The sequence below is a fragment of the Orbicella faveolata genome, unplaced genomic scaffold, assembly GCF_042242905.1.
Source record: "Orbicella faveolata isolate gen_17 unplaced genomic scaffold, um_ofav_v1 contig_24, whole genome shotgun sequence".
In the NCBI taxonomy this organism is placed as follows: Eukaryota; Metazoa; Cnidaria; class Anthozoa; order Scleractinia; family Merulinidae; genus Orbicella; species Orbicella faveolata.
This window is the reverse complement of record NW_028301552.1, coordinates 26,476,221-26,585,000: the sequence shown is the minus strand read 5'-3', so window position 1 is coordinate 26,585,000 and position 108,780 is coordinate 26,476,221. Positions and strand designations below refer to the sequence as shown.

General features: G+C 38.4%; 7 protein-coding genes, 1 long non-coding RNA gene and 6 pseudogenes across 10 annotated transcripts; 9 read left to right on the top strand and 5 right to left on the bottom strand.

Annotated features, from left to right (window-relative positions):
* Positions 1–3,378, top strand: part of LOC149111103 (uncharacterized) — a 5,267-nt pseudogene extending 1,889 nt beyond the window's left edge.
* A 3,122-nt stretch (positions 3,379–6,500) lies between these two features.
* Positions 6,501–8,984, top strand: LOC149111102 (uncharacterized). Its single transcript, XM_089292375.1, has 4 exons — positions 6,501–6,572; positions 7,477–7,648; positions 8,214–8,417; positions 8,695–8,984. Exons 1-4 carry the CDS (start codon positions 6,501–6,503, stop codon positions 8,769–8,771), a joined length of 525 nt encoding a protein of 174 aa, XP_089148501.1. The 3' UTR covers positions 8,772–8,984.
* A 9,803-nt stretch (positions 8,985–18,787) lies between these two features.
* LOC149111101 (uncharacterized) lies at positions 18,788–19,971 on the top strand (annotated as a pseudogene).
* A 417-nt stretch (positions 19,972–20,388) lies between these two features.
* LOC149111100 (uncharacterized) lies at positions 20,389–21,315 on the top strand. The gene has a single exon (XM_089292374.1). The coding sequence runs from the start codon at positions 20,389–20,391 to the stop codon at positions 21,313–21,315; it is 927 nt and encodes a 308-aa protein (XP_089148500.1).
* Positions 21,316–32,865: 11,550 nt separating this feature from the next.
* LOC149111098 (uncharacterized) lies at positions 32,866–52,558 on the top strand. 2 transcript variants are annotated; one of them, XM_089291591.1, is made up of 11 exons: positions 32,866–34,213; positions 47,121–47,156; positions 47,393–47,447; positions 47,594–47,656; positions 47,746–47,808; positions 47,898–47,960; positions 48,050–48,112; positions 48,512–48,550; positions 48,665–48,709; positions 49,018–49,048; positions 49,168–52,558. In XM_089291591.1, the coding sequence occupies exons 3-11, from the start codon at positions 47,393–47,395 to the stop codon at positions 49,412–49,414; spliced, it is 669 nt and encodes a 222-aa protein (XP_089147717.1). In that variant the 5' UTR covers positions 32,866–34,213; positions 47,121–47,156; the 3' UTR covers positions 49,415–52,558. The 2 variants fall into 2 exon arrangements, with proteins under 2 accessions (XP_089147717.1, XP_089147718.1); XM_089291592.1 differs by lacking the exon at positions 47,746–47,808.
* LOC149111099 (uncharacterized) lies at positions 36,604–38,948 on the top strand (annotated as a pseudogene).
* A 5,471-nt stretch (positions 52,559–58,029) lies between the features above and the next one.
* On the bottom strand, positions 58,030–66,732 carry LOC149111097 (uncharacterized). Its single transcript, XM_089291495.1, has one exon. It carries the CDS (start codon positions 65,706–65,708, stop codon positions 65,046–65,048), a length of 663 nt encoding a protein of 220 aa, XP_089147621.1. The 5' UTR covers positions 65,709–66,732; the 3' UTR covers positions 58,030–65,045.
* A 2,685-nt stretch (positions 66,733–69,417) lies between these two features.
* Positions 69,418–72,971, bottom strand: LOC149111096 (uncharacterized; annotated as a pseudogene).
* A 2,924-nt stretch (positions 72,972–75,895) lies between these two features.
* Positions 75,896–82,312, top strand: LOC149111095 (uncharacterized). Its single transcript, XM_089291491.1, has 2 exons — positions 75,896–80,636; positions 81,503–82,312. The coding sequence occupies exons 1-2, from the start codon at positions 80,317–80,319 to the stop codon at positions 82,023–82,025; spliced, it is 843 nt and encodes a 280-aa protein (XP_089147617.1). The 5' UTR covers positions 75,896–80,316; the 3' UTR covers positions 82,026–82,312.
* Positions 82,313–82,315: 3 nt separating this feature from the next.
* Positions 82,316–83,345, top strand: LOC149111094 (uncharacterized). Its single transcript, XR_016207833.1, has 3 exons — positions 82,316–82,438; positions 82,650–82,693; positions 83,106–83,345. It is a non-coding gene; the product is annotated as an uncharacterized LOC149111094 (long non-coding RNA).
* A 643-nt stretch (positions 83,346–83,988) lies between these two features.
* LOC149111093 (G2/M phase-specific E3 ubiquitin-protein ligase-like) lies at positions 83,989–87,776 on the top strand. The gene is made up of 5 exons (XM_089291490.1): positions 83,989–84,068; positions 84,599–85,206; positions 85,934–86,117; positions 86,527–86,730; positions 87,088–87,776. The coding sequence occupies exons 1-5, from the start codon at positions 84,059–84,061 to the stop codon at positions 87,318–87,320; spliced, it is 1,239 nt and encodes a 412-aa protein (XP_089147616.1). The 5' UTR covers positions 83,989–84,058; the 3' UTR covers positions 87,321–87,776.
* On the bottom strand, positions 87,210–94,193 carry LOC149111092 (uncharacterized). Of its 2 annotated transcripts, none has more exons than XM_089291492.1 (3): positions 90,257–94,193; positions 89,077–89,614; positions 87,210–88,204 (listed from the first exon to the last, which is right to left on the bottom strand). In XM_089291492.1, exons 1-3 carry the CDS (start codon positions 90,280–90,282, stop codon positions 88,052–88,054), a joined length of 717 nt encoding a protein of 238 aa, XP_089147618.1. In that variant the 5' UTR covers positions 90,283–94,193; the 3' UTR covers positions 87,210–88,051. The 2 variants fall into 2 exon arrangements, with proteins under 2 accessions (XP_089147618.1, XP_089147619.1); XM_089291493.1 differs by having other exon boundaries at positions 87,210–88,201.
* A 130-nt stretch (positions 94,194–94,323) lies between these two features.
* Positions 94,324–98,623, bottom strand: LOC110040097 (uncharacterized; annotated as a pseudogene).
* A 214-nt stretch (positions 98,624–98,837) lies between these two features.
* Positions 98,838–105,315, bottom strand: LOC110040098 (uncharacterized; annotated as a pseudogene).
* Positions 105,316–108,780: the final 3,465 nt, after the last annotated feature.

The window sequence follows — 108,780 nt, the reverse complement described above, 5'->3', positions numbered from 1 at the left end:
CTATGCCTGTGCTGTTTATATACTCTCTTACATAACGAAGGGTCAAAGAGGAATGAGCAAACTTCTAGAGACAGCATCACAGGAAGCAAAGTCTGACAATAAAGATATTGTTAACAAAGTCAGACATATTGGTAATAAATTTCTTAATGCAGTTGAAATAAGTGCTCAGGAAGCAGTTTACTTAGTATTACAGATGCCTATGAGGAGAGCATCAAGAGAATTTCAATTTATCAACACATCTAATCCAGAGGAAAGGACATTTTTGTTGAAAACACTTGAAAAAATCAAAGAATTACCAGACAAGTCAACCGATATAGAGTCAGATAATGTACTTAAAAGATATCAAAGAAGACCCCGTAAATTAGAACTGCTGTGTCTAGCTCATTTTGTTGCCTGGTTCAACTATGTAAATGACAATACTGAATCGAATGTACAAGAAAAGTCTGATAGTAACTTTTTGCCAGAAACTGATTTTTGCGATAATGTTGATGATGACCCATCTGATGAAACTGATGAAACTGATGAAACTGATAATACTACAGAATACCAATTAAAAGGAGGAATGAAGCTTGTCAAGAGAAAAAAAGCAAAGATAATAAGATCTGTAAGGTTTAACAAAGAAAATGATCCTGAGAATTACTGTAGAGAACAACTTATGCTTTATATCCCATGGAGAAATGAGCAAAAAGATCTCATAAAAGACTGTGAGACATACCAAGAAAGATACCAACAGGTAGAAGAAATCATCAAAAGCAACAGACAGCAGTATGAATACCACTCTGATATTCTTGACAAGGCCATCAAAGACCTAAATGACAACGATAACTATTCTGCACCAGTGGCTCCCAATACACAACACATGAATGAACAAGATATTGCAGCTAAATCAAAACCTACTGAGTTATTTGAATGTTTTGATCCAGGTACCAACAAACAACACAGTCAGTATGATCTATTTCAGGATATGAATATTTTACCAAGGAATAATGATGATGAAGAACTTATACAAAATCGCCTACATGATAGTGATTATCGACAGCTTGTTCGCTCACTAAACAAAAGACAGAAAGAATTCTTTTACCATGTTTTACACTCTATTAAAACTAATGATGACCCACTCAGATTATTCTTAAGTGGAGGTGCTGGAGTTGGTAAAAGTACTGTCACTAGTGCTCTCTATGAAGCACTCACAAGATATTTAAATAGTGTCCCAGGTGAAAATCCAGATGAAGCAAAAGTACTGAAAGTTACTCCCACGGGCAAAGCAGCATTTAACATCAAGGGAAACACACTTCACTCTGCTTTTAAAATACCTGCCAACAGGGGATTTCAATACTGCACACTTGATACAGATAGACTTAATACAATACGAGCACAGTTAAGAAAACTGAAAGTTATATTTATTGATGAGATTTCAATGGTAGGCAATGGAATGTTCAACTTTCTTAACTTACGACTGCAGCAAATAATGGGAAACAAGTCACCATTTGGAAATCTGAGCTTGATAACAGTTGGAGACTTATTCCAATTAAAACCAGTATTTGATAAATGGATCTTTGAAAATACCAATGATTCTTACAGTGCTTTAGCAACCAACATTTAGAAGGAGTATTTTACCTTGTTTGAACTCAGGGAAATCATGAGGCAAAAAGATGACAAGGACTTTGCAGAACTATTAAACAGACTTAGAGAAGGAAACATAACCAAAATGATATTAAGGTCCTTAAAGAAAGAATTGTAAAAATTAAACCTGGTGAGAAAAATTATCCCATCAATAAAACACATCTATACTCAACAAATGCACAAGTAAATGATCACAACAATGCAATGTATCAAACTGCACATACTCAAAAAGCTCAAATTAAATGTATTGACATAGTTGTTGGAGATATGTCTGATGACCTAAAAAACAAAGTCAAAGAAAAAATTCCAGATGATCACACTAAAACTATGGGCTTATTTAATGTTGTTTCAGTTGCTGTGGGAGCAAAATATGACTTGACAACAAATGTCAATGTAACTGATGGTATGACAAATGGTGCCGAGTGTGTCATAGAGAAGATAGACTACAGAGTTAAAGACTCCACTAGGCCAAGTATCATCTGGGTATCTTTCCCAGAAGCTAGCATAGGTCAAGACCATCGCAATGAATTTGCACATTTATTTAACAAAAATGTGGATAGAACCTGGACACCAATTTTAGAGATAACTAGACAATTCAAGATTTCAAAGCGACATCAATGCCAGATACTTCGTAGACAATATCCTTTACGGCCAGCAGCAGCTAAGACTATCCATCGTTGCCAAGGTGACACACTTAATGAAGCAGTACTTGATTTACCATCATCAACCAGAGAGCACATGCATTATGTTGCTTTAAGTAGAGTAAAAAATTGTTCAACACTACATATAACCAACCTAAATGAAAAAAAAATCTGTGGTAGTCAAAAAGTTCAAGAAGAAATGTCCAGACTTAGACAGCAATGTTTACTCCCTTCTATACCACTTTTATACAACCAGTCTTCTAGAATGAAACTACTGTTTCATAATGTTCGATCTCTTCATCTTCATTTTGATGATGTTGCATGTGACTACAATGTTCAAGCAGCTGAGGTTAATATCTTTGTTGAAACACGTTTATGCCCTTCTGATTGCAATACAACCTATGAAATGGCTAATTTCAAACTTTTTAGAAATGACTTTAACCCAGATAGTAATGTCAGAAGTAGTTATGGAATGGCTATGTATATTAAATCCAATATAGATTGTGTAACTACACCATTCAGATCTAACTTTAACAATATAGAACTAACTGTATGTGTACTTAATGATCCAGTTCCAAACTTACATATAGTAGGCATCTATAGGTCAAAAAGCAAAGCTAACCAACAAAAATTAATTGAAACTATAAATCATCTCCTTGATACAATAATTCCTGATGCAGATACACCTACTGTGATGCTAGGTGACTTCAATGTTAATTTGTTGGAAGTTTCATCAGAACAAAGGGCATTAACAAAATGCTTATTACAACAAAGAACCTACAAACAACTGATAAGTCAGTTTACTACAGATTATCATACACAAATTGACCATATCTATACCAATATACCAAATCATGTGCTAACTGCCGGTGTTCTCGAGTCCTATTATAGTGATCACAAGCCAATATTTGTTTGCTTAGTATAAAATCAGTATTTGTTACACTATGAAGATGAAAGTATCCATATTTAAAAATATGTAAAACCAACATCACATATTATTTGCATCTCATTTACCATTATTGTATTGCTTACTCCAGGATTGCCACCCACCAAGACAACAAAAATCCGACTTTTCACCGGTTGTAAAGCAATTTTCAGTGACCCTGCAGGATGACTATTCTGGCCATCAATCAACAAAAATAAGGATAGCTCAGATAATTTTTAAAAGAAAATTGCCTTTACTACACAAAAAAATCTAAAAATAATTTGCAGCAACCTTAAGATAAAATTCCCTGACTTTTAACTGATTTTGAACATGGATTTAGAAACTTCCTGACTTCTCCCTGACCTTGAATAAGATATAATTTTCCCTGACTTTTTGCTGACCATGCCAACCCTGTTACTCAGTCAGTGGTGAACTAGTTTACAAAAAATTTTCCTTCTGGACCACTGGTGTGGTACCAGTCCCTTACAGGTACCCATCATCTGCGTTCAGGTAAGACTCGGAAAGGACTTTTACATTTTAACTGTTATTATTCATTTCATTCATTCATATCAATAAATCAACACCCCTATCTTTACAGGTGCACCAGTGTACACCATTTGAAATCAATACTGCCCCAGTCATAACCATCACATTGCAGCAAAGGATGACAATAAGATCAATGAGGAACAAACAAAAGAACTTGCCAAACTAAGATATCACATCCCATCGAAGCAATCAACTATGAACTCATGTGATGTCAGTTTTAGTGGACCAACAATGAAAAGACCACGTTGTACAAACTATGTGCTTCATGCTGTCAACGACACATCTATTCCATTTGGCAAATGAACATTTCCACTCAACAACAACTTCTTTAGGGAAGACATCACCACAAAATGGTGCTACTGATATCTCCACCAGAAAACAAACTCAAAGTCTGCAGACCGATTATTTAAAAGCAACAACCATAGCCACTAAAATAGAAAAATAGGGCTGAGTATTGACATTATTTATAACAAGTGGACTTGTGTTTTTCAAACCGAACTGGACAAAATTAACCACAGAAGTCAATTTGTCTGGAGGAATTTACCATAAAGTACACAATCATGTGTACATGTAGTTGTTAATAAGCAGTTGTGAAGGTGACAAACTTAATGAAGTTGGTATTAAATAACAATGAAAGATCAAATATAATATTTATTTCAAAATATAACAAATCAAACTTAACATGAACATTATCAATATATGTTCACTGAAACCGCGAGAAAATAACCTATTTCAATATGTGGAACAACACAACTTATCATGAACATTACTTAACGTATCCAGTAGCTAACTTATTTAAAATGTGAGAAAACAACTTATAACATCAAACTTAACATGAACGTTGTCGAGTAAACCAATTAGTTCAATGGTTCAGTGTAAATAAAACACATGCAGTTCTACTTGCCAACTAGTTTATTAGTTGATTGTATTAAGTTCAGACACAGTTCCACTTGAAGAATCGTACGTAACACGAACATTGTCAAACAGAAGTAGTTTCGTTGCCACTTCACTCTCATTTAATTGACAAAGATCATCTCCAATGACTTTCTGTAACACATCTTCAAACAATTTCAACGTTATACGCCTTCCCTCATCAGTATCGATGAGGACTCTTGCACAAAACCCGTTGAACACCTCAATGATTTCATTGTATGTCCACATCTATCACAATGCACTACTGAGCTGGAACTTACTTGAATAATTTTCTTCTTACAATTTAAACACTTAAGAAATCTCTCTACTTTCTCGATAGAAAAAATTTCGACATCGCTAGTAACTGACTCAACCACAATACTTTGCTGCTCACCTCCAGCTAAATCAGGACTGATGTTGACAGTCGCCGTTTCATCTGTGATCGAGGAAACAGTGGTGCGAAATGAAGTAGATAGCTTCTTTTTCCCTGACCATATACGTACTAGCACATTGCTTAGACAATAACAGTTTCCCTCTTTTATTGTGTCTATCATCGCTTCCCAAATATCCAAGACAATACTACCACTTGCATCTGCAAAGACAGCCTCCGCTAGTTTCAGTTTCCTTTCTCCCACGATAACTGGGTCTTTAACGGTCATAACTTTGCCTTTCACGGTAACCAAGTTCCACTCATCACTTTCGTTTAAAACTTGTAAAATCGTCATCGGATCTGGAGTAGCCAATCGCACATCTTCAAATTGGAAGGAATACTCCGTACTATCTGGAAAGGAAACCTTTGTCATATCGTTTATGATTAACTTCTTCCTGTCGGGAGTACAAGTCAAGCATGACACTTTGATCGGTCTTCGACTCTTCTCGCTCTCCAAGAGGAGTGACCTTTTAGGTGGAGAGTACAATAACACCTCACGATTGCCACTTGCTGTTTGCAAAGTCATAGAAGCGTAATCTAAAGTATTCTTACGATTACGCTTCAACGGCGAAAGATTTTGTACGTAGCCAATTAGACTTTCCTGTTCAGTAGAGCGAGGCTCAATCTTCGACTGGGGAGGTTCAGCACACGCGGCAGTGCACTGTTCAACATCGTTCTTGGAAGGCCCAGTGCTAGGAACAGACATTTGAACATCTATATTTGTAACCTCTGCATCCTTCTTACCATGCTGAGCACCCTTCTTCGAGGACTGAGTATTCTTCCCCTCCATATTCTTCCTTCTCGACGAAGAAACTCTCGAAGCCATATTTGCGAAATTTGAAAACGACAACACGCTCCTTTGCTAAACTGTCCTGATTGGTTAACAAAAATAATACAAACCACGCCCCCCTTACCCCTCCCCATTCTCCTCCCCAAGATCTCGTATGAAAATAATTTAGTGTGGTCCACTGCGCAAAAAAAAACAGTTCTTCTTCACGTAGCCTGCCTACCTGACGCTTTTTAAGCAATTTGAGCGCTCTGAGAGCAGCAAAGCCGCGATAAACAGCGCCAAAGCCGCTAATTGCTTTAAAATATTGCTTATTAAAGCCAATAAACTGCATAGCCTGTTGTTGACAGAAGGAACCTAATCTGATCTAATTCATGATCAATAACAGGACAGACGCACGACAAACTGACTTCAAAAGAAATTTAATTATTTTCAAAACCCATTCAAATGTAATCTATCCACGACTTATTCATCGTCTCCTTTGATTAATTCAAGATAGTAAGTGGAAAACCTGACACAAGTTGATGGCATTTCTCTGCAAAAATTTCCAGGGGCATATGGGTAAGGCAAAGACTGATGATTATAAATTGGAGACATTTAAAGTCATCGATTTTTCAGTGTTACTTAGTAATAGAAATGTCTTTTTGTTTTACTGAACAGGAAAATTATAATGACATTGAAGGCAGTGATTCAGATAGTGGGACCACCGTTTGTGTAGACAGAGGGTTGGTTGCAGCCACGAAGAGACAGTCTGATAAACAAACTTCATTTTGTGAGAGATTTTAGTGGCAAATTAAAGGTTAGTTACAATAGGGGACCTTATATTAAAAAAAGGCACAGGCAAGTGGGACAAATGTGTTTTAATTTCTCAATCATTATGAGTAAGGAATGTTTGTTAACTTTACCATTTCCGAATGAAAATGTCGCACATCAAAAACTGGAGAATTTCCCAAACAGAATAACTGTTGTTAACTCTCAGATATACTTAACAATATGGTATTTCATGAGCCTGTGTTGGATATGAGATGGTTATAGATAGCCAAATAAGGGCGTGTAGTGCCGAGTTCGCTAAAACTATTTCATATCCAACAAACACAAGTAGTTTAATTGTTTTATTAAAAACATCCAAAGAATTGCAATATTTGAGCTCCCTGGCTGTTCTCATTGACATGTACACAGTCTACCATACTAATGTAGGCCAGGGTGTATTAGTTCATATACCATTGCTTGTTAACCAATCAAAATTCAGGAACTGGAATATACCATTGCTAATAAGTTTTCAATAAAGCTGTAAATACACTATACCATTCTTAAGATATGATAGCATTTTAAAAAGTGTGGTATCAATCGAAATTATTGTCATTTTTAGGAAATGTTTGCAACATCAGTTAAAGGCATCTATGATCGATTTGATGCCTTAGACAATGCAATCTTAGCCTTATCTGAAAAATGCAAATGAGAAAAAGTTGGAGGAGATAGCAAGTTAAGTTTCTGGAAAAAGGTAATTAGGTTTGATCAATTCTTTTAAAATGCCACCCCATTAGGATATAAATAAAATCATTTTCCTTTACTGCAATAATGATGCAGAAATTTTTCTTTCTATTTTTTTAAGGTTTCCAGGCCTCTCAACTTAGTGGTGAGCCATTCACCCATAAGTACTGCAACACCCATCACTGTACAGGAAACCCCCAAGAAGGAGCAGGAGCAGGAGAAGGAAGAAAGTTCTGCAAAGCCAAACACTGATCCACAATCACAGGCTGCATCTGGATCAAAAGAAAGCTCTGGTTTGTGTTCCCCTAACCTTGAATTGGAGTGTTTTTCTGACCATTTAAAACTAACAAGTCATTTTATAAATTTTTTTTGTGGGAGAGCGAATGGAACTTAATGACAGTATTTTGCTTTTTTGAAAATCTCTTCAAAAATTGACTGGAAAATTCTGTAGCATCATTGACCATTTCTCCTGCTTTCAAGTCTCCTACATGTATATAGAGAAAAGAATCTCCATCTACATTTAGGCCAGTTTTATTCTGTTGATTTGACTGATATGGGGAAATACTTAAATTTCCTTTATATTTTTCCAATGGATATCCAACCAGTCTATTCCTGCAATTGTATGCTAAACACCCATGTAAACTTATTATTTAAAGAATTAATAATGATTTTTATAGTTATGAATATCTCACATTTATTACTGGGGTGATGACAGATTTAACATAAATATGATAAGATAAAATGACTATAATAAATATCCTGCAAGAAAAATTCATTGTGTACTTTTATGAGATCCTGTTACATGTAATTGTGACTAATTAGCTCTAACTGGCCGATTGTTTTACTTTGTACATTTAGGGTATATTGGGCACAGGAAGTTTGGAGTGCTGGCCTCTCCAGAGGTCATTAGGAGGGCAGAGGAGCAGGCTAGGGGTGTCCCAAAATCCCTAGCCTTTAATCTTCTTAACATCCTTGTTGACCTTAAGACACAGGCATCATCCAATATCTCTGGCCAAAATGGAAAAAAGGCCCTTGACAAAAATATCCTTGGTGCCATTCAGTGTAAGTTCTCAAAGCATATGTACCTTAATTTGTTACCTACCGGTATTCTAAAAAACAATTTGGACCATCACATTCAAAACCTAATTTAAGGTTATTGCATGCATGTTCTTCATTGAGCTTCATATGAAATGTTTGTAATTACGAGGGAGAAATTGTATAGAATTGTACTTTATTGATTAATTATCAGAAAGACAGTTGATTTAAACAAGTCTCATGCAGTCAGATTTTTGATTGCTTTCTCTCTTATAATTCGCTATTAATGTGTTTGTTCCAACAGCCCATCCTGCTCACTGTTTCCAGTGGACTGAGGAGGAGGCACTAAACAACTTCAAAAAAGAGCCTATGAACATTTAGCAAAAAAATCGCTGACAAATGCCGTAATTTAAACAAAAGAAAATAATTTTTTTATTACAAGTATACTTTTTATCATCTTTTTGTTAATATTTTGAAATCTTTTAATTGTAATATCCCAAACATTTTGCATTTCTCATTGTAAATTGATTTAATAATTTGTTATATGTAGATCTGATAATATAATAAAACTAACTTTTCCCTTTTGGCACAAGATCAATGTTTGGTGTGGTAAATTTCAATTGATGCTTTATTCTTTAGTTAATTTACACTTATTATAAGTGTTGTATGACATTCTTGTACTGATATTTCACCCAACTAGAATTTATATCCAGAGAATTTTTCAATCCTGCCCAGAATCCCACCTATAAGGTCGTACCTAAGAATCCTTCTGAAATCCCACTCGGGATCAGGGATCCCAGGTGGAATCCCGCTTGGGATCCCACCTTTGAACATGTGACTGATATCACTGGTCTCACCCAGGATCAAACCCGGGATCCCGCCTGGGAACCCACCTGGGATCCCGTTCCAAAATCCCACCGGGGATCCCACCTGGGATCTTGACTATTTTTTACATGGGTGTAACGGAGTAGATGAGATGGACAGAGTACAGAGTATTCATTCAAGCTTCGATGACTGCGCAGTCTCTGCTGAACTACTTCGAGCTAGCACTTCCAAGAAGAAGTGAAAGAGGCAATCCAGCAGTCAACGAGCAGTCAAAAAATAGGTCTGCAAAGCGTACTTGTGTGGACTTAGATTTACTTTTATTTCATTCAGTTGGAGTGTTAGTTTTAAATGTTAGTATTTGGGAGTTAAAGTACTACAAGTGAATAGACCATCACTAGAAAGATAAGGTTATAAATTGAAATAAAGAAAGTAATATTGATTATTAGGTATCAACATAGATGAGTTGTTATTACTTTCATCGAAGACTGTTTACAGATATCAAATTAACTTGCAGATGTACTGTCAAGAGGGTTTGCAGCAAAATCTAAGCCAGTTACATAATAAAGTCAGCAACTGAGAATTCAACAGTTGGTCCCAAATAGACACCTTGCCAATGGTGTGGATTCCACTGAAGTTCTGAATATGTTTTGTCATGACTGGAAAGAAATGTTGTCACGTGGAATAAGAATAATCAATTTGCTTACAGGAAGTAGGTTCCTTTGTCGATTGCCAACTTTAAGATGATGCAAAATGTGGTAAAATTTTACTGTAAATGCAGTAAAAGCAATATAAAAAAAACATATTATTCATATAGTGTGCATGCTTCTTTTGATACATGAAGATCCTTGTGATGTTACAAGTATATGTTGATGACTGACTAGTAGTTTGCATAATAATTTCTGGATAGAGGAGTGCATCCATGTTTGTTTCTGGATTCAATATTAATCTTCAAGTGGCTGTTAGCTTACAGTTGTATGAATAGTTGTGTAATAGAGCTTCCAGCAACTCACATGAAAAGTATACAGTACAGGTTTATCAGCTGAAACTTGATAAAAAGTCAAATGCTACATAACAAACAAAAATGCAAAAACATTTTTTTTTTTTTGCAGTGACTGAGACATGGCTGCGCAATAATGAAAACTATAATTTTTCAATTGCTGAAGTTTGTCCAACCGGATACCGCTTCTACCATGTTCCACGGAAAAACTCACGAGGGGGAGGAGTTGGTCTCCTAATAAAGAAACAAATGAAAGTCACGAAACAAACCCAGACAAATTTCAGCTCCTTCGAATACCTGGACATTGTGACGACATGCTCCACTGGTTCTATAAGAATTGTAACTATCTACAGACCGCCTCCATCCAAGGGAAATCAATTAAATTGTTCTCTATTCTTTGAAGAATTTTGCACCCTCGCAGAACAGTTCGTTGTTTCCCCTGGCAACCTTCTAATAGTGGGTGACTTCAATTATCACATGGATAAAATCAGCAATTTGGAGACTGTAAAATTTAACAAGATCTTAGAATCGCTCAGTCTAGTCCAGCATGTAAATGGACCCACCCATAAGAAAGGCCACACCTTAGACCTGATCATAACTAGGGCCGAGGACGAGCTAGTCACTAGCGTTGAAATACGCGATCCAATGCTGTCCGATCACTCTGCTGTACACTGCAAGCTACGCCTAAAGAAACCACCTCTGGAACGAATGGAAATTAGTTATCGTAAACTGCGCTCGGTAAATATGGTCAGTTTTAATGACGACCTAAAGCAATCTGACCTTCTGACAACCAACGCCTTTGATCTTATGGATCTCACTGAAAAATACGAAAATACTCTGATGGAAATACTTCAAAGGCATGCACCTTTAAAACGACGCATGATAACGCTCCGTCCATCAGCACCATGGTACCATGAGGGTATTAGTAACGCCAAGAGAAAACGTCGAAGGCTGGAGCGCCGCTGGCGATCGTCGAGACTGTGCGTCAACAGACAGATGTTTGTCGACCAGTGCCAGGTAGTGAACAAAATGCTAAGGGACGCAAAGGCTTCATACTATTCATCTATTATTTCAGAGAATGCATCAGATCCAAAAATACTTTTCAACGCAGTCGACAAGCTATTACACTGCAGAGTAGATAGACGCTATCCGACCGCACCCTCAACGTTTGTGCTTACGAACAATTTTGCCGACTTTTTTGACAAGAAGATAGCATCCATAAGAACGGAGCTATCCAAAGAAGTGACTTCTGGTACCCAGTCCTGCGAAGCATACAAACAGCCATGTCAAGCCGAATTCACAGAGTTCAGGGTGATGTCAGAAAGAGAGATTGAAAGTTTTGTGGACAAAATCGGTAAAAAATCCTGTGATCTTGACCCTATACCGGCTTCTATTCTTAAGGAATGTAAATCAACTATTCTACCCGTGTTAACTAACATCGTTAACATGTCTCTCCAATCAGCATCTATGCCCGCTGCACTGAAAGAAGCAATGATCAAACCGAAGCTGAAGAAGGACAACCTGGACTCTGAGGATTATTCACACTTTAGACCTATCTCAAATCTGAAGGTTGTATCTAAGATAATTGAAAAGGCAGTATCTTGTCAATTGAGCGACTATCTACGTGATAATGACCTAGAGGAATCTTTTCAGTCAGCATATAAACGCTTTCACAGCACGGAGACTGCTCTCCTGAGGGTGCAAAATGACATTCTCTGTGAGATAGATAATCAGAAATGCGTTATCCTGCTACTGTTGGACATGTCTGCGGCGTTTGATACCGTCGACCATAAACTGCTACTAGAAAGAATGGAAAAAAAATGGTTTCGATCCTATCTTCAAGACCGAAAGCAGTTTGTGATGATTGACGGAACCAAGTCAGAGATGAAAGAACTTCGCTACGGTGTTCCCCAGGGATCCGTTTTAGGGCCAATCCTGTATTTGTTATACACATCGCCCATCGGGGACATCATCAAATGGCACGGACTTAACTACCATCTATATGCTGATGACACCCAGCTCTACCTCTCATTTAAGCCCAACTACGCCAAACAACCTGGTTCTATAGCTAAAATAGAAGCATGTGTTTCTGAGATCGACTCGTGGATGGTGTGCAATAAGCTGAAACTAAACAGAGGAAAGACGGAGCTTTTGATCTTGAGCGCACGACATCGTCCACCCCCATTAATAGATCACGTTGATGTGTCTGGTGAACAGATCGAGCCATCTACTTCTGCAAAGAACATTGGAGTCATCTTTAATGAGTACATGTCACTGGAAAAGCATGTTACCAGTACCTGCAAGGCCTGTTTCTTCCATCTTAGAAACATTAGCAGGATAAGAGTCTGTCTATCTCTAGCAGACACTGAAAAGTTAGTACATGCATTCATCACTTCCAAACTAGATAACGCCAACTCGCTTCTATATGGACTACCAAAATTTTTGATAGATCGTCTACAAAATGTCCAGAATGCTGTGGCTCGCGTTGTTACCAGAACAAGGAAATACGATCATATCAAGCCGGTTTTAAAGCAGCTACACTGGCTTCCAATAAGCCAGCGTATCAATTATAAGATTTTACTTTTAACCTATAAAGCGCTCAACGGCCAGGCCCCTAATTACATTACTGAACTGCTAGAGCCTTATGTACCAAGCAGAAATCTTCGATCCTCCTCCAAAAACCTCTTGAAAGTACCACCTGTCAAGTTAATAGGCTATGGTCATAGGTGTTTCTCTTTTGTAGCACCTAGCCTATGGAACTCTCTTCCGAACAATATAAGAGGGAGCGGCTCGCTATCAGATTTTAAGACTTGTATAAAGACATATCTTTTTAACAAATTTTATAACTAGACTTTTGGTTAGTTAGTTAATTAGTAGATTAGATAGTTTAGCTAGTTAGTTAGTCAGTCACTTAGTTAAGTTAGTCAGTTTCTATTTAAAGGTTTTAATGATTCCTAGTTTTACTTTCATTTTTACAGCTTAGCTATTTTATTTGTTAGTAATTTTTTATCACTGATGTAAATTTTTAATGTAAATTTTATTTTTAATAACATTTTTTACTGTAAAGCGCCATGAGCCCTGGATATGGCGCTGTACAAATCTATTATTATTATTATATAAATTATGTCTAAAGGAGTGTTCCGCATTGCTCAGTGTGCTTCACTCTGGTTTACTAGGTTCTTATGCTCACATGACTTGGTACAAATGTCTCTGGCATTGTAGGTGTTATAATTGTTTTGTCGAACCCAATACTACTTTGATTGATTGGATCTGTTTTAAAATACAATAAGATAATAGCATATTTTTTATCATGCTATTCACAGTGGGGAGTTAATTACATGTTATTTGAAGAACACAATGCAACTGTTATCAGCTTTTTAAAGAGAATTTCCTGTACACACGTTCATTCACTGTAATCACATTCCTGGTAGTATTGAACTTGTTGCATATCAGCTTGACAACCACAAATCAAGACATGTGCAGTACACCTTTTATTCTGAAAGGACTAGTCCATGTCTGTGAGCAAGACAATTGCAAATATAATAGGTTTTTAAGCTCTTCAATGCTGACCAAAGTGTATCTCCTAAATGAAAGGGGTATCCCATGCAAATCCTTAAAGTTAAATTTAAAATATGTCAAAGCTGTGCTCTGATGTCTTTAAAACTGTAACAAACAACAATTGTAGTAACGATGATGTAATACGTCAAGCATGAAAGACTGTGTTTAACCATACTTCCAAATATGGAGAAGAGTCTAAGATATAACACAGCTGAGAATTTTTGACAAAATTTGAGGTGTTGGAAATGTGATGGAATGTGGTCTTCGGTGTTTGACACACTATATACACAAGTACACCTATCTTCTCAATTGAAACTAGGACTAAGGAGAAAACGGCAATTTAAAATTACAACATCTATGTCAAGTAAGATCAGATATCCAAACACTGTCACAGTTATGATTTACATTGTTTAAACTTGATCAGTTATTGATGAATTTGAGAAAATTATTTGAAAATGCTTCTGCAAGTGAATTTTCAAGAGAATATATTGGGCATTGTTTGATGTCAAGAGTAAAAATAATAAACAGTGTATTAAATTGCATTACATTGCATTGAATGCACATTCTCACAAAAACCGAAACTTTTCCTGGATATTAGTTAACCTCATTGTAACAGTTAATGGCAAATACACATTTTTTGTACAGAATGTAACCGCTTCAATAAAAGTTGAGAAATATTTTCCCATTTGATTGACGTTACCGTGATTGATGCATTAAATGTTTAACGAACATAGCCCACATTCAGCTCAAGCTAAGACCCCTTCTGTTTAAGATCGTAAGACAAGAGAGCGAAATTCTCATAGGAAAATCAAGACCCACAAACATTGGTAAGGTACAATCTACTGATGTTGATATTTACATTGTTATGTAAATTTGTGATTCTAGTGAGAACTATACTTAGATTTCAACTGCTCTCGAAGCTCTCTATTAGCATGAGCACATGGGATAATCATTGTGATTACTTTCTAAGTTAGAAACGCAATGATATTTAGTGATTTCGTGATGTAATTACTTCAGTTGACTGCTTTGCTTCGATTCGTATGAAAACACTCTGAGGCCACAAGATTAGGATTAAAGACAATAAAGGAAAGATTGTTTTGCTATACTGGCTTGGTGTCCTAAGGAGTTTTGACTGCGAGTGCAAACAACCTGAGAGAATGAGATTTCATTTCTGACTCAAGAAACTGTTACACAGAATTTATAATTTGCAGAACTGTATAGGCTCAATCCAATAAGCATATTCTGGGTACAGTGTCTTCTATTTGATTGTAAATTTTAATCATAATCAAGTGAACATAATTTGCAACACACTGCTTGCCAACATTTTCACCAAATTGTGCCTCTGTCAGTTCCTTGACTTGTGGCCAGCACACACAGTGATTGTTGGATTAGTGTTATTAAATACTGCAGGACCTGGATTGTTCTCATCATCCACTTCCCCTTACAAGCAATGGGATGTAGACCAAATGTAGCCAATAATTTCTGTTCATGTCTAGAATTTGTTTCAATGTTGTCAAGTGAAACACATTTAGCTAAGACATGGTAAGAATCCATCCCCATTGAACATGTAATAAGGCATCCTTCACTTCCTTGACCGTTATTGTTCAATTGATGTCCTCGTACTCGCAGTTAATATTGTCATGTAGTTAACAAACAGCTCCAGTACATGTACGTTCAGCAGTTTGACTGCATTCACAGCTGCTGAAAATGACTGCACAGTGCAAATACATGTACATGATTTATGTGAGAACAGTAGAGTCCAGTAACTGACACTCATTTGGGTAAAGGTGAGTGCTTGCGAAAGCAAATACTTCTCCCATGCAATCCACGCTGAACACAAGCTGAGCCTGGATAAGTTAATGGCTTGCATGCGCAAAACAAATCTTGTATTGCTGAAGAAATTTTCTCAGGAAGATCTAAGTGAAATAACAAAGAGTACCCTTTTCTTGAGGGCAGTGCGGGAAGAAAGATAATGTATAACAAAAACGAGGCAAAGCAATTTAGAAGTGGAAAAAAACTTACCTTGAAAACTGCAACCAACTTGCGACGGTAAGGTGTACAAAAATATTACATGTACTCAAAACAGCAATGGCCGCTGTATCGAATGCTCACGTCATATAAGCCTACTCAATTCCTCCTAGAAGACCTCATGATATGTAGACAAATAAATTCTGCCGACGATACCATAGTGGAGGCTGAAGCCCCCCAAAAACAGTCCAGTCATTCTGGATTGGATAAATAATCCGTGATGACATACTCCTTTAAATCAGCTCGATGTTACATATGATTGAAACTACCTTTTGAGTTTATTGCTTACTTAAACTGACTTGTCAAGCAATATTGTCTGCTTTTACTTGATGTCTGAATACTTACCACAACACTACTAATTTCCCTGGAAACGTAGTTGCACAAATTTTACAGGAATGTGTCCAATGACTTCATTTCAAGCGCTTCACATGGCAATCGCTTTCGCATTGTTCAAATTATTCTTTTCTGGAAGGCACTCGTAAGTATCTCCCACGTTCACGGCATGTTCGTAGACATGTTGCCCTTTCATGACACAGTTGTTTATCACAACTTTGCTCATCTTATTCCTTTATTAGAAACTCCACTAGATCGCTTTGGAAAAATAATATTGCATGACTAGACAAACAAAAACAGAGGCAAAGGCCAGACAGCTTTGACAGCTGTCAACAAGTCTAATTTTATTTCCTGCCTTTATCGCGTATCTAAAATACCGTATGTTGGACACAAGGGAATTTGGCTTATTGATTTGTGTGTTTGTGTGAGATTTTGGTTATGTCATCCTGTATCCTTTGTCTTTTTTGTTTTTCTATTCTAACATAGTTTCGGTTTCACGCTTCTTTGTTTAATATTTATGTAAATTTAGGTTAATTACGTTCAGGTATAAAAAGATTTTTGCTCTCTCTCTCTATTCGGTTTTCGGTCAATAAAATGTTTCTTGTGAACATTTTTTAGGAGCAGAACGAGGTTCCAAATCATGTTAGTGAACAGTGAGCATAGCGAAGCATTGAACGAAGGAGAGGAGCGAATTGAGAACTTAAAGCAGGAAAAAGCGAAGGACAAATTGGCATTTACCAGAGTAAAGAACAAGTTGTTGTACCTTCTAGATGAAGAAGATAGTCCCAGCCGGCAGGAAGTCAAACAAGTTTGTCAAAAACTTTGCGAAGTACAAGAACGCACCATGGAAACAATGGAGAAATTATCGCAAGAGTATTTATGTATCAAAGAAAAAGAGAAACGCAAAAAGCTGGGAGACGAAATGGACAAACAAGAAGTAGAATTTTCTGAGGCTCATGACAAGGCACAAGAATATTTGGACAATCGGATGGACGAGTTATCGAGTTTGGCAACTGATGCATCGGAAAATACTCACCGATGCCAAATCGAAGAAAGCGTACAACGCAAAAGTGTGGAAAAGCAAATTCAAGAGGATCAATTCAAGCTGGAACAAGATATTGCTTGTTCTAAAAAAGATTTAGAAGAATTTAATCGTCAATATCGTAGTCGCTTATTAGAAGAAGAACAGCTTCGAGATTTGAAAGAATCGCCGGAAAAGTTTAAATTTGGAGGGCTGAAAACAACAGCGTTTTACGAGGAGAAATCGACAGAGAATCGTTCAAGTACGCTGTCGCTTGGCCAGGATATGTGGAAACAACTCAAGCGTGTTTCAATTCCCGTATTCAATGGAGATAAAAAATTGTATGAAGGATGGAAAACAGCGTTCATGGCATGTGTTAACAAAGCGCCCGCTACACCTGAGTACAAGTTGCTTCAGTTGCGTCAATATTTATCAGGCAAGGCACTACAGGTCGTGGAGCCTTTAGGACATTCTGCGGCGCCTTATGAGGCGGCCAAGGAAAGATTGGAACGAAAGTTTGGTGGTAAAAGACGTCAGATCGCCCTACATTTAGAAGAGTTAGGGAACTTTAGACCACTTCGTCCTGGATTGGCAAAGGACCTCGAGAGATTTACAGATTTACTTGACGTAACTGTGGTCAATGTAAAAGAGGCCGGTCGACATGATGAGTTAGGAAACGGATCGCTTTACCTCAGTTTATGTAAAAAATTGACGGAAGGAATGTTAACGCAGTATCATTGGTGGATTTACGAAAATGGCCGTTGGCAGTCAGAAACACTGAGAGAGTTCATTATCCAAGAGTTGGAATTCCAGACTGTGGCATCTGAAACCATTCCAGGTTTGAGCAAACGTGGGAACAAGAAAGATAATGGACTGACTTTCTTTGGCAATACGAAGCAATCGTCAGGAAACCAGAGAAAAGTTGGATTTCTGCCATGCAAAGTCTGCAGTGGTCATCATGGAGTTTGGCACTGCGAGAAATTCAAAGCTATGAGTCTTCCAGAGAGATGGGCAGCCGCTAAGAGCCTAAAACTATGCTACCGTTGCCTAGGAGGAGATCACAGTGGAGAGGCATGTGTCAGATCGAGGATCTGTGGGATAAACAGTTGTAAGAAAACTCACAAGCGACTGTTGCATCGAAACCCTGTGCCGTCAGAGCGAAGTGATCAGGTGAACTCTCGTGATCAGCGGGAAACAGTTCAGGGGCCATCAGATGACACCCAACCTGATGCAGGCAGTGAAACAAATAATGGCATGGAGTGAAATTCAGTGGTCTTTTCTCCTCCCCAGGAGCCAGTCGAGCAGCTTACAGAGAGATCACACACCACAGTGACTACACGTGGCGTTCAACCAAGATTTGTGGCACTTCAGACCGTACCGGAGTTTCTAAAGAACGGCCATCGTAGAATTAAAGTGAACGCGTTACTGGATGAAGCATCCACTAAAACATATTTAAATGCTGACGTAGCTGCTGAATTGGAACTTCAGGGAGAACCCCAAAAAGTGACAGTTAATGTTTTAAATGGCCAGACTGAAACCTTCGAGACTACGCCAGTTGACTTCGAGCTGGAGAGTATGAATGGTAATGTGGCGACCAAGATGAGTGCATTCACAGCAGAATGAGTCACTGGAAGTATGAGAGTTATTGACTGGGAAAAGCATGTTGGCAAATGGTCCCATCTGAAAGGAATACAGTTTCCAGATCCTGGCAAACGCCCAATTGTGGACTTGTTAATCGGAGTCGATTACGCGGAGTTACACTACTCATTCAAGGATGTTTGAGGCCAGCCTGGAGAACCAGTTGCCAGGCTTACACCATTAGGATGGACTTGTACTGGAACTGTTAGTGGCCTCACAGGGGGTGACCGACAATCAAACTTCGTGCAAACATATTTTGTACGAGAACAGTCAGACACAGATGAGATTAGCACCCTTCTTCGAAAATTCTGGGAAATCGAGAATTCTATTTCGTCACATGAATGTCATGTTGTGAATCCTGACGAACAGTGTGCGTTAAAGAGAGTTGAAAAATCCCTTAAGTACGTTGATGGACAATATCAAGTGGCAATTCCATGGAAGGAGGAAGATCCCAAACTACCAGAGAACTATGGCATGGCGCTGCGCAGATTGTGCAACACGGAAAAGCGGTTACTGAAAAGCCCAGAGATAGCAGAAGCCTACTCAAAGAATATTATTCAATATTTGGAGAAGGGCTACATTTGCAAGATCGACCCAGCTGAGGAGAAACCATCAAGGAAATGGTACCTGCCACATTTCCCGTTGTGCGACCCGACAGAGCCACAACTAAGACTTGAATCGTATTCGACGCTTCTGCGAAGTGTAATGGAATCTCTCTTAATGATGTCATCTACCAAGGTCCAAACTTGCAAAGAGATCTGAACGATGTTTTGCTTCGATTCAGAAGACGCCCCATTGCACTCATTTGTGACATCGCAGAGATGTATTTGAGAATTGAGGTCGCTCCAGAGGACTGATCATGTCAACGATTCTTATGGAGATCGATGGATCAGCAGAAAGAGCCAGAAGAGTTTCAATTCAACCGAGTGGTTTTCGGAGTTAACTCGTCACCATTTCATGCCCAGTTTGTCTCTCAATTTCATGCTGAGAGGCATAAAGATGAGCTGCCCTTAGCTGCCGAAACAGTGTCCAAGTCAACCTATATGGACGACAGCATGGACTCAATGTCAGACGATAGTCAAGGTATTGAGCTGTATAAGCAGCTAGAAGAGCTGTGGAACAAAGCTGGAATGCATGCTCGTAAATGGATGTCCAATTCTACCAAGGTACTAGAAAACTAGAGCGAAAATCGTGATGCAGGAAATGTGGACCGCAGGACTTGAATGGGACGAGCTATGCCCAGGAGAGTTGAACAACAAGTCTCGAGAATGGTTCTGTGAGTTGGAAGAATTGACAGTGATCAAAGTTTCTAGATGTTTACGATTTGGCCCAGAACAAGTTGCGCTCTCAGAAACTTTGCATACATTTGTAGATGCGTCGCAAGATGCGTATGGTGCTGTTATCTATTCTAGAGTTGTTTATGAGAGTGGATCGGTGTCGACACGCTTAGTCGCAGCCAAGTCAAAAGTTGCTCCACTAACAACAACAAGTATTCCTCATTTAGACTGTTGGCGGCAGTCCTGGGTCTAAGACTTACTGAGTCTACTTCCAGAGTTTTCAGTGGTGCACTGGGTCAAGTAGTCTTTTGGTCTGACAGTATGAACATTCTGTGGTGGCTTAGAGGAAGAAGTCGGAGATTTAAACCCTTTGTAGCAAATCGTGTGGGAGAAATTCAAAGTTTGACAAATCCAAAACAGTGGCACTACGTTTCAATCCCTGAGAATCCTGCTGACTTAATTACAAGAGGCATGAGAATATCAGACATGACCAAGGAGGAAAAGTGGTGGAATGGTCCCGATTTCCTTCAAAAAGAAGAACCATACTGGCCTGTCAATCGAATTGAAGCAGATTTAGTTACAGAAGAAAAAGAAATCAAGAAAAAGGCTCAAGACAGACAAGACAGCTTACAAGCAAGAAACGAAGACTGGGCAATGGTTTCAGTTCACGATGATGATCAGTTGTGGCGTCTCGACCCAAAACGCTTTTCAAGTTGGTTAAGGTTGATAAGAGTTCAAGCATGGGTGCGTCATTTCATAGACAATTGTAGAAGTTGCAAGAGAGAAACTGGAGAATTAAAGTCGGTAGAAATCGAAGATGCTATGTTTCAGGTGATCAGGAGTCCACAAAGGAGGGCGTTTCCCGATGAGTATTTAGCGCTTCAGAGACAAACAGAGCTTCCAAAGAAGAGCAAGTTGCTCGGATTACGACCATGGCTTGACGAGGAGGGTCAAATGAGATGTGATGGACGCCTCAAGTATGCGGAATTCCTACCACATGATGCTCGCTTTCCGATAATTTTACCCCAGAAGAACTGTGTGACGAAGTTGATTGTCAAACATTATCACGAGAAAGGGAATCATGCGGGAGGCACAAATCAAACGTTGGTGACTTTATCGACGTGCTTTTGGATCATTTGTGGTCGAGAAGAAATTCGTGAATGGGAGAAGGAGTGCAACGAATGTCGAAAAAGAAAAGCTAAGGCTGCAAAGCAAGTCATGGCTCCTCTCCCACAGATCAGACTTTGATCTTCCTTGAGAGCCTTTGCACAGACTGCTGTGGATTTTGAAGGGCCATTCATCACCGTACAGGGAAGGACACGTAGACAAAAACGTTACTTGTGCTTGTTTACTTGCCTAGCGTCCAGAGCAGTCCATCTAGAAATGGCCTATGCACTTTACACCGATTCATTTTTTAATGCTTTCTACAGGATGGTCAACTGCAGAGGCCTCCCAAAAGAGATGTTATCTGACAATGGAGGAAACTTTGTTGGAGCTAACAAGGAGTTATGTGATTTGGTCAAAGAGCTGGACCAAGAGAAAATTACTAAATCAATGGCAAACCAAGGTGTAAACTGGAAGTTCAACCCTCCACTTGCACCTCACTTTGGAGGCGTTCATGAAACTATGATCAAAGCAGCAAAGCGAGCAATACATGCTATTCTGGGCAATGCAGATATTACAGACGAAGAGTCAACGACAGCTTTTACTGGAGCGGAGGCACTTCTGAACTCAAGACCACTGACATACCAATCGGCTAATCCAGAAGATGACGTTCCACTCACACCAAACCACTTCCTTTTTGGTCAGATCGGCAGACAATTCGCACCAGAATCAGTAGACCACACCGCTTTTAACCCAAAAAAGAAGGTGGAGAAGAGTCCAGGAATTAGTGAGGCATTTCTGGCATCGATGGATTTGGGAGTGGATACCTGCTCTTAACATCAGAAGGAAGTGGCTGACTACTGAGCGAGATCTTCAAGTCGGGGACGTCGTGTTAGTCATTTCACCTAATACACCGCGAGGACACTGGCCCCTTGGTCGCATCACCAAAGTTTTCCCAGGAAAAGATGGGCACGTAAGAGTGGCCAAGGTTCAAGTCGGAAGGAATGAATTGACCAGACCAATTTCAAAGTTGTGTCATCTGGAACTATCTTGAATTATTTCCGGAGACGCAAAGAGGAACTAACTTGAGAAGTGATTGTAGAGGTGATTGCAGTGAATGATGATGACGAGAATGAACAAAGAACTTTTGGACTTTAGTAACTTTTAAAACGTTGAACTGACAGGAACACTCCCCTCGTTATCGACATTATCGTTAAATTGATATGCTATGGCATATCAATGAGGGGGAGAAATGGACACAAGGGAATTTGGCTTATTGATTTGTGTGTTTGCGTGAGATTTTGGTTATGTCATCCTGTATCCTTTGTCTTTTTTGTTTTTCTATTCTAGCATAGTTTCGGTTTCACGCTTCTTTGTTTAATATTTATGTAAATTTAGGTTTATTACGTTCAGGTATAAAAAGATTTTTGCTCTCTCTCTCTATCCAGTTTTCGGTCAATAAAATGTTTCTTGTGAACATATGTTGCAGGTGCGTGGGACAATTGCTTTAAAGTCTTGTTCAGGAGAGTTCTGAAGAATACGGAAATGTCAGAAGTAAAGCAGTGGCTTATGTCAATTGGAATACCAGGAATAGAAAGATTGGGAGACGAGTTTGAGTCCCGGGGCGTTTTGACTTGCAAATCCTTACAGTATCTTCAAGTTGGCGATCTAGACTACATATTCTCGTCGCCAAAACATTTGCTTCTCGTGGAGAAGCAGGCACTGGACTATGATCTGTGACAACTTAAGCTTAAATCACAAGAACCTGGCAGTACTGCACATTTAATGCCGAAGCAATTACAGTTTAGCAGTAAAGAACCACATAGTTGGCCAGCTGAAGGAGGACAGCAACTGCATAAAACTCAAGCATTACTACTACATGCAAGATCGATTCTCCTCTAGACCGCCATAAGGAGCTTGTTGAAAATGTCAGTTTTTTGGAGGCACAGATTGTGCAGAAGACATTTGGCAAAGCTTAAAGGTGACAATGATTTGCTCCAGACCATTTCCCACGGAAGAATTTGCAGTCACTGTCATCAGTCTGGCCATAACAGGAACAATTGCCACAGAATTGCATTCGACTCTCACAGTAAATGTAAATTGAAAGACAAACATCCAGAACTGAAAAAAATATATCAGTGAAACTCAAAAAAAGCTAACTATGCTAAAGAAAAATAGGGAAACGGCCAAGCAATCTCTGGAGCAATTTGTTACAGCTCCAGCGATCACACAGGAATTTTTTTGCCGTAATGCGTCCACACATGAAATGTCTGAATCCAGCAAAATATCTGAATCGTCAAGAGCTTGATAAAGATCTGCTTCACCTTCATAAAGTGCTTGAAAACAAAGTACCATCAGAATCAGAGGATTGGCACTTACCTTACTGATTGACACCTGTAAAGGCCAAGTACCGTATTTACCCGCAGATAGGCCACATCTGCATATAGGCCGCACGCCAAACTTTGAATTGGTTTTCATGGAAAAAATTATTGAGGTTGAGGCAAAGTGAAGTCTTAAATCAACAGCAGCTGATGTGTATCAAGTAAAGTTTATTTTTGACCATACATACAAATGTGGAAATGTTCAAACAGTAAACCAAAACCTTTTTGCTGACATTTTATATACATGTAAGACGGCCAAAACGGTCGACATAGTTACGACAGATACGAGTGTACGATTTACGAGTTTATTGACAAAACAGCGGAGACAATAACAAAATAAACGGGAACGAGTAACACTGAAATACAATAAACAAACTAAAATAAGCCTAATGCTAATAAAGAGTAAAACAAAACAAAAATAAACTAACTTAGCTAAGAAATAACAAAGTAATTTGGTGTAAATAACAAGAGAATTGCAATAGGAAGATTGCATGACAAAAATAAAGAAACAGGAACTGTGTGACAAAAACTGTCAACAGTTGTTGAGTATTACATGAAATGCAGAACTAAAAAGGTTCAAGTTACAGGATTACACAATAGTACTAAGCTGTGTACAAGCTAGTCACACAAGTAATTAGAGTGATAAAAACAGGCTACAAAACGTATAAAGGAACAGAAATGAATTTGGATTTGTGCAAACAATCACAAGTAATCAACAAGGATGTGGTAAGCGAAAAATACAATATTTACTAGCAAAAACTATAAAACAAAGGAACAGAGATAAAGCTACATGCTGTGCTGATTAAAGGTCAAGAAAACTAAGGAATAATATGACACAAAAACACAAAACTAGTAAAGGCAACTAAAAGCGACTGCTAACTGAACTAATGAAATAAAAGAAACGAACTAAACCAAAAGCCTTAAAGAAAAGTACAAATAAAACGAAATAATGCACTACATACCAAGGGTTATTGAGAATATAGCATTCGAACTAAACCAGTGCTTGACTTGAGAACTTACGTATAGCTCAGAATAGACCAACTGAATCAACTGAATTTGCTGAACAAATGGTTGCCAATTTATAACCGATTTGAGGAAACTGTAGGAATAACTCTAAACCAAATAAGGCTAGGGAGTGTATTTGTTGCCCACGAATACAGGATTTACCTAAGGGAACTAGGAGGTAACTTCTCCTACACAACAGGACTTAGCTAAGAGAAGTGTGTGGGAATGAATCACCAACACATACCAAAATAAGGTGTGTAAGGAAACCAAACTAATGAAGGAGAATAACCCAAATAGTAAGAAGAAAAATAACACAACACTAATAAAAAAGTTTGGGAATTAGAACTGAAAATGAGCTAAAGTGATCTTGTCACATACAGAGTAAATCAAAGGCAAGTTTGTGCACCTTATGTACAAACACGAGTGAAATTAATCATAACGCTGCAGTATATCAAAATTAAAATCCAATAAAATCACTTTCATCAACGTCATTTTCACCAAAAATGTCACGGTATTCCTGTTCATTGACATCCAAGACTGAGACTTCATCTTCACCAGCATAGAACAGTTCACCTTCTTCGTCTACAATTGACTCCACTTCGTCATCATCAGCAAAGGGATCAGACTTGTCCATTTCTTGCCAAAGAATATCGTCTTCTGTACCATCAAGTGCATTTGTGATGCAGCATTTGAGAAATGAATGTCTGATGGTGTCAGGGGAAATGGAATTCCAGCTGTCTAAAATCCAATGGGAAATCTGGGTGAGGTCAGGTTTACTAATGCAGCCTGGTGTGAATGTGTGGTTTCCATCAAGCATCCACTCGTTCCAATATTGCCTTAAATTGTCTTTGAAGGGCTTGTTCTCGCCTACGTCTAATGGTTGTAAAAGACTTGTCATCCCGCCTGGTATTACGGCCACATCTGTGCGTGAGTTTTTCAAAACTGTTTAACATTGTTACACAAGTGAACTCTAAAGGAGTCCCACACAAGGAGATTTCTTTTTTGTAGAAGTCTGCCAAATTTGGACCAGACCATGTTTAACCACTTTTTCACTAGTGATTCGTCCATAGACCCTTTGGCTTGAGCACAAACGTGTATGCCTCGTGGCAGCACTAAATCTTTTGGTAGAGTTTTCCACTTAAACACCACATAGGGGGGAAGTTTTGTTCCATTTTTTAGGCAGGCTAGCATAACTGTGAAGTGATCTTTTTCATGACCAGTTGTCATGATTGACACTGTTTTTTTTCCTTTTAAGTCCACCATAGAATTTGCAGGCATGTCAAAAGTAAGGTCTGCATTTCCAATCAGTGAGAGCTCCTATTTGTACTTCTTTTGCTCAGCAATAATAAAGGCTTGAAATTTCTGAAGTTTCTCCTCGAAGTTCTCAGGCAGTTTTTGTGAAATTGTCGTTCTCCGGCAAATCGACAAGTCATGTCGATCCATGAAGTGATGACACCAATGTACCGAAGCTTTAAACTCACTCTCTGCAATGTTTCTGGCTTTTGCCATCGATTTTGCTTTTAGACGGATGACTGTGGTCGAAATTCCGATACCAGCCTTTCTCTTCTCGTCAATCCATTCCTTCAGTTCTTTTTCCGATTCAGGAAATTTTGCTGGGCAATACCGTGCTGCTCTCTGGTCGCGACGATGACCTTTCAGTGTTTCTTGTTGTGATTGCCACCTTCAAACATTCTTCTCGTCAACTTGGAACTGGCATGCTGCTGCTCAATTTTCTTTCTCTATGGCATAAGTAACAATGGTAAGTTTGAAGAGTGCTGTATATGATATCCTGGAAGAACCTTTTGGTTTCATGATTTGCTAAAAACGACGTCACATTTTACTTTCACACAAGGTAAACACAGCCTTTGAAGTCGATGCGATCGGACTTGATTGGATGAGAAATTGTGCGTTACTATGGTTGCATAGATCTGCGAGCATGTGCGTCATCTGTCATGTCACATTACATGAATCAAATGTGAAAGATCGAGATCGTGCCAAATTAGAAGCCACAGTTTGCAAATTAAAGAGGAGAAATGAGTGGAGCTACACGCACTTATAAAGTGGATAGTGAAAGCAGAGGTTACCATGTTTATCGAAGCAGTTGGAAACCCAAAATTGGCAATTTGTTATTGACTGATTGAGAACGGTAAAATGAAGACGACAAGTTTGCAGTGGCTGTTTATCAAGAACTCGGCATCAACAAGAAGAAAATTGTCGGACATTTGCCAGTGGAATTCAGCACAATTGCAGCCTATTTTATTGAGAACAACGGTGAAATTTCCTGCAAAGTAACTGGGAAAAGGAAGCACTCTAAAGGCCCATGAGGAGGAATGGCTATTCAGTGCAAGCTGTGTTGGACACCTTCAAACAAAAGACATGTTAAAAAACTTGATGTGCTCATTGCTGCAGAGAGAATCAAGATTCTTCGCATACATGGACTTAATGTTTAGCTGTATGTGTTTTGACTAAGGAACAATTTAAAGCGAACATTAAAACACCAATTTAGTGTACCACCTTAAAATCTTGTGCATATTAATGAGGTGTCAAAACGCTTGTACCCACGCATCAGCCGCAACCCTAATTTTGGTACCATTTTTCTGTTAAAAAAGTGCGGCCTATCCACGGGTAAATATGGTACCTCTGGAGAACATGAAATGCCATTGCCAAAAGCCTCTCATCATGAGCATGTCCAGATCAGAAAAGAACCCGGGCAGGTTTTACTTCAGGTGTTCCAAACGCTATTGTAACATCTTTCAATGGGCCAATGAACCCCACAAACCAAGGTCAGAGCTTGGTTAAAAGAGGGTAGAAAGCTTTGGTTGGAACCCCGCCCACTTCAACAAGGGGTAGAGAGTATTGTCGAAAGAGCATATGACTGTGCAGATCTTGGGAACTGGGAATTTGAAAGAGATCCTTGTAGATGGGTAGTGTGTTTCTGGGCTCACATTTTTCTAGCACTTCAAAATCCTGGGCCCAGTTATTATGACCCTTCACATCAGAGGTGAAGTAATAAACTTCAACCAAGTGCTAAATGGCATTGTATAAACAAAAAACCTGATTACAAGAAGGTAAGAAGGTACCCTTGGTGGAGAAAAAGGTCAAAAATAAACAGCTTAGCAAGTGGAATCACAAGCCTGATTTCACAAACAACCCAACATGCAGACTCATAAATCCCACAAAATCAGAGATCAGCATAATCAACAAGCACATTTTAGACAACATAAACAAAGAGATAATCAAAGTAACAAAAGTGAATCTATGGAGATGTACCTCAAATGTCATTGAATGGTTTCAAGGAATCCCAAAAAAATCCCAACACGTGTTCATAACTTTCAATGTATGTGACTTCTAACTATCCATTTCCAACAGCTTCTGACAAAGGCACTTGACTATGCATCCCAATTCACACATATCTCTCCGCAAGACCGCCACATTATCACACACAAAAAAAAATCACCGTTGTATCACCAGAACACGCCATGGGAAAAGAAAAACACCAGCAACTTGTTTGACATGACGATGGGCTCATATGATGGAGCCAAGACATGCAAACTCGTTGGCACCTACATGTTGTCCCTCATCGCACCGAAATTTAAAGGCCAAGTTGGTCTCTACCGTGACGATGGTTTGGCAGTGTGCAAAGCAACACCTAAACAAATCAAGAAAACGAAACAAGTCAAATGGCCTCAAAATCACCATCGAAGCAAACAAAAAGAACATAAACTACCTAGACGTAACCCTAGACCTTACAAGAGGATCTTACAAACCCTTCATGAAACCCAACAACAGAATCCTCTACATCCTCCGACAAAGCAATCACCCACCCGCACTACTAAAGAACATCCCAGAAAACATCAAAAAACTACTAACCAGCATCTCGTCTATCCAGAAAGTTTTCGATGATGCGATTCCACCGTACCAGAAAGCACTTGATGAGAGTGGCTACAATTACAAGCTCACGTATAATCCACAGCCAAAGTGCAACAGAAATCGCCAAAGAAAAATCGTATGGTACAACCCCCATGGAATGCTAACATGAAAACTAACCTGGGAAGGAAGTTCCTAAACATCATCGACAGATGCTTCCCAAACGGACACCCCCTACACAAGATCTTCAACAAGCACACACTGAAGCTCAGCTACTCCTGCATGCCTAACATGAAGAGTATCATCTCATCACACAACAAAGCACTACTATCAAATTACCACCAGTCACAAACACAGACAAACGTCAAAGAATGCAACTGCAGAAAAAAGGATCAATACCTGCTGGACGGAAAATGTCTCACACAAAATGTAGTTTACCAAGCCACATTCACAACACAAACATCATCAGACTCATACGTGGGCTTCACCACAAATTTTAAAGAGTGCTACAGAAATCACACAGCATCCTTTCAACACCAAAACAAGACAAACAAAACTGAGCTATCTAAACACATTTGGACACTAAAAGACAACAAACCTTTTACCATCAAGTGGAGAATCATTAAGCAGTGCAGACCTTATAGCAACATTAGTAACAAATGTAATTTGTGTTTTTGACAAATTTGTGATCATCTGTAAGAAGAGTTTGTGTACTCTAAGAGAAACGAACTAGCAAGTGCATGCCCCCACTGAAACAGATACCTACTCAAGAACTTTGTGACCAAGTAATGCAATCTTTAAGTAACACGTGATTTCAGATTTTAGATCCCATAGCAACTGCTTTTTATTGCCAGTTTTTCAATGCTAAATAGCATCTGTTTTTCCATATCGTAGCAACTGTTTTTATATCTCATAGCAACCTAAAGTTAGCTTTTAATTGCCCTTTTGTGAAATTTAACAGTCATTTGTTGATATTGCCTGATGAGTATGGTCATTCTTTGACCATACGAAACACCCTTGTTGCAATAAAACAATGAATTGAAGTCTTGCTACCATTGTTTATTATCTACACTGCTCCTCCCAGAGTTGAGCCCTGTATAAATTTATTCTGTTCAAGTTCAAGAAGTATCTACTGCTCCTTTCACCAAGTTGAGCACTGTTGAGAATGAATTACCAGGTTAAAGATTTCAGTTATTTGACCAAGAACATCCCACTGGCAAGTAGAAGCAAGTATCTACAAATCCTGATAGAGAAAACAGAATCCTTAATATACCGAATGCATTGGAAAGCCTTCTTCTTTTCGAAAAACCACGACACCGTTAACAATGAAAAAGAAACGTATGGATTCAAATCAAAATGTCCACCACTGCATATTAGGGCCCTCGATGAATTTGAAGACAGCATGCTCAATATGATCCAATGAGTGGAGTTTAAAACCAACTGCACTGCAACAAATAGCTTCCAAGCAAAACTTGACAAAGACGTACAAGAAATCTGACAAGATAAGAACATCTATGTAAAATCCAACAAAACTACCAACCACTACAAGGCTGAGCCTCAAGACTATTTAAACCTCCCACAGAAAAACTTGACTAAGGCTTACAACTAGCAAAAGCATCCCAGATTCAATTACCTCCATCGACAAAGAGATTGCCCAAGACCTTAAACTTGAGGACCGCATTGAAGTTTCCGTGAGCAGAGCCGCATTCATAACATTAAAAGATTACAAGCCTGATTTCACAAACAACCCAACATGCAGACTCGTAAATCCCACAAAATCAGAGATCGGCATAATCAGCAAGCACATTTTAGACAACATAAACAAAGAGATAATCAAAGTAACAAAAGCAAATCTATGGAGATGTACCTCAAATGTCATCGAATGGTTTCAACCAATCCCAAACAAATCTCAACACGCGTTCATAACTTTCGATGTATGACTTCTACCCATCCATTTCCAAGCAGCTTCTCACAAAGGCATTTGACTATGCATCCCAATTCACACATATCACACCGCAAGACCGCCACATTATCACACGCGAAAAAATCACTGTTGTATCACCAGAACACGCCATGGGAAAAGAAGGACACCAGCAACTTGTTTGGCGTGACAATGGGCTCACGTGATGGAGCCGAGACATGCGAACTCGTTGGCACCTACATGTTGTCCCTCATCACACCAAAATTTAAAGGCCAAGTTGGTCTCTACCGTGACGATGGTCTGGCAGTGTGCAAAGCAACACCTAAACAAACCAAGAAAACGAAACAAGAAGTCAGTGAAATTTTCAAATCAAATGGCCTCAAAATCACCATGGAAGGAAACAAAAAACCATAAACTTCCTAGACATAACCCTAGACCTTACAAGAGGATCTTACAAACCCTGCATGAAACCCAACAACAAAATCCTCTACGTCCTCCGACAAAGCAATCACCCACCTGCACCACTAAAGAACATCCCAGAAAACATCAACAAACGACTGACCAGCATCTCAACTAGCCAGAAAGTTTTCGACAACGCGATTTCACCGTACCAGAAAGCGCTTGACAAGAATGGCTACAATCACAAGCTCACGTATCACGCACAGGCAAAGCGCAACAGAAATCACCAAAGAAAAATTGTATGCTACAACCCCCCATGGAATGCTAACGTGAAAACTAACCTGGGAAGGAAGTTCCTAAACATCATCGACAGATGCTTCCCAAACGGACACCCCCTACACAAGATCTTCAACAAGCACACACTGAAGCTCAGCTACTCCTGCATGCCCAACATGAAGAGTATCATCTCGTCACACAACAAAGCACTACTATCAGATTACCACCAGTCGCAAACACAAACAAACATCTAAGAATGCAACTGCAGAAAAAAAAGAATCAATGCCCGCTGGACGGAAAATGCCTCACACAAAATGTAGTTTACCAAGCCACATTCACAACACAAACTTCATCAGACTCATACAAGGGCCTTGCCAGAAATTTTAAAGAGTGTTACAGAAATCACACAGCATCCTTTCAACACCAAAACAAGACAAATGAAACTGAGCTATTTAAACACATTTGGACACTAAAAGACAACAACAAATGTTTTACCATCAAGTGGAGAATTAAGCTGTGCAGACCTTATAGCAACATTAGGCACAAATGTAATTTATGTCTTTTTGAGAAATTTGTGATCATCTGTAAGACGAGTTTGTGTACTCTAACCAAGAGAAACAAACTAGCAAGTGGGTGCCCCCACAGAAACAGATACCTACTCAAGAACTTTGTGACCAAGTAATGCAATGTTTAAGTAACACATGATTTCAGATTTTAAGTCCCATAGCCACTGCTTTTTATTGCCAGTTTTTCAATGCTATATAGCATCTGTTTTTCCATATCACGGCAACTGTTTTTATATCTCATAGCAACCTAAAGTTAGCTTTTAATTGCCAGTCCGCAAAATTTAATAGTCATTCGTTGATATTGCCTGATGAGTGTGGTCATTTTTTGACCATACGAAACAGCGTTGTTGCAATAAAACAATGAATTGAAGTCTTGCTGCCATTGTTTATTATCTACACTGCTCCTCTCAGAGTTGAGCCCTGTATAAATTTATTTTGTTCAAGTTCAAGAAGTAAAATGTAGTTTTTGTAGGCAGCTTTGCAAAAAGTACGACTACTACTGTCCTGTCTCATTGTGGATGTCTGCTGTATTCTTTGAACAAAGTTGTAAATATTCTGCATCTAAACAAAGTTTGCACAAGAAAAACGTTCCCCTAGATGGTCAAATCAGGTGGGCAAAATCATCCTCACAACTGGCCCTAAGGCCCTTGGACATGGCTTTCTCTGTGTTCCACACGCACACCTCAGAGTTTTACAAGGATATCCTTGCAGTTTCCTCTCAGTTTTATTCATGCAGGTACTCAAACATTTGCATGACACTTGTGGCTAGGCAAATAACGAATAAGCAGATAATAAAGAAAATATTCGATTGACAAACCAGGCTTGGAAATTGCAAATTTTGAATGCCTTTGTAGTGAAAAAAGTAGAAACTGTTTTCCCTCACCTGTACCTCTTGATTGTTCAATCAAGACTGCACATGCGTTTTATCGTGACAATCGTCCTTTAATTTCCACGCTGGCCATAAGTATGCCATGATGCAATGGCAAACATGAGACATTTTTCTTGACTCTCACTTTTGAAATCAATAATTTTGTGTTTAAGTTGAAGTTCAAGTTCACACCATCAACATTAAAATCAACACTCACCTGAAATATTAACTCGGAAATAAATTTTAACTCCTGTTATACAATAAGTATTGTAGAGTTAAGCGATTGCCCATGGGTACCCCCCTTAGTAGCTATTGTACATCACATGACATATGGTGCAATAATTATGTGCTCAGTTGTGTTGTGGAATTGTATATCTTGTAGTTCCAAATTAAAATGTTTGAACACTGTGTTTTATAGAGGGATTGTGGCATTACATTGGTGGCAGTGGTGAACAAAACGAACTTTACATCTACCTGTGGTCAGTGGAGATATTTTGGTGGTTTTTGTGGCCAAATATCATTGTTTTGTATGGTTCTGCATGGAAATTTTGTGTTTGCTTGCGTGGTTTCATCGGTTCGCAATGGTGAAAAACTCATTCATGGATTTGGAATCCAAAGGGACGAGTTGCTTGACGGCAGTTATTCCTTTTAAGCTGGGGAATCCGTTTACCCCAGAGTCTGATTCATCTCTGGATCCATCAGAAAATTATTTCAAAAGTTCAAGTTGTCAATCTCACTTTGCAAACCTATTTGTGCCAGACAACAAATCGGATAATTATTCGGCTGATTTGTTTGCACACCACTAGAAGTTTATGAAACCTGTTAACATCCTGCAAGATTATTTGAAACACTTTGAGCATTGCTCTGTTGTTAATGGTTGGAGCAATGAAGAAGCTGCTGTATTCCTGGCCGCAAGCCTTTGTGGGAAAGCTCAAAAGGTGCTAAATGGCCTGTCTGATACCGACTGTCAAAATTTCAAGAAGATTGTTTACTGGAGACTGGAGCTTCGCTTTGGTGTTGAAAAACAATGCGAGTTGCACAAGGCCTGTCTGCATAGCTGTTGCCAACAGGAAAATGAAAGTGTTCAAGTTCTTGCTGCAGATATCTGGTCTATGTTTAGTCTAGCTTAACAGGATTTGTCTCCTGACACTCAGGAAAGATTTGCCGTACACCATTTAATGGATGCCATCAAAAATAATAATGACAGGCTCCAATTATGCAGAGATAAACCACGCACCATGGATGAAGCCCTGTTGTTGGCTTGTGAACTTGAAGCATTTTGTCCCTTGGATGGGGATTGGTGAGGAAGTTCTCTGAAGGTTTGCTCTGTAAATGAAGTTGAAAGGGAGCCTGATTTATTTAAAGCTCAGATGGAAATGGTATGTTCTGACCTTCAAGCGAAACAGAAACGTCAGGTGACTCAGCAAGATACTCTTTAACCCATTCACGCCCGAATGAAATTGCACACAACCCACCCCTAAATTCCCAGCAATTTTTGTGGCTCTGCCAAGAGAGCCACTATGTTATACTGACTGAGGGAGGTGTATGAGTGAGTGATGAACTGAATGGCCGCTGAACCTCTTTTCCGGAAATTATCGGAACAAAAGGCTTTCTATTCCGGGAATCCTTTGGAACAACTCGTACGGGCGAAAACAAACCGTCGAATTATCGACTTATCTGTACCAAGTTCAGCATGGAAAACGTTGCCCGACGTCGCATTTGGCTTTCGAGCTGGAAGGTTTATTGCTGAATAGTGCAGGTATGTTTTCCAAAATTACAAGTTTTTTCTCTCCAATATTCAGTCTCAGCATTCAAGCACTGTGTCCTGTGTTTTCTCGCCATGTATCTTTAAGGTATCTTTCAGATTCAAAGCGGTTTTTGTATAGAGAAATCTTGCCTGAACTTCTGACTTGTACGCGGAAAATCCATGATGGCTGGCGAGCGAGTGGTGCAAATGAGCCCTTCTTGGGATCACACTATTCCCTATTGGGAACGAAATATTCCTTTCGAGGTACAAAACTTGTCTTTCGAGACAACAATGAATCCCTTCTGGGAGCAAAACATTCCTTTCGAGGAACAAAACTTGTCTTTCAAGACAACAATGAATCCCTTCTGGGAGCAAAACTTTCCTTTCGAGGAACAAAACTTGTCTTTCGAGACAACAGTGAATCCCTTCTGGGAGCAAAACATTCCTTTCGAGGAACAAAACTTGGCTTTCGAGACACAAATGAGTCTATTCTGGAAGCAAAACATTCCTTTCAAGGAACAAATATTGTTTCCGAAGACACGAATGAGATGTCGATGATTCAGAATGAAATACAAATGCCTATTGGTGAAACCACGTTGCTCGGTTGCCATCATGCACAAGCCAAAGTGAATGAAACTAACAGTGAACACAGTGACACGTGCTTGACTGCAGTGCTGCATTCTAGTGCAATTAAAGTTACAGTAGCTATCAAAAGCCCTGATCGGTCACATTGCATTAGAATTTCCCGTTCGCATAATTCAACGTTTACTAAGATAGTACATCTTAGAGATAGAGAACCATCTAGAGTATCTCTGAAAAAAGTTTTGAATGGAACGAAGCACAAAAAGCTTAGAAAAAAGTGCAAAGTTTGGATCAAAAAATCAATTCCTTTGTCATCTGCTTTGAATGATATTGCTACTAGCTACAAAAAATGGAAGCTTGAACCTACTAGGAGGCAAGACAGTTATTATAGCAAATATTATCCAAAACAAACCGTTTTCACCAGATATGATTTAGCTGAACGGAAAAATATCCTGTCAGGTGATATTGAGAGTAATCCTGGTCCCAATAATAACTTGTCTTATAAAATGTGTAACATAAATCATGCTTCTGTCTTTCAAATCAGATTGCAGAGATATGGGTTAAGACCTTTGGAGGTTGGCGGAGGTGGCAATTGCCTCTTCAGAGTGATAGCACACCAGTTATACAACAACTCAAATCTTCATTTTGAAATTAGGGCTGCTGGTGTTCAATATTTACAAAATAACCCTGAATGCTTTATTGAAAGTGCAGTTTTAAACAATATGTCATGGTTTCAATACATTAGTAATATGTCCAGAGAGGGGACTTGGGGTGATCACATCATTATGCAAGCTATAGCAGATGCTTTTAATTTAAGGATTAATGTAGTTGAATCCAGTGAGAATTTTGCTGAAGTAACTTTAGTAGAACCTGTGAATGTGTCACTTTATTCGAGGTCTGTATATATCAGGCACATAGGGGAAATTCATTGTCTCCACTATACCCGTAACTCATGGAACTACTTCTCAATCACTCAGCCAAAGAACATCCCTTGACTCTGATGATTTTCCAATTAACAACCGCAAATGGAAATCAATTGACACAGCTCAAAACCAATGCATTTTATCTGCATTGAGTGCAAACAAACAAACAGCTTATAACTCAAGTTCAAAAACATGTGTTGCAAGTTTCCAGTCAGTCGTGAATTAAATTGTGCTCAATACCAAAGGGCTTGTAGAGCAAAAATGTCATCTCCTGAGCAAAAAGCAAAACAGAATGCACGACAAAAGGTTTATAGACATAAAATTGCATCTCCCAAGCAAAGAGCAAAACGGAATGCACAGCAAAAGGCTTATAGAGAAAAAATTGCATCCTCTCAGCAAAGAGCAAAACGAAATGCACAGCAAAAGGCTTACAGAGAAAAAATTGCATCTCCAGAGCAAAGAGCAAAACATAATGCACAGCAGAAGGCATACAAATGAAAAGAGGTTTATAGAGCAAAAATGGCATTGCCTGAGCAAAAAGCGAAAAAGAACAAACAGCAAAATACTTACAGAGCAAAGGTAGCATCTCCTGGACAAAAAGCAAAAAGGAATACACAGCAAAAAGCTTGCAGGCTGAAAAACATAACTAATATTGACTCAGCTATTTCCAAGTTTCATGAGACTGTTGCCAAAGGTCCATTGTATGTTTGCTCATGTTGTGATCAGCTATGGTATAGACATAGTGTGCTTTCTTATAAAAAATTTAGAGAATCTAATCTTGAAAGCATCAAATGTTTATGTAATAAAACCAGTGTCAATAATGTAGAATGGATATGCAAGACATGCCATAGCTATTTGATTAAAAATAAAATTCCACCATGTGCAATCATAAATGGGATGGTATTTCCTGAGAAACCAACTTTCTTTGATCTTAATGAACTAGAGTGCAGATTACTTGCCCCTAGGAGTGCTTTTCAAAAACTTATGCAAGCTCCCAGAGGAAAACAGCTTAAAATTCATGGAAATGTTGTCAATGTACCTGCTAATGTATGTAGCACAGTGTGTCAGCTACCACAGTTACCAAGCAATACTGGGACAATAAAAGTAAATTTGAAAAGAAAATTACAGTACAAGAGCTCAGTGTTGTCTTTAAATGTAAGACCACATAAGGTTCTTGAAGCTATTAATTGGCTGATTTTGAATAGTAATCTTTATAAAGATGAAGGTATAGTATTAAATCCAGCCTGGGCTAGCAAATATGATACAGAACTTGCACAAGATAAAGATTCTTGTGAACAACCACTACCCTTAAGACCTGAATGTAGCAATGGAGCTACTAGTAGTAGCATGACTAATGATTGCATATTAAGTGATGATGACGAAGACAATTGGAGTGAAGATGAAGCAGAATCCCCAGCAGGTGTTACTGATACCATGCTAACAGCAACTGACTTCCTACAAGATAATGAGCGATCACATATCTTCAATGTTGCACCTGCTGAAGGAAACATACCTTTAAGTATATTTAAGGATAAGCATTCAGAGGAATTAGCATACCCAGGCACATTTCTTGGTCAGCCACGACAGCAAAGTAAATTTGTGCACTACAGTGATGTCTGCAAATCAGAACTTTGTAGGTCAGGTAGAAGAGCTGCCATGTGTGTTGAAAATATATTTTATAAAACAAAAAAGTTACTAATGAAAATTCTTCAAGGTAAATCGAATATTGCTCTACAAAAGTGTAAGGCAAATAACAGAAACCTGACTGCACATCATTTAAAGCAAGAAGGGGCAATAGAGAGGTTAATGTGTTATGATGAAGGGTTTAAATTCCTAAGTGCACTACAAGGATCTCCTCCGTATTTTGAGAAAGCCAAGAAAGATCTGTTTGCAATGATAAGGCAATTAGGACCAGCTACATTATTTTGTAGTTTTTGATCTGCTGAAACCCAATGGTATCATCTTCTCAGAATTCTTGGTCAACTTGTAGACCACAAGATATATAGTGACAGTGAACTTGAAAACCTAAACTGGGAGGACAGATGTAGGCTTATTCAGAGTGATCTTGTCACATGTGCAAGACATTTTGATTATCAAGTTAATCAGTTTTTGAACAACTTCCTTTTAAGTTCTGTGGAGCCATTACACAAAATATCAGATTGGTTGTATAGAGTTGAGTACCAACAGCGTGGCTCACCTCACATCCACATGTTGATATGGATTGAAAATGCACCAGAATTCAAAGTGCAGAATGACTCAGAGGTGATTGCGTTTATTGATGAGATAATAACTTGTGAAAAACCCACAGACAATCCTAAATTGCTTAATCTGGTCAACAGACAAGTGCACCGCCATTCTCACACTTGTCGTAAGAATACTAAAAGTGAGTGCAGGTTTAACTTTCCACAGCCTCCTATGAGGCAAACAAAGATTCTTTATCCTCTGGATGCTGACATGCCCCAAAATGAAATAAAAGTGTACAAAGATATGTGGAAATCAATAAAAAATCATCTTGATGATATGAAGGAAGGCGAAGACATTTCATTTGATCAACTACTTTTGAATCTCAATGTTACAGAAGAGAATTATCTACTTGCAGTAAGTTCATCACTTACAACTGCCACAATTTTCTTAAAGAGAAATCCTAATGAGCTGAGAATTAATAACTATAATCCTGCCTGTCTTAGAGCATGGAGAGCTAACATGGATATTCAGTATGTGCTTGATGTGTATGCATGGGCTGTTTATATAGTAAATTACATTTCAAAGGCCCAGAAGGGGATGAGTGATTTGTTACGTGAAGCATGTACTGAGGCCAGAAAAGGGAATACTTCTATTAAACAACAAGTAAGGGATATTGGCAGTAGATTTGTAAATAATGTTGAAATCAGTGCCCAAGAAGCTGTATATATTACACTGTAATTACCTATGAGAAGGTCATCTAGGCAGATTATATTTATAAACACTTCACCTCCCAAAGAGAGAGTTGAACTTCTTAAGCCCCTGAATGATATAAAGGAAATGGATGATGATTGCGAGGAAATTTACACCAGTGGATTGCTTAAGCGATACTGTAAACGGCCAGCCAAACTGGAAAATGTTACCCTTGCAGACTGGGCTGCCTGGTATGATAGAACAGTGAAGCCATATGTAAAGTTGTCTTATGAAATGGATACTGATGGTTTTCCATCAGAACGTTTTGTTGACCATTTTCATAACGATGATAATGAAGGTGATGAAAAGGAATTTAGCAAAGCTAAAAAAAGAAACAAAGCTAGAATTATTAGTGTGTGGTTTAACAAGGAAGCTGAACCCGAAAAGCACTACCGTGAGATTTTGATGCTATTTACATCATGGAGGAATGAGGAAACAGACCTTATTGGCGCTTATTCTACTTTCCAAGAGCGGTATAGAGCAATGTCTAAATCTGTTGATGAACAAATGAAACAATATGCTGTGTGCAATGAAGACTTTAATCAAATACAACTAGATATGAGTGTACTGGAAGAATCGTATGACTCCATAGCACCTTGTAATCAAGATACTGAGCAACAAGACTTAGGTGAAGGCAGCCAGGACTTACATGCTGACTTTAATGAGAATTACAATCTTTCTGATGACATAGGAATACCATCAGCTGATAATACTGAGCCTTTAATATTAAATGAAGGACCAGATGATGAATACTGCCTCATGGTTCAAACATTGAACAAACAACAGACGGAATTTGTTTATCACGTTTTACATATGATCAAAATATCACAAGATCCATTTTACTGCTTTCTCTCCGGAGGAGCTGGTGTAGGAAAATCACATGTCACTAAAGCTTTGTATCAAGCAGCTTTGAAGTATTATAACTCTAGAGCTGGAGAAAGTTTTGCTGAAATCCATGTCCTAATGTTAGCACCAACTGGTAAGGCTGCATATAACATTAAGGGAAATACCATTCACAGTGCACTAGCAATACCAGCTTGTCAATCATTGAAAACCTATAGGCATCTTGACTCTAGTAGACTCAATTCTCTAAGATGTCGCATTGGAAGTGTCAAACTTATTTTCATAGATGAAATATCAATGGTTGGAAACACAATGTTTAATGTGCAAATAGATAACAGACTTAAAGATATCAAAGAAAGCCCACTACCTTTTGGAGGTGTTAGTATTGTGGCTATAGGGGATTTATTCCAACTGCAACCAGTCATGGATGATTACATATTCAAAGATTTGAGCACAGAATATGGAATTCTTGCTCCAAATCTATGGCAGGAACTTGTCAAAATGTTTGAGCTCCATGAAATTATGAGACAAAGAGAGAGTAAACAGTTTGCAGAAATGCTTAACAGATTAAGAGAAGGGAAGCATACTCAAGAAGACATAGTAATGCTGAAACAAAGGGTTCTACAACCTAACAATGGCAGTTATCCAATGAAAGCTCCACACTTGTTTATACAGAATGAGAAAGTAAACAATTTCAATAATAGAGCACACAATGCTATCCAAGGCATGAAATACACAATAAAGGCTTATGATAGTGTTGTAGGAGCAAATTCACATGAGCTTAGAGATAAGATATTAAGCCAAATACCCAGTGGTCCAAGGAAAACGAAACAGTTACATGGTGTATTAAATTTAGCAATAGGAGAGCGAACAGAAATATGTCTAAACACACAGACTGATGATGGCATAACAAATGGTGCTAGCAATGCGATTAAATGTATACAGTTACACCAAACAGGCAAGCCATCTGGTATAATATGGGTAAAGTTTGACCATACTGATGTTGGTGAAAAAACTAGACATAAAAACAGGCAACTGTATGTCACTGGCATTGAACCTACATGGACTCCAATAACACCAGTAACTGCTGAATTTAAAGTTAGAACCAGAAGTGTCCAAGTTGTAAGAAAGCAATTTCCACTTAGACCAGCTGTGGCACGGACAATTCATAGAGCTCAAGGTGATACTGAAGCTAGAATTGTTGTGAATTTTGAAACTCGAAGAGCTATCCCACTTATACATTATGTTGGTCTAAGCCGAGTAACAACTTTAGAGGGCTTGCATATCACTGATTTATGTGAAGGCAAGATAAAAGTTAGTCAAGATGTAGAGAAGGAAATGGAGTGTTTGAGAACAGAAGGTAAATTAGATATCTGCATTTCACCTATCTATAATTCACCTGATTCTTGCATTAAGTTATGTTATCTCAATGCACGTTCCTTACAAAAACACATTGGAGATATACGAGTAGACCTTAACTACTCAAGTACAGATGTGACCTTGTTTTCAGAAACTCAGTTTTCTGTGAGTGATAGTAACAGCATATATGACATTGGTCAGTATAGTTTATTTAGAAATGATGCTCCTTCAGTTGGAAATGTGACACCATTTGGTGGTACAGCAGTTTATAGTTGGATTGAATATTATCCAGGGTATCCATATTGCTGCAATACAAATGGAGTAGAAATAACAGTAATATGATTAATAGTTGTTCCCCATGTTACCTATATAGCCATTTATCGGTCTCCTCAAGTTTCAATCAGGCAACTATCGACAGCTTTATCAGAAGTTCTAGCAATGCGTTTAACCAATTTTAAAATATTTATGGGTGATTTCAATGTCAACTGGTTTAACCACTCAGAAAGAGAACCCTTGTACAATTTTTTCATCAGGGAACATCAGTATAAACAACTAATGTCATCGTATACAACAGACAATAAGACTTGCATAGATCACATATATACCAACTTGCCAGAAACACAAGTTAGAGTTGGTATTTTAGAAACATATTTTACAGACCATAGAGCAATCTATGCATTGCTTGACAATTTTTCCTAACATTTTTCCTACATTGGGCAATATAATGACCCTTTGTCTTAAGAAAATTAAGGAAAAACTCTGATAAAAATAGCTAATAACATTTACATGATCAATATTGTACTAACAAAAACTTGTTTAATGGTCTCATAAATGGAACTTATTACCATATTACATGGAATTTTCATGATACTTTAATGTTGCAAATCGAAGAAAATCATGAAAATTAAGTGTTGTGAAATAAATGTGATAAAATTCCTGTTTATAAGGATTGACAGTCAGAACTGTGAGCAACCGTCTACGCTATTATTAAAATTTTGTTGGTCATCATGAAAACATTTTTAATATACAGCCATGAGGATAGGCATTTTAGTGCAAGACACAGCATTTAAGTGAGTCCAGTATTTGGGTTTTGGCAAAATCTGCACCTCTCAGAATGTACCAAATTTATCATAAACATTCCATAGTCCTAGCCCAATGCAGGCAATAGGTAAGGTTTGTCACAGTACGTCCAGCGTGACACATCATATACGGGCATGCGTGCCCCATGCATCATGTAATCTCTTGTCGGGCCAAGCACATGGCGATTAAAATAAGACTTTAAGCAAATCTATATTCGTGTCTACGTTCCATTCTACTGCATGGTGTCAGAAGTGGGATCCTGAGAAGATACTGGATCCTCCAGGTGAAGCATTTCAAGCATTCGAACACAAATTCATTCAAGTGCAAGTTGTAGAGCACATCAATTACTTTGAGCATTCAAAACAACATGGCCGATCGATTCAAACCACCAGCTATGGACTGAACCACTCCAGGAGACATTCACAAGCATTTCAAACTCTTCCAACAGAAGTGCGAACTTATCTTCGCGGGGCCACTCGATAAAGTCGAAGAGGTAAAAAAGGTGAAACCGCTGCTTTTATGGATTGGCGACAAAGGCCTCGAAATCTACAACACGACCACATGGGCCAGCAAAGACGATGACCTCAAGATCAGTCCAGTTATGGTGGCACTAGAGGCTCATACAAAGCCCCAAAGTAATGAAATCCTCGCTAGATACCAACTTCGATGCCTAAAGCAGGGAGATAGACCACTTGAGGAATTCGTAACTGAAGCGCGACTATTAATAGAAGATGGTGGATATGATCCCGCCACTAAAGAAAATACCCTCAGAGATACGCTGGTATTTGGCGTGGCGTCCGATAAAGTACGCAAAGACGCGATAGCACTTGGTAACGGGCTAACCTTCAAGCAAGTCTACGACCTGGCGAAAGTCGAGGAAAGCACTAAAGCACAAATGAAGATAATTTCCAAAGGTGACGAGAAATCTGATTTTCACACAGTTCAAAGAGAATCTGCATATTCGACTAAAAAACACCCACCGGGACAAAGCTTCACACACCAAACTTCCTACGGCAACCAAAACCAAAGAGATCATACCGGAAGAAAACCTCGCCGACTTCAATTCAAGTCGAAAGGCTGCTTCAGATGTGGAAACACCCATGATAAATCAGTGAATTGCCCCGCCAAGAATGCAAAATGCAAGCACTGTGGCAAGACTGGCCATTACGTGAGAGTGTGCATGCAAAAACGCCTTCAAAAGGTTCACCAGATCGTGAGTAGCCCAGAGTACCAGGGCCAGGACATCCACCTAGAGGATGAGTACCCCTTTGAGGATGATTATGAGTACACCCTCGAAGAAGAATCAGAAGAAGAAACAAGCGACACAGAACCCACTACTGTATTTCTTGGAACTCTTACTTCAACAAAGCACCAGCAAACCCAAGAGATTTCACTAAACGCTCTCGACAGCCACCCAGACAAAATCTTTGCCAAGCTCAAGATTAATGAAGTCCATGACATGAGCCTGAAAGTAGATACGGGAGCAGACGCCTGCATCATCACCTCCGCAGACCTACAGCACTTCCCATTCCCGATATGGAGGCTCTGAAATAGAAAACCTTAGTGTTTCCACCTTAAAGGTCTCCTTTAAGGACAAGTCAGCCAATATCAAATTCAACATCATGGAAGCCACAGGAAGCCCATCTATGCTGGGGTGCCGACAATGCCAGGATCTGGGAATAATATCAACAAATTTAGATGAAGTTAACACCATTCCCCCAACCAAGACAGAAGCTGAGGCACAACGTGGTCAGCTATCCGAGCCCACTGTTATGGAAGAATACCAAGATTGCTTTGACAAGCTAGGCTGTTTTCCAGGAGAGAAGTATCACATTCAGCTAATTGACCACCCTGTCCCAGTCATCCACCCGCCACGCACCGTTCCAGTACACATACTTCCCTTATACAAGGAGGAACTTGATAAAATGATCGTGGACGATGTCATCACAGCCGTGACCGAGCCAACCGACTGGGTAAACTCAATCGTATGTAACATCAGAGAAACTCCTGAAGGCAAAAAGAAGATCAGACTCTGCCTTGATCCTAAGGACCTCAACAAGAGCATACGGCGAGAGCAGTATTACACCTGTACCATCGATGAGCTCCTACCGCAGCTGCATGGAAAGAAATTCTTCTCTGTTGTTGACACTAAGAAAGGTTATTGGCACGTAGCCTTGGACCACGAGTCAAGCCTGCTGTGCACCTTTAATACTCCCTTCGGACGGTACCGTTTTAAACGATTACCCTTCGGGGTCAAACTCTCCCAAGACATCTTTCAACGCAAACTCGATGAGGTTTACAGGGGCATCCCCAATGTAATGGGGATTGCTGATGACATCGTGGTACGTGGCGCAACCCAATCAGACCACGACCAAGCCTTCTGTGAAATGCTCAAGGCCACTCGCAAGCACAATGTCAGCCTAAACGCCGAAAAGCTGCAGTTCAAGCAGGCACAAGTCGACTTCTACGGGCACGTTCTGACAGAGAATGGAATCCAACCAGTGAAGGAGAAACTTGAAGCAATTCACAACATGAAGAGCCCATCAAACATGGGGGAGCTTCAGACTATCCTGGGCATGGTAACTTACCTGAACCGCTTCTTGACAAAGCTAGCGGACCTAACATCGCCACTAAGAGAGCTAACCAAGAAGAACGGTCCATTTTAGCTGGGAGCCCCACCACCAGAAGGCACTCGACAGGATTAAGCAAGAACTCTGCACGTCCAAACTCATTTCCTATTACGACCCAGATCCGAGTACACCCACAATCCTTCAGTGTGACGCAAGGAAAACAGGCATTGGGGCCTGGCTAAGACAGTCAGACTCTCAAGGAAATGAACACAATTGTTGCCATGGCGTCCCGGTCACTCACCGACGCAGAGTCCAGATATTCTAATATTGAGCGCGAGTGACTGGCAGTCACATATGGCCTGGAGAAGTTCAAGTACTACCTGCTCGGTCGAAACGTGACAGTTGAAACTGATCACTCCCCCTTGGAACAAAGTCTCAAGAAAAACATCAATGAGGCTCCAGGCCGGCTGTAGAGGCTACTTCTTAGATGCCTGCAATTTGATATCAATGTCCAGTACAAGCCGGGGAGATCCATCCCAGTTGCCGACGCCCTGTCATGAGTGTGTCACACGAGAGCAACACATGGCACTGAGACTACGACTAAGGACACCGCATCACAGCGTAACATCCACTTCATATCCACCCCCATTGACCTAACAGCAGTAAAGTCCTCTACAGTACAAGATCCTACCATGAATCTACTGAAGAATACCATCTATAATGGCTGGCCTCCCTACAGAAAACAATGCCCGCAAGAACTATGGGAGTTTTGGAACTTCTGATGCGACCTCACTTTAGAGGACAGCCTAGTACTAAAAGGTAGCAGGATTGTCATACCAGCCTTCATGAGAAACCAAGTTCTCCAAGCGATCCACCTGGGACATCAAGGAGAGAACAAATGCATCCTCCGAGTTAGAGAATCAGTGTTCTGGCCCGGTATCTCCGCTGACATCAGGCAGATGGTAAAGGACTGCGACCTGTGTAACAAACACAAGCCAGCTCAGCCCAGACTACCCATTTTGCAGCCAGACCTTCCAACCCGACCATGGGAGAAGCTCGGAACGGACATCTTTGAATTTAACAAGGAGAAGTACCTTATGGTCATCGATTATTACTCAAGATTCCCTGTGATAAGACTCCTCGACGACAAGACCAGCCACACCGTGTGCAACCACTTCACAAGCATCCTTGCAGAATATGGCCTACCAGCCACTATCATTGCCGACTTCGGATCTCAGTTCATCAGTGAAAGATTCAAAACCAAATGCAAACAAAGTGGCATCACACTACACTGTAGTTCCCCATACCACCACCAAGCCAACAGCCTTGCAGAGAGGGCAATTGGAACCTGCAAGTCACTGTTAAGAAAAGCATTAGAGGAGAAGGAATGCCCTTACACAGCCTTATGGATGTATCGCACGACTCCCCTTAGTGACCAGATGCCATCACCTCACGAGTTGCTGTTTGGACGTAAACCCCAAACGACACTCCCAAGTAGCAGAAGCACACTGAAGTCCAAACACCCGAATGATGACCTCCACCATGAAGCTAACCAGAAATGCCAAGAGAGGCAAGCAGTATTCTATGACAGGAAGGCTGGTAGCGACAAGAAGGCCCTTAACAACCGAGAACCAGTGTTCGTCTGGAACACCTTGAAGAATACCTGGCAGCCAGGAACTGTGCTAAGTAGGCCACAGCCAATGGAGCACCCCCGAACCTACACAGTGGACATTCAAGGGAAGATCTACCAGAGAACAAGAGAGCACCTGAGACCAAGGAGCCAGAGTGAAATACCCCCCTCAGCAGGCAGTAACACTTCGCCTATTGGAACAGTGACTCCAGTAGACGACTCCAAAGACGCACACATACCCAATGACAAGACGACCAGACCACCTCCGTTGTCAGAAGCCAGTCCTCAAGACAGTACACCGACACCAGATCAGTCACTGTCTCTCCAACTACCGTGCAGCAAGAGGCAAATTGATCTCAAGCCAGCAGGTGCTGTTGTAACCAGTGAAGGAACCTGTTATCACCCAAAGAGCCAAGTTACAAGGACTGGACGCGTCACCCGCGTCCCAACCAAGTTCAAAGATTAAATAGGGACAAACAAAAAACTCTTTTATTGACATTGGGTTCCTATTTATACCCATGAAACTGTTTTTAGTTCCTGTTGTCGTTTGATAGACGTTTGATTAATTTGTCCCAACCAAGTTGAAAGATTAAATAGGGACAAACAAAAAACTCTTTTATTGACGTTGGGTTCCTATTTACACCCATGAAACTGTTCTTAGTTCCTGTTGTCGTTTGATAGACGTTTGATTAATTTGATTAGCATTGATTATCATGTCCCCTTTTATCGATTTATCTGCATGTAACTAGGACCTCTTTTTCAAAAAGAGGGGGATGTCACGGTACGTCCAGCGTGACACATCATATACGGGCATGCGCGCCCCATGCATCATGTAATCTCTTGTCGGGCCAAGCACATGGCGATTAAAATAAGACTTTAAGCAAATCTATATTCGTGTCTATGTTCCATCCTACTGCAAGGTTATGATATTGAATGCTTCTTCGTCCCATTCAAATCTTTCATATTTCTCTATAGTAACCATTTTGCTCTTCTTGCAGGTCTGTGCCAGTCAACAAGTAATTGAAGAACTGTAGGTAAATATTATCCTTTATTTATCTTTTTACTCATGCATAACAATTTCAGACTCGTCTTATGTCAACTCTTTCATTATAGCTAGCCACACTGCCACTGTAGCTAACAATAATGTTATAAATGATGGATAATGTACCGATAAGTTCTACTATACTTGCTTTCTAGAGTAGATGTTTCCTAAGGCCAACGAGAGTTGAGATCATCTCATTTATTGTACTTTGTTTTAATTTCCATCCAGATGTCTACAAAAGGACAGTCAAAGAAAATTAATCAAAGAAAAAGTATGGGTAAAGGTATTTTCATACAACAGTAAGGTTTTCTAGCCTCACACTTTTACAGAAAATACAACAGTTGATATACAAAATATATCACTGACAATTTATAATGGATGATTGTCATTATTATCCTCTTTGATATCAATTGTTATTTCTTTCATGAGGTGATCATTTGTCATCTACCAGCAAATTACATGTTCCTTCAAAAGATTCTACTAGTTCGACTGGTAAGTATTGGAACTCCAAATAACAAATTTGATGCATCATGATTGTTATCATTATCCTATTTGATATCAATTGTTATTGCTTTCATTAGGTGATCATTTGTCATCTACCAGCAAAGTACATGTTCCTTCAAAAGATTCTAGGAGTTCGACTGGTAAGTATTGGAACTCCAAATAACAAATTTGATGCCTCATGATCGTTATCATTATCCTATTTGATATCAATTGTTATTGCTTTCATTAGGTGATCATTTGTCACCTACCAGCAAAGAACATTTACCTTCAAAAGATTCTACTAGTTCGACTGGTAAGTATTGGAACTCCAAATAACAAATTTGATGCATCATGATTGTTATCATTATCCTATTTCATATCAATTGTTATTGCTTTCATTAGGTGATCATTTGTCAACTACCAGCAAAGAACATGTACCTTCAAAAGATTCTACTAGTTCCACTGGTATGTATTGGAACTCCAAATAACAAAAATAATGTTGCATGAAGAAAAATGACACAAATCTTTCTTAGATTCTTAAAGCTATTGCACCATTGAATGTAAATGTCAATTTTTCTGACTAATTAGAAAGTATAAGAACAACACTTCATTATTAACAGTTTTCTCGAAAACAGCTATCTCGAAAATTAAGAAAAAAATGTAGAAACTATTTTACAGGCACAAATGACTCACTGACTGAAAGTTGGGAAGACAAAGGTAAATTCAACCACCATTGTTTGAAGGCTGTCACCCCATTTCTTTCTACAACTCACTCAGCAATACTTTAGTATGACAAAACTAATCATACTTTATTATTTTTGCCTAAGTTGATAAATATCTTACCATTATTTTATTATTTTTTAGGCACTCACCACTTGCCAACTGAAATGTTGGTAGACAAAGGTAAGTCCAATAATTGCTGAAATGTACAACGTTTCATGGAGGGAAGTTTTCAGTCAGTAAAGTTATTCAACAGGCGCTTCAAGTTACAAAATAGTTCTTCAACATTTCTTTTAGGCAATAATGACAAGCCTACTATAAACGTGGAAGGAAAAGGCGAAGGTAAATACAGCGTCTTCAATTGTACACTTATGACCAATCTTTAGTATGTTCAAAACTACTAGAGCTTATCATTAATAAAAAATTCAGTCTATACAAAGCTGCGAGTTTATTCCAAATAAACAATTACAAAATTAACAATTCATTCATTCTTTCTTTCTTTCTCTCTTTCTTTCGTTCTTTCTTTCTTTTTTTCATTCAGCTGTATTATTATAAATTGGGAAGCAGTCCAATCCTTTACCTATACCTTCCTAAAATGTATATTATTTTGATCATTAAATAGTGAACATCAAATATGCATACATTTTCAGGACCCTCTGTAAAGACAAGCAACTTCATCAAGTAAGTTATATTTACACTGTTTTATTTGAAATCCTTCAGAAAAAAAAACACAACATGAATCTTCATAGAAACATGACATATATCCACTACATTTTATTTTAATCAATTTATTTCATTAGGATGTCTTCATTTAACCAGCCACTTGAGGAAAACCAGATTCAAGGGTTTATTCACAAGCTCAGTGACATACGAACATCAACAGTAGGAGCTGCTTCTTACTTTGATTTTCAGCTTCAAACGTCGCCCACAAAATCTGTAAGAGCTCTCTGCTACTCTCCCGAAAAGCGGCCTAAAATAAAGGAAATGCAAGACAAAAAGCAACCTGTGAGTTTTGACAATGTACAGCAAACTGTAGGCAGACGTTGAGCTTTAGAAGAAGAGTATACCATCAGGAAGAAATCCAGAGTAACGCCCCACATAGTAGACTATGAATACGACCCCGCATTTTCGGAAATGCATTTTAGCACGAGTGAAATTGATGATATTTCAGACTTTCAATCAATATCAGTAAAAGCAAAAGTAATGCTTATTGGAGAATCCGAAGTTGTAAATGTTAGGGGCAAACCTTTGACTAAGGTAGATTACATTATCGCCAACAGCACTAAATCTATCAAGCTCCTAGCTTGGGAAAATAAAGTTGTTCTTGAGGCAGACAAATCCTATCATATCAAAGGAATAAGTGTGCGTAGTTTTAATGATGAGAAATATCTGACTACCACAAAATACATGTCAATCCATCCAATAGAAGAGCTTGTTGCTGTAAATGATGCTCAGTTGGACTATGGTAATGTCGTCATTGGCTCAGTTCTAGGAGTCAGTGTTTCCCATTACAAAATTTGTCTTTGTAACACAAAAATACAGGTCGCCAATAATACTACTACAGTGAAGTGCAATAAATGCAAACTCACCGTCTTTGCCAATGCATTACTCGACTCGTCCGTGACAAAGTTAATTATCAAAGATAACTCAAGTCAGATGCACACTTACACTGCATTGAATACTACCATGGACACGTTTCTACATAAAGTGGCTAACAAATCTGTTACTGACTGTGATGATGAACAGCTTTTGGAAATTTTTGCCTACAAAACTTTCAAATTTACAGTCAGTGAGAAAGAAAAACTTGTAAGCAACATAACTGTAAACACCTCAATGCAGTGATAAGTAATAACGGTTATTACGTTACCATGTATACCGTTCTAATGCTAGCCTGCGTAGCAAGCGCAAAAGGGAAATGGGATGCCCCTTTCACTACTTCCGCATTGTCCCACAATGCATCGCTCCCATAGATTTCATGGGAAATTGAACGAGAAAAACCTTTTTATGGGCTTGTTTAAGGTGGCTTGATAGTCAAGAAGACCTTTTACTTGAAAATCAAACTTAATTACACAATATCAACATCATCACACTAGTTGCCATGAATGATGACAAACACAATGTTTGGGTCTCTTGTTTCCATGGTAACAGCACAAGCCTTGGTATGGTGTCTCACAGGGTGCTTTTCTTATAACAATAACTAAGAAAAAACACCAAGTCACTCAGGCAAGAAACTATTTTTGACAAATTATGTTAAAAATGGTCTACGCAATGAACCAAAATGATTGGTTGGCATTGATTATTTGCAGAGAAAAAAATATACCCAGCAGCAGTGTTTTGCCTGCTGTAGTAAAAGAATTCAACAGATCAGCATTATTTTGGTTCATTGCATAGAATGTTTGTCAACCTTCAGCCTGAGCCTCAGAAAGCTGGAAAAGTTAAAAGCATGGAAAAATAGAAATGTCCCCATTTACCTTTTCCATGCAAGTGTGAACATTGAAAACTGCATAGGGTAGAGAAAAAAATTCCTAGGGCTAGGTCTTATCATTTCTGTAAGAATTTCTAGTGCAGAAGTATTTGTTTTGCATTGGCGCACTGGAGGAAAATAGATGGCAGCACTGTGCTTTTTCTCAGAAAAGTTAGAGAATGGAGGTTGCAGATAAACAACATACCAGCTCCAAAACAATGCAAGAATTTCATGCAAATCTTACCTCACAAGCAAACAGTCTGAACACGTCTTTCATTAACTCAGTCGCTTAATCACGCGGAAAAAATTACAAAACAACTCTTCTGCTTCCAACTCGCATGCAAAGTTCGGCCAAAAAAGTCAAACAAGAGCCAAAGTAGCTCTTTCTTGTCAGCAGCCTCAACCAAAAAGCCAACGAACAGGATCTGACCCCATTGCATCCTGGGAAAAATGAGTTTTCTTTGAGCGGGAAAGACCTACCTCCAACCAATTTCATGTTTTTTTATAAGTCTCTGACCAGGCTTCAATAATACACTAAAAGTTTTCCAGTCACTTCCATCGTTGATTGAAACTTTTATATTTGAAAGTTGAAGCCTGCTGAGACAAGGCTCATTTGCTCTATGGCCCCTTGTCCATGAACTACAAACTACCAGTAGCTGGAATCTAGCATCTGGTCGAAGTTTGTCACATTCACAGTGCCAATAAACAGTTCCTTGGAATTGGCAAGGTTTAAGCCTTCTCAGCCCTTCATGATGAGCTCAGGCACCAGCAAATGAACCAAAACACAGCAATTTAGCTACAGTTTTGCCCATCTTTGAGGTAATGTGGCAAATGATTCTTCCGATCACAAAAAGAATGCAAATGAACTGACTGCAGTCACGTGAGCAGCTGCCATGTGACAAAATATATACATGTTGTACCGAGTCCCTCATCATGACTTTTGCTCAGAAAGGAGTGTTTAAAATCCCCCCTCTCAAATGTTAAACAAAATCTTCAGATTCTTATATATTTCCTTGACTATTGAGCCACCTTAAGGAATTAACTTGATCGAAACTCGAACAAACATGCATTTTCTTTGTCAGGTTTTTTTCGGAAATAGAGCCCTCCAATCCCTCCCCCCTAAAATCTACGAGAGTAGATGCGGAAGAGGCGAATTGACCGCGCGTAGCCTCTCGCGTTCCGTCTCATTCTTTTTGCACATGCTACGCAAGCTATTCTTATGGAAGTTGTACGGGCAGACCATATGTTTGAACGGTGAAAATGAGGTCACTTTTCAAACATTTGTATCCCTCGTTAATTTTGTTGTTACTGTTTTGATATTGAATACTCAGTGATTTTTTACAAAGCACAGCCCACCAAATATTCAGATACGCATCAGCTCATAAAGACTAGCTTCATCTGTTACAATTAGTTGTTACATGTTGGTTTATGTTTTTGACAATTGTAAATGTGAGTTTGAGGGTGCTGACCATTATGTTCCATGGTTAAGCCAAACCTCTATTCTCACTCTAATGCATTATAGCACTATGATGATAGAAAAAATTATTCTATTTTTGAACTTTTTCATGAGATCATTCACATTCTGATAATCATGAGAGTTACATCACATAATGGTCAGTCACTAGTACAAACACGCTATCTGTTACCACAGAGGTTACCTCCAATGTAAAAATAAAACAAAAATAAAACAGAAAAATCGTTGAAATTATACAATCACTTTTCTCTTACATATTGTAGTTACGTTGTTGATATTATTTTTTATTTACAAATTAACTTATCCGTCGCCACAGCAAATGGTTCGATTGAGTTCGATTACCGACTAAAGTTCAATAACAAATACCAGTAGCAGAGCCACATGCAGTCTCCGACTGCCTATTTTTTAACATATCAGAACAAGCACGAGTGCTAAAAATAAACCATATGCGCAGTAACCACACACACAAGATTATGCTTCAAGACATCGTTTATTTTAAGTTGAATAAATGAAGGGCCAAAATATTAAAAAATATCAACAAAAAGAACTCAACTTGATGTTTAAAACGGATGAGAAAACAAGAAATTGTATTATTTCTTTGCCGCACAACAAAATGTCCAACAGAAGCCGAGAAAATTGAATATGCAAAAATGAGTTATTATTAACTTCGGAGGACAAATTGAAACCAAATACAACAGAATTTCCATTCTTGTACTATAATGGCTAGCATTTGAGAAAACAATGGAAAATAAACACGAAAGGCACATGTAAAAACCAGTAACAAATCAAGAAATCAAATAATTTCTTTGCTGTGCGACGAAATATTACTGCACTGCGAAAGAAAGATTAAAGTTATAAGTCAAAAAGACTGGAGAGCATGCGTGTAGTCCATAAGTGCGGACGTGAATTTTTAGCAACAGTAAATTCGCTCTTCTCCCGTGTGTGAAATCATTGTCAAACTTGCCACAGTCAATAAAGAAAAACAAACAGGGAGACTGTGGCTCTACTGAAGAGGAGACAAATGCAGCAAAAAGGCCCAACAAAGAACTTAATGGTCAGGAAGAAGTAATCGGCAATATGGCAGGCAATGACGAAGTGTATGATGCTGAACCCACGCTATACGAAACATGCTGGAGGACCTTCAAAAGTCTGTCTCAAGCGTTCTTAAAGTGCCCATGACGTCAAATTTTTTGCTTTCTCATCTGATTCTCCATAACACCCAATTAACTTTCTCCAAAAAAATTTTCGATTTGCTTAAAACACAATGTTTTTACAATTTTTTAAAGACGTTCAAATTTGCCACCATTTTGGTCCACCATTTGCACCAGTCTTCCTCGGTTTGAAGTGAGTCGTGACGTAGGTTCAGGAACACGTGATTTGGGTCATGACTTATCTGACTTGAAAACAAGAGGAAATTTTGCTTCAGAGTTGTCTACATTTAGTTGAAAATGCCAGAAAGGTACGTTGCTGCTCTTTGTAACACACAACATATGTATTTATATGCACTAAAGGTCAACTGAGGTTCCTGAACCTACGTCACAGGCATCAGTCATGTGGCCATTTTGAGCATGTTATTCTTGTGATCAGCAGCAGGGGTCAGCCGCAAGAAAATAGAATTTTTTAACTTTGTAAAAATTCGTAAAAAAATTACATTTTATCCAAATCGAAAATTTTTTTCTCAGAAGTTCATTAGGTGCACTGTAGAATTAGATGAGCAAAAAAATTTTTTTGACATTATGGGCACTTTAAGGAAAACGCCATTCTCAGAGAGGACTTGACACAACTAAAGTCGTCCCTTTAATCTAAAGAGAGAGAAGTAGGTGCCCTGAAAACAGTGTTCGGGAATGTGACGAAAGCTAATGAGTTATTGAAGACTGAACTGGAAAAAACAACACTAAAACTACGGAAGCAAGAAGATGAAACCGAAAATCTGTACACAGCGCTAGGTGACCTAGAGCAGTACACCAGGAAAAACAGCCTAAAAATTCAAGGTATACCGGATCAGTGGTATTCTACAACTGAAGAGGTAGTATTAAAATTGGCGAGCATGTTAAATCTTAATGTTAATCCTAACGACATTGAGATACCACAGAAACTCAAATGCCGTGGCAATAATCCTAGCCCGATTATTGTGAGATTTCTGAGTCACAAAGTGAAAACGAGCTTATACAAGGAAAGAGTAAAATTAAGAAATGTTAAAGTGACCGATTTATTTCCTGGCTATTCCAATGCAGTAAGCTCCAATGGACCTCGCATATTTTTCAATGAAAATCTGACAGTTTATAGATGCAAACTCATATGGAGGGGAAGGGGAATTCTTATCTACGAAAACCACTGAGATCCTGGTCCATGCTTTTGTGTCTTCCAAACTCGACCACTGCAACTCTCTTTTGTACAATGTACCGAAGTGTGCTTTAAAAAAGCTCCAGTCTGTTCAGAACGCCGCTGCCCAACTTATCACCTGTTCCCGAAAGTACAACCACATCACTCCAATACTGAAAGAATTACACTGGCTTCCTGTTTCTGAACACATTAAATTCAAGATTATGTTACTTACCTTTAAGGCTCTTCATCAACAATCTCCTGTCTACATTCAAGATCTAGTAGCGTACTACCAACCTTCCAGAATCCTCCGATCATCACACTTATTACTTCTTAACCCCACGAATTTTCACCCGAAGACGTATGGTTCTCGAGCTTTTGCTGTTTCCGCTCCTGAACTCTGGAACAGACTACCTGTTCCTATCCGCTCATGTGACAATCTAAGTTCTTTTAAATCTAAATTCAAAACTCATCTTTTTAAGAAAACTTATTATTCCTAGCGATTTTTACTTTCCATTACTTTCTTAAATGCACATTTTTAATTATTAAGATTGGTACAGCTCATTTTGGCAAATTGTACAGCGCCTAGAGCAGGCATGGATAGGAGCTATATAAATATTTATTTATTATTATTATCAAGTGAAACGAAAAGAGATGAACTCTTGACAAGTTTCTAGACAATCGACAGGAAACTCTTTGTAAAAACATCACCGAGCAGAGATCCTGTTCTAATTTTCAGCAACTCTGATTTAGATGAATTGTAAACAATTTATCTACCGTATTTTCCCGTGTATAAGTCGACCTTTCAAGACCTAAAAATCAGTCCAAAAATTCGCCCTCGACTTATACATGGGTCAAAACTTGAGATCCAAGCGCCAGTCAAATAATTAGGATAATAATTGTCTTTCAATGTTAACAAACATGTGATAAGCGGCAGCACAGTTTACAACGTACGTTCGCTTAGCGATCTGTCTCTCCATATCAGAGCTTCAAGTTAAAATGCATCAACATTTATTCATTAAATTTTAACCTGGATCTTGTAGACACTCACTGGCTCAATTTTGTCATAAGGAACCAATATTTTTCCTTTAAATAAAGCTGTAGTAAAGCCGCTCGAAGAAAATATCTTTCGCGCTTGGAACTTCTCTGCTTGGTAACCTGGCAGGATACGAGTGCGAGGACTTCTGTACCAGTACTTGACCGATTTCAAGGCTTGACTACCAAGTTCCCAACACACGCTTTGCACTTTGTTAATGACGTCGTTCTGAAAGTCGTGAGCTTCTTTGGTGTTTTGCCTGTCTTATAAAGCCACTTTTAATCTCTTCGCACTTAAAAAGGCTTGTTTGAAATCCTTTCGTTTGATTTTTGTGAGCATTTTACAAAAATTATCATCGAAAAGTCTGCATGCACATGTGTTGCTAAACTGGGTAAAACGCTCGTATACGTGCCATAATAAGCTTTAAAACTGCGCATTGAAACATGCTGTGATTTGTTTACATATCTGTGGTAGCTTAAAGATAATTTTAAGAAATACAAGATAAGTTTTCCAAGAAATTCTTACCTGGAAATTAAGAAAATCTAGTTTTTGGCCTCAAAAATTGGGGGTCGACTTATACACGGGATCGACTAATACACGGGTAAATACGGTATTTTGTTCGATAAGGCAATGCATTTGAACTAGCCATAAATAATTAAGCTTTACTCTGTAATCCTCTATATTGTCTCAGTTTTCTTTTTTCTTGATCAATTTTGAGAGGAGGGAAAGGGTGGGAAAACTTAAAAAGGTCAGTACCCAATTCGAACTTAATTGTTTTGTGTTGAGCGTTTCACATTTCTGTGCGTATTTTTTGTCTTTGTATTCTTATCTAGAAAGCCTATTTTGTATTGTAATACCTTTGTCTTGTTTTGAAAAGTGATGTCTACCAAACAAGTCTGTAAAATCATCTCTCTAAATGTTAGAGGTCATAGAAATTTGATCAAGAGGAGCAGCATGTTTACAATTCTTAAAGATCAAAATGCTACCATCTATTTTCTACAGGAAACATATTCGGAACCGAGTGATGAGTCATTCCAGAAAACTGAATGGAGAGGTGAATTTTTTTTTCCCATGGCACTTGTCACAGTAAAGGAACTTGCATATTATTAAATCCTGCTATTAAAGACAGCAAAATTAAAAATTCCCTAAGCAACAACTTGGGAAGAATAGTTCTAATCAACTTAATTCTCAATGGTATGGAATTGTCACTTTGTAATATATACGTGCCTAATGATCAAGCCAAGCAGTTGTGATTCATAGAAGAGCTTAACAACTATTAGATAGACCAATCTGAATTAACGACACTGATTATAGGAGGTGACTGGAATTGTACTCTAACAAAGAAAGACAAGAAGGGTGGTTTACCTTGGAGACCAACTGGCTTCTGGAATTTGATCTTAATAACGATGGATATTTTTGATCTTGCAGATATACAAACAGTTAAACATCCAAACATAAACAAAATAATTAATATCCGTACCTATCCAAAGCCCTAAAAATGAGATCCAGAATAGACTTTTTTCTTGTAGCAAAAAATGTAACCAAATATGTCCAAAAAGTTGATATTCAATCTTTAATAGCACCCGGCCATTAGACAGTTTTTCTATCTTTGCACTGGACAAAGGAAGTCCCTAGGGGACCTAGCTTTTGGAAGTTTAAAAATGCTTTCCTGGAGGATAATAATTATGTAGAACAAATGCATCAAAGGTATTCTGGATTTCCGGAAAAGTATAAATATATTCAAGATGAAAGAATGTACTGGGAACTGCTTAAAATGGAAATTAGGTGCTTTACTATCTCGTTCGCCAAAGGAAAAGCAAAGGAAACCAAAAAATGTGAGCTCATAAATAAGGACGAAATGGATAGACTTGACCATATTATTTGTAGCAATTCTGATGTTACGTCTCTAGACGAAGAGTTGAAGCAGTATGACAATCTTAAAAAGGAACTTCAACAAATATATGAGAGCAAAGGTGAAGCTGGAAAGTTTCGATCCAAATGCATGTGGGCTGAGAAAGGTGAATCTCAAAAAAAGAAATTACAGTAGGAGGGTAATTTCAGAATTAGAAGAGGACAAGGGGGAGATAACAAAGGAGGTAGAACAGATTTTGTTAAAAATAGAAAATTATCACAGAGATCTTTACACTTCTAAAATAGATGTCACCAAGGAGCAATTCACTCATTATATAGAGCATTTAGAAATCCCTTGTCTCTTACAGGGGGTCAGTGAGAAAGCAGATGGTCTTGTAACATATGCAGAATGTAAGGAAAGCTTGGACTCTTTCATCAGTGGGAAATCCCCAGGGGAAGATGGTTTTACTGTTGAGTTTTACTCAAAGTTTTTGACCTAATTGGAAATGACTTAGTAGAGTCTCAGTGCTGCGTATGAAAATGGACAGTTATCAATCTCACAGCATAGGGGTATAATAACCCTAATACCGAAAGAAGAATCATTGCTATTAAAACTGAAGAATTGGAGAGCAATAACTCTCTTAAATGTTGACTATAAAATTGCGTCCAAAGCAATAGCTAAATGGACTGAACTGATATTACCATCATTGATTCACCCGGATCAAACAGGTTTTGTGAAAGGCAAATATATTGGTCAAAATATTAGGCTTTTTTTTGCAATAACACAAGGGAAACCAATGCTCACTTACAACACTAACTCTATTTACATTATATTGCTCTAATTATTTACACTATTTAAATTACAATATCTAAATGACTTACACTACTAACAAATAGTTACACAACTTACACAACTAAGAAATACAGTAACGACAAGGGGCAAAAAAAAAGAATAGCTAGTTATCATTACAGCTCGAGGTTGTAGTATAGAAACATAAAAAACAGACCAAAGGCATGTGGTACATTAAAAGTAAATGAGTTATGCATCTGACAGGAGATTAGAAATGGATTAATGGGTAGGAGATAGATAACCCTATAGAAAATATAATCTAAAATATTAACTGAATCCTCATATATCCTGTAAGAGGTTTCCATTTCTTTGTGTCTCCACTTTTTGTTTCTATCTCATACTGTGATTTTAGTGTGCATATGAAATGCGTAAGATTTGGATGATCATCTTTTGTTTTAGCGAGCCATATGCTAAGAGAAAGCAGTAATTGATAAGTGCAAATTGAGAGATATCTGGCCTCAGACCCAAAGCAGTAACATTTGTCAAAGTATAATCTCTAGGAAGTAAATTTAAGTTTTTCAGCCATTCAGTAAGTTTATTCCAAAAGTGAGATGTTTGGCGGCATGACCAGAAAAGATGAATTATTGACTCAGAGGAGGTGTGACAAAAACTGCACTTTTCATTACCCTGTAGACCTATTCTAAATAAGAAGTTATTGGTTGGTACACTGATCTATGTAAGAATTTAAACTGAAACTCTATCAGCTAAATGCTCTTTGTGCATTTTTTATCTAAAAGATAGGCAGCAGTCCAAATTATGTTGTCATTTATTGGTAGGCCACAATCCTCTAGCCACTTCTTTTTACTTGACTCTGGGGTTAAACTCTTGTTACTAATCAGTTTTTTATATATTAATGTAGTTGCTTTTTTGACCTGTAAAATTCTTGTTGTAAGTGGCTCATATTCGTGGTAGGTGTTCTGTAAATCTTGAAAATTAGAATCAGTCCGTAGAGACTTTACAGCCGATATTAATCCGTAGAAGCTGAGAGGGCGAGGGTCTATTTCCTGCTTACAGAGGAAATCATTTAACAAGAGAAAGTTGTTGTCTGGTCCTAAAAGATGTTTCACCCGAGTTATTCCCTTAGTGAACCAATTTTTTAAAAAAACTGTTTTGTTGGCTATCTTTATTAGGGAGTTATGCCAAAGTTGTTGATCCAGAAAGTGATCTTTCGATGTTATTTCAGATTCAAAGTTAACTTCTCCCCAGATTCCTAACAGTTCTTTTAAAAAGGCATCTGATGTTGTTATTGTCGATAACGCTTACTGCTGATGTTATGAAGCAAACAAGGAAACAAAACTGCTCTGGTATATTGCTGTCCTTAGACTTTCAGAAATTTTTTGACACTTTAGAATGGTTATGCATACATCATGTTCTAAAACTTTACAACTTTGGTGACAGCTTAAGAAATCGGGTAAAGGTCTTTGATACTGATATAGAAAGTGTGGTACTGAATAATGGCTACACCACCAACTGGATAAAACCTTCTACCAGAGTAAGACAAGGATGCCCACTTTCTCCCTACTTGTTCATACTAGCTGCAGAACTTATGTCTATGAAAATTTGTCAATCCAGTGCTGTCAAGGGAATTTCGATATTTGAAAGGGAAATTAAAATCAGTCAATTTGCAGATGATACCAACCTGCTGTGTTTCTAGCTCTCTTTGGTGGAAAAAGGATACCAAATCGCAGTGGATTTTTGGCAAAATCTCTGGTCTTAGGCTTAATTTTGAGAAAACTAAAGTTATGTGGCTGGGGAAGTGGTCAGGCATTAAAAACAAACCATTACATTTAAAATGGGTCAGTAGTCCAATCAGAATTCTAGGTATTTATTTCTCCTATGACGAGAAAGGAAATAATGTAATGAAGTTCAACCTTAAGATAAATGAATTGCAAACAAACTTGGATATATGGAAGTCAAGAGATCTCACGCTATTTGGGAAAGTGATGACAACCAAGGCACTTGGAGTATAATCTCTTACATATTATGCTTCAAATATCAATGTTCCAAAGGATATTATAAGTAATGTTAAAGGTAGGCTCTTTAGATTCATCTGGAAAAATAAAAGGGACAAAATAAGAAGGGAAGGACTATATCAGGATTATGAGAGGGGTGGGCTGCGTGTGACGGATATAGAAACAACGATCAAAATTCTGAGATTAGCATGGATACCAAGACTCATACAAGAGGGCCATCCCAATTGGAAATTTGTTCCAGACTATTTTTTTAATACGGGCCTCCATTTTCTCCTGGGAGGCACAGTGGCCTCATGGTTAGTGCGCTCGTCTCCGGAGCAAGTGGTCCGGGTTTGAGCCCTGGCCGGGGACATTGTGTTGTGTTCTTGGGCAAGACACTTTACTCTCATAGTGCCTCTCTCCACCCAGGTGTATAAATGGGTACCGGTGAACTTAATGGTGGGGGTAACCCTGCGATGGACTAGCATCCCATCCAGGGGGTAGTAGAAATACTACTAGTCGCTTCATGCTACAGGAACTGTGATAAGCTCCGCCCTAATGGGCCACTTGGCTCGTATGCAGACTTTAACTACCATTTTCTCCTATCATGTAATTACGACACAAAGGACTTTGAAAATGTACCCTCCTTTTATAAGGACATTCTGTCGTTCTTTCATGAATTAAAGGCTCTTCACAGATGCCAGCATGGAACAGATACAATTCTATTTAATACGGAAATCCACATGGATGATAGACCTTTTTTTATGGAAGGAATGGTTAGAGAAAGGTATTAGAACAATTAAAGATCTTTTAGATAAAAATGGAAATGTCCTATCATTTCCTGTTTTTCAGTCGAAATATTCACTACAAAAAAACAACCTTTCTTCACTTTTACCAAGTTATTTCTGCTATTCCAGGTCACCTCCTAACTAAGGAGAAAACTAATTAATTCAGTGCCGAAATGATAAACAATAGGACTAATCGTTGATAAGAAGTATAAAGAAGTATAAAGAAAAACAAACTGGTGCAAAGAGATGGAATCAAACCGTTCCTATGGACAAAACAAACTGGACAAATATATTCAAGTCAGTACAAAAGACTTGTAGAGAAAACAGAGTTAGGGAATTTCATTTTAAATTCATTCATAGAATTGTAGTGACTAAAAAGGAACTCTTCAGGTTTAATATTAGATCAGATAGTAATTGTATATATTGCGGGGATCTAGATTCTATAGACCATACCTTTTCAGAGTGCCAGTTTACAAAGTCCTTTACTGGTTTACTACAGAGAATAACTCTGAATTTACTCTAAACATTGAGGATCTTCTTTCTGGTACTTTTCCAAGTTCAAGTACCTTGATAAAAAAAAAACTGAACTACACCCTCCTCCTTCTGCAGTATTATATTTATAAGAAAAAGCTCCAGAATAACTCACCATTTCTATTACTTTCCGACAAGTTATATATAAGTATAAACTTGAAAAAATTATTTAATATTTGTAAAAGCTCCTCCCTCTGCTATTCTTTAGATTTAATATAATTGTAATATAAATATGATTGTACAGAAAGGTTTGTCTTATTTTATTGTAAAAATAGGCTTACAATAAGTGATGTAATAAGTGTTGTAATTGTATGAAATGATTATCAAAAAAGTCAAAAAGACGACAAAAACAAGCTAATTGTTTTGAGATCAACTGTATTTCAACTGTACTAAATTAGTGCCACTTAGTTCTTTGCTTGGCAGTTCTGTAGTAGCTGAATAAGACTGCAAAAAATATATTTGAACGAAGCGGCTAAACTAATCAAACAAACCGCAGAGGTTGCCGTAAATTGAATATGCAGAAATCCAGCGTACAAAAATAACATTCACTTTTAAAACCTACAATTCTCCAAAACTGGGTACCAAATGAAAGAAATATGAAAGGAAGTTGAATAACAACAAATTTTCATTCAAGCTGAGGTGAAGAAACCTATTTAAAAGAAAAAAATGTTCAAAATTTTGCAGATGTGCTTTGCTACACAACCGTGTGTTCAAATCAATTCTTCACAGTAAAGTGAAAGCTCTGAGTTTCTCCTGACCACTTTTGCAGTCATTTTATTGGTTGTGGAGTAACCAATCATTCCAAAAGTTTTCCATATTAAAAACAAACATGCAAGTTCCTTTTTCAAATCTTCATTGCAAAATTATATTTCCACAGAGAATGTTTTCTAAATATGTATTTTTGTTGATCAAAAAGCAAGTACAAAATTTCCACAGGTGTATTTGGCATGTGAAATATAAATCCACACCCACTCTGTTTCAATGCTTGGTTATGGTATGGAAAATTGTTGGATAAAACACTCAAATTTAGTTTTCCATAATGAAACATACAAGGAAATTTTACTTTCCAGTCTTCACTTAGAAAATTGCAATTTCACAGAGAAATGTTTATTTTCCAAGTATGTGTTTTCGTTCATCAAAAAACACTAAATTTACACATGTATTTAACTTGATACAATTAAAAATCCTAAATTTCCTTACATGCAAAACTGCATTTCTACAAGGAAACCTTTACTTTCCAAATACACCCATCTTTTCTCTGTTTTAGATCAATATATCAGTATATTATCATACTTAATAATATATAAATTAATTATTTAACTCCTACCAGGATTGCACATCTTCAGCGGGAATCAACAATCTGGGATTCTTTTACTGCTTACCAAAAACTTACAGGTATGATAAGGCATTTCACTGTTAGATTTGTTCTTGCCAGTGTGGACCATGCCATATACTTGGCAAAGGGAGGGGTTGCACTTACGGGTTCGATGTTTACATTGGACATAAATTCTGTCATCGCATGCTTGCGACATGTGCGACCCTAATGTCGTGACCAGACATAACTATGGCTGCGACACCTTAAGATCAAAGAGGCTGATGTCCTGCCTTGAAGCAGGTCATATCTTGCCTAATGGCCTTAAAAAAAAATTTTTATTTTTCTTGTCACAACGCCAATCAAATCTGAAATACTGAAATAAATTGGATTTTTGCAATACTGCAAAGACGGCTCGTGTGCACAGCTCCTGGGTTAAAATTCAAAAGCGCTTTTAAAATTCTTCAACATGGCCAACTTCAATCTGTACGAATTCTCACAAGCTTTTCAGTAGTCTCAGTATGGGGATCCCTTGTTCCCTTATTACAGTGGAAATGGTCCACAGATTTCTTTTCACCAAAACACACAGCCGTCACAACCAGCTTCTGCAGCTTCGTCCTTTTCGTCAACAGAGCAGCCTCGAACACAAACTCCTGTTCCACAAGAACCCTCCTTAGGAGAGACAAGCTCAGCAAGCTGGGCAAGCTCCAAGAAGTCCACGGCCCAAAGAGAACAGTGGAACTTCAATGACGAAAGGGTACTATTGCAGCTTTGGGCAGATAACATCGAAAAAATTGAAAGCAAGGACAGCCGGAAAGCATGGAAGCATATCACGAGAGTGCTAAATGAAAAACAAGGGCTTCAGAAAACCTTAGAACAGTGCCAGCCCAAAGTAAAGCATCTTAAAAATCAGTAAAAAGACAAAAAGGACTGGAACCAACAGCAAAGCGGAGAAAATCTTTGAAAAAGTCCACAATACGACGAAATCGATGCTGTTCTAGGCTGCCGTGATATTATCACATGCAGCAACGTAGAACAGGCTGGGATACAGCAACCAACAACTTGGCAAAATAGTGGAAGCTCGCCAACAACAAGCACTGCCGAAGTGGCATCCAGTTCTAGCTCACCTAATACCCCAATGACACCAGCTAAATCTGTAGTCAGACAAAGAGAAAGAAAGAAGACTCAGAAACGTCCTGCCTGTGTGGACAGCAACAGCGAAGAAGACACCTCTATTGGCGAAGCCATAAAAAACTTACCACAGAGGGGGACCAGATGGCTAGGGTTGTAGAACGAATGCAAGATTCACAAGCCCAGCAGTTGCAGCTCATGACTCAACTTCTTGGGTCCTTCAATAGGTACATGGATAGTAAGAATCCCCAGAAAGAATGTACTAACAAAGTAATGAACACTTGGACAATAGTTTTGTTACAGTTTGATGTGATTTAATGCATTGATCAGGCCTTCTTCGTGATATTTCTGATTTCTTTCAAGTTTTTTCAACCGGATCAACTAACAAAAAAATGGTAACTTTAATTCTTGCAGTATTTTGTAGGCTACAACTGAAACATTAATGTTTGATAGGTAATGTGTTTTTAAAAAAATCAGTTTTGCTAATAATCCAGATAAAGAAAGTCATGATTCCAAAAAACGATTTAAGAAAATGGACTGATTTAGATGAAAAAAAAAAGTTATGCCCATTTGTTGGCTGTAAAACATAGAATGTCACATTTTTGTAATATAAAGCAATCAAAAGATCTCAATTAAGAGCGAAGGTTGCTTTAAAAATGGTTTTTCAACATTGCTGATTATAATATATTAGATGGTGTACAAAAAAATATTTTAAAATCATCTACATGTTGCCGCAAACAAAGTCCTTTAGTACGCCCCGTATTTCATCAGCATCTCCAAAAACTAAATTATTGTTTCCATCATTGTCAGATGAGCCATCGTCGTCGTCATCATCCCAGTCATCATTAGCCTCTATGCAAAAGTTATGAAGGACAATGCATGCAATAGTGGTCTTGATAGCGAAATTCAGGGAGCGCTCTAGGCGTTTCTGTAGAACTCTCTACCGTCCCTTTAAAATTCCAAATGCTCACTCTACTACAACTCTTGCTCTGCTAAGCTCCTTGTTGAAGGTTTTTTCGTCAGGATCATTTGTTCCCTGTGGAAATGGCTTAATAAGCCAAGGTGCAAGAGGATAAGCCCTGTCTCCAACTAGGCAAGGAGCTATGTCATTCCCATCAATATTCACTAATGGGGCCTGTAAAATGTTTCCATTTTCAGCCTCTTGATAAATGTCACTGTTTCTCAAAACCCTAGCATCATGAGCACTCCCAGGGAATCCTGCAACTGCATCAATGAATTTTCCTGTACCATTTACAACTCCTTGAACAATCATGTCATGCTGCTGGTAGCGATTAAAGTAGTCCACTGCATCTACCCTTGGCGCGATGATTGGGATATGTGTGCCGTCTATAGTACCAACAACGTTGGGTAACTCAGATCTTGTTCTCTGAAAAGTTGCAATGCACTCAGTCGTCTCTGCAATTGTAGCAGGGAACTTGATGTATTGATTTTGCCGATCATATAAAACGTTCACAACATCTTGTACCGCTTCAATGATGGTTGACTTCCCAACGTTAAAAACGGGAGCAATCGACACATACGAATTTCCACATGCTAGTCTGTATAAACCAATCGCCAAAATCTTTTCCGGTGGAATAGTTTCACATAGATGTATCTTGTCTTGCAACATGTGGATTTACCATGTTTAAAAGCTATTTGACAGTTGCTCTTCAAACCCGGAGTTGCTGCTTAAAGTAATCATCAGGAATCCTGTGATCATTATAATGGATCTCGAACCATGATTGTCGTGGCCGCAGTAAACACTAATATCTCAATTGTCAATTTTGTCTTCGTCTCTGCCTCGGCTGGTGTTGGTATACAGCAGCATAGCCAACATTTGCTGTCGGCGAATGTTGTTTAAAGCATACAAACCAATAAGGTTTTGTAGATTAAGGCAATTAAAAAGAGATTGGAGAAAAGTCGCCAACAAAACGAGCACCAGCCTCATAGCTAGGAAAATTGTTTGGCGCTTTTTTCGCAAGTGAAAATTTAAATAATTAACAGACTGGTATCGTATATTGCTTATGTCGCATACGTGCGACCCCTTGACCCCCGTGGCGTAATTGTCCCGACATATTTACATGAGAACTTATAACGCAACAGAAACAAAAAGTCTACAGTGCAACCCATGCCAAAATATCAATAACACTTGTGTAGCTTACACTGTCCATAGGCCGTGCACTTAATTCCCTAACCCACAAGTGATTTCTCTCACAGTGTGAATGCTTAACCCTTTTGCCACCACGCGCCGGTTTTCCAGCTCAAGGAAAAAGTGTCCCAAACACTACGCGCCGGAAATCCAGCGAAAAAAACATGGCGGACAACTCGGCATCATAGCGAGGCAGATTTTGTTGGAGAGGGGTCTTCCTATTACAGTTGGGTTCCCAGACAAATTTCTCAAACTCCTGGCAAGAAAAAACATGGCGGTTTCACCTGAAAATTTTGAGTTACCGTGAATTTTTTCGAACGTTACACATCGCCATTTTTAAATATCTTTGAGTGAGGACGATCAATCGAGTGAAGATGAATTTTCTGAGGATGAAGATTTGCTGCAAGCAATTTTCGATGCTGAAGATGAAGAGGATGAAGGAGAATTCGAAGGTTTTCCGATCCGATTACCAGAAAATATGAACTGGACACACACAGAATTTGATGAGAACATTGAGGACTATTCGTTACAGTGTGGCCCAAAAGAGAACGCTCCATGTCAGGAATCAGCACTAGGATATTTTCAGCTTTTTTTGGACAATGGGTAAATTGAAGAGATCACTGGATTTATGAACAAGAACGCTGTTGCTAAAGGGGCCGTTGACTGGAAACGAACAACAACAGCAGAGATCAAGGCACTTCTTGCAATGATCATCATCTCAAATGATCTGCTTGTTGTGCTGAGGGATAAGTGCTACTTTCTCTCAGGTGGGAATACTTCTGTCTTTCATACACCTGGTATAAGAAATATATTTTCCTCGCGTAAACGCTATTTGATTTGAAGAAGTATATTTCCTTTGTGGATCCTGATCATGAGAAAACAGAAGATGAAGCAAGAGATGTGCTCAACAAAATCTGAAATATCTCCAGAACAATAACTCAAAAAATTTTTGACCTCTACTGTATCACCCATAAATGTAATAAAAACCATAAATGTAATACCAACCATAAATGTGATAAAAATTAACCATAAATGTAATACTAACCATAAATGTAATAACTTTTAACCACAAATGTAATAAAACCACTAACCATAAATGTAATAAAATTTGCCCATAAATGTAACAAACTGAACAACCATAAATGTAATAAGGCTTAACCATAAATGTAATAAACTGGCTGTGACTTCCAAATCAAGGGGCTACAAACTTGCCATTCTCATTCTTCGTGAAATTGACTTGAAATTTTCAATAAGACCCCTAAAGGCCTGACTCCTTAAAGAAACAAAAATACTATTTCTTTGTGTGCAGTCCTAAACGAGGCCCATACGGCGTGAAATATCGCGGTTTTTCCCGAGACACCCTAACGAGACCAAACTTACTAAAGAAATTTAGACCCCAAAGTATAGGTCCAGTAAGGTTTTGCTATAAAGAGTGACATAGTGTGTGTGACACCTCTATAATACGGACAACGGACTCTTAATCTGGGCCCAGAGATCAAAGTACACGTTATTCCGGACAAATCCGTCTGTCGTGTGATTTCCGGATGAAGTCCGTTTCGTTCCAGAATTCCAGAATGTATATATAGGAATTAATGAGGCACTCAAGAGTGGGCGTAAATTAAGAGAACCTCAATCTCTTTCAAATGGATGGAATATCATCAACCACCAGCACTTCAAACGCTCTGGTATATAGACTTTCTAATCATACTTGGGTACTTCCTTAATGTTCGCAGACCATAATTATAACTTCTTCGGTTTTGGTCTCTGGGTTAATTAAAATACTAACTTGATGTAAGAGGCCCGTGTCCTGAAGTAAGAAGTGCACAAAGAGAATGACAAGTTTGTAGCCCCTTGATTTGGAAGTCATAGCCAGTTTATTACATTTATGGTTAAGCCATATTACATTTATGGTTGTTCAGTTTGTTACATTTATGGGCAAATTTTATTACATTTATGGTTAGTGGTTTTATTACATTTGTGGTTAAAAGTTATTACATTTATGGTTAGTATTACATTTATGGTTAATTTTTATTACATTTATGGTTGGTATTACATTTATGGTTTTTATTACATTTATGGGTGATACATCTACAACTGCCATGAAAGTGTTTCAGTAGATGAAGGAATGGTGCCTTTCAAGGGACGATTGAAAATAAAGGTCCGCATGCCTGATAAGCCAGTGAAGTATGGCATCATATTCTTTATGCTGTGTGACAGTACCAATGGTTATTGTAAGAAGTTTGATGTTTATGTTGGCAGTGATGAAAGGAATGTTAGAAACCTTGGAAAGACAGGTAAAACTGTTTTGAACCTTTAGCAAGGTTTAGAGAGCACACATCATCATGTATATATGGACAACTTTTATACCAGTCCCATTCTTTTTGTTGCAATGAAAAACATTGGTTTGTACGGTTGTGGAACTGTGAGGAATCACAAAGGCTTTCCTATGAATGAGTTGAAAGCAGTGCAAACAAGACAGAGAGGTAATATTGCATGGCTTAGTTGAAATGGCTCTATGTTGGCATTGAAGTGGAAGGACAGAAAGGAGAGCTTTGCTCTGAGCACCATACATTCTTCTCCAGTACCCAGACCAGCTCCCAGAGTTTGTGACAATGAGGATGGTGATGATGAAGAGGGTGATAATGCTACTGTCACTAGGAGGGTAAAAGAGAGAGGACAGTGGAGACAGGTGACCATATCTTGCCCACACCTCATCAAAGACTACAACAAGTTCATGGGGGGAGTGGACTTACATGATCAAATGACTTCTGTGAACAAGTCTAAAAAGCAAATGAGGTGGTACATGAGAATGTTTGCGAAGCTCCTTCAAATATGTGTCTTCAATGCCTATGTCATTGAATCCATTACCAGGCACATCAAGGTCATGGCCACAGAAAGAGAGATCTTCTTAGCTTCAAACAGGAACTGTGCATTCAGTTAATTGGAGATTTTCCCACAACCCATGAGAACAGCCACAAAAGGAGGCGAAGCTCGAATGAGTACCCAGAAAGAATGGATGGTGTAGGCGAGCATATTGTTTGTCGTGATTGCAATGATCACCGGTGTGCTGTTTGCTTGAAGAAGCAGCAGGAATTTATGAGGATGAACAGAGGAGTTAGAAAGAAGGACTGTCCATTCAAAGACAAGAAGAGCACCTTCAAGTGTATGAAGTGTAATGTTTATCTTTGCATTGGAAAGGAGGGCTCTAACTGTTTTTTTGATTATCATCCAAGGTTGCAATACTGGCTTTAGACTTACAGAACAAATACTGCAGATAGACGAAAACTGAACAATGCTGTCGTAAAAAAATCGTTTTTTATTGCATTTCTTTTGCTGTGGATAAAATAGAGCAAGGATTGATCATCAAAGACATTTCCTATCATACTTCAGATAAGGCATAATTATAATGCATCACAGGTACATGTACCGGCTGAAAACTGTTCAAATTATATTGACTTTATTTAGATTGTTTTTGGCAAGGGCACTTGTATTTGAAAGAGACATGTTCTGTCTCACTTCAAAGGCAGAAATACCACCAGTTAAGTGCATCTCTCTCCCAAACCTAGAAGAGCAATACCATTAGTCTGTGGTTTTTCATGTTGACTAAATTAAGAATGTGGTAATTCAGTCAGTGTTGTATCTATAGACATATAACTTACCTTAAATGAAAGAAATATTTCTGATGAATAAATTGAAATATGGTGTGCTTTATAGAAAAATGCATTCTTCTATGTGAAAAATGCACTTTTTTCAAACTTGTGCATTTCAAGGAATAATCACAAAAGGTGCCAGTGCCCAGGACACTTTCCATCTGGAATACTTGGTGGTGAAAGGGTTAAGAAAGAAATATCCTTTTACTCCCTTTAGTTCAAAATCAACCTGTCAAACCTCTGCATGCCATATTTCAACTTGGTCTCCTTTCACACTAACCATGTCACCAGGTTGGGGAAAAACAGGGACAATAACCTTGGGAAGAGGGCTGGTTGCTCTGGAATGATCCCCAACTGCACATTTTCCATCATGCTCCACCCACAACATGACTGGCCTTACAATGTGATTTAAGCCAATACAAGTGCATGTCTGAAAAGATTTGACATAGATAGTATCATTGAGGTGATGTCTCAATGGATAGCCATCATCATCCAAGATATAGTGAGAGGTATCAAAAATAGCAAATGGGGTGAAAGGATTCTCATGTTTCACAAAGTAGAATTTTATGATTTTGAGGCAAATTTCTTGGTTTCCCTGCAAGACTATATGCCATCTCCAGTGTTACGAAGAATCCTCCTTCACCTTTATTGTGTAATGGTAGATAGGCACTATGGACTGAATAAGCAACCTCAGGAGTTAGAATGTCCTTTTTATATGCAAGAATTGTTCCTCCCTCATCCCTTTGCAACTGTTCAATTTTGCCACTTCCAATGAGTATTCCATTGTTAGCTCGAGCTGCATTCCTGCCACATGCACATTCTTTAATAAGGTCCTTTGCAGATTCTAGAGATGAGGCCACCATCTAAAATTAAAAAAAGTATCTGGTTAAGAAATCTCAAAGGATTTGAAAAGGTCATGACCATCAACTAAAACTGGCTAGCTAAGAGTTTTATCTGTCTTCTGAACCACATGTTATTCATATGAAATAAACGTTACCAGCATGTGAGGCAGAAATACATGTATGCTAAATAAAGAAAAATGTAAAAAAAGAATTGCAGAACTACAAACTTGTCAACACTGACATGCAGAGTATCGGTAGGTATTGAAAATGCATGTGCATGATTTTGCAAAGCAGTTGTTTTTGTCTGTAAACAATATTCTGCAGATTTCTACAAAGTTCTTTCAAAAGAATTAATTTATACAATGTACATTTTCTGCAGTAAAACAAAATATTGGCAGTCTCTTGACATTCAAGTGAAAAAAACCCTGAATAACTCATCTGCATTAAATTAGCAGATAGTAGCATCAACAATTTTTGGGATGAGACATGCCAGGTGACTAAATTGTACAAGTCATGTAACCTAATTCTTTGGGCCATGAGTACTCTTCACACACAGACAAAAGGAACCAGTTATTTTAGGGCACTAATAAATAGCACCTCTTGTGTGCTGTATTTTTGTGACTTTCCTGTTGTTGCAGTTCTTAATCCTTTGTTACCCTGTGGAAACTCTCTCTGACACTCCTTGCATGCAAAAGTTCTTTTTTCTACTCCTTTCTGGTTACTTGTAGTTTCACATACCTTACAAGATAATAGAGTAGCACACGAGGATGTGATGTTGTATTATTTATTTCAGGTTTTCTATGTTTTAGACATTTCGACTGTGTTCTAGGTCCTTAGCAGTCAAATCCTGGAACAGACTTCCTGATCACTACTGCACTACTATGCACGTCAAGTCCTTCTGGAAGCTAATTTTGTCCTATAATGATCATACATAAATTTATCTGCATGCTATGTTTACGCTTCTTTTTTTACTAATTCCTTCCTTTCATTTTAACCTTAGTTTGCTTGAAAAAATTGCCAGAAATGCTGCTCTCAAAATTCAAGTATAAATAATTAAACTCTATGTATGTGTATGTATTTGGGTATGTCCTTTTATAGTTAAGGTCCCATTTATCTTTGCCAATTTACTGAGGCAAATGTTAAAACTCTATGTTACCTTTCAACTGCCTTCTTTAACTGGAAGCACCAAAAGTTATCAGGTGATGAAAACCTTCATATGTCTTCCTGTAGACAAGTGAGACTGTGTAGGATAATGACACGTTCTGAGGGACCATATCTTTCTTCTACAAGGATACAGTGTCTCCAGCTGAGAACTTTCAGATGTGGAACTGTTTCAGTAGCCCATTTCTTAAACAATTGAAAAAATGAGCTTGGCAATTCTTCTCCAGGGAGACATCTTTCCAATACAAATTCTGATGCAGAAAATGCAAGTTTTTGGTACTCCTCAGCTGTTCAACAAAATAATGCAAAGATGTGATTTTTACTAACATTTTACAGCTACACTGTACTAGGCTCAATCTCAAAATACTTATACATATTTGCTTCCAAAGTAAGTCAAGCAAGGTAGCAACATTACATCATACTCCTGACTAAACAAAAAGAAAAACAAAACTACATAACTCATTATTATTGTCAACATGCAAGAAAAGACAAAAGCTTCACCTTTCCATAATCCTATCTTGTTACATCGTTTGTCATTCTACTGGCTTTGTATCCTGAAAAAAAGATAAAGATGAAACTTTAGAATGGAAAACCTAAGAAAACAAGTGCCAAATGAACAGATTATTTGCTTGGCACCATGAAGGTAATCAAATGGATTAGTATGATCATAGCAGTAAACTGTATATCAGGGGATGGGGTTTGGCATTCAAAAATGACTGCAAGAAAAACAGTTAAGAGACCTGCTTTTTATTTAAGGTTTGACATTTAATCCAACAAAGTAAAATTATCCACAGGTGCTGGATTGGACTCACTGCTAGGTTTTGATTAATTATTTATAATTGTGCTACACATCCTGATGCTAACTGGTGTAAACAAATCAAAGATAAATTTACACTCATTTTGGTTGTACTACTTAAAAGGAAAAACAAGCAACAAAAACTGTACCTGAGGACTATGGCATTCTTTTCAGTCTTCCTCCAAAATCCTCTGTGTCAGGAATACCATTAGAAAGCCAGTACTGTACTCTTCTCTTTACAATGTTGAGGGAAACAAGTTCTCGCTCGTTCCAGACAAGGACATGAGTTATTCATGTTTCGCCACTACAAAATATTCCTGGATAAAATGTGGCCACTCTGTTTGTAACCATTGCTTGGTGTTTAAGGACGATGAGGAAACCCCTGGCTGAGTAGCCGGAAAGTCCATGGGATATTGCATTGCTTGTGAGAAGGAAGGAGCCAGTACAAACAACGGACACAAAAAGAAAGCAAACAGTGGACAAGGAATGGAAACAAAAAGCCGACTAGGAGAGACAACAAGGAGCAGACTAGGAGAGACAACAAGCAGCAGACGAGGGGAGACAACAAGCAGCGGACAAGGAGAGAAAATAGACAACAATGAAAAAGACAAACGTGAGGCCATGGGCTGGTGGGTAGTGTTTTTGACTGTTTATGCTGCCCTGTTGAATTGATTTGTTTCAATTGATGTTTGTACGATGCAAGTCAACTTATTACTTTGGAAAAGTGAAGGGCTAAACTGAAAAGCAAAATGGAGGATATTCGAAGCAATTGTTAGCGCTCGAGTTCAGCGGTGAAAAAGGGGGGGGTAGGGGTGGGCTCTTAATATACCCCTCACATTACCCTGTGATTCTATTGATACGAAGCCTGTCATATATCTGTGTAACTAATAATTGATCAATGACGAACACTATTTCTTGTTAATAATGTTGTCTATGAAGACCTATGTAGAAGATTGTTTATCACTGAAATCATGACTAATCGTTGTTGATTAATCATTATGTATTGATTATTGCTGATTGTATGGTCTTTAGTGATTTCTTGATACCTCTGTTTTTATTTTGTTGAAATCTTGAATGTAGTGTTATGTTTTAGAGATTGGCACTCACTAAACAAACTGCTTGTGGATATGAATTTATAAATCAGAAGCAATGATGTACCATAGGTTTGTTATATCGTTCAGAGAAAGACCTATCTGTTTGATAAGGCCAAAAATGACAGTTACTATTGCTAATGGTTTAATAATAATTTTGGCTTCTTGATCACATAGTGCTGCTCATCAGGAGCCAGAAGAGATGTCCTATGAGAGTGATGGTGAAGATGAAAATGGGGATGAGGATTGAGATGGGGAGGACTCTGTTTCTGAGAAAGCTGACAAAAAGGCAAAGAAAGCTGGAAGAAAAGCGAAATGGTCTCAGTCCCTGTTAGATGATACTATAGATATCATAATAAGCAGTGGTTATTACAAGAAAAAACATATTCACTAATGTTAAAACTCAGAAAATGGACAGATCTATGCTGAGGTACTCGCTGAACTTAAGGCGATTGATTATCTGTAGTGAAGAAACAAACATTTACATAAGTGCTTTCCCTAATGCTTGAACTCCTGAATGGGCTAAAAATCACGAGATAAGTATATGTTTTTTGAAAAACGCATTCATAGCTCTATGTCACGTACTGCCATAACTCTGAAACACAATATGTCTTGCTTGCTTGAGAAATGCAAAAAAACAACAATGACAAAGGCAAAGGAAAATAGACTGAAACGTTTATAGGCTGATATAAAGACCTTGACTCATTTCACGTCCTGAAGGCCTGCAAACAAGTAATAAGCTATTAATTGACTGAATCGATTCCAAGAAATGCAATCAAAGGCAGAATAGCTCGAGCACATCAATTCGATTGAATTTTGTCCGACTTCAAATGCAGAACATTTAGCTGAGTTACAATATAGCTAGTACTTCCCAGTATATAAACGACTGCAGCAAGGCATCTAGTTTGAAAAGTTAACATTTTAATATACTCTAAGCATAATAAAATAAGAAGTCAAATTGACACAAGTTATCATATCAATTTAATTGAGAATAATATTGACTAAAGAACAACATTGACTATCGGTAAATTTCACTGAAGATCTTTCAGATCAATGATGTAACTTATCTTGACCTAGCCACAAACCCCAATTTTTATTAATAAAAATGTACAAACTGTACAGAGCCAAATCCTGCTACTTATCATCCTACTAAAACAATGGTAAATATAAATATCAAGAACCTTCAATGAATCCATCTTCAAAGTCTCTTACAAGTGGCTCAAGAAAAGAATCCAGGCTAACAGGTCAAGAATCTGGTAATAGGTATGATGGTACAAATCCAGTGTACATGTTCCGGAGATTTTATTATGTAATTGCTTTTCTGAAGTATTATGATGTAATTGCAGTGTGCACATGCGCAGTTCATTGTAGTGATCACAAGGTTTTTCTTGTCTTGATCTGCCGTGTTTGTTTAGACCTTTTGCCATGGCTTGAACAACTGTTTTGAATTAAAGGACCAAATACTTCGAGTAGCAATCCAGGTGAACATCTGGTAGCAGAGCAAGGTTCTTTCAAGAAGAGTTGACCTGTTTTACCTGGATTTTGCTACGAATTTTGGAATGAAAACTGAAATGGCCGAACGACTAAAGAGAGACAAGGGAAAGTACAAATGAAGAAGTTAGTCGTAAAAGGGGGTGAGTGACGATTTTGGTTGCTTTTCTTTTTTTTGCTCCAAATTAGCTGAATTTTTGCATGTGGTCTTCAATGGAATAGAAAAACATGTTCCTGCAGTTTTGCAGCTGGTTTTTGCTTCGCTTTATAAAGACACTGCTAGGAAAACCGAGTGGTTTTTTGCATACGCAATATCCCAAAAACGAAGCAATGTTTAGCGGAAAAACTATGGGACATTGCTAAACACACCTAAACAAAACTGTATGCGAAATTTTGAGCGTTTTTGACAAAGTTCACTTTTGAGAAAAATACCTAACGCCCTTTTTCAGCTGAGCCCTTCAGATAAACGAAGCCAAGGCCTTTGTTATGATAAACCTAGCCAATCCTCTGTTATATTAAACCAAAGCGAGCCTTTGTTATTAGTCAAAGTCTCACCTCAGTTTATTATAACAAAGGATTCATAACAAAGGATCGGCTTGGTTTATTATAACAAAGCCTGGTCTCATTTATGGGAAGGGCTCAGTGGAAATGGGCATTAGGTATTTTGCTCAAAAGTGAACTTTGTCAAAAAAGCATCAAATTTCGCATGCGTTATTTTTTAGGTGTGTTAAACAATGTTTTGTATGTGTTTTTGCTGAGGTTTGCATTGTTTCTGAGACATTATGTATACAAAAAACTTATATTTGTTGTCACGTCAGTGTGCGACCGCAAAGATGTTCATTTCACTAAAAATACAGCAAAATGTTGATTTTTCTCGTAATGTGTTACTAAAGTCGCCCACGCTTTTAACTGGTTTCGGATCTTCCATTAACATAGAAATTTATTCCACCCAATGATCGAAACACGGTAACTGAAAATAACAAAATTACAAACACGGGAATGAACATAAAATAACTAACAACGACCGAACATGAAGAATGCAGAAAAGCAGCAAAGCGAAATAAACGAAGAAACCTACAAGACGAATGTGATGAACCAAAGATGAACTGAAAACCAGAGACGCTCACAGAACCCAATGACGCTACTAACTGAAATAAATTACACGCGAACTGAACTTATAGAGTATGCAAATGAACATAACATATACAAAAGCGCACAAAAGAAACTACGCAAAACTTAACACCAAACGCGAAGCAAGAAGCACGAACAAATGTCACAAATTCTGGCGCCCACAGTTACCTTAAAAAAATATTAATTTCAGCTCAAAAAAAATAAAAAGGTTGATTTGACTTTAACGCGTGACAGCAAGGATGTTGATTTCACTTAGAAGCCAGCAAAATGTCAATTTCACGCAGTGCATAAGCTCAATGATGTTGATTTAGGGTCTAAATAGGTTAAAATGTTGATTTGACGTTAATGCATGACGGCAAGGATGTTGATTTCACTTAGAAACCAGCAAAATGTCAATTTCAAGCGGTGCATAAGCTCAATGATGTTGATTTTAGGTCCAAAAAGGTGTAAATAAAGATAAAATAAAACAAATAAAAACATTTCAATAAGCACTTTTCCAAATAGGGCAACGTCTCAAATGGCTAAAAATCATGAGATAAATACATAGTTTTTGACAAACACAATCGTAGCTTTATGTCACACACCGCCATAACTTTGAAGTTCAAAATGCGCTGGTACTTCTTATGCCTGGTGAGGATAACAACTTTGGTGGCTGTTTAGTTTTGGATTTACGAATTTGATGACTCCACGTGAAAACGCTCTATAAATAGGGCTGACAGATTAACAGATTAACCCTTCTGTGCAACATATGGGTCTCCATACATCTGCATGTCCACTGATCCCAGAAGCTCAAAACACTACAAATCATGCCGATTTGAACTAAAATCAACACAAACTGGATCACAGATCTGTTACACTCTATCGTTACTTGATGGCCATTATTATGTTTAAATCTAGTTACCAGTTTGAGAAACGTCCGCAGAACGTAATTGAAATGCATGCCGGGAAGGGTCTTTACACCTGTTGCGTGGGAAAACATGGCGGTCAATACAAGACAAATTTTATAAGTCTAAAACCAGTTCTCGCTTTCCAAACTTTGACACTAGCAATGCTTGGCAAATGGGCCACAACTCACCAGAGGGTATTTTTCTTGGGCAAGAACTGCTCTTGGACTTTGCTACCTGGCTCGATCTGACTTTGAATGCCAATAACACGATTACGGTATATCAGCTGCCTTCGAAGTTTCAGAACACATTTTAATTCTTTAAAACGTGCTGATGACTTACAGGTTTATCGAGGCTTTATGATGCCTCTCAACCACCAGGCAGGCATACAAGGTACTTTAAAAGAATGCTTAAGATATTAGTTGACAGAGCTCTAATGCGGCACATCTCTTTTTTGTTTGATGGTATTTTGTTTGACGCTCGATCAATTCATGTGTTGTCTTCACGTCACAACCGCTGTAAACAATCTGTTCCCAGATTTCCACTCTATATGCTGTGGGATTTGATTTTGACTTCATACACTATAAACAGTCTGCCTGTTTGCTGTTGAACAAATAGACTCCTAAAGACATGGCCAGGAAAAGCCAAGTTTTTTGCATATGTTTTAACTTGAGAACAAAGCAAAAACCAGCGACAAAAATACAGAACCACGTTTTTCTATTACATTGAAGACCACAAGCAAAAATTCAGCTAATTTGGAGCAAAAAAAGAAAAGCAGCCAAAAATCGTCACTTATACCCTTTTATGACTAGCTTCTTCAAATGTGCTTATACAAGAACAAACACGAAATTGTTGATGACCTTGGAGGGAGGAATGGCTTTGAAAATGCAGGTGATGGAAAGTTTGAATCTTCTCTCTGCTGTCTTTGAGGATGTAGTTCATGCAGTCAAAAATTTAGAAGCGTATTACAAGGATGGTGGCGACTCAGCAAAACTTAGCGCCGCAGTGAGTGAGTTGGAAGGTTTGGAAGAGGACTTCAGTGACATCAGAAGAGTGGTCAGGGGATACCTAAATGGCAGTCCAAGTCACAACAGTAGCTTAAATGGTTCCAGAACAACACCTGGAGAATCTGTGATTGAGGATCAGTCAGAACAACTCAAGGAGAAAATCAGTAGGTGAGAACAGGAACTGAAGCAAGTTGTAGATATCCTGGAGAAAATGTACAAAGAGTGTCACAAAAAGGTGGAGGAGAGACTCAAAAAGTCAACTAGCCAAGGAACAAGACCTAGGAGGTAAGAAAGTTGTTGTGGACAGGCCTTATGAGCAAGTGAGAGAGCTGTTGAAACAAAGAGAGAAAGTTGAGGATATGACAGTTCCAAAGCAACCATTAACGGATCAAAATTTTCCAAGGGTTCAGATGACCACAGTAAAAGTAGCCACAAATGACCCCTGTACTTTATCCACGGATTTATCCAGGTTAACGCCTCCTGTTAACAGCATGGCAGCTTCACTTTCTCCATCGAGTGGAATTCTATATTCTTCAACTCCAATTGTTCCTCAGGCCTCAGTATCTCAAATGACCACAATAGGTGGTCAACTGCCCTACCAGAGCAGCCCTTAAACACATGCGTGAATTCTATTCAGACCATGCCAGTACATTTATCTGCTGTATTTCCAATCATTGTATCTTCACATCATATGTATGAAACAGCAGCTGGAACCCACACTGAAGTACAACCTTTGTCAAGTCGTAACCATTTCAGTCAACCCCTGGCACTGGCCAGTCATTAAACTCTGCCAATGACCAGCTCAGTACTGAATCCTCAGCAGCACTTAAGAGAGTGTCTCTGTAAGAGCGGTCTGGCCGATTTTGATATAAATCGAGCAGGTAGATCTAAAACCGTGAGAAATACATATGAAAGCAATTCAAATGCACTTTACTTTCAATTCAAGCGGCAAAATTTGAAATTGTTCTTTAAACTTGTTCTTCAAACACTACAACTGGTGTTCGAATTCCCCTCGTCGATTGCACCATGAGAAATAACCTGTGCCACCCAAGCTTCGACTCGAATGAGAAGTACGAACAACATAACTGCTTCATCTTTGAGGCAATATGATGCTGGTATTTTGATTTTCTGAAAAAGGAAGTGATCTCCATGTTTACCTCATAAACGTGACCGCTGACCAGCCGCTGAATGGAAACAGTACGGCGCAGTGTGGGGTGGCTGGCAGGCTTATCGTCATAAGATATTCGAATACATGCTAAAAAAGCTTTAGGACTCAGTCTAGACAGTGAAGGCATGCTTCGTCGTACAGACAACTTTTATTTTATTCTCATAACGTTTTCCTTTAAATTAGAACTGGTATTAATTAATAGAGTTATTTAAATATTTTTAACCGGGGCATCCATATGACTTTTTTGCTTGTCATCAGTGGTATAAAATAAGGTGTCTTTCCTTCCAGAACCTTCTATCTATGCCCCATTGCACGGAATGAAGACTATACTTAGCATGTTTGTTCTAAATAATTTTTTGCTGTTCCCAAGAGGGTGTCAGGCAAAATCATTGCTTTATACAAAGCTGACTCTAAAATATGATTTTCCATAACAGTAACCAGTGTCATTTACGTATAGTGTTAATAAAACTAGCAATGTACAATTTTTAGCGTTTTCCACTTATAAGCCTGACATACAATTGTCAAGTAAACTATGTTAGTTTCGTATGGAGGGGGAATTGGGACAAAAATGCCATTGAATCACACTTCATGCCATTGGATCATCGATGCTATGTCATTGGATCAAACATTGTTCTATCCGACAATATTTTTTATGTCATTGGATCGTATGTCATTCTATTGGACCATATTTTCCATGTCATTGGATCGGACTTCATGCCATTGGATCGGACTTCATGTTATTGGATCTGACTTCATGTTATTGGATCAGACTTTATGTTATTGGATCCTATCATTCTTTTGCATCGATTTCATTTCATTGGAGCACTTTTATCGGGTCAGCGGTTCATCATAAGAAATATTTCCCAGAATGCATTCAGGCACAAAGTTCCCAGGGTGCAACTGGTTTGAAGTGGTTTCAACTCATTCCATGATTCACACAAGAGCGGGAAAGTTGGGTAGTGCTGGCATATATTTACATATAATTTATAGCAGAAGCAAAAAAAACATGGCAGAAGAAGAAAACTTGATGTTCAAGACACAGTCCCTCCTGAGAGAAGTTGTAAGTCACCTGGAGAAAACGGAAAGCAGTCCCCAAGGCGCGGAGCCTTGCGAAAGCGACGCACTAGACCGACAGCTGCCGCCATCGCATGTGGAAGCTCCAAAGATGTCAGCCCCTATGGAATTCAGGTAATCGTAAAGCGCCCCTAGAAACTGCCTGACTAAAGAGTTGCTGCTTTTGGCGCTGTGTTTTTATTGCAGATAATTTCTAAATCTGAGCTAGAGGTGCTAGCTTCAAGTTCGGTCATGTATGGAACATAATTTTTCTCCTGTTTGTATTTTTGATAGAAACAGTTAAGCTTATAAAAATGCCCAAGTATCACTGAGCGTCTGTATGCAGCTGTTTCCCTTATCGTTGTCAGATTATAGCGATACAAGCATTGTATGCTAGCGACGTTTTGAGCATCAGTATTTTAAGCAGTTTTAAGTGATCAAAAGCTCAAAATTAACTGGTGTAAAAAGTACTTTTGGAATTTACACTTTTTGTACCACAAGCTTATATTTGTTTCTATACCCCTTATATTTATATCCTAACCCAGTCCTTTCTAGCATTGAAATTCTCAAGGGGTGCCAATAAGAGGGAGCAATTTTTAAATTTACATTATCTGTTATTTTCTTCAGCATGGTTGAAAGAAATATCCTGTTTATTGTATTATAATAAACAAGTATTCACCGAAGTGGAGGTGAATAGTGGTGGATATTTACCTCTCCACTTTGCGGCTCGGTAAATATTCACCACTTTCACCGACACTGAGGTGACTAATTGTTTTAGTATATACCACACAAGTTGAATAACTAGTGAACCAAAACATTACTTTCGGTACACAAAGTGACGGGCAAAGCCATTTTGTTTCCCTTGGGCTGCTCAGATAGTGCTTTGCTAATCACTCCGAGTTAACCAATCAGCCTGTGCGGAAAGCACTATTCACTTGTGTGGTATATACTAACAAGCATTATACTCTGCTTTGGAAACCAAAAGTTTTATTGATTTTCAGGAGAAGATTTCCAGGATTGTGTTCATCCCGTACAAGCAGAGGTCAGCCACTCCCTAAAAAACAAAAGATGGCTGGGTATATCCCAGCCAAGAAAATGTTTGTGTCCAAGGAGACTTGGACGCATGATTTCTGTTTGCTTGGCCTGCAAGAAGAAAATATCACTCTACCAAGGGAGAGGCTAAGTAAGCTGTTAGATGCGGGTTTGGGCAAAGCCCACTTGTCGATTAAGAAAAATGCAAGTCATGAGGAGTTGGCCTGGGCATTAGAGGAGCGCTTTCCAAAACTGAAAAGTGGAGGTGGGTTTGAAGTCCTCCGTGCAGAAGGAGGAGGTGGTGGTCAGAGGCAGCTACGTTTGGTATGTCCAGGGGCCTTTGGCTACACAGCCCCACATCTTAAGGACAGGTTAGGGCAGGCTGTTGCCTATATTCGTCCTCTCCAAGCTGACCTAGATGAGGAGCCAGATGTGCCTGAGGTAACATTTATGAATGATGGGGAAAATATTTTAAGTGTTACGTGGTGTTAAATTATCAGTGGTATATATCTTTTTTTAGGCTGCGCTTTCTCCAAAGGTTAAGTGTTTGAACTGTAATTTGATGATTGCTATGGCCCAGGTGAGAGAACACCAACAGGTCTGAGGAGGCGGATCCTCAAGGTAAATGAATCTATCCATAGGGGTTAGAATGGAAGTCATTTGGTGGTTAAAGAGTATAAAGAAACTTTTGGATCACACAATAAATTATGTGAAGCCAAAAGGTTGCCTGATGATATTAATCATTCAGTATTCAAAAAATGTGACATATTTTTTCAGCTTCAGTGATCAGAATGTCTGTAAAGGGGGACACCTATGTAAAATACATTAACTTAAAAAACAAACATGGGACTGGGTTCTCAGTATTTTTTGTTGTTTTGTTTTTCAGAGATGTGATTGATGAAAAGGTATGATCCCATTGTATCAATGACAATTAAAAACAGTTGAATTAGTCATGTACACCTTACATAGATTGTTGATGAACTAAATGTTAGTGTTGATTTTGAGTATTACAATGTGAATACTGTAGTAAGTGCCATTGACAATGGAACTTGATCACACATCCGAGTTTGTGTGCTAAATGAGGTACTTTTTAATGACTTCACTTGTACATTTTAGGTTGATGTATGTGAATCCAAAATGACCCCACTGGCTTTATCAAGGTAAAGTACAGAGAAAAAGTCAATGTGCATCCTTTTGACTTGATATAAATTATGTATTAATCTTCAGCTTCAATCCCAATATTAGAACAATATTTAATATACTTCTTTATTTTTGCAACATATATTATTTCAGTACTTTTTTTTTTATGGCTGATTTGGTAAACTGAATTTGGCACAAAACATTAACTTAACTGGAGCATTAGTTGATAATTAATTCATTATTTGAGAACTGAATTCTCCAAACTATGTTGATGCTCTGATGCAGAAAGTTAATTCTTCCAGCTTAAGTGATTATCCTCAAATAGTCAAAAAGTAGCCAGCTGTACTTGCGTCTTACAGCATAGTTACATAGCACCTGCAGTGTATGCTAGATTTCAAAGTGTAACATTCATGACATATACTTTTCTTCCAGAGATGGAACATCAGCACTCCCTGCTTTGAGAAAGGTGATTCTAAATACACTCAGGGATTTACTTAAGCAATGACTCAATCACTGATCACAGGTTTCAGTGTATAAAAAAATTGTTATTTTTTTTATTTATTTTGGTTGGTGTATTTGTTTCAGTACTGATACTATAGTTATTAATCAACTGTTTGAATCAGTTTACTTATTGTCATAATTGTTATGGTTTTTGTCATTGTTATTATTTGCATTATTTTATTAGGCACCAGTAGTATCTGAAGGTCCAGCAGTAGATAGATGCAGAGAACAATCTGAGGAGGAAAGGTGTGATTGAAAGAAATTAATATTATAGTTAACATGGGCTCATGAACCATTTATCAAAAGCTGCCATATAATTTTTATTATGTAAAAAAAGGTAAAAAGGTCTGTGGCTGAAAAGTAAATGAAATTATTGAAAGCTCTGGGAATGTCCTCAATCTGAAAGAATTTTTGATACCTTGCTAAAAAGTTGTAACATGGCATGCTGATAATAACTCAATAACCTATCATAACTCAGCTGTTGTTATGGTGACCTCTTATCTGAAAATGATCACAAGTTGGTTATCCTTGATTGGGTATTTGTTTCATACTATTATTGTATCAGCAACCAATAAAGAGTGGTAGTACTGACCCATCTAGGTATAAAGGGCTGGAAAATGATGGGAAAGTATCTTGCAGCTATTATAGACAATATTTATTAATGTTGACTAATTTCTTCCTGTGCCAATCATTAGAATGACAAGAGATTGTAAATATGGTCTGACTCAGTGTCCATCCACCATTTCTGCATTATCAACTGGCGATGTAGGGAGTTATGTCCAGATGCAACTTTGCAGCAGATCTCTCAATCATTGTTCAATAACAATGGAGATGTCAACCTTGCTGCACAGGAGTTGTTAGGATTATTTCTGGAAATACCAGACATGGTAAACGGTGAGTGTTTCTCCTTAGGTTCATAAATTTTCCACTCCAAATTAATTCCAACAAAGTCAAGATTTCCCATTGAAATTCCCGTAAAAGTGCAAAACATCCACACAATTTTTTTTTCTGATGGCATAAGCGCTTCTCCCCAAAATCCAGGGACTTTTACTTTTGAACTGTCAATCGCCCCGCACGTGTAACATAACTTCCGGTTCACTCTTATGTGTAACATAACTTCCGGCTCGGTCTTTACAAAATTTCTTTAAGAAAATTAAGAAAAAAGGAACAGAAAATAATCCCTAATAGTGAGTATTGAGATTTATCCAGCTACAGGAAAACTTATTTACATACAGCTGAACCCACCTGAGCAAGCAAATTTGGTTAGCAACCCCTTCTATAAAGGGCCATTTGGACCAAAATACCTAATTTTTTGAAGTCAAAATTCACAGTAGGCAGCCAGCTTAGACATGATTACTCATTGTTGTGATGACTGTTTTCTTTATAGTAATTTTTACCTCTCTTGCTGTATTACAATTTTTTAGGTTATGAGAACCACGACAGCGACGTTGATCTTTTGACTCCAGCATTCACGTCAAAAACAACACCAGAAAAGATGAGAACTTATACCCAGACTTTAAGTCCCATGGATGCCTTAGAAGATTTTCAGAGAAGCAACAAGCAAAGGGATAAACCAAGAGAGCGTTTCTTTGTCAGCAGAATGGAAGGACATGAAGAGCTCAAAAATGATATTTTGGGTTTGTATAAAGACCCCCGAAAGAACTTGAGAGTACCACCCAGGGTGCGGTTTGAAGGTGAAGAAGGAGTTCGTGCGGGGCCAGTTAGGGAGTTTTTTGTCTGTGCCATGAAGATTCTACAAGAAGGAATTCATGGTGAAGGGAGACCCATTTTGTTCTTTGAAGGAGAGCTTGACCATTTACTTTCCATACACAACCAGATTGGGCAGCAGATGGGAGCATATACCGCCATTGGCAAGATGATTGGTCACTCCATATTACATGGAGGGCCTGGTGTTTATGGACTCTCTCCCATGGCAAAGCACTACTGGTCTCATGATGACCTAGCAAAGAATCCTCCCCCAATAGTACTGGAGGATCTTCCTGATCTTATCCTGCGGGAGACCGTACAAGAGGTTTGTTAGGGTTTGTAATAATTTTCTTTTATAATAATTATATTTAAAACTGGATTATTGGTTAATGCAATTCCAGAGTTTTAATTGGCTTAGCCATTGTGAGAAATGGGCTAATATACCATGAAACACAAATATGGTACCTTAGGTATAAGTGTCAGCGAAGAACAGGCAGGGAGCTCAAATATCGCAATTCCTTGGGTGTTTTTAATAAAACAAGCATTTGTACTCATGGAATAGTTGCTAATTATTTTTTCTAAAGCTTAATACAGTGAAAGCTAGTGCAGGTTACATGTACACTAAAGTCATCTATCTTTTAAGCTACCCATATAGTTTTCTTCCCTATTCATCAATGGATAACACCTCAATTTCCATGTTTTCTTGCTCTGAATATGATCATGGACATCTTGCTGAAGACAGCATACAAGAACCCAAGTCTTTGGGACCATAATCTAGGGTATCCAAGAGGATGATATGACATGCCACCATATCAGAGTACATGTATAAGGACTGACAAATAATATTGAGGTTTTGTTCCTTTTATTTTTTTAACACATTGCTAGAGGATTATGTCAATGAGGAATTAAGTAATGACAGATTTTACACTTCAAAGCACAGTTGGGATGGTCAAGTTTTTTAAGTGCATGCAAAAAGACAAATTTATTTTAAACACATATTTTGACTTTAAATTAAAGCTTGGATGTAACAGATCTTTGTTTGGATACAACAGTTACAACAGTGGAATGCTGATGAAAAGATTTCAGATGAACTAAGAGCAAACCTAGCTACCTACATGATGGAGGCTGGTTTGGAACCTGAACTTCTCTGCAGTGGTAGAGATGTCCTAATTCAAGGACTGCTTTGGTACTTTGTAATTGATAAGAGAAAACGTGAGCTGGATGACATGTCTAAAGGTAATACCGGTAATGACAAGATTATTTTATCTGCGGTGTATTTATTAGCATATTGAATGTTTTACACATGTACTTTCAGAATGTAGCCCAGATAAGACACTGAGTTGTCATGCTTTTGTAGCTTGTGATTGAATGAACATTGTCCTGAAGATGCCAAGAAACAGGGCTAAAATTTGTTGAAAGATTACATGTATAGTACACCTTTGATGTGCTGGTTTTTGAAGGTTTTTCAATCCTGGAAAGTGGAATACCAGTAGTAGCAGTCTGCATGTGTTTAAATGTAATGATTCCTACATTTAACTCTTTTATTATTATTAAAATTAAAATTATTATTATTATTTAGTAATATTATTAATTATTATTATTATCATCATTATCATTATTATTATTATTATTCAAATTGTAACAGGAATGAATGAGGTGACATTGCAAAGCTTCCTAACCCAGCAGCCATCACTGGTAGAGATTGTTTTTCTGCCTCATGCTGCAAAGCACATATGTGCTACAGAATTCCTGGCTAAAGTTACCTATGACAATGAAAGTGGAGAGAAAGAAGTCCAGGCAAGAATTATGTTTGAGCAATATGTGCAGGAAATTGCCCAAAGAAAGGAAGGTATTTATCTGATATCAAAGTGAGTACATTAAAAAAATAACTTCACATTGGAAGTTTTTTTTTTCATTTGGTTTCACCTTCTTCAAAAAAGATAATAGGTGTTAGAGTGATGACAGCAATAACATGTTGGTCTTAGACATTCTGGTGCAGGGTTAAGGGAAGTGTTGTTCATCAAGGTCTGTGTCCATTAATGGTCTGCAACATAACTGTAAAATTTAACAATAATAGACTTCAATGTCAATTATGAGGGAACCAAACACATTCATAAAACTGCAATAGAACACAACCAGTGCCCACTAACAATAATCATTACACTAAAAAATAATTTGGTCATGAATGTTTCCCTTAAACTTGCAGGTGAGATGCGGCTGAATGACTTGTGCTGCTTCTGGACTGGATGGGATTTCCTACCTCCACGAAAAGAGATCTTGGTGGTTAAGTTTAATACAAATGAGAGCAGCAAGTTACCAACATCAGAGTGTTGTTTCATGTCTTTATTGCTTCCCATTGGCCATAATACATATCAGGAGTTCATGAATTGCATGGACACTGCAATCCGATATGGGTCAAAAGGATTTTCATTTGCATGAATGTGTCTTTATCATACAGGTGTACAATTTTCACTGTTGTGTTTGTTTTTGCAATGTTGAAATTCAGAAATATAAGAATATCATATGATGATTTTAATTGCATGTAAAAGGCCTGTGTTATTGCATTTCAGTTGAAATGGTAAATTTTAGTTGTTTTCTTGTTGTTCAGAGATTTTCAAGTTATAAACTTTTAGGTTCCAGTTTTATTAGAGCTTTTTTTATGTAAAAAGCCACATTGGCATTCAAATATGAATCATGTGATTAAAATGACATGGGATACATACATGTAGTTACATTAGTGGGAAGTACCCAGTAGGTCATTTATACCAGATAACATAGGATTAACACAACATTACTTCTTTGTTAGAAACACACAGATACCAGTAGGTGCCTAGTGCAATGAGTTGATAATGAGTTGATTTGTCATCAATAAAAGAGAAACAAGTATTTGCTAAACTGTATCTTGATTAGCTCTGAGATAACAGTAAACACAGTTATCATTACTCTGATTTAGTGCTGGAACTAGCATGCCAGAACACAATATTCCCAGGATTTGGTTTTAGAGGGTTATTTTCTCTCGAATTTGTTCTCCTACTAAACTTCTGAATCACAAATTTAGACTCCTAACACCTCCTGCCAGTCATCGCCAGAGATTGACTGTTCACTGCAATGAGAGTCTCTCCGCAACAAAGTTGCAAGCACTCAAGTACACATCAATCCCATAACTATTGTCATGCTGTTATTGCATTTATGGCATGGATCAGGTCATGATAATCACTGTCTGTTAGTGGGTTCGGAATATTCGGGATGATCACAGCCTCCTCATCCTGACAACTCTCTGGGAGGGGCCCATCACAGTCTATGCCATAGTCATCCCAATTCTGCTAAGGCAAGATTTATACAAAATGAATGAAAAGAACAGGAAATTACAGATGGGTGACAGTCTTCATAGATTGCCCTCATTTGCAGCTCTGATTGGCTAGCTTTGTTACTTTCTTGTTTCTGATTGGTCCACAGCAGTGAGATAAAATATATTTTAGCCTGCTGAATTCTCCATTAGCACAAAAATATGCCACAATAACCGATGAAATTATTATAATAAACCTGTCTGTTGTCTAGATACACAAAAACATCCCAAAGAGAAAATCTTCCACTAAATAATATTAAAGTAATTATTGTTGGCCACAATGGATTAGAAATTGGGTAGCTTTCACTTTGATGGCACTGAATTTTTAAGAGACTTGTAAAGCAATCTCAATTTGTTTTCTTTGATAATCTTTATAAATTCTACTTAACAATTAGATTATGAGCATGAGATTTCTATTGTGTGATAGTTGATGAGGGCAAAGCCCAAGTCCACTATAAAAGGATCTAATAATCAAGTGAATAATCTTATTGTTTTGGTATAAAGCAACTAGAGGCTCAAAACTAACAACAAGACTATCCAAATCTTTACAGTCACTAAAAACATTTTGCATACGGGAAGAAGCAGGTGCCATTTTCTCGATAACTGCTACTTACAATCAAGAATAGATAGTAGCAAAGCCAATCAGTGAACAGCATTCACGAAGAATGCTAGTAAATTTATACATACAAAAGTTATTCATCAACGAAGCTGTGTACTAGAATTCCTGTATAGAATTCCGAAGACGGGGAGGTATATAATATTTTAACGCTGAACATCCTTAAGCCATTTCAAAGAGATTGTCATTGGCCTACAAATGTTGAGGGAAATAAGATAAGAAAGCTCTCCCACCTGTTGCTCCATAGAAACTTCCATGATTCTTGCATTGTCAATTAAACCAATTATCCAAAGCTGGTTTGGTGTTTTGTTTCTTGCAATTCTGATTGGGTGATCATTCCAGGAACTCGCAAAATCATGGAGGTGCTGCTTTATTCTTGGTAGAAATGTGTAATGCAAACAGAACATGTGGATGTTGTTGGACAACTCTAAATGCCCAGATTCCTCAAGAAAGTAGAATACTGAATAATAAATGTAGATACAGCTTGCAAACAAGTCTCTCCACAATTGTTCTATCCGTTGATTGTGTACACTTGGCCCAGTGATTATACTGCCCCTTCCTGGTCCTCTTGCTGGATGAGTAAGCATGTAGCAAGCAACATTCACATTTTCCACTCCGTGATCTGATCTTACTCGTGATGGCAGACCATGGACATTGACTGCTTCCAAGAACAAGTCAAGGACAGTGTCAGCCTGATTGTTTCCATTGCATCGAAGAAACATGATCTTTCTAGAAAATCCATCAATACGCCCATGTATGACAAATTTCCACCTAAAAAGCAACATGGACATGATGTACAAAAGGAGAAAATAGCAAATAAACAAAACACCTCAAGTGTTCCTATCAATGGTGAATTAATGAATTCATTTACGGAAATTTGACTTCATTCTTTGCTTCAATATTCTATTTTTGAAAGGAATATTTCAATGTTGAAATGGCAACTTGATTCAAAACAAAAATGTTGATTTCATGATGCCTGACTTAGTGCAACAAAATATCCCTAATTTCCATAAAAACAACAACTGGGTAACAACATTTTTCCCACTTTCTCTTCTGCCAGCAGCATTTTGAGCCTTTTGAGTGCACTAAAATCTCTACCTCTCTCTTTTTCTATCATGAGAGGGTTAAGAAAAGCAAGTGACAAACAAAATGATGAGAAAACAGTGTGACATATGACAGTTTACCAGTTGCAGTCAAAATTATGCAAATTTTGGCCAAATTCCCACATGCTTATTGCGTGAAGCCAGACAACAATCCAATCAACAATCAAGTCGCCATTCAATGTTGAAATATTCACTTCAAGAATGGAATATTAAAGCAATGAATATAATCAAATTTCTGGAAACGAATTCATTAATTCATTAATTCACCCTTGAAAGAAACATGAGCTGTTTTCATGGCAAATACACATACCTCACCAGTTTATGGTGACCATCCATGTGCCAAAGGGCTAAAGGGGCCCTTACATTGTAAGATCTTCTGTGTCACACAAATCTGGAGACCTCTGACAGCAGTACCTACAACATGATGACAAGCAACCCAAAGGAAAAGGTGTGAAACCTAATTGTTAACAACTTGATTGAAAATACATGCAACATTTTAAAGCCACTTGTCCTTTCCCGGAGGGTGGCTGCTTAATTGGGGTTCTTCTGTATTAATGACCCACCTCCCACGTCTTCTCTTACTGTCTTGACATTGATATATTGCCTTCAGGGTCAACTCTTCTCATTGCTTCTCTGATTCTTTCTTCTTGAATTTTGTGGCCCTTGGACAGGAGATGGCCACGCATGGACTTGTACCCACAATTTGGGAAACTATGAAGTATATCCTGGATGACAGCATCTAATTCTGCTTCACTCATACTTGAATAACTTGCACGAACCGAGATTCCAAATTCATGGAGTCTTCTGTTCACTGTTTTATCACTGACTCTAAGCATCTTGGCTATGTCAACGCCCTTAAAACCTTTCTCAAGATAATACTCTAGCTGGTTTCAGCTGATGTTGAGTTTCGGCCTTCCTTTACTTCCAGTTGCTATCACTGCTCTCATGGTACTGTAGTCATCGAAGGAATCCTCATTCACCATCTGTAATATTAGGTGGCGAGCTTGAAGCAAGTTTGGGAACAATTCTTCTTCAAACATTCCACCCAGTCTCAAAATCAGTGAACATAGCCATTCAACCTTATATAAGCTATAATCAAGACCTGTATTCGAATTGAGCCGATTTATAACATCGACAAGAACGGTTTTTACGTTGTTTACTATCAGTTGTTGTACCATTTGATGCTGACCCTCTTCAGTGGCCGCTATTTTTAAAAATTATGCCTGAAAAGCACCCTGGAGACAATTTTTAGGTAGGTACTTCTTGTATGATATTTATAATGTACCATATTATAATGCACTTGCCGACATGAGGATTTGGGCACTTAAATAATGTAAGATCAAATGAAACAAAGATATTGTGGCACAGGAGGTATTATGGTCTGATAGAATGATGTATGATCCAATGACACGAATTCCAATCCAATTACATAAATTCCGATTAAGTGACATAAAGGACAGCACCCACAGTGTCCATTAGAATGATGCATGATCCAATAACATAAAGTCCGATCCAATGGCATGAAGTCCAATCCAATGGCATGAAGTCCGATCCAATGACATGAAGTTTGATCCAATGACATGGAGTTTGATCCAATGACATGAAGTTCGATCCAATGACATGAAGTTTGATCCAATGACATGAAGTTCGATCCAATAACATGAAGTCCGATCCAATGGCATGAAGTCCGATCCAATGACATGAAGTTTGATCCAATGACATGAAGTTTGATCCAATGACATGAAGTTGGACCCACTGACATGAAGTTTGATCCAATGACATGAAGTTTGATCCAATGACATGAAGTTCGATCCAATGACATGAAGTTTGATCCAATGACATGAAGTTTGATCCAATGGCATGAAGTTCGATCCAATGACATGAAGTTTGATCCAATGACATGAAGTCCGATCCAATGGCATGAAGTCCGATCCAATGGCATGAAGTTCGATCCAGTGGCATGAAAAATATGGTCCAATAGAATGACATACGATCCAATGACATGAAAAATATTGTCGGATAGAACGATGTTTGATCCAATGACATAGCATTGATGATTCCAATGGCATGAAATGTGATTCAATGGCATTTTTGTCACAATTCCCCCTCCATAGTTTCGGCTCATTCCTTGATTCGATCTGGCCTTTTATCACTAAACCCTATTCTTTTCATTTGCAATTTTCCTGTACATTTTCTTCATACGAAACGACAAAGAGTTTTATAAGTAAACTGATTTTTTGGTGTACCGCGTTTATTACATTGAATATACAAATACATGCAAAAGGCTGGCTGAATAAGCTCCTCCTCCTACTCCTAATTTTTTGGTTGCTTTCACCCCATGCCTCTGCACGACTCCCTGTTGGCTAAAAGGAAAGTTTTTTCCTTGTCAGTTACCCTCTGCAATTTTTTATAAGTATGTAAAGATATAAAAAACACAAAGGTTTTTACAAGTAAACTGTTTTTTTGTGTACCAAACTAAATACCTATATATACATATACTTTGTTCTGGCAAAATGGTGGCTAAGAACAACTGAATATATACCTACTTGGAAATAAAATGATGCTGTTTGGTTTCCTGTTAAAACATTACGTAAGAATGACAGGTGTTTGTTCAAATTGTGACAAAACCACATCAAAAAGTCAAAGCAAAAAAAGAAAAAAGTGTAATTTTCATAACCAACTTACAATCTCTCCATTATTGACAGCAACAGGGGCCATTGCATCACTGCTTGATGTTGTAATTATCCTTCTACAGAGCACTGGCATTCATGAGTCATTTCCTTTATTTTTGACATTAGGACAGCTTTGGAATCCCTAGATTTAAATGGGAGTTCGAAGAAAGTACAGATTTCCTTAAGTATGGAAACAGCCTTGGATACGCTCCCTGACACCAGCATGACCAGGATAATGACATGTTATCTTTTGCACTTCTCCAAAACTTCCCCAATGTATGATGCCTATATCAAATCCACATTTTTTTTTATCCTCCTGAGTGAGTTGAAATAGGCGAGTCCTTGCCAAGATTAGCTCATTTTCACTCAGGACCTCTTTAAACAGGTGGCAGCTTATCAGATGATGTTTTACTTCATCATTACATTCAGAAAGCCGTACCAAACCACTTAAGCCACGCAATGAACCACAGTTTTTTTCCATCTTTGCTATTCAAAAAGCAGTCCTAAGACAATAAACATCTCACTAACAAACAGCTTCTTCCTGTAACTATAACTGTTTCCAACATGATACAAGTTTGGGAGATCTAAAGGAACTCACTATAACTTTGTATACTTGATACGATTTCAATTTCCATGCCCCAGAGAAGCCTACTGTACTTTGTGAGTGGTCAGTGATCACACTCGCGAGGTAAAGAATGGGTTTGTGACTTTTTCACTCAATTGACTTTTTCACTCTTATGAAATGGTTGAACGGAATATAGACTGTGAGCAGTCTCTTATTTTTCTTAAAGATAGTGAGTTCACACGTATCCTGTGAGCATAGAGAAGCTGCGAGACACGAGACTCATGTCTCGCATCTTTGCTGCTCCACGCTCTCACGGTTGGGCAAAGACAAGACATGTTACTACCGATGCGATACAAGAGGTTTAATGGTTATCTCGATTATCTAAACACATTTGTTTACATGGTAAGATCTGGTTATAAATCTATGGATTGATGCCAGTCCTTTGTGGAACAAAATGTATTTGAAAGGAAAAAAGAATACTAAGCATAACATAAAGTTGTCTGCAAGACAAAGCATGCATGCCTTTGCATTAAGACTGAGAGTCCTTATGCTTATTATGATACTTTAATGCATATGTTCGAATATTCCCAAAAATCTTCTGATAATCTGCCCGCACCCAACCCACACCCCTCCCCTCGCCACTGAGCTGTGCTGTTTTCACTCACTGGCTGGTCAGTGGTCACGTTTATGAGGTAAACATCGCTTCCTGATCACTGTTCTCGTCGATCAGAAAATCAAAATACCAGGTGATATTGCCTCTAAGATGAAGCAGTTATGTTATTTGTACTTCACATTCGAATCGAAGCTTGGGTGGCACAGGTTATTTTTTATGGTGCAATCAACGAGGGGAATTCAAACACTAGTTGTAGTGTTTGAATTGTTGCTGGAAGAAATGGTCACATGGGGGTGTAGGAATGGTAAGTTTAACAATTTCAAATTTTGCCGCTTGAATTGAAAGTAAAGTTCATTTGAATTGCTTTCATATGTATTTCTAACAGTTTTAGACCTACCTGCTTGATTTATATCTGCTACGCCTCATGTTGACAAGTCCCTCATAATGGCAGCCAAACTTGGAGATTGCCGAAAATTAGCTAAGTTCACGGAGTTATGAAGTTCTAGATAGCAGCAGACATGTAAATATTTTTAGGAAAACGACCAATTTTTTAAGTTTGCAAGACATGTTTCGACAGAGCTTCTGTCATCTTCAGTTGAATGAATGATTACAAAGCAAGTTGAATAATAAGTAGGCAAAAATGCTAATTAAGACAAATAGTAACAACAGAACGTGAAAAGGTGTAAGTTAAAAGGATAATTTTAGATTTACATGGTGTAATTGCTGATTGAGGGAAGGTAGTTCTTTTTGAATATGAATAGTCTCCTTTATCTTGAGTTGAAAGCTGGTAGTGGCGTGATCTAAAATATGAAAGCAGTCTATTGAACACAATGAGTGACAACGTTCAGAATTATAAAGTTATAAAGTTTTAGTAAAGGTCGGGCTGCAAAGGTTTTTTCTGTAGTTACCTTTTCTATGGTACCTACTTCCTAGCTATGAATTGAATTTCATCGGTTTTCGCATGTGTGACTTAAGCGAACCAATAAGGTGTCACTCAAGTCTTCCTGTTTGCTTGATTGAAACGCAATGTTCATGAAAGTTGCCTTGATGGATAAGATAGAGTTAATATACATGGCTGTGGTATTTGTTTTTTGCTGAATCTCATAGTTTTTCATAAATTGTCCTCCAAAGTTGTCTCAAATTTAAGTCTTGAAAAGTGTCATGACAGGCCTTGGCTCGAGTGAAATTTAATTTCCATAAAACTCTGAAAAATAAAGAGATACGATCAAACGGATTGTGGTTTTAGTATAGGTACTTGAATGTCTTACAATGCACAGAAAATGAGCTAAATCTGTGTCTCAAGCAAAATCGGCCGAACTGCAATTACTGAGACAGTAAACATTCCCAAATTTGCTGGAAAGGCAGCCTTTCACTTGTGTGTTGACTGAGCCAGAGCTACACCTAAATACAAGCTGTTAAGACTGTGTGAATGCCTCCAAGGTCAAGACCTTAAGGTTATTGAGAAGCTTGGTCTTTCTGAGGCAGCATATGAAGCTGCCAAGTCTCAACTAGAACGGAAGTATGGTGGGAAATGTAGAGCTCTCACACTGCGTCTTGCAGAGTTAGAAGCTTTCAAACAGATAAGACAAGACAATGAGAAGGCTCTCGAGAAGTTTGCTGCTGCTATGGTGGTTTCAAATCCAAAGTACTACCCGCAACAAAAGCAAAGCCCTTGACAAAGATAAGTACCTGGTGGCCGTTGAAGGGGAACTTAAGGCCAATTTTAACTATTTTTTGTATTGATGTTAACATAGGATGGATCAATTTTACAGCAATAATTTATATTGATGATGAATGATTTTATGAAAAATCGATCCTAAGCTTTGGATTGCACCTGCCATGTTCCCTTTTGATCGCGGGAGCTTAAAGGATCAGCGGATTAAAACATGACATCAGATCATGATGCCGCATTGCTTTGTTTTTGTTTTGCTTGAGGAGCCAAAGTGAGTATATTGAGCTAGTTTAGTTTCAGCCACTTTGAAATGTCTGATGACAAAACCTCTTTGCATTCATCTCAATCAAGTCTTTCTATTGACGATGAAAATATGCCTGAAAATGTGATTTGGCCATACCAGTTTGAACCAGAGTTTTCTTCCAGCAAAGAAGGCATGGAAGAAGAAGGAGAATTAGAGGAGCATCAACACAATGACAAAAATTCTTGGTCCAGAAATCTAGACTGGTAAGAGTTTCTAGATATACTTTCTAACATAAACAATGCAATTTAACCAATGCGTCGAGGCACCATGAATCAAACGGTGTTTGATGTTTTGGAGATGCTGTCAAGATCAAACGCTCACGTGCTCGAGAATTGTAAACAAACACAATAAACAAAGAATAAAAATAAAATCGCTCTTGCATGCTTTTGTTCATTTTATTCATAGCTATTGTGATCTCACAAGCATTTAGAGAGGCAATATCCACTGCTATGCTATATTTTAGACCTTACTAAATCAGTTTAAAATCACCCTCCTGGAGTAAAGTCGATCATACCAAGACTCAGTAATATTGAATCCCTGTTCCTATAAACAACACAATATACTCCATTTTTTGTAGAACAGCAACAAGATTATGAAACATAATTTTTAAGGTCATTCCACTGAAATAGAACCTGTAGAGATTTTTGTCAAACTTTGCCTATTGACTGTTTATATTGTAGGAACTTAAATTTGGAAATAAAAATGAGGGGTCCCCATGTTCATTTAGGAGCAACAGCACCTTGTTTATACCATACAAACCTTACAATAGCACAATGATTATAGTCATGATTGCTTGCTAAATTCACGTTTCCGACGATTGTTTCTTGCTCAACACTGAGAATTAACCCATATTTATTTTACATGGAGAAATTTGACTCAATTCAACACAACAGAAAAAAATGATAGGTCACCGTGCTCGTTTTTGAGAAAATGATGATTTACCTCTATGGTGAGGTCCAGCTGCAAAGAAAAAGCCGCCATTTTTTAATGCGCGTGCTAATCACGCATGAAATTATGTGTAGTAGGGATGCACAATGCAATACCGGGAAATGACCTTAAGCTAACCTACTTTTTCTATGTTTTATAGTCTGATAAAACAAGGGTTTTTGACCAATCAGAATGTGCACAGGGTCCTACCTATATTATAATGGATGATAAAATGTCATGTCAAAACAATCCAAATCCCTTCAATGCACTGAGATCACTGATTCCCCAGGGAAACATTATAACCATAATTATTGACTCTCACTCATTTGAGTTGTACTGAATCACATTTGCATGCAAATTACTCCACATTCGTGCAGCCAAATTGTAGAGTTTTTATCGGTTAAACCTGGACCGGTGTTTATGGACAAGTTCTTGTTTGCTTGGAGGTACAGTCCCCAAGATGTCTTTGGGGAGATGGCATGCTTCAGGTTCAATTTAACTTCACCGGTTTCACAGGCATTGGCAACAGTGTCCATCAAGACCATAACATGTGCATAGGATTTTCTTCTTTTACTGGCTTAGCCACCCACTGTTTCTGTGCCTTTGGGAAGCTGACCTTGTACCTGGCTTCACCAGCACATGGCCCAGATTGTATGACTGCCTGCTTTCTTCCCCAGTTTGCATTGTGCTCGAGTGCTGTGAGTTGTGGGTGTGCCACCATGCCTTTGTGTGAAAAATGCTCACGCTTTGGGCAGTACTTCAAATATTCAGAGTTATACACCTCAAGCTCTCCAGTATGGCAAAATTCAGTCAGCTTTTCAATGTCTTTCAAGATCTTCTTGTTGAGCACCACCTCCTCAAGGGCAATATAGGCAGGGGTATTAGGCTTCAGCAACTTCTTTTTCCTGATCTGAGCACTGGTCAGTCTTGGATGGCAACACTCATGAAAGTGGGTGTAGCCATTCCACTTGTGTTTGTTTGTCATGTGAAACAGGACTGACGTCCACTTTTCTTTCAGCACTTCAGCATTGCCATCACATGTTGCGGAACACCACCACATGTGGTTTGAGACTGAACAGATCCATGGAAGATCTTCACAGCCTTTCACTTTAGCCTTCTTGGAAAGTTTTTTCATCACCCACTTTGACAAATGCCAAACATCATACTGGCGGTCGATTCCACCATGGTCCTTTTTCATTGAACTTGAGATGGAAGTATGGTGGTCGGTGGCAATTCTCTTGATGGTGACTTCTTCTCTGACAAGGTCTTGAATGCACCTCTCGAGCCGTTCCTTTTCCATCAAATTAGACCAAGTTACCTCTGTTACCCGTACGACATTGAATGCTGCCACCTTTCCTTCATCTGTCATCATAGTGTTTGGCATTCTGACCTGGACTGTCACAGCTTCCATCCCCAATCAAATTGACTGACCCATTGCTTTTAACTGCATCTAATACTGAACTTCTTTCCTCTTTCCAGGCTTTGTCTACCACAGGAAACAGATACTTGTTTTGTATAGTGTAATATGTGGTATGGCTGAGGAACTTCAAATTCGGAAAGGAAGCAAACTGGGCAATATAAGAAAATGTATTGCCACTAAACAGAATGGCAGCTGAGGAGAGTAAATTACCTGCTGCAATATTTTTGACAGTGGCTGTGAATCCCAGCAAGTCAGAAGATTATAGATACACAGCATTTTCACTGAAAACATACTGCCACTAGTTCTTTCAACAGATTCAAAAATGGTTCCACCACATTTTGAGCAAAATTTCACAAGTAACTTTAGGCAGGACTCGAAAACAAGGAATGTTTGCTCAGGGTTTTCTTCTGAATCTCTCTTCTGCATCTCATAATCTGTGTCACCTGAAGATGAACCTACCTTATTAGTCACTTCACACTTGCATTCCTCCTCCTCCTGACACTTAAGGAAAGTTTGTGAAAATACTTGTACATTTGGGAGAGTATTCTTTATTTTCGACAAATAAATGTGATATCTGCCAAGTAGAAGTACATGGTGTAGAAGTACATCCTCTGTACTATCAACTAGTCCCAGGCAGATTGGTAGGGTCAAAGAAAAGTTCTGTGGCTTTATCTGAAGCTGTATCAACCACTGTTGGATGTTTTGCCAAAAGGTTTGAATGAATTCACAGTCCCAGAAGAGATGAATTAGGCTTTTGTTTTTCTTGTTCACAGAAAGTACGTATGTCTGTTAAAGAGATACCTATTTTATAGAGATAATCATTCGTTGCAATTCTTCTGTAAAGAAGCTTAAATTGGAAAGTCTAAAGTTTGGTTTCTTTCGTGCAATAGAAAGGCATGTTACGAGTATCTTTGTAGACCAGGGTTGTTTCCAGACAGAACTCAGGATTGTTGGTAACAGCAACAAACTAATTTATTTCCGTAAGGTAACTTCAGGAATTTACAGCACTAAGCTTCTTCAAATTTGAATCAATCTCTCTTACAGAAGAACCTCTCGCTCTAATATACATGAGGCTTAAAGTTCTAGAAACTTCTATTACAAGCTAAATTAAGTAGTTTGACACAGTTTCTAATCTGAGTAATTATGTAAGGATTAGAATGTTCTTATACAAATTGGTCACGGCTGAATGACTTCCAGTTCTAGATTGTTCCAGAACTTGACTTAGACAATTTTTCGTAACAAGGCAAAATATATGACTTATCCCATTCTATGAAGTTTTTGTAATTTTCACAGTCAGCTATCTATTTACTCTGGCTTTTATCAGGTGATGAAGTGATTCCTTTGACAATTAACTCATACATCTCATTGCAAAAGCTTGAGGACAATAGTAACTTTTGACTACGAGTAAGTTGGTCTTCAGAGTTCATTTTAGCCTGTACCTGAAAAGACTTTTTTAATTTTGCCAGGGCAGAGACTACACCCTAGTACCTTAAAAGAGTGGTATTAACTTTGTAGCGAGTTTGAAAATCCTTATACTTTAAAAAGTCAAACTTTTGGTCTAGCAACCCTTTGGCCTGATTAACTCCTGCACAAGACCAATCAGAATAAAAGGTTGGCCGGTTTTCAATTCTTATAAGGGAGTTGTACCAAATTGGCGCATTGCCAAAGCGTGTTGGGTTTTCTTCACGGATTAAATTTGACCAGATTTCGATTACTTCCTTGTCCTGAATGTTTAAACCAGCTACATCAGCTTGCTTCAAATTACCAGCCAGAAGTAATTTACCGCCATGTTGTTTAATAAAAAAGTAAAAAAATAGTTTCCATTTTGCTTGATTGTTGTCATCAAGATACTTCTTTACCCATTTTGATTTCAGAGCATGATTGAAGGTTCGAATGTCTAACATTTTTAATCCACCATCTTTATATTCGTTTGACATCACACTTCTTTTAATTTTATGCCCTCTCCCATCCTGCTGAAAATTGTACAGAACTTGATGTATTTCTTTCAGATAAGATTGCAAAGATGCAGCTAAGCTTTTACTAACCGTAACTTTCCCTAGCAGAGTTAATCTTCTAAGCTGCCAGTTGAGCTGAAAGAACAAGCTAAAAAGAGATCACATCAACAAAATAGGGGGTTAAAAAGGTGAATGTGTCAACAATTTTGTCGCCGACTGTCCAAAGTGCAATGGTTTAAATGCCTTAAAAATAAAGCTTCATCAGGAGTCTTTTATCTTACCATTTAATCTACACTTTTGATTTATTTCGGTGGGTAATAGGCAGTAATTAGGACACGATAATGACAGATGATTATGTAATTTTGTGGTGACGTGATAAAGGCATTGAGAAGTTCAAAAAATTTGTGCAATATGGTTTTCCAAGGAAAAATGCCAGAAGAAACTCAAGTATTTGTGCCCATTGTTCAAAAGTATAGTGGGATGAGACAATGTGAAATTATGGAGAGGTTTGGTCTTAGTCGGTCCACAGTCTATAGGATTTTGAAAGAGGTAAAGACAATGCAAAGAAGTTGCATGCCAGACAAAAGGAAATTAGCAGGATGACCACGGAAATGAAGCGCCCGTCAAGAATGTCTCCTTTTCAGGCACATCGCCACTTTACGCGAGGAAGACAGTAATTTCACCGTAAAAAGCTTAAAGGAAAGAGCGGGTTTCAAGATGAGAGAAGTTTCCTGTCGCACTATGCAATGGTTCCTTCATTCAAATGGCTATTGTTACCTAAATAGTAGAAAGAAGGGTGTGTTACTAAACGCAGACTTCAAAAGACGTGTAAAATTTGCGAAAGTAATGAGAAAAGACTACAACAGGAATGTTTGGACATAGAAAATTGCCTTTTACCTAGATGAGGTGAGTTTTATTCAAACATAACCCCTATGATCAAGCACGCACCCCGAAAGGAAAGATACGGTGTAAGCCGCAGGAAGAATCAGCTTGTGGATGTACAGCAAAGGGTGCGCACTGCGGATCAGGAGGGCATTTAGAGAAATTTTTTGTCGCAATTAGCTATGGGAAAGGAGTTATTCTCTGTGAACAATAAAACTCCTTAAACAGGAGATACTTTAAGACACTCATTGAATGCAAGTTCCAATGTACGTTTTGAGAATTGCAGAAAGCTTTTAAGTTGTTTGTTCAAGATGGTGACCCGAGTCAGAACAGTGCACTGGCTCGTGCTGCATTGAAGAGAGTAGGTGCAAAGCTACTAGCTATTCCTCCATGTAGTCCGGATTTAAATCCCATTGAAAACATATTCAACATCATTAAAAGAATATTAGAAGCAGATGCTATCAAAAAGAACATCAGCTATAAAACGTACAAACAATTTTCAGCACGCATTGCAGAAACATTCAAAAAGCTTGACCATACTTTGATTGATAGTACAATCGCATCAATGAACAAGAGAATTGATGCAATCATTGGCAACAAAGGTTCACGTACCAAATATTGATAACCGCTATATTCCATGAAACTAACGAAACCCTCTTAATTCCTTGTTATGGACACCGTTACATTAAGTATAGAAGTTTAAGTTTTGCATGACAAGAAGGTGTGACATTCTAACAATGTTACGTAATGTACAATGAACAGTTTTTCTCATGCATGGTATTTCTTCTTCATATTTATATTACAATATGAATTTCAGATGTGCAGCATGTAGACGTGATGTCTTTGCAATTGACAACCCATTAAAAGAGTTGAAAAAAAGTGTAGAGTATTAGTTTGAACAATTAACCACAATTAACCACAGGAATAAACAATACAGATTCCTTGGCTTTTTTTACCCTTATGATTAATCATGGTCAATCATGGTCAATCGCGGTAAATTGTCAGCTTTTACAGATACTCGTCCCCCTGTGGTCTCAAAATCAAGGTGGCAAAGCATTTGCCACAAGGACGTAGCTGCTTTTGCTTCTCTTGGGGGATTTGTGTGTGGAAACGAAATATTTTCCACCGCACATTCATCATCTCTGTTTCTTTGTCGTCCAGCGCCCTGTTCTTAACAAAAACAATCGGATTCTTTCCAGTGGCAAAAATCGGGGTATCTCTAGTAAAAGCAATGTCTTTAGCGTAATGGGATTTAGGAGCTGGTATGTGCACAAGCTGACCCTCCAAAAGAAGTAAAAAATCATGCCATTGTATAACTGCCAGTGTCCATGTGAAGACATTTAAAAACAGAATCTCTGCCTTCTCTGCTCCCACCCAAGTGAAACTTGTAGAGGCTGGGTTCGAAAATGTGTTATAAATAACATTCAGTGGGTTAAGTAAAAATGTTTTCCCACAATTAGGTACTCCGATGATCATAACATTTCTGTATTTTCCATGACCCTTGTCTAAAAGTTCATAAACTTGCTCAGCAAAATAGCTCTCTTCAACTCCCTTTTTGCTCTAACACTTTGCATGCACAGATTAACCAATCGCTGTTACAGTTCTCGACACATTCTCTCAGTCTGGCCTCTTGTAATAGCTGTAACCTACTCTTCCTTTGCCGTTCAAGAGTTTTCTGGACATCTTCCATTTCCCAGGCTGATTCTAAAATTTCAGCAACCACCTTAGAACCTCTGTTGATAATAAACTCTGCAATGTCAGTTTTGCCTTCTAATTTCTGTTCACTTGCAAGTGCCAGCAACTCAGTTCTCATTTTAATCCTTTTAGCAACTATGATTTCAGACAATTTGTAGGAGGACATTTGTTTTTTCTTTCTTTTCTCGCCGTTCAGATGGTGCTCGTTCTTGTCAACACTCTCAATCTCAGCTTCATCGTTATCACGTAATGTGTCCTCTTCATCCAATGCTAATGATTGCTTTTTTCTTCGCCTAGAGTGGTTAACAGCAGAGGCCAGAGTTGTTCTTGGTGGATGGTAATTCATTAGATCTGGATGACCAAGGCTCTGGAAAAACCCCGAATCTTCCTTTGTCACAAGATTCAGTGAAAGAGAGAGGCGAGAAATATCCGCCACTTGCAAATTGCAAATATCTCACACCAACCCTGGTGAATGAAGAAATCTGGGATTTATTGACTGGAAAGAACAGCCTTATGACTGAAGCCTTATGACTGACCATCAAATTGTCTGAATGAGTTCAAATGCTGTTCTTTTTTAGGGCATGGCCGAGCAACAACCCGTCAGACAAAGGTGAACAAGACCTTCCCAAAGGCCCAGTAGAACAACAGCTAAGGGAAATAGATTCCACCACAAATATTAATTTAGAGGACCTGCACAAAAGTGTTGAAAATTTCAAAGCAGGGCAGGTGAAACACCATTTGCCATTGTGGGAATCATTGACTAATGGCCTCATTACTTTGGATGCCATAGAGCATCACCATATAGAGTTTGAGGCTGAGTTCCTGAAGCCGATGCCCAGGCCTAACAAAATCCATTTCTCACCAGTGGAAATCAATATCATTGATGCAGAAATTGCTAAACTTGTGAGTAAGGAAATTCTTACATTGGTGAACCATACACCTGATAGTTTTATTTCAAATATTTTCATTCGACCTAAAAAGGATGGCACTCACAGGATGATACTTAATTTGAAACCACTCAATGAATTTGTTGATTACCATCATTTTAAAATGGATACGTTCTGAACTACCCTCAAGCTCATCCGACCTGGATGCTTTATGGCATCGGTAGATCTCAGAGATGCCTACTATTCTATCCCCATAGCAGAGGAGGACAGGAAATTCCTTATGTTTGAATGGAAAGGGAAATACTACCAATTCACATGCCTATCTAATGGCTTGTCATCTGCCCCAAGGATTTTCACAAAAATCCTTAAGCCGGTTTATGCACATCTACGTTCTAATGGACATACATGTATGGGGCACATTGATGATTCACTTCTCATCGGTCAGACTTTTTACTCATGTCAATGAAATGTATTTGATACTGTCAGTTTGTTTACCAAACTTGGCTTCACTGTACACCCTGTGAAGTCTGTGCTCCAACCCCTAGAAAAAAATAGATTTTTTGGGTTTTGTGCTGGACAGTATCACCATGACTGTAACTCTCAATGAGTCTAAAGCCATGAAGGCCAAATCCGCTTGTGAAAATTTGCTCCTTCAAAAGACAGCCACTATCCGTACTGTTGTTCAGGTCATAGGCTTCCTTGTTTGCAGTTTCCCAGCATTTGCAGAAATGCATTACAGGCATTTGGAGCTTGACAAAATTTGTGCACTCCGTGACAACAAGGGGAATTTTGATGCCATTATGACCCTGTCTACCCCATCTAGGACAGAACTGACTTGGTGGGTAAACAATGTCCCACATGCCTCTAAAGCTCCTAGCCATGGAAACCCTGACCTCATGCTTACCACTGATGCATCTAATAAGGGTTGGGGAGCTGTCTGTGGAAATAACTCCACTGGGGGACTTTGGAGTCTTGAGGAACAAAGAAACCACATTAACTATCTTGAACTGAAAGTGGTACTACTGGGCCTACAATCCCTTTGTAGTGTTATTAATGGGGAAACACATTCTTGTTCAATCTGATAACACCACTACTGTGTCATATATCAATGCAATGGGGGTATCAAATCAATTCCATGTAATGACTTGGCAACCATTATATGGAAATGGTGCATACAACGCAACATCTGGCTAAGTGCCACTCATATCCCAGGGTCTGATAACATTCAAGCTGACAAGGAATCAAGAGCACTAAGAGACTCGACAGAATGGTCCTTGTCGCAGGAGGCCTTTAATGCCATACATGATCGGTGGGGGCCATTTGACATTGACTTGTTTGCCTCCAGACTTAATTTTAAGGTCCTTCAATATGTCTCATGGAGACCTGACCCTGGAGCACAGTTTATTAATGCTTTTTTCATGGACTGGAAACCTCATTACTTTTATGCCTTCCCACCCTTTCGTGTCATTGCCAACTGCCTGCAGAAGATCGAACAAGACCAATCAACAGGACTCCTCGTTGCTCCACTCTGGATAACACAACCCTGGTTTACGCTTCTACTGAACCTTCTAACAGACTACCCCCTAGTTCTTCCCCAGTTGAACACTGTTCTAGTCCAGCCTCACAGCAATGCAGTTCATCTCATCCTCTCAGCAAGCAGTTGCAATTGATAACTTGCAAAGTATCAGGGAATCCTTCTGCCAGCGAGCTATTTTAAGCAAAGCTACCAACATCATCTTTCAGTCTTGGTCTGCTGGTACCCAAAAACAATATGCCCCTTATCTCAAGAAGTGGCATGACTTTTGTTCTAAACGAGAAGTTAATTCATACAATCCACCTTTGAACACAGTGCTAGATTTCCTAGTCAGTCTGCATGAACAAGGATTGTCATACACAACTATAAACAATGCAAGAAGTGCACTATCTGCTGTCATTCTTCCCACGGACAATGTGAACATAGGGAGCCATCCCATCATCTCCTGCTTCATGAAAGGCATCTACAAGAGCAACCCACCAATGCCACGGTAGCGCACTACATGGGATGTAAACCTAGTCCTTTCTTATTTGTCATCGTTGTCCAAACCAACAGATTCAAGTCTAAAATCCTTGACTCTAAAACCGACAATGTCAATTGCACTTATATATGCACAAAGAGGACAAAGTCTCCACATGTTAGACATCCAGTTTATGAAAGAAGGGGATAACTTTTTTGAGTTCACCCTACCAGAGCACATAAAACAAAGTAGACCTGGATACAAGGTACCTTCAGTGCTTTTATAAGCCTACACTGAAGACCAATCTCTCTGTGTTTTTACTCATTTGAAAGAATATCTACACGGAACAAAACCTTTTCTTAGTCGTGTGAAACCACATCACCGGGCCTGTAAAGATACCATATCAAGGTGGATTCGTTCTGTAATGGCAGATGCTGGTGTTGATGTTAACACCTTCAAACCTCACAGTACCAGGGCAGCAGCTGCTTCGAAAGCGAAAAATGTATCTGTTCCAATCAAGGAAATTCTAGATACTGCTGGTTGGTTTTCGGAGAGAACATTTGATAGATTCTACAAGCCCTTCCAAGGGAATGGTGGTTTTGCCACTCGTGTTGCACATTGATTATCTAGAATGCACTTTACAAACCCATAGACTGTGGGTGCCGACAGTTTGCATGTTGTCCTGTCTGCCCATATGCATGTAACATTTGTTGTTCTCTTATTCAGACCTATTGTACACACATAGGTACAATGTTATGATTAAATTTTTGTTTGTTATATATTATTTCTCATGTGAATGTCTGGGCTTTGAAGTCTCATGGGATCCGTGTGGCAGTGGTGACGAAATAGAATTGAAAAATTAAACGAGACTTATCTGTAAGTTGAAGTTTGATTGGAATTCTATGAGTCACCTACTGCAACAAGGGGATCACATGCCCACCCTGTTACATTTGATCCCCGCCCATAGCATGGTGTTCAATTATACCCTGTTACATTAACACAGCGGTCTTACACCAACCGCAGCAAGAGGGGACTTGCTGCATTTATGCACTTCTGGACGACATTCACATTTGAGCTTAAAAAACTGATGTGTGCATGCGTGATGCAATCTCGTGTGTCCCCTTTTGTGTGTACTCCACAGAATAAGGTCCGTAAGGTTTATTACTTTTTCCCAAACACAAATAGCAAAAGGGCAACAAATCAGTCTCAGACAATCCGCGACATAATTAGTTGACACATTGTCTTTCCATAGCACGTTTAGTGCACCAAATAACTCCAATCTCTTTATCAAGCAAACAACTGTGGAAAAGACCCCGCTCCCCCATTCAATGTTGCTTGTTTGTTCCCCAAGATCACAGCAATTGCGGCACAACATTGTTTGGGGGGAAGGGGGGCTGAAAGGACAAGCTAGGGGCAAAAAGGGATCACAGTGACGAAAAAGGGGGTTAAAAAGGTGAATGTGTCAACAATTTTGTCACCGATATTAGGGTCATTTTTTTTACCCTAGTATTACATTTAGTGTAGAAAAACCTATGTCATTTATTATATAAAGCCTTTTTGTCATCATAATTTTTGTAAACAACTTCAATCAATACAAATCAATAAAATACAAAACAAATTCTGAGTTCGATATCCAACACTCACCTCTTGTCGTAATTCTTCTGCTCGCTGCTGACTCTCACAATTTTCGCTTCTTATTCTAGGTTTCTTCGGTTCAGGTCCAAAAGAAAACAACGAGGGTATCGCATCAAATTTAAGATGTCTTTTGACGTTTAGCTCAGGCATTAATTGTGCTTTCAAGTCCGTTTCAAAGAAATCATTGGTAAAATGTTTACTGCACACATAACAGTTTCGTAATGGAGAAAAATTATCCCTTGTGATCCTCACTAACCAAGTTTTTTGTAATTCTTTATCATTGGGAATGCGATGGTAACGTATGTTAGACATCCTAGATGAATGGTTAATATAACCAGGCACACAGCAGTGAACCATTATCATTATTCCACAGCGAGATTATATGGAAACAAAACTACATAAATATTTCATGAACTGAGCTACTGAAGTTTTGCGACTGAAAAACCCACGAACCTCGCACAATTGTGTTTTACGATATGACATCAGTTAACGTTCCACTGACTGTTTCGGCTACCGCATTCCAAAATCAAGGTGGTGGGTCGTTCATGAAACTTTGGATTGATTTTTGAATAAAAATATTTCATGTGGGTAAGATTTATGTCAACCAAAATACTCCAGGTAATATAATTATCGATATGAAATTCTCTTAAAATAGGCCTAAGCTCCCCTTTAAGTTCGTGTCCATCCTTAACCCTATCTACTTCTTCCAGCATCTTCTGATGCACCTTCCCTGCCGGGACTGCCAGGATCTTTGCCACTGGGAGGAGTCCACCATGCCTCTCAGCGTCTGCCACTTCTGTCAGATGCTGCCACTTTGTCCACAGGAGTGGACTACCAGAGCCCAGATTGCCAGCCAGTTCGAGCAGGAGGCCCATCAAGAGAGCTTCGTCTCCACCATCGTGGCCTACGTCACGTCCCTAGGCCAAGTACCACGTGCTGTGAGGCAAGGCTGGTACTGGCAAGTCGCAGGTCCTCATACCCGCCATCCACCATGCCCCACAGCACAATTCACGAGTCCTCCTGGTAGCACCAGTGGCCCTCGTCGCCCAGGGTTACCGAGCCATCTTCGGGTCAGATCTGGAGGTGGAAACCATTCATGCCACCTTTGACATCCCAGTCAATTAGCAGGTGATGAGTGGCATGAACTTTGAGCTGAACAAGTTTGACATGGTGGTGGTTGACGAGGCTTCTTTGCTTTCCCCAGAGACCTTCCATCTTATGGCCAGTACTTTCAATAGGCTGAACATCTCCATCTGGGACAAGGACGATGATGACGACAACGACGACGACGACAGCGGCTGCTCCCATGCCAAGGCGCCGCTTCCAGAGAACAGGAGGTAGTCATCAAAGAGGCTCCTCCAGCTGGGATGACTTGCCCCCGGGACCATCCAGACCAGAGTCCACTGACCCGCTTTCAGTGTTAAGTGCATGGGAACTATCTCTCGACATGCTATGTAACCTGGCCTACATCAAAATGTAAGCACAAGTGGCTTTTTTATGGTTGACCTCGACTTTTAGTCGTGAAAGATAGATTTATTTGACATCAAACTAAGGCTAGGAGCATCAAGAAAACATTCTGTGAGGGATAAATCGACTGTTTTGAATGCTTACAT

Bases quoted from the DNA above. Each gene is read 5' to 3' on its own strand.
- LOC149111097 (XM_089291495.1), bottom strand. From the start codon at position 65,708: ATGTTGCAAGACAAGATACATCTATGTGAAACTATTCCACCGGAAAAG.
- LOC149111093 (XM_089291490.1), top strand. The intron at 85,207-85,933 runs GTTTGTTAGGGT...TGGATACAACAG, and splicing joins TGCGGGAGACCGTACAAGAG to TTACAACAGTGGAATGCTGA. The intron at 86,118-86,526 runs GTAATACCGGTA...AAATTGTAACAG, and splicing joins GCTGGATGACATGTCTAAAG to GAATGAATGAGGTGACATTG.
- LOC149111102 (XM_089292375.1), top strand. From the start codon at position 6,501: ATGTCTTTTTGTTTTACTGAACAGGAAAATTATAATGACATTGAAGGC. The intron at 6,573-7,476 runs GTTTGTGTAGAC...TATTTTTTTAAG, and splicing joins ATTCAGATAGTGGGACCACC to GTTTCCAGGCCTCTCAACTT. The intron at 8,418-8,694 runs GTAAGTTCTCAA...TTGTTCCAACAG, and splicing joins TATCCTTGGTGCCATTCAGT to CCCATCCTGCTCACTGTTTC.
- LOC149111098 (XM_089291591.1), top strand. From the start codon at position 47,393: ATGTCTACAAAAGGACAGTCAAAGAAAATTAATCAAAGAAAAAGTATG. The intron at 47,448-47,593 runs GTATTTTCATAC...TTCTTTCATGAG, and splicing joins AAGAAAAAGTATGGGTAAAG to GTGATCATTTGTCATCTACC. The intron at 48,113-48,511 runs GTATGTATTGGA...ATTATTTTTTAG, and splicing joins AGATTCTACTAGTTCCACTG to GCACTCACCACTTGCCAACT.
- LOC149111095 (XM_089291491.1), top strand. From the start codon at position 80,317: ATGCATTCAGGCACAAAGTTCCCAGGGTGCAACTGGTTTGAAGTGGTT. The intron at 80,637-81,502 runs GTAATCGTAAAG...ATTGATTTTCAG, and splicing joins TCAGCCCCTATGGAATTCAG to GAGAAGATTTCCAGGATTGT.
- LOC149111100 (XM_089292374.1), top strand. From the start codon at position 20,389: ATGAACATTCTGTGGTGGCTTAGAGGAAGAAGTCGGAGATTTAAACCC.
- LOC149111092 (XM_089291492.1), bottom strand. From the start codon at position 90,282: ATGGATGGTCACCATAAACTGGTGAG. The intron at 89,615-90,256 runs GTATGTGTATTT...GTTGCTTTTTAG, and splicing joins GGTCACCATAAACTGGTGAG to GTGGAAATTTGTCATACATG. The intron at 88,205-89,076 runs GTGGGAGAGCTT...ATCTTGCCTTAG, and splicing joins AAGTTTCTATGGAGCAACAG to CAGAATTGGGATGACTATGG.